We start from the raw sequence: 144,179 nt of genomic DNA on the forward strand, positions 1-144,179 counted from the left end.
AATATAAATTGCAAGTGTCCTTGTCAAATTATTATTATACTCGAAGATAAATATTCCAACTAATTGGGGATTCGAATTGTAACAAGGTTTTAATACTTTGTTTAATGAATACACCAGGTTATCGACTGCGTGTAAACCAAGGTTTTACTACTTTGTTAACAATTACACCAATTACCCTTGAATGTAATTTCACCCCTGTTTTAATTATTCTAGTGGCTATTAATCCATTCCCGTGTCCGGTTAAATGAACGATTATTCGTACATATAAATACCCCGCCCATCGTGTCCGATCGAGTGTATATGGTAATTTATAGAGACGCCCAATTGTAAATCTTTATATTAACATTAACAAACTTTCATTTAGTTAAACAAATATAAAGCCCATTAATAGCCCATAGTCTAGTTTCCACAAGTGTCGTTCTTTTGTCCAAACCCCAATTATGGTACAAAGCCCAATTACCCAATTTTAGTAATTAGCCCAACATCATGATTACTTCGTTTTAAACAAGCATAATAATAACTTAGCTACGAGACATTAATATAAAAAGGTTGAACATAACTTACAATGATTAAAAATAGCGTAGCGTTACACGGACAGAATTTCGACTTACACCCTTACAACATTCGCTAACATACCCTTATTATTAGAATTATAATTAAAATTAAAATATAAATTATAAATATAAATATATTTACGTTGAAGAGGAAGAGAAAAAGGATGTATAAAACTCGGCACAAAACTGGCTTTTTATAGGACCTGACCAGCAATCTCACACCATGCGACTCGCATGGTTTTGTGCCTCTGGCCATGCGAGTCGCATGGCCACCCTGGATTCAGCCAACTACTTTTGTTTTCTTCTTGCCGACGTAATATAATAATAATAATATATATAATATATAATTATATATAATTATATATATATTATATTATATTCTTGTGCATAGTAGACTAGATATTTTTGGTCCGTTGCGTCGGGCGTTTCTTCTTGGCTCAGGTCCCGGTTCCGGATTTTCGGACGTCCTCGCGTATTATTTTAAATCGCGTACTTTGCGTTCCGCAACTTGTACTCTTGTCATTTTGAGACGTTCCTCATCAATATTTTGAACCTTTTTAGTTGTATCTTGTACTTTATAGCTCTTTGGACCTTTTTGTCTACAATTTGTCGAATCTGCCTTTTGTCTTCACTTTTAATATTTAAACGAATATCTCTTGTAAATAGAACAATTGCAACTAAAAGCTTGTCTTTCTTGAGGAATAATGCTATGAAATATATGTTCGTTTTTAGCATTATCAAATATTCGCACACTTGAGCGTTGCTTGTCCTCAAGCAATATTGTCTTGAAATACTAGAATCACTTCTTTATTCTTCACACTTTGTACATCAGTGATTTCTATACGGCGGTATAAACAATGGTAGTAACGATATGGTTTACAGTCTCACATGACTATAAAAATTTAGATCCATTAAGGAAATTGGATCTTTATGAAAACATTTGATCTTTTGAAAATTAAATCTAGTTTTTCCCCTAGATAAGTTTTCCGGAATAACCCTTTACCGGTGTTTGCAAAATATTTTTGTGGGTTTGGTGGGTTTCAGATTTGAAAATTTTAGCTCAAAACTTGCGGTTTTGTGTCACCCACTTGCTAACCTTGTATTTGGAAAGCAACACGTCCAGTTTACTTGTTCCGTATATTACCTTTCGGCAAACTACCGTCCGGTTGTAAAGGAAAGCGTTGAACAAGCAACTGTTTAAGGCAATGTCCCGTGACATGCTTTTGATTATGGTTTATAACGTGTCGGACGCAATTACTATCCTTGGTAGGAGCAATAGTAAAGCTCACCCTTATAATTTTTCGGTCTGGCACAAGGTCCTGTCTTTGACCATGTTATGCAACCACCGTTCTTACGGTTGACACCCGATTTAGTTCAGGTGACCTAATGAATTCCAGGTGAATTCCTAGGATTTTACGTTCAATGGTAATGAACGCATTGAAAATAGGGTTTTCAGAAAACAAATCGGTTTGTATTTTTGATCAAAATATTTTCTCGTTTCAGCTCGAGTTTTAGATATCATTGAATTCCATGAGTTTGAATTCTCAATCTTTACGGTCAATCTCTAGGATTGAGTAATATCAGTCTTAAAAGCTGATTTTTAATCTTTAAGGAGATTATCCTTTCTGGGGATCTGATTCATTAGTCTTATCCAGCTAATTTGCATGGTGCCCCCCCATTGTACGAGATAAATCCTTCTCATGGTTAGGATAAATCTGACCACTTGGCGACCCTGTTTGATGCTGAGGTCCGTGGATTTCCTGCTGATTTTAGTGATGACTTTTCTAGATTTTTCGTCAACCTACAGCTGGTCTGAACGACAACTTCATGACCTAAATCAAGAAGCGCGTGTCTTTTTCGGAAGACTTTACTTCCTTTTAGTGATGGAATTGATTCATCGTGTAGATCCATCTCTTCTTTTCTTTCATTGGGTAAAACAGTTTAGCTTAGTCCAAAGCAAAAGTATTTTCAGTTATTTGTTACAAATATATGTGGCATATGTTTAAAATAACTTGGTAAATTTTCCCACACTTGGCTTTTTATTTTTCTTTTTATCGTCCTCTATTCCATTTTTAAATGAATTTTAACATTTTAGTTTGTTTCTCAATTTATGTCCTTTCCGAGGTAACAATAATTTCGGTGTTAAAACCTAGTTTTATCGTTCATAAATATGTATAAACATGATTTGAATTCATTTAATTGAAAATTTTGAAAAATTTTACTAGAATTGGGTAGTCAGTATATAAGACTAGGGCTGTTCTTTTTTTATCAGAGAGCACTAGATTCTAATACAACTACTGCTTTACTAGTATTTTTAATGGTAACCAAGTGTTTAATATTAAAATTTTAAAATCCGAAAGAATTTAACCCCTTCCCACACTTAAGATCTTGCAATGCCCTCATTTGCAAGAAATCAGTAACAATTTAAATTATTGAGGGTGATTTGTGTGAAAATTATTAAATTTTTACCAAAGTTTCCTAATATATTGGCGTTTGTTTGCTGAATGATAAATGGTGCACGTCATTTGTTCATTCCGTCTTGTTGTTATTTCACATACATTTTGCATCATTGTCGTCAAAATTACTTGCTTTTGCTGAACTTAATGCCAGTCTTTGAAAACGCGTTGTTTCACCCTGTTTTGTGCATAAAATAGAATACATACAATACAAATATAATCATACATGAAATTTGAAATGGAACTTTGGCATCCCACTTTCAAACTATAAGAAAAATATTAGTACACAATAATAATAGAAATATCAAACATTACATAAACGTAATAGAAATGTTAAGTGTTTAAAATAATAAAAATAAAAATTACCAACTTATCTCTACTGATCAGGAGGTGGGTTAGGAGGAAAATTAGGATATGGATCCCAATTCATGTTCGCGTCCGGGTTCCATGGCTGATTATAGGTGTACTGGTATGCTGCGTCATAATCATATGAATCATAGGGTGGTCTCATCTCTGGCTGATGTGCGGGATAGTATGCGGGTCGGGTCGGATAATACATCTCACCAGGCTGCAACTGGCTTATAATTTGGCGCTGATGATAATCCCATCGGCCATGCTCTCGTTGCCGGGAATGCTCGTAGTCATTCCGGCGTTGTCATGCCTCGTACTGCATATGCCTATCATAGTTCGTCATGTATTCATCCTCCATACGAATACCTAAATCAAGAGCAGTCTCCCGAACAACTCCTATAATGTTGTTCGCCTCCTCCATCTCGTCATCCGAACCTCTCTCTACCTGTCGCTGAGGTCCCTCGTATCGATATACCCGACCACGTCTCATCAATAATACCCTTGCACCGTGATAAAGGTTTGAACTTATAGTTTCACCTCCGTCCTCTATTTCGTTCATTGGACCCCCTTGGTGCTTATCTACACCTAAATACTCTCCAATGAGAGTAATGAAAATACCGCCACCTATAATACTCCCCGATTTCATCCCCGAAACTACATTAGCGAGATAATAACCAACACAATAGGGAATGTTAACGAAACTCCTCGGGTCTCTAATACACTTGAGGTAGAACAAATCATTTACGGTCAATTTCTCCTTATTCCTACCCCTTTGTGTAATTGTGTTTGCTAAGAATCTATGAATCACCCGGAGTTCAGCTCTGTCTATATCTAAGTATGTATGATTTCCACTGGCGTGAAATTCATTAAAGTGGGACATACGCCTCCAGACAGCGTTAATATCAAATTCCCTATCTACCCTTTCTTCTTGGGCAATCAGGCTATTACAGTCGGGGCTCAAAAGTTCAGCAGGGGTGTAAATCTGTAAGGCCCTTGCTAAATCTATCATGGACATTCTGTACATTCGTCCACCTAACAGAAACCTAATAAAGCTTCTATCATCTATCCTCCTAACATCACTGTTTAACTTAATAGTACTAAGTAATTCTATACACCATTCCCTATATATGGTTCTACGAATGGAAAATAGGCGCATCCAATCGTTAAACTGAGAATTACCATACCTTTGCACCAATAATTGCCGAATCGGTTCGGCAAGGTCAACTGTTTCCAAAGGTACCCAGTCAATTGCCCTTGGCATTTCAACAACCTTAAAGTAGAGAATGTGCATGTTCTTTTGATAATCTGGATACTCTATCCAACATCTATCAAATCTCAGATTTGGGTGTAACTGATCTTCATTAATGTCTAAACTCAGAATCCTTTGATGTGGAGCGAATTGACGAAACTGATTCACGAATAATTGATCTTGATCGTGATAAGGAATATGTTGCTCCTCCTGTTCTTCTTCTTCTTGTTGCATATGTTGTTCCTGTTCATGAAACATTTCCGGTTCGGGCTCTGGTTGCCTGGACGATGATGCTCCTGAACCTCCAGTATCGGCTTTCTGCAAAACACATTAAACACAAAATTTGTGCATCCAAATATGCATTAGTGTTAGCAAAATAATAACTTGAAACAATTATGATGACCTGTTCAATTCATAACACATTTTATACACATTTTCTTAACAATAACAATTCTACACTTTTACATACGAAAATGTGTACAATGCTTTATCACATTTAAACTCTTAAACATGTCAACAATAATCATTATAGCAATTAAACACTTGTTACATGGCATTCAAATCAAACTAGTGTTCATTTTCATATTTTTGTCAAGTCTACACTTTGTCAAATAAGCCTATACGAAAAATGTACATCAAGTTCATAAGCATTTATCTCAAATAACATGCCAAAATAATCACTACTAGCAATGAAACAAGTTTCAAATAGCCTTTATATCAAATTATCCAAGTTCATGAATTTTTGGACTTAAAAAGTCCACTTTAATTCTCAAAAACATGTTTAGGCTCAAAGTTTGGATCAATTAACTACCTAAACATGTTACACTACTTAATTTAGCAACAATTCATGACAAAAATCGGCCATAACCTGTTTATAACAAAAAGCCCCAAATTGCTCAAGAACACAAACCCTAGATTCTTAAAAATTTGAAGTTTTTAGCTTCAATTCATGTTAAATAGCTTCTATCTAGGATATACATGCATAATATAACAACAATTTAGCTCTAATTACATCTAAATTTAACAAAATCAAAATATAAATTTTCTAGCTCAAGAACACAAAAATTCGAATTTAAAGAGATTAGGGGTGAAATCTTTACCTTTCTCCTGAAGGGGTTGAGACTACTGAATCTAGGCATGATTATTGTGAAATTTTTGCAAGAAATTTGGTGAAAATTGGTGAAAAATTGAGAGAGTTTGGAGAGTTTTCGTGTATGTGTGTGTGTGTTATTGTGAGAGACAGAGCAGCTCGCTGGAAGTTTTGATCCTGTCCAGCTTTTTATGGCCATGCGAGTCGCATGGCCTTCTGCCCATCCCCATGCGACTCGCATGGGGTGTAATTCCAGGTATTTTTTTTTTTTTTTTTTTTTTTTTTTTTTTTTTTTTTTTTTTTTTTTTTATAAACCTTAAACTTTTAAAACATAAAATTTAATAAAATTTTAAAAATTTTGTTTCTTTTTAAGACGAGGTCGTTTCGGGACGATGCCCTAGTCCGTCCCTCGACAAAATTTTAAAATTTGTCTTTTTGTAGCGATTGTTTTAAAAGCTAAGATTTTTGGGTTTTTTTTTTTAATGTTTTTGTCATACTTTAAATCAATAAGATTAAAAATAATGATAATAAAAGTTCTCGTCCCTCCCTCGGGTAAAGCAATTTCGGTTCAAAGACCTAGTCTTCAACTTACGACGAATTTTTTAAAAATCATATTTTTAACTTAATGAGATAAAGTAAATTTTTGTTTTTAAATTCACACAACTTAAATATAAAATTCAAAATTAATAATAAAAAAAAAAATTCACACCAAACTTAATTTTAAAAATGCATAAAATTAAAATTAAAATTTCATATTTTAAAAATTCACACCAAACTTAATTTAAAAATTCATATTATAAATTCATACCAAACTTATATTAATTTTTTCAAATATTTATAATTTTAAAAATATTGTTTTTACAAAGTTTACAATATTAATTTAAGATTTAAATATTAATTTTAAAAACATGGTAAAAATAAATTTAAAAATCTTTTTGTCTTTTTATCCCACTTTAATCAATCAAATATTATCAAAAATATGCGCCCCTCTTTTCGGTAAAGTAATTTCGGTTCCAAGACCTAATTTAACTCATGACGAATTTTTGAAATATTTTGGGTTGATTGATTAAAGATATTTATACCTTAAGAATAAACGTTAAATTTCGCAGTGATGTAATAAATTTTTGAACGATATCAATAATTTCGGTCGCCAAACCTAATTTTATTTAATACCAATTTAATACTTTTTAGCGAACAAATTAGCGTTTATTATCAAAAGGTTAAAAATAAAAAAAAAATAAAAACTGTACAGACATACCTGTGAAATAGATTTCTTAGTTATATGATCTATTATATTCATAAGATAGTCGGTTTAATTGGTCTTCCATGGCTGCATAGGCGTAACCTCGAGCATTCATTGTCTTTTCTTCTAAACATATGAACGGTCCGTCTCTGCATAAAGTAACAAATTCGGTATTTGAATAGGTTTGATTATTTGAACATTTACCCCCATGTGACCATTTTCCGCATTTGTGACATCGTTCTAGGTGTCGTGCTCTTCTTTTCGCTGCGGATTTTGATTTTCCTTTACCAAATTGTAACTTATTATCTTCGCATCTGGATCCTTTTCTAACTCCGTCCATTCTTTCTCTGATTACTGATACTATTTCACTCGGGAGTATGTCATTATTACGTTTAGCGATCAAAGCGTGTAGCATTAGACCATGGTTTAGTTCACAGGCAGTCTTCATTTCGTAAAAACCTAAAAAAATAAAAATTCAGAATGGGGGGAGAAGACTAGTTCTTTAGGGTCTGCTAGGGAAAGACCATACGTGTTCCATTTTCGAGAACTATACGAAAACAGACAATCTAACTCTAACAGAAATATATATTATCCTTTAAAGACTTGATTCTCCCCACACTTAGTTAGCTGTGGTGTCGAAATTGTGATTAACTTCGTTGTCGACTTCCATCGGACCATGTATGTAATGTTTAACTCTGTGACCATTAACTTTAAATTCAATCCCATTTGAATTTATTAATTCTATCGTTCCGTATGGGAAAACTCTTTTGACTATGAATGGTCCAGACCATCTTGATTTCAATTTTCCAGGAAATAGCTTGAATCGTGAATTGAAAAGAAGAACTCTGTCTCCTTCTTTGAATTCTTTTGAACTTCTGATTCTTTTATCATGCCATTTCTTCGTTCTTTCTTTATAGATTAACGAATTTTCGTATGCTTCATGTCTTAATTCTTCTAATTCGTTTAGTTGACTTAATCGTAGACGTCCGGCTTCATGTAAATCAAGATTACATGTTTTCAAAGCCCAAAATGCTTTGTGTTCAATTTCTACTGGAAGATGACATGCTTTTCCATAAACAAGTCTAAAAGGTGTGGTTCCAATTGGAGTTTTGTAGGCTGTTCTAAAAGCCCAGAGTGCATCCTCCAATTTAATGGACCATTCCTTCGGATTTGATCCTACGGTTTTCTCTAGAATACGTTTTAAAGCTCGGTTGGTATTTTCAACTTGTCCACTTGTTTGTGGATGATATGCGGTGGAGATTTTATGAGTTACTCCATATCTTTTAAGAACTTTCTCAAGTTGATTATTACAGAAATGAGTACCCCGATCACTTATTAAAGCTTTCGGTGTTCCAAACCTTGCAAAAAGACGTTTTAAAAAGTTTACTACAACTCGTGCATCGTTAGTTGGGAGAGCTTGTGCTTCCGCCCATTTAGATACATAATCAATGGCTACGAGTATATATATATTATTATGAGATTTTGGAAATGGACCCATAAAGTCAATACCCCAAATGTCAAATACTTCACATACTTGGATGACATTTTGTGGCATTTCATCACGTTGACTTATTTTTCCGGCCCTTTGACATGCATCACAGGATTTGCAAAGAAGGTGTGCGTCTTTGTAAATTGTAGGCCAATAGAATCCAGCTTCATAAACTTTTCTTGCTGTTAGTTGAGGCCCATAATGCCCTCCTGTTGGTCCTGTGTGACAATGGTTTAAAATTTTACTAGCTTCATCTCCAAATACACATCGGCGTATTATTCCATCGGGACAACTTTTAAACAGATGTGGATCTTCCCAGAAATAGTGTTTTATATCACTGAAGAATTTCTTTCGTCTTTGGTACGATAATCCTTTTTCAAGGAATCCACAAACTAAGTAGTTTGCATAGTCTGCAAACCATGGGATTTCTTTATAATCTATCTTCAATAGATATTCATCAGGAAAGTTGTCTTGTATGGCCGATTCATTCAGAACTTCTAATTCGGGATTTTCAAGACGAGAAAGATGATCAGCGGCGAGATTTTCTGCTCCTTTTTTATCTCGGATTTCAATATCAAACTCTTGTAAGAGTAAGATCCAACGGATTAATCTTGGTTTAGCATCTTGTTTTGAAAATAGGTATCTAAGAGCAGAATGGTCGGTATAGACCACCGTTTTTGCTAGAACGAGATATGATCGAAATTTGTCAAAAGCAAAGACAATAGCAAGGAGTTCTTTTTCAGTAGTTGTATAGTTCGTTTGTGCTCCTTGTAATGTCTTACTAGCATAATATATAGGTTGAAATCGTTTTTCAATCCTTTGTCCTAAAACGGCTCCCATTGCAAAATCACTTGCATCGCACATTAGTTCGAATGGTAGATTCCAATTTGGTGTTATCATGATCGGTGCATTAGTGAGTTTTTCTTTAAGAATATTAAAAGATTTGATACACTCATCTGTAAAGATGAATGGCGCATCCTTTTCTAGGAGTTTATTCATAGGAGTGGCAATTTTAGAAAAATCTTTTATGAAACGTCGGTAAAAACCGGCATGCCCTAGAAAACTCCTAACTCCTCTAACATTGGTGGGATGTGGAAGTTTAGCAATTACATCTACTTTAGCTCTATCCACTTCAATTCCTTCTTTTGAAATTTTATGTCCAAGAACGATGCCTTCTTTAACCATGAAATGGCATTTCTCCCAATTGAGTACTAGATTTGATTTTTCGCATCTAATTAGCATTCGTTCCAGATTAACTAGACATGATTTAAATGTATCACCGAAGACTGAAAAGTCATCCATGAATACTTCCATGCATTCTTCTATCATGTCGTGAAAAATCGCCATCATACACCTTTGAAAGGTTGCAGGGGCGTTACAAAGTCCAAATGGCATGCGTTTGTAAGCAAAAGTACCATAAGGGCACGTGAATGTGGTTTTCTCTTGGTCCTCGGGTGCTATTGGAATTTGAAAATATCCGGAAAATCCATCTAGAAAACAATAGTAACTATTTCCGGCTAATCTTTCCAACATTTGATCTATGAAAGGTAAGGGAAAGTGATCTTTTCTGGTGGCGTCATTTAATTTTCTATAATCAATACATACACGCCATCCTGTTACAGTCCTAGTAGGAATAAGCTCATTTTTCTCATTTGTGATGACAGTCATGCCACCCTTCTTAGGCACGCATTGAACTGGGCTTACCCATGGACTATCAGAGATTGGATATATTAAACCTGCATCTAGCAGTTTAATAATCTCTTTCTTAACTACATCTTGCATATTAGGATTTAGTCTTCGTTGGCGTTGCACATACGTTTTATGACCTTCTTCCATAAGGATTTTATGTGTGCAATACGAAGGACTTATTCCTTTAATATCATGAATCTTCCATGCAATGGCTTGTTTATGAGCTTTCAACACAGAAATGAGTTGTGATTTCTCATTTTCAGTAAGAGAAGACGATATTATTACAGGTAATTCAGATTCACCATGTAAATAAGCGTATTCCAAATGGTTTGGAAGTGGCTTTAACTCTAATTTCGGAGGTTCTTCTATCGATGATTTGTATCGATATCTGTCTTCTTCTTTTAGCATTTGAATTTCTTCTGTTGTTGGTTCATATCCATTAGCTATAAGTGTAGCTAACATTTCAGCTTCATCAATTGGTTCATTTCCTTCTCCTAAAGAACATTCTCCTGTTCCTTGTAATTCTGGAAATTCTTCTAATAATTCTGCATGTGCATCTATAGTTTGAATATAATAACATGTATCATCTGCAGATTGTGGTTGTTGCATTGCTCTATCAACTGAAAAGGTAACACTCTCATCCTCTATACTTAGGGTCAGTTTCTTACCGAACACGTCTATCATTGCTTTAGCCGTGTTTAAGAATGGTCTTCCTAATATGAGAGGAACTTGAGAATCTTCTTCCATGTCCAAAACAACAAAATCTACTGGAAATACTAAAGTACCAACTTTAACTAGCATGTTCTCCATTATCCCTCTAGGATATTTTATTGATCTATCGGCTAGTTGTATGCTTATTCTTGTTGGTTTTAATTCTCCAAGGTCTAGTTTAGCGTATAGTGAATACGGCATTAGATTTATACTAGCACCTAAATCAGCCAATGCTTCTATTGAACTAAGGCTACCCAGAAAACATGGAATTGTGAAACTTCCTGGATCAGATAATTTTTCTGGTATCTTATTCAACAGTACTGCTGAACAATTAGCATTCATAGTAACAGCCGAGAGTTCTTCCATTTTCTTTCTATTCGTGATTAGATCTTTCAAGAATTTAGCATATCTTGGCATTCCTGAAATTACATCAATGAAAGGAAGATTTACATTTATCTGTTTAAACATATCCAAGAATTTGGATTGCTCGGCTTCAAGTTTTTCCTTCTTCATTTTACTCGGGTAAGGAAGTGGTGGTTGGTATGGTTTAACATAAGGTTTATCCTTAACTGTGTTATCTTCGTTAACCTTTTCAACTACCGGTTCTTTTTCCTTATCTTGATCAGGTTGTGGTTCTTGTGGAGTAGGAATAGTTTCATCAGAAGTTACAGGTATTTCAGGTGGTTTAAGTGTTGTACCACTTCTTGTGGTAATAGCTTTAGCTGTCTCATTCCGGGGGTTAGCATTTGTATCACTAGGTAGACTTCCCGGTTTTCTTTCACCTATTAACCTTGCTAGGTTACTTACTTCTTGTTCCAGATTTTGAATAGAAGCTTGTTGATTTCTAAATGCTTGAGCATTTTGTTCATTGGTTTGTTTTTGAGATGTGAAAAACTGCGTTTGAGTTTCAACTAGCTTCGTCATCATATCTTCTAAATTCGGCTTTTTATCATCGGTTTGTTGTGGTGGTTTGTTTTGAAAATTCGGTCTTTGCTGATTATAAGTATTGTTGGATACTTGTTGATTGCTAGGACCTTGTTGGTTGTTGTATGGAATATTTCGGTTATAATTCTGGTTTTGATTGTAAATCGGTCTTGGCGGTTGATAATTATTCTGATAATTATTTCCAGGCCTTTGGTTTATGTATGAAATATTCTCTCTTTGTTCCATTGTTAATTCAATACTGAGACAATCTTTTGTCAAATGTGGTCCTCCACACTGCTCACAACTAATTCGTATAGCATGAATATCTTTAGTCATCTTTTCCATTCGTCTCTCGAAAGCATCTATCTTTGCGGAAATGGAATCTAAGTCATGGCTAGAATCGGCTCTAGCTGCTTTAGATGATCTAATGATATCTTTTTCTTGGTGCCACTCATGTGAGTGGGAAGCAGTGTTATCAATAATTTTGTAAGCATCAGTTTCGGTTTTCTTCATAATAGAACCACCAGCTGCTATATCTATGTCTTTCCTTGTAGTGATGTCGCATCCTTGGTAGAATATTTGTACTATTTGACAGGTGTCTAAACCATGTTGCGGACATCCTCTTAACAACTTTCCATATCTTGTCCACGCCTCATATAGAGTTTCATTTGGCTTCTGTGTGAACGTAACAATTTCTGCTTGAAGTCTTACGGCTTTAGATGCAGGAAAGAATTGTTTAAGAAATTTGTCAATTAAAACGTCCCATGTATCAATCGCCCCTTCGGGTAACGATTCCAACCAATCTTTGGCTTCTCCCTTTAAAGTCCAGGGAAATAACATGAGATATATCTGTTCATCCTCCACTTCTCGTATTTTAAATAGTGTGCAGATCCTATTAAAGGTACGTAGATGTTCATTTGGATCTTCCTTTGGCGCACCACTAAATTGGCATTGATTAGTCACCATGTGTAGAATTTGTCCTTTGATTTCATAATCTGGCGCATTAATGTCTGGATGAGTAATTGCGTGACCTTGGCCAGTGCGTTTAGCTCTCATTCGATCTTCCATACTTAAAGGTTCCAGATTCTCCATAATTGAATTTGTTGAATCGGTATCACTAGATGATTCTGATTTAATAGTTCGTTCCTCAACAATCTCTGTTTGAATGATTTGTGGTTCCGGAGGAAAGTTTAATGGTTCAGGATCTATGAACCGTTCCTGAATATTTTCTGGATTCTCAATTGTGAGGTTTGTTTCAAAAACTGGATTATCGGAAATTTGAACTGAAGTACTTGGTCGACTGGATGACGATTCTAATGAAAAATCAACGGCGGTTATATTTGTTAAACGATGTCTTGATCGAGTTACAGGTGGTGAACGTACAAAAGGTGATGAACGTCTTGCTCGGTGCATTCACAGAATATCCTATTAGTTTTAAAAAGGAAAGAAAAATTATAATAAGTTATCCAATCAATAGACTTTTCTGATTTTGCCCACGTTTCGAATAGCCAAAAGATGCAGCAGAGGGGCAGGATTCGTTTGGTCTCAATATAATTGAGGACTGTTTGGCTCCAATAACCCGGTCCACGTACAAATCCAACTATTACTACGAACCAGAAAATTTTGATGTCTATTAATTTAACTACTTAAAATAAATTTTCGTAATTTTAAGAAATTTAGATAAGAAGTAGAAAAAATTCTAAGTCCTAAAACTAGAATAGCGAGAAATAAGAGAGAAAAAGATTGCGCGTCGAAAAATGTCGAAAAAGAAAAATGATTGAAAAATAAAAGGTGACGGAAAATTAAAAGAAACTTATCAAAACTTAAAAATACTTAACTAATTTAACCTTATTACTACAACTAACTTAAAATTATAATCGCAAATTGAAATTACTAATTGGAATGATAATTGATACATAGTAAAAGGTCTAAAAATATTAAAGCTTACAGGAAAAAACTAAATCCCAAATGGAAATAACTTAAAAAGAAACTAAAACGTAAAAAGGCGTCGCAAAATTCTAAAGCACCTAAATCTTAATCTAAAGAAAAAGCACTTAAGGAATTCTACGGCAAAGCCTAAAAATATAGGAGTAAAAATAACTATAGCTAAAACTAAGTTTAAAATTAATTATGAGCTAAAAAAAATACAAATATTACGCTACAACGATTAAAAAGGGACAAAATATAAAAGTTATAAAAAGTGAAAAAAAAAAAAAATACAATTTTTATTAAAATATTATTTTTATATTAATTATATTAAAGTATTAAGTTTTAAATATAATAAAACTAATTAAAAGTAATTAATTAAACTAAAAACTTAATTAATAATAATAAATCAAATTAGGGTTTAATATAATAATAATATATTATACTCCGTAATTAATGCGTTTTTAGGGTTCAGATGTGGTCCTGTCAGACCCCTCATGCGAGTCGCATGATTTAAGGGGTTGGGTCATGCGAGTCGCATGACTAACTGGACCGGTTCAACTGGACAGGTTCAATTTGACAGGTCACGTATATTTAATATTTATTTTCTTTTTTTTTTTTTTCTGTTTTTCTATTTAAATATAAATATATATATAATTAAAATAAAACTTAATCTTAAAACTAAAAATAAACTTAAAATACTTTATAATTTTGTAAAAATAAAAGAAAAACTTAAAAAATATATTTAAAATACTTTTTTTTTTTTTTTTCGATTTTAAAAGCTCTTTTTTTTTTTTTTATATATTTAAACAAAAATATAAATTTTACAAAAACTAATTATAACTTAAAAATTAAAAATATGGCGTTTCGCTTCGGTGGATGATTCCCCGGCAGCGGCGCCAAAAATACTTGATGTCGAACGAGGTGTATATAAAATAGCTTATATTTTACTAGGAAAAACTATTAAATACGATACAGTTTTACACAAGATATTTATTTATTTATAGAATGGATATACTTAAACCTTGCTACAACACTTATAGGCAGTGTACCTAATCGTACAGTAGTGTAGTTTTTAGTAAGTCCGGTTCGTTCCACAGGGAAATCTTTAAACAAAGCTCAACGCTATCTTAATTTACTTTTATAAAAATACAAATATATATATAAGTAATATTATTATTATAAAGGGGGGTTTTTACCGTTTAATGACCGGTTTGTCGATTTTAAAACTTTAGTCGCAGTTAAAACCTAATGTAAAATATAAAATAAATACAAGACTTTAAATTAAAGCGTAAAGTAAATAACGATAATGAAATTGCGAATAATAAAAATGCGATAAAATTAAATTGCGATAATTAAAAGTACGATAATTAAAAGTGCGATTAAATAAAATAACAATAAATAAAAGTGCGATAATTAGAAGTGCAATTAAATATAAAATAAAGGAAATTAAATATGAAATAAAAGAATTATGCTTATTTAAACTTCCGTAATCATGATGTTTGACGTGTTGATTTTAGTTTTATGCCCATGGGTTAATTGTCCTTTGTCCTGGATTATTCAATATGTCCATCTGGTTTTTGTCCATAACAGTCCATCAGTCATAAATATAAATTGCAAGTGTCCTTGTCAAATTATTATTATACTCGAAGATAAATATTCCAACTAATTGGGGATTCGAATTGTAACAAGGTTTTAATACTTTGTTTAATGAATACACCAGGTTATCGACTGCGTGTAAGCCAAGGTTTTACTACTTTGTTAACAATTACACCAATTACCCTTGAATGTAATTTCACCCCTGTTTTAATTATTCTAGTGGCTATTAATCCATTCCCGTGTCCGGTTAAATGAACGATTATTCGTACATATAAATACCCCGCCCATCGTGTCCGATCGAGTGTATATGGTAATTTATAGGGACGCCCAATTGTAAATCTTTATATTAACATTAACAAACTTTCATTTAGTTAAACAAATATAAAGCCCATTAATAGCCCATAGTCTAGTTTCCACAAGTGTCGTTCTTTTGTCCAAACCCCAATTATGGTACAAAGCCCAATTACCCAATTTTAGTAATTAGCCCAACATCATGATTACTTCGTTTTAAACAAGCATAATAATAACTTAGCTACGAGACATTAATATAAAAAGGTTGAACATAACTTACAATGATTAAAAATAGCGTAGCGTTACACGGACAGAATTTCAACTTACACCCTTACAACATTCGCTAACATACCCTTATTATTAGAATTATAATTAAAATTAAAATATAAATTATAAATATAAATATATTTACGTTGAAGAGGAAGAGAAAAAGGATGTATAAAACTCGGCACAAAACTGGCTTTTTATAGGACCTGACCAGCAATCTCACACCATGCGACTCGCATGGTTTTGTGCCTCTGGCCATGCGAGTCGCATGGCCACCCTGGATTCAGCCAACTACTTTTGTTTTCTTCTTGCCGACGTAATATAATAATAATAATATATATAATATATAATTATATATAATTATATATATATTATATTATATTCTTGTGCATAGTAGACTAGATATTTTTGGTCCGTTGCGTCGGGCGTTTCTTCTTGGCTCAGGTCCCGGTTCCGGATTTTCGGACGTCCTCGCGTATTATTTTAAATCGCGTACTTTGCGTTCCGCAACTTGTACTCTTGTCATTTTGAGACGTTGCTCATCAATATTTTGAACCTTTTTAGTTGTATCTTGTACTTTATAGCTCTTTGGACCTTTTTGTCTACAATTTGTCGAATCTGCCTTTTGTCTTCACTTTTAATATTTAAACGAATATCTCTTGTAAATAGAACAATTGCAACTAAAAGCTTGTCTTTCTTGAGGAATAATGCTATGAAATATATGTTCGTTTTTAGCATTATCAACAAGACTACTAACTTAATGATTTTTAAACGAGACATATATGTAACGATTATCGTTGTAAAGACATTTAATGTATATATATCATATTAAGAGATATTCATACATGATAATATCATGATAATATAATAATTTAAAATCTCATTTGATATTATAAACATTGGGTTAACAACATTTAACAAGATCGTTAACCTAAAGGTTTCAAAACAACACTTACATGTAACGACTAACGATGACTTAACGACTCAGTTAAAATGTATATACATGTAGTGTTTTAATATGTATTTATACACTTTTGAAAGACTTCAATACACTTATCAAAATACTTCTACTTAACAAAAATGCTTACAATTACATCCTCGTTCAGTTTCATCAACAATTCTACTCGTATGCACCCGTATTCGTACTCGTACAATACACAGCTTTTAGATGTATGTACTATTGGTATATACACTCCAATGATCAGCTCTTAGCAGCCCATGTGAGTCACCTAACACATGTGGGAACCATCATTTGGCAACTAGCATGAAATATCTCATAAAATTACAAAAATATGAGTAATCATTCATGACTTATTTACATGAAAACAAAATTACATATCCTTTATATCTAATCCATACACCAACGACCAAAAACACCTACAAACACTTTCATTCTTCAATTTTCTTCATCTAATTGATCTCTCTCAAGTTCTATCTTCAAGTTCTATCTTCAAGTTCTAAGTGTTCTTCATATATTCCACAAGTTCTAGTTACATAAAATCAAGAATACTTTCAAGTTTGCTAGCTCACTTCCAATCTTGCTAGCTCAAACTTTGGTTCAATTTCTATAACTATAACAATCTTATTTCAAGTGATGATCTTACTTGAACTTGTTTTCGTGTCATGATTCTGCTTCAAGAACTTCGAGCCATCCAAGGATCCGTTGAAGCTAGATCCATTTTTTTCTTTTCCAGTAGGTTTATCCAAGGAACTTAAGGTAGTAATGATGTTCATAACATCATTTGATTCATACATATAAAGCTATCTTATTCGAAGGTTTAAACTTGTAATCACTAGAACATAGTTTAGTTAATTCTAAACTTGTTCGCAAACAAAAGTTAATCCTTCTAACTTGACTTTTAAAATCAACTAAACACATGTTCTATATCTATATGATATGCTAACTTAATGATTTAAAACCTGGAAACACGAAAAACACCGTAAAACCGGATTTACGCTGTCGTAGTAACACCGCGGGCTGTTTTGGGTTAGTTAATTAAAAACTATGATAAACTTTGATTTAAAAGTTGTTATTCTGAGAAAATGATTTTTATTATGAACATGAAACTATATCCAAAAATTATGGTTAAACTCAAAGTGGAAGTATGTTTTCTAAAATGGTCATCTAGACGTCGTTCTTTCGACTGAAATGACTACCTTTACAAAAACGACTTGTAACTTATTTTTCTGACTAAAAACCTATACTTTTTCTGTTTAGATTCATAAAATAGAGTTCAATATGAAACCATAGCAATTTGATTCACTCAAAACGGATTTAAAATGAAGGAGTTATGGGTAAAACAAGATTGGATAATTTTCCTCATTTTAGCTACGTGAAAATTGGTAACAAATCTATTCCAAACATAACTTAATCAACTTGTATTGTATATTATGTAATCTTGAGATACCATAGACACGTATACAATGTTTCGACCTATCATGTCGACACATCTATATATATTTCGGAACAACCATAGACACTCTATATGTGAATGTTGGAGTTAGCTATACAGGGTTGAGGTTGATTCCAAAATATATATAGTTTGAGTTGTGATCAATACTGAGATACGTATACACTGGGTCGTGGATTGATTCAAGATAATATTTATCGATTTATTTCTGTACATCTAACTGTGGACAACTAGTTGTAGGTTACTAACGAGGACAGCTGACTTAATAAACTTAAAACATCAAAATATATTAAAAGTGTTGTAAATATATTTTGAACATACTTTGATATATATGTATATATTGTTATAGGTTCGTGAATCAACCAGTGGCCAAGTCTTACTTCCCGACGAAGTAAAAATTTGTGAAAGTGAGTTATAGTCCCACTTTTAAAATTTAATATTTTGGGATGAGAGTACATGCAGGTTTTATAAATAATTTACAAAATAAACACAAGTACGTGAAACTACATTCTATGGTTGAATTATCGAAATCGAATATGCCCCTTTTTATTAAGTCTGGTAATCTAAGAATTAGGGAACAGACACCCTAATTGACGCAAATCCTAAAGATAGATCTATTGGGCCTAACAAACCCCATCCAAAGTACCGGATGCTTTAGTACTTTGAAATTTATATCATATCCGAAGGGTGTCCCGGAATGATGGGGATATTCTTATATATGCATCTTGTTAATGTCGGTTACCAGGTGTTCACCATATGAATGATTTTTATCTCTATGTATGGGATGTGTATTGAAATATGAAATCTTGTGGTCTATTATTATGATTTGATATATATAGGTTAAACCTATAACTCACCAACATTTTTGTTGACGTTTTAAGCATGTTTATTCTCAGGTGATTATTAAGAGCTTCCGCTGTCGCATACTTAAATAAGGACGAGATTTGGAGTCCATGCTTGTATGATATTGTGTAAAAACTGCATTCAAGAAACTTATTTTGTTGTAACATATTTGTATTGTAAATCATTATGTAAATGGTCGTGTGTAAACAGGATATTTTAGATTATCATTATTTAATAATCTACGTAAAGCTTTTTAAACCTTTATTGATGAAATAAAGGTTATGGTTTGTTTTAAAATCAATGCAGTCTATGAAAAACGTCTCATATAGAGGTCAAAACCTCGCAACGAAATCAATTAATATGGAACGTTTTTAATCAATAAGAACGGGACATTTCAGTTGGTATCCGAGCGTTGGTCTTAGAGAACTAGAATTTTGCATTAGTGTGTCTTAGCGAGTTTGTTAGGATGCATTAGTGAGTCTGGACTTCGACCGTGTTTACTTGAAAAATGATTGCTTATCAAATTTTGTTGGAAACTATATATTTTTAACATGTGAATATTATGTGATATATTAATCTCTTAACGCGTTTGATATTATGTGATAGATGTCTACCTCTAGAACAAGTCTCATTGACTTACCTAATAATAATGAAGAGTCAAATGTAAATTGGAATGATTCGTGGACTGATTCACAAGTTCCCGAAGAGGAACCGGAAGAAGAGTCGGAACCGGAAGAACAATCGGAACCGGAAGAAGAATCGGAACCGGATGAAGAAATAGAACCGGTGGGGGAAATAATAAAACGGTTAAGTAAAAGAAAATCCTCAACCAACCGACCAAGGTTAATTATGGTCAATGGTGTTTCCGCCAAGGAAGCAAAATATTGGGAGGATTACCAATTCTCCGATGAATCGAATTCCGACGAGAATTCCGATGATGTTATAGAAATTACCCCAACTGAATTTAAAAAGGCAAAAGAAAATAATAAGGGAAAGGGCATAAAAATAGAGAAATCTAATTCCAACTCCGATGAACTTTATATGTATCGTCAACCCCCGAAGTCCTTAAGTTGTAACAATGACCCGGGAACCTCTAAACCACCAGGTTTTTCTAAACCAATGTGGAAAACGACGGCTCGTATTAGGGGAACATCATATATCCCTAGAAACTTGTCAAAACGAAACAAAACCAAAGAAGAAGAAACGAGCGAGTCGGAATAAGATAGTTGTATTCGTGTGGTGTAATATATGTAATATAGTGTGCTTATGATTTATGATATATGTAAAAATTGCTTGTATTAATAAGTATTTTTTTTATGAATCTAACTCTTGTATATTTTACAGTATAAAAACACAAAATGGATAGACAACCCAATATTTTAAGAGACCTACCCGGAGACATGATTGATGAAATCTTATCTAGAGTCGGTCAGAATTCTTCGGCACAACTATTTAAGGCGAGATCAGTTTGTAAGACATTCGAAGAACGTTTCAAGAATGCCTTGGTTTATAAAAGGCTTTCGTTCGAAAGATGGGGGATATCACATTGGGAAATCCATAAGTTACGATGTGTTTACTTTGACGCATATATTGCGGGGAACCCAAATGCTATTTTACGCAATGTGTTAAGAAATTATTTTGACTCAATATATCCGAATATTGGACTTCGTGATTTAGAAAAAGCGGCTAACATGCAACATAAAGAAGCATGTTATGCTTACGGATTAGTAATGTTCGCTTCTCACCAAAGTGAGAACAAGAACATCGGGCTACAACTATTAAACAAAACGTTCCCACAAGTGACGGAGTCGGTAATTGGGGTAAGAAATGAGGTTTTTAGATTGTTACGGGACTGTTGGACATTACGTAACCCTCGTCCCTTTGACGACATTACAACACGCTGTCTTATCAACGGCCATAATGGTTATGTTCCACAAGACCAAGGATGGGAAGTAATCCTAGTAAAACCAGAATGCATGACTTGTTTCTGGACGTATGAATTACGTGTCTTTATTGCCTTTGCTGAACGACTTGTGTACTAGCTAGAATTATCTTCACAACCATCTTGTATCAAATTTATTGTGTGCTATATTTCATGCTATATGTAAAATAAGCGGTATTGTAAGTTTGTAAAATATTGTGTAAAAGTTTGAACGCGAAATATTATTATAATCAGTTTTTCATATAGAATTGTAGTAGTTGAATTGTATATTAGATACTAAGTATGAACTTAACGGGTAGGTACTACCCGAATTTAAACTTATAAAATGCTAATATGAAGAAAATTCTTTTATAAATGAGTTCATATTATGCTACGAAATACTATTAACTACTCTTAATATTCTGTATGATTAACTTGTTCCATTTGACTATTTTGAAGGAAACGGCATCGACTACTCGACACACCGTGAATATGAATGAAGAGGAATTCCGTACTTTTCTAGCTTCAAACATAGCCGCAGTACAGGCTGCACTACATACCAACAATAACCTTGGATCTAGCAGTACAGGAAATCGTGTAGGATGCACCTACAAAGAATTCACTGCCTACAAACCTTTGGAATTTGATGGAACCGAAGGACCGATTGGATTGAAACGGTGGACCGAGAAGGTCGAATTGGTGTTTGCCATAAGTAAGTGTACTGAAGAGGACAAAGTGAAGTACGCTGCGCATACCTTCACAGGTTCTATGTTAACATGGTGGAATACCTATCTAGAGCAAGTGGGACAAGACGATGCGTACGCACTACCGTGGTCAGCATTCAAGCACTTGATGAACGAGAAGTACCGTCCCAGAACCGAGGTCAATAAGCTCAAGACAGAACTTAGAGGGTTACGAACCCAAGGATTTGATATTACCACGTACGAAAGACGATTCACAGAATTGTGCCTATTGTGTCCGGGAGCGTTCGAAGATGAGGAAGAGAAGATCGACGCGTTTGTGAAAGGATTGCCGGAAAGAATCCAAGAAGATATAAGTTCACACAAGCCCGCTTCCATACAACAGGCATGTAGAATGGCTCACAAACTAGTGAACCAGATTGAGGGAAGAATTAAAGAACAGACGGCTGAAGAGGCCAATGTGAAGCAAGTCAAAAGAAAGTGGGAGGAAAACGGTGATAAGAATCACCAATACAACAACAACAGCAATTACAATAATAATCGCAACAATTATCCCAACAATCGCAACATCAATCGCAACTATAACAAATGGCCCAACAACAACAACAACAACAACAACAGTAACTACAAAAATCATCCCAACAACAATAACAACCGCAACAACAACAACAATCAGAAGCAGCTATGCCAAAGGTGTGAAAAGTATCACTCGGGGTTCTGCACCAAATTTTGCAACAAGTGTAAAAGAAATGGTCATAGCGCGGCGAAGTGTGAGGTCTACGGACCAGGGGTTAACAGAACGAAAGGAACAAATGGTGTCGGAACGAGTAATGGCGGAGCAAGTAGTGTCGGAGCAAGTTATGCCAATGTAGTTTGTTATAAATGTGGAAAACCGGGCCACATTATTAGAAATTGCCCGAACCAGGAGAACATGAATGGACAAGGCCGTGGAAGAGTTTTCAATATTAATGCGGCGGAGGCACAGGAAGACCCGGAGCTTATTACGGGTACGTTTCTTATTGACAATAAATCTGCTTACGTTTTATTTGATTCGGGTGCGGATAGAAGCTATATGAGTAGAGATTTTTGTGCTAAATTAAGTTGTCCATTGACGCCTTTGGATAGTAAATTTTTACTCGAATTAGCAAATGGTAAATTAATTTCAGTAGATAATATATGTCGGAATCGAGAAATTAAACTGGTTAGCGAAACATTTAAGATTGATTTGATACCAGTAGAGTTAGGGAGTTTTGATGTGATAATCGGTATGGACTGGTTGAAAGAAGTGAAAGCAGAGATCGCTTGTTACAAAAATGCAATTCGCATTATACGAGAAAAAGGAAAACCCTTAATGGTGTACGGAGAAAAGGGCAACACGAAGCTACATCTTATTAGTAATTTGAAGGCATAAAAACTAATAAGAAAAGGTTGCTATGCTGTTCTAGCACACGTTGAGAAAGTACAAACTGAAGAAAAGAGCATCAATGATGTTCCCATTGCAAAAGAATTTCCCGATGTATTTCCGAAAGAATTACCTGGATTACCCCCACATCGATCCGTTGAATTTCAAATAGATCTTGTACCAGGAGCTGCACCAATAGCTCGTGCTCCTTACAGACTCGCACCCAGCGAGATGAAAGAACTGCAAAGCCAATTACAAGAACTTTTAGAGCGTGGTTTCATTCGACCAAGCACATCACCGTGGGGAGCTCCTGTTTTGTTTGTCAAGAAGAAAGATGGTACATTCAGGTTGTGTATCGACTACCGAGAGTTGAACAAACTTACCATCAAGAACCGCTACCCACTACCGAGAATCGACGACTTATTTGATCAACTACAAGGCTCGTCTGTTTATTCAAAGATTGACTTACGTTCCGGGTATCATCAAATGCGGGTGAAAGAAGATGATATTCCAAAGACTGCTTTCAGAACACGTTACGGTCATTACGCGTTTATGGTCATGCCGTTTGGTTTAACTAATGCACCAGATGTGTTCATGGACCTTATGAACCGAGTGTGTGGACCATACCTTGACAAGTTTGTCATTGTTTTCATTGATGACATACTTATTTACTCAAAGAATGACCAAGAACACGGTGAACATTTGAGAAAGGTGTTAGAAGTATTGAGGAAGGAAGAATTGTACGCTAAGTTTTCAAAGTGTGCATTTTGGTTGGAAGAAGTTCAATTCCTCGGTCACATAGTAAACAAAGAAGGTATTAAGGTGGATCCGGCAAAGATAGAAACTATTGAAAAGTGGGAAACCCCAAAAACTCCGAAACACATACGCCAGTTTTTAGGACTAGCTGGTTACTACAGAAGGTTCATCCAAGACTTTTCCAGAATAGCAAAACCCTTGACTGCATTAACGCATAAAGGGAAGAAATTTGAATGGAATGATGAACAAGAGAAAGCGTTTCAGTTATTGAAGAAAAAGCTAACTACGGCACCTATATTGTCATTGCCTGAAGGGAATGATGATTTTGTGATTTATTGTGACGCATCAAAGCAAGGTCGGTTGTGTATTAATGCAACGAATGAAGGTGATTGCTTATGCGTCTAGACAATTGAAGATTCACGAACAAAATTATACGATGCATGATTTGGAATTAGGCGCGGTTGTTTTTGCGTTAAAGACTTGGAGGCACTACTTATATGGGGTCAAAAGTATTATATATACCGACCACAAAAGTCTTCAACACATATTTAATCAGAAACAACTGAATATGAGGCAGCGTAGGTGGATTGAATTGTTGAATGAATACGACTTTGAGATTCGTTACCACCCGGGGAAGGCAAATGTGGTAGCCGATGCCTTGAGCAGGAAGGACAGAGAACCCATTCGAGTAAAATCTATGAATATAATGATTCATAATAACCTTACTACTCAAATAAAGGAGGCGCAATAAGGAGTTTTAAAAGAGGGAAATTTAAAGGATGAAATACCCAAAGGATCGGAGAAGCATCTTAATATTCGGGAAGGCAGAACCCGGTATAGGGCTGAAAGGATTTGGGTACCAAAATTTGGAGATATGAGAGAAATGGTACTTAGAGAAGCTCATAAAACCAGATACTCAATACATCCTGGAACGGGGAAGATGTACAAGGATCTTAAGAAACATTTTTGGTGGCCAGGTATGAAAGCCGATGTTGCTAAATACGTAGGAGAATGTTTGACGTGTTCTAAGGTCAAAGCTGAGCATCAGAAACCATCAGGTCTACTTCAACAACCCGAAATCCCGGAATGGAAATGGGAAAATATTACCATGGATTTCATCACTTAATTGCCAAGGACTGCAAGTGGTTTTGATACTATTTGGGTAATAGTTGATCGTCTCACCAAATCAGCACACTTCCTGCCAATAAGAGAAGATGACAAGATGGAGAAGTTAGCACAACTGTATTTGAAGGAAGTCGTCTCCAGACATGGAATACCAATCTCTATTATCTCTGATAGGGATGGCAAATTTATTTCAAGATTCTGGCACACATTACAGCAAGCATTAGGAACTCGTCTAGACATGAGTACTGCCTATCATCCACAAACTGATGGGTAGAGCAAAAGGACGATACAAACGCTTGAAGAAATGCTACGAGCATGTGTTATTGATTTCGGAAACAGTTGGGATCGACATCTACCGTTAGCAGAATTTTCCTACAACAACATCTACCATTCAAGTATTGAGATGGCGCCGTTTGAAGCACTTTATGGTAGAAAATGCAGGTCTCCGATTTGTTGGAGTGAAGTGGGGGATAGACAGATTACGGGTCCGGAGATTATACAAGAAACTACCGAGAAGATCATCCAAATTCAACAACGGTTGAAAACCGCCCAAAGTCGAAAAAAGAGCTACGCTGACATTAAAAGAAAAGATATAGAATTTGAAATTGGAGAGATGGTCATGCTTAAAGTTGCACCTTGGAAAGGCGTTGTTCGATTTGGTAAACGAGGGAAATTAAATCCAAGGTATATTGGACCATTCAAGATTATTGATCGTGTCGGACCAGTAGCTTACCGACTTGAGTTACCTCAACAACTCGCGGCTGTACATAACACTTTCCACGTCTCGAATTTGAAGAAATGTTTTGCTAAAGAAGATCTCACTATTCCGTTAGATGAAATCCAAATCAACGAAAAACTTCAATTCATCGAAGAACCCGTCGAAATAATGGATCGTGAGGTTAAAAGACTTAAGCAAAACAAGATACCAATTGTTAAGGTTCGATGGAATGCTCGTAGAGGACCCGAGTTCACCTGAGAGCATGAAGATCAGATGAAGAAGAAATACCCACATCTATTTCCAGAAGATTCGTCAACACCTTCAACAGCTTAAAATTTCGGGACGAAATTTATTTAACGGGTAGGTACTGTAGTGACCCGAACTTTTCCATGTTTATATATATTAATTGAGATTGATATTTACATGATTAAATGTTTTCAACATGTTAAGCAATCAAACTTATTAAGACTTGATTAATTGAAATATGTTTCATATAGACAATTGACCACCCAAGTTGACCGGTGATTCACGAACGTTAAAACTTGTAAAAACTATATGATGACATATATATGGATATATTTATAGTTAACATGATACTATGATAAGTAAACATATCATTAAGTATATTAACAATGAACTACATATGTAAAAACAAGACTACTAACTTAATGATTTTTAAACGAGACATATATGTAACGATTATCGTTGTAAAGACATTTAATGTATATATATCATATTAAGAGATATTCATACATGATAATATCATGATAATATAATAATTTAAAATCTCATTTGATATTATAAACATTGGGTTAACAACATTTAACAAGATCGTTAACCTAAAGGTTTCAAAACAACACTTACATGTAACGACTAACGATGACTTAACGACTCAGTTAAAATGTATATACATGTAGTGTTTTAATATGTATTTATACACTTTTGAAAGACTTCAATACACTTATCAAAATACTTCTACTTAACAAAAATGCTTACAATTACATCCTCGTTCAGTTTCATCAACAATTCTACTCGTATGCACCCGTATTCGTACTCGTACAATACACAGCTTTTAGATGTATGTACTATTGGTATATACACTCCAATTATCAGATCTTAGCAGCCCATGTGAGTCACCTAACACATGTGGGAACCATCATTTGGCAACTAGCATGAAATATCTCATAAAATTACAAAAATATGAGTAATCATTCATGACTTATTTACATGAAAACAAAATTACATATCCTTTATATCTAATCCATACACCAACGACCAAAAACACCTACAAACACTTTCATTCTTCAATTTTATTCATCTAATTGATCTCTCTCAAGTTCTATCTTCAAGTTCTAAGTGTTCTTCATATATTCTACAAGTTCTAGTTACATAAAGTCAAGAATACTTTCAAGTTTGCTAGCTCACTTCCAATCTTGTAAGGTGATCATCCAACCTCAAGAAATCTTTGTTTCTTACAGTAGGTTATCATTCTAATACAAGGTAATAATCATATTCAAACTTTGGTTCAATTTCTATAACTATAACAATCTTATTTCAAGTGATGATCTTACTTGAGCTTGTTTTCGTGTCATGATTCTGCTTCAAGAACTTCGAGCCATCCAAGGATCCGTTGAAGCTAGATCTATTTTTTTCTTTTCCAGTAGGTTTATCCAAGGAACTTAAGGTAGTAATGATGTTCATAACATCATTCGATTCATACATATAAAGCTATCTTATTCGAAGGTTTAAACTTGTAATCACTAGAACATAGTTTAGTTAATTCTAAACTTGTTCGCAAACAAAAGTTAATCCTTCTAACTTGACTTTTAAAATCAACTAAACACATGTTCTATATCTATATGATATGCTAACTTAATGATTTAAAACCTGGAAACACGAAAAACACCGTAAAACCGGATTTACGCCGTCGTAGTAACAAACTATGATAAACTTTGATTTAAAAGTTGTTATTCTTAGAAAATGATTTTTATTATGAACATGAAACTATATCCAAAAATTATGGTTAAACTCAAAGTGAAAGTATGTTTTCTAAAATGGTCATCTAGACGTCGTTCTTTCGACTGAAATGACTACCTTTACAAAAATGACTTGTAACTTATTTTTCCGACTATAAACCTATACTTTTTCCGTTTAGATTCATAAAATAGAGTTCAATATGAAACCATAGCAATTTGATTCACTCAAAACGGATTTAAAATGAAGGAGTTATGGGTAAAACAAGATTGGATAATTTTTCTCATTTTAGCTACTTGAAAATTGGTAACAAATCTATTCCAACCATAACTTAATCAACTTGTATTGTATATTATGTAATCTTGAGATACCATAGACACGTATACAATGTTTCAAGCTATCATGATGACACATCTATATATATTTCGGAACAACCATAGACACTCTATATGTGAATGTTGGAGTTAGCTATACAGGGTTGAGGTTGATTCCAAAATATATATAGTTTGAGTTGTGATCAATACTGAGATACGTATACACTGGGTCGTGGATTGATTCAAGATAATATTTATCGATTTATTTCTGTACATCTAACTGTGGACAACTAGTTGTAGGTTACTAACGAGGACAGCTGACTTAATAAACTTAAAACATCAAAATATATTAAAAGTGTTGTAAATATATTTTGAACATACTTTGATATATATGTATATATTGTTATAGGTTCGTGAATCAACCAGTGGCCAAGTATTACTTCCCAACGAAGTAAAAATCTGTGAAAGTGAGTTATAGTCCCACTTTTAAAATCTAATATTTTGGGATGAGAATACATGCAGGTTTTATAAATGATTTACAAAATAGACACAAGTACGTGAAACTAAATTCTATGGTTGAATTATCGAAATCGAATATGCCCCTTTTTATTAAGTCTGGTAATCTAAGAATTAGGGAACAGACACCCTAATTGACGCGAATCCTAAAGATAGATCTATTGGGCCTAACAAACCCCATCCAAAGTACCGGATGCTTTAGTACTTCGAAATTTATATCATATCCGTAGGGTGTCCCGAAATGATGGGGATATTCTTATATATGCATCTTGTTAATGTCGGTTACCAGGTGTTCACCATATGAATGATTTTTATCTCTATGTATGGGATGTGTATTGAAATATGAAATCTTGTGGTCTACTATTATGATTTGATATATATAGGTTAAACCTATAACTCTCCAACATTTTTGTTGACGTTTTAAGCATGTTTATTCTCAGGTGATTATTAAGAGCTTCCGCTATCGCATACTTAAATAAGGACGAGATTTGGAGTCCATGCTTGTATGATATTGTGTAAAAACTGCATTCAAGAAACTTATTTTGTTGTAACATATTTGAATTGTAAACCATTATGTAATGGTCGTGTGTAAACAGGATATTTTAGATTATCATTATTTGTTAATCTACGTAAAGCTTTTTAAACCTTTTTTGATGAAATAAAGGTTATGGTTTGTTTTAAAATGAATGCAGTCTTTGAAAAACGTCTCATATAGAGGTCAAAACCTCGCAACGAAATCAATTAATATGGAACGTTTTTAATCAATAAGAACGGGACATTTCACTATCTCAGTAGCATATGTATCTAATTCAGGATTCAACAAACCTATCTAAGGACAATATCGAATGTACAAGCATGCATAATCCTATATACTCGAGCACTAGTCAGGGATACGCTATTAAAATATAAAAGTTAAGTTATGAGTGCTCACGTATCAATATTGAGATTCAATATTGCAGGAAAGTACGTAGACGAAATGAAAATGATAAACATTAGGTTGACCTCACGAGCAATACCCTCGATCAATACCCATAACCTCCATAGCTATAACCCATAATTTCCTTAGCTCTATCCCGCTTGAAAACTTATTTTAAAATCGTTTGAATATAACTCCGTCGTAGTATTTTATGTATACTAATAATATCTTGAAATAATACAAAGAAAATATATATGTGTAATTCGATTGAGAGAGTTTAGAGAAATATATTTTCAAGTTTCTATGAAATAATAAAACCTATTGAATTCTATTTATAATAGATTTTTGAATTATTAAAGTGAATTATTAAAGTATGAATTATTAAAGTGAATTATTAAAGTATGAATTATTAAAGTGAATTATTAAAGTATGAATTATTAAAGTGAATTATTAAAGTATGAATTATTAAAATAATTATTAAAGTATGAATTATTAAAGTGAATTATTAAAGTATGAATTATTAAAGTTAAAGTAAAGTAAAAGTAAAGTAAAGGTAAAGTTAAAGTATAGTAAAAGTATAAAACTATGTACGTATAATACGTGTATAAATATATATAATATTAATTTAAATCGTTATATATATTTGATAAAATAAAATATAAATATCGTTATTTTATCATACTAGTTAAGTAATGAGTGGTCAAAAAGAATAGATTTCTTAAATCACAGTGGACCTCATAACATAGGCCCGTAATCATATCATAATGTATCTGATAATTCAATCATTTGATATTATCTCTTAATTCTGTCAATAAATATATCGAAACAAATACGTTCATGTAAAGTATCATATATCTAATACTTTGTTAATGTTTTCAGTTAATATTATATATTATATATACACATCTATATACACATAATTGTTCGTGAATCGTCGAACACGGTCAAAGGATAATTGATTACATGAATGTAGTTCCAAACTTTTTGAGATTCAACATTACAAATTCTGCTTATCGTGTCGGAAACATATAAAGGTTAAGTTTAAATTTGGTCGGAAATTTTCGGGTCGTCACAGTACCTACCCGTTAAAGAAATTTCGTCCCGAAATTTGATCGAGGTCGTCATGGCTAACTATAAAAATGTTTTCATGACGAATATGAGTTGATAAATAGAGTTTTATCATCATTGAGTAATATAGATAAAACAATTTGATTACGCGAAGAGTATAAGTGAAGCTATCGCAAGAGAGTGAAATGAGTAAACGCATATTTATTTTAACCGATGACGTAGTTATGATTGATTTCCAGAATTCATTGGATTTAAAGAAAATCTTTGCAATAAGATTTGGTTCTTCGGCGATTAAGAAAATCATGACCTTCTTTGATTAAATGCGATAATCAGTCTCGATTTCTCTGTCTGATATTTTACTATAAATCCACCCCCTTCGTTTCTTTATTTCCACAGCTCACACCTTCTAGTCTTTCTCCCCAATTCGTACTTTAAAGCATTCATTAATATGCTTCATCCAGTATTGATTCTTGATATACTCTTAACTTTCATATCTGTCATTCTTCTTTTTCATCTACCACCGGAGGAAGTTATTTTCTTCTACCATTACCTTGGGGTTATTGTTTTTTCATTCTCCCGTGTCTTTATATTGCTATACGCATTGATATACACGGTTTGTAATTTCGAGGTTGTTATCGGGCTTTATATTCTCCATTATATTTCGGAGCTTCATGCTTTCATTTTCTCTTCCCAGCCTTAAGTCAAGCGGATAATGGTCCAGAATTCGTAGATATGAATTTTTGGATGAACATAGTTAATGTTCCAAGAAGAAAATCGTAATGGCACGATCTTAATTTGGCAACTTACCAGAATATCTGAAAATATAGAGCTATCAAGATGATATGTTCTTAATATGTTTGGAAATTGGGTAGAATGTAAGAGTCGTGTAAATAGTACATGATGACGGTATGTTTTATGAATCATCACGTTCCATTAGAAACTCAGCATGACTTACTGTAATATAATCACGTTGATCAAGTGTCATTATATTATACTAACTCATGTTTCAGTTCCCAACACTGCTTTAAAAACATTCCTATTTTAAATTTGAATTTTTTTTTCTTCAGAATTTAGAAACTAACACAGTTTCTTTTTATGTTGTAACGCAGATATTGCGAAGAGATAAAAGATTTCGGATAAGAATAGTTGTGAAAATATCTTCAGGAATATCGAAGATATTTATAATAAAAGATACGATAATATCTTAGAATTCTTAACATAGATGGATGATGAAGAAGATTTGTCTGTGAAGGTTTAGAATAAGAAGTAAGGTGTTTGCTAACGATTTCAGTAGACACTGAAACATTTAGATCCTTTGAAGGCAGGTTTAGTCTTTGTGATTTGTCCACAGCCTCCTTCATGGTCTGCTCAATCCATTTTCCAGTTTCAAACCTTCTCTTTTTCTCAGCTTTACCACCATACTATTCTTTATCATCAAACTTTTGACTGTTAAAGTCGTTTACAGTTTTTGCTGCTTCATCAGCATTTTTCCAATTTCGGAGAACTAGTTCATAGTTTGGGATGTTTTTCATAAAATTCACATTCGAAGTATGTAAGTCTAGGAGATAGACGTTATATGAATACATATAACTTTTAACGTAAAATTGTCGCGAAATTCAAAATACTGATTGCTAATTCCCAGTAGTTGGTGTGACAATTATTGTTACAGGATGTAGGTGAGTACATGATGGGGTTTTAATGAATAAGTATAGTGGATTTTCGGAGAGGCTTAAGTCGAAGGTTAATGAAGTTGTTGATAAGTTTACTGCTAATGTGACGAGATATGAAAGGTTCCCCGGTAACCATGATGAAGGGTTTATTCGTATAAACAAATGAAGGTGATTTGCTGGAGCTGTGACAAAACTGTCTATTTTGGAAAGAGATTGAAAAATTATATTTGGTAATAAATATCAAAGGATCTGACATGGATACATGTTAAACTATAACTTTGGTTTTGAGAGCTTTTCAGGTGCATGACAGTGGGTAATGTGTGGTTGGATAATCATCTCGCATGTCATTAGGAATTTCGAAGTGTTTGAACACATATTGTAATTGTTAATATACATATGATGTTCTAAGATTTTGAATGATACAAATATTTTTGTGAGTTCCATGAATAGAAATGAGGTTCTAGGACAGTTTTGAAGTCAAAGTATAGTTTTGAAAGATGTAGGAATCTAAGAGTGATGATTTCGGTTATATCTTGAATCGAATTCTGAGATTTTAAAATCAGAATATGTAATTAGATTTTTAATGAGTATGGTTGTTTTGATTTCTATAAAAGAATGTATATTGTTGTGAAAGTAGGGAGTATAATGGATGACTTGCTGAATCAGATTCGAAGAATGTAACATATTAATTGTGAATTTATATATCTCTCGGGTATTACCTACCCGTTAAAAAAAATTCACAATTAATATTTTGTACAAAAGAATTTTATTACAGTCTTTATGGAAATATATATGTGTATATTTCTTCGGATGTAATATAGATTTAATGAGTTAATATTAAATTAAACTCATTTGATTTATGGTTAAGGCTAGGATAGATAATTTCTAAACTTTAGAAATTACATAATCGCCGTAGAATGTTTCCCCAATGAAGTTATGAATCAATACTTAATCGTTGTGGTATTCCTTGGTATCTACATGGCGTATGACGTCGATGCTTGTGGGACAGATTGTGAAGTTGAGGTTTGCGATGCGGTTGTTGTTGGTGGTGGTAATGGTACTGTTGATGTTGTTGATGGTGGTACTGGTTATGCTGCTGGTGCTGCTGCTGGTGTTTGTAACCTTTGCACCATATTCTCCAAAGCCACTACCCAAGCGCGAAGCTCGTTGACTTCTTCTATTACACCGGGGTGATTGTCGGTTCGGACGAGCGGATAAATAAGATCTAGAATTTGGTGTAGTATATAATCATGACGAGATACTCTGGAAATGAGAGAGAAAATGGTGTTTCGGACAGGTTCGCCAGTAAGTGCTTCAGGTTCATTGCCAAGAGGGCAATGTGGTGGATGAAAGGGATCACCTTCTTCTTGTCTCCAATGGTTAAGTAGATTACGAACCCATCCCCAATTCATCCAGAATAGATGATGGATAATTGGTTGATCCATTCAGGTCACGCTGCTTTCGGAGCTCATGTGGAAATCCATATCGACATAGCTGTCGGAATCCGAGGAACTCAAACTGGTTGAGGGATCCATCTTGTATGATCAGGGAAAGAATTTTTTTGTATGAAATAGATTGTAGAATTTAGATTTGGTATTCTTCAATACATAATTTACATATGTATATATAATACCAAAATCCCATAAATTACGGAGGAATCTTTGAAAGATGTCAGTCAAAGTTCACAGTAACAGATATGCTAAGATAAGAATTCGTCTATACACTATTATACAATAAATGTAGGAAAACGCGTCTAGACTTAAGAATGATAAGCAGGTAATTTCCTAAGGGTGTTAAGTAGATGATTTCAGACTAAAAATGATAAGCAAAACTTTTGACATGCAGACACGGTCGAAGTCCAGACTCACTGATGCATCTTAACAACTATCAGTTAGACACACTAATGCAAGACCTGGTTCGCTAAGACCACCGCTCTGATACCAACTGAAAGGATCCGTTCATATACATTATAAACGATTCACAATAGTTGATTACATCGCGAGGTATTTGACCTCTATATGATACGTTTTACAAACATTGCATTCATTTTTAAAAGACAAACTTTCTTTACATCAAAAATTGACGGCATGCATACCATTTCATATTACATCCAACTATAATTGACTTAATATTAATCTTGATGAACTCAACGACTCGAATGCAACGTCTTTCAAAGTATGTCATGAATGACTCCAAGTAATATCCTTAAAATGAGCTAATGCACAGCGGAAGATTTCTTTAATACCTGAGAATAAACATGCTTTAAAGTGTCAACCAAAAGGTTGATGAGTTCATTAGTTTATCATAATCAATCATTTCCTTAATAGTAATAGACCACAAGATTTCAGTTTCTATAAATATCCGTACACTCGCGAGTGTATAAAAGTATTCTATAAGTTGTAGGCACCCGGTAACAAGCCTTAACGTTCATGTTTTACCCTCTGAAGTACACCAGATCTGGTGTGTTTAAAATAACCTCGAAGTACTAAAGCATCCCATAGTCAGGATGGGGTTTGTCAGGCCCAATAGATCTATCTTTAGGATTCGCGCCTACCGTACATAGACAAGTAGTTTAATGTTACCAAGCTAAGGGTATATTTCTGGTTTAAACCCACATAGAATTAGTTTTAGTACTTGTGCCTATTTCGTAAAACATTTATAAAACAGCGCATGTATTCTCAGCCCAAAAATATATATAAAAAGGGAGTAATGAAACTCACCATACTGTATTTCGTAGTAAAAATACATATAACGTCATTTAACAAGTGCAAGGTTGGCCTCGGATTCACGAACCTATATTAATTATATATATTTATATGTTGGTCAATATTTGTCTAACAATTTTTAGTCAAGTCATAGTGTACCACAATCCTAATGCTCGAGACTAATATGCAAAAGTCAACAAAAGTCAACTTAACCCAAAATGACTTCTAAAATTTATACGTGTTTATTATATAACTTAACTATAGTCATTTTATATATTTAAATATATTTATTAGATTTTATAATAATAAAAGTCATTTATTAATAAAAATTTATATTAACGTTTATATATGATAAAATATACTTTTATATATCTTAAGTAGTAAAATTTATAAAGCTCACTTAATATCGTAAAACTATAGTGGTAAGTATTATTAATGTAATTATATTACGCGTGGTGAAAAATATCTTTGTATCCCCTATTTATTTGATAAAATAATATTGATCATAATAATAATAAGTAAAAGTTGTATTATTTTGTAATAATAATTATTATTATTCTATAAAAAAATAACAATATTTATATTTACTAAAAATGTTATTATGATAAAATGATAATACTAACATAATAGTAATAATAATCATTTTAACAATAATACTAAAATTCAGTTGACTATAACTTCTAATCCGTTCATCGAAACCATTCGATATCTAAATGAAAAGTTCTTAATTTTTCGCTAGCTTTCCAATGACATGCATATCATATACCCTATCTCAGTAGCATATGTATCTAATTCAGGATTCAACAAACCTATCTAAGGACAATATCGAATGTACAAGCATGCATAATCCTATATACTCGAGCACTAGTCAGGGATACACTATTGAAATATAACAGTTAAGTTATGAGTGCTCACGTATCAATATTGAGATTCAATATTGCAGGAAAGTACGTAGACGAAACGAAAATGATAAACGTTAGGTTGACCTCACGAGCAATACCCTCGATCAATACCCATAACCTCCATAGCTATAACCCATAATTTCCTTAGCTCTATCCGGTTTGAAAACTTATTTTAAAATCGTCTAAATATAACTCCGTCGTAGTATTTTATGTATACTAATAATATCTTGAAATAATACAAAGAAAATATATATGTGTAATTCGATTGAGAGAGTTTAGAGAAATATATTTTCAAGTTTCTATGAAATAATAAAACCTATTGAATTCTATTTATAATAGATTTTTGAATTATTAAAGTGAATTATTAAAGTATAAATTATTAAAATGAATTATTAAAGTATGAATTATTAAAGTGAATTATTATAGTATGAATTATTAAAGTGAATTATTAAAGTGAATTATTAAAGTATGAATTATTAAAGTGAATTATTAAAGTATGAATTATTAAAGTGAATTATTAAAGTATGGATTATTAAAGTTAAAGTAAAGTAAAAGTAAAGTAAAGGTAAAGTTAAAGTATAGTAAAAGTATAAAACTATGTACGTATAATACGCGTATAAATATATATAATATTAATTTAAATCATTATATATATTTGATAAAATAAAATATAAATATCGTTATTTTATCATACTAGTTAAGTAATGAGGGGTCAAAAAGAATAGATTTCTTAAATCACAGTGGACCTCATAACATAGGCCCGTAATCATATCATAATGTATCTGATAATTCAATCATTTGATATTATCTCTTAATTCTGTCAATAAATATATCGAAACAAATACGTTCATGTAAAGTATCATATATCTAATACTTGGTTAATGTTTTCAGTTAATATTATATATTATATATACATATCTATATACACATAATTGTTCGTGAATCGTCGAACACGGTCAAAGGATAATTGATTACATGAATGTAGTTCTAAACTTTTTGAGATTCAACATTACAAATTCTGCTTATCGTGTCGGAAACATATAAAGGTTAAGTTTAAATTTGGTCAGAAATTTTCGGGTCGTCACAATATGTACCTAAACACAGATTAGAAAAAGGATTCAGTTTGCAGTCGTTGTCATGCTATCAGAAATTTTGTTGCTGTCAAAACCCAGTACAAATTGATTCCAAACAAGCACTAGATAACAAAAATCAGTTAGTAATTCGTACGCTCTTTTCATTTCTTTAATCCATTCTTCTGTTTCTGATTGCAAACGAATTGAACCAATTAAGCTACCAAACAAACATAAATTTAGGTACATTAGCTGTAAATAAATCTGTTAATATATAGATATTATCATACATGTACAATTCTAATCAAAACAGCAAAACTAAAGTTCAATTTTTTTTTAACAACCCATCTCCATCTAAGTTCTCTAATTCAATCAACTCTTTCTCCTTGCTCTTGTACAAGTATTCGACAACCACCCTCGGTCACTCCATCTAGATATTACGGGCAACTCCAAGTTCTCACCTCACAACCAAAGCCACCCTCATCCATCACCTTGAACTACCGTGATCACCAACAATAACTATTCGGTTTCGACCCTACTATTATTCTATTTGATCACCATATTATTTTTTTCTTGATCCAAGAACTATGACCACCATTACAACTAAAACCCACCACCACTTTCGTCACCCTACGGTTTTGTTTTCATCATATCTATCCTCCACACACCACCACCATGAACAACCTTACTATCTTTATCCTTCTCTCTCTCTAAATTTTTCTTCGTGCCCAAATAATCACCTTCACATTGTGATGACCCGAGAATTTCCGACCAAATTTAAACTTAATCTTTATATGTTTCGATACGATAAACAAAGTATGTAATGTTGAATCTAGAAAATTTTGAAACGATGTTCATATATTCAAATGACCTTCGACTGTTCACCACGATTCACGAACAATTATTTGTAAATAAATATGTATATATATATAGATATATAAATAATAATTAGGGATAATAAATAAAATATTATATGATATGATGATTTGAATTAATAATTAAATTGTTAGTTAATATATATTTATGTAAATATAATGTAATTCAAAAATAAATGTTATTTAAACAAACTTATATGATTTTAAAATAAACAGTGATTCGAAATTGAGTTCTATAAATTTTAGACTTACAAAAAAATGTATTTAGGACCTAGTTATAAAATTTTAGCATTTTTTATATTTTTTCCTTAAATGAGAGGGACAGTTGATGTAATTTTTTTTTTATTTAATAATTAATGACCGAATTTGATAACATAATGATCAAAATAAATAAAGATGATTACTCTAAAAATATGGAATTTTTTTTCGAAGACTTTTTATCCGCCACTAACTTAACAACGGAGTACGATTTAACAGTCCGTGAAAACTGTCGGTAATTAGAATCCAGGTGTTCAATTGCTTCACTATTATTGATTGATATACGATTGGATTCTGATTGATGAAATTAAATTACTATTTTTGTTTTGTATCCCCACTAATCAAGCATTCCATAAACTCATATACAAATGATACAGCTGGAACATATTTTAATTTCTTTAGTTGTATTATTATATTATTATCCTACCACTTGATAATTGCTATGACTATATACACGATTTCATTTCAAGAATAAACACCAAAGCAATTATATGAGATTACATATCACATCTATATCTTTATATCTTGCTTATGAAATCAACCAAACAACTCATCACCATGAACAACTAGACACCATTATCATCGATTGTTATCATCATTCGACTACTATCATTCTGGTTCTACTTCGAAAATCCAACACCACCACTTTGCTACTACTATTTTGTTAGCCGGAGTACAACAAACAACCATCACTTGAACAATCACCATCCGGCTACTCCATCTCCTCGCACCACCTCATCAACGACCACCATGTAACCGAGCACCAAACCACATTCAAACGAACACCACATCATAAACACAACACCATACTAATCATTGATATTATGTTTCGTTCACTTGTCACCACCTTCTTATTCAACGACATCGAACCCATGACCACCATCTTATGATCTTCTTTTTCTTCCTACGAACAAACACCCAGTAAACCGCCACCCATTTGAACCACCATTTAAGACCCATCACAACCATTCATCACCACCGATACCCTATCACCACCTCCATCATTTGAGAACCTAAAACACCATCTTCTTCTTAATCGTAACATCATTACTCACCATAAACTATCACAACCGATCACTAAACCTTTCATATTCATAACAGTGCTACTCAACGTGAACGTTTATGAGGTAACCCACGAGAAAGCACAACAACAAATCATCACCATCCTACCATCTCTCTCTTCCAAATTATTAATTTTTTTTCCCTTATCGCTGCTACTGTATGAAACTGCTATATGTCCTGATCAAAAATAGACTACTGCTACGGCCATCAAACAAACCTAAACCTCCACTTGCTTCTGCTATTGTTCCAGCTACGATAAAGAAAAAGAATTACGTGAACCTGCTGCACACTCCTGTTTTGATCCTGTTACGCTGAAACCACTGCTGCAGTTTAAATATTTCTGTTTCTTTTCGACTGCCACTATTTCCTGCTTCCAAAAATTATGTTACATTAAAGAGTGATGATGAAGGTGGAACCGAGTAAGTAAATAAAGAAAATAATGATAATGATTATTATAGTTGAGATGATAATAAGATGAATAAAGAATGATGATGTGATTATGAGTGATTTTTTTTGTCGACTGCACTCCACTATCTCATGGTGTCGGTTTAAAAAAAAAAAAAAAAAAAAGAACTGAACTACGTAGTATTAATTTGTGCTGTTGGACTGATTGATAATTTCGGAATGGGCCTGTTGGGTCGTAGTCCATATAGCTGTTTTTGGGTTGGACTGAAACAAGGATAAAATAAATATTACGGTTTAAATACTTACGGGTTTGAGATTTAACCAGAAAAGCATGAATGGTCCGATGGTTTGGGGTGTTGATGTGTATACGAGAGGTCAAGTGTTCGAGTCTGGGTGATGGCACCTATTTTTTTGAAATCCTATTCTAGTGAGGTAGTAACTCTTTTATTATTATTATTATTATTATTATTATTATTATTATTATTATTATTATTATTATTATTATTATTATTATTATTATTATTATTATTATTATTATTATTATTATTATTATTATTATTATTATTATTATTATTATTATTATTATTGATATTGTTAGTACGATTATTAGTATGGTCATAATTAAACTTATTATCATTATTAACATTAGTAGTAAAATAGATATTCTTATAATTTTTTATTATTTTAAAGAATTAAGTATTATTATCAACAATTAATACTTTCATTACTATTATTTTAGATTATGCATTTTTATTAAAAACTACTATTATTATCATGAGATTTGTTATAAAAACTATCGTTAATATTATCATTCATAGAATTATTAATACTACTATCATTATTGTTAATATTATCATTCATAGAATTATTAATACTACTATCATTATTGTTAATATTATTATTCATAGAATTATTAATACTACTATCATTAATATTAATATTAGTACTATCATTATTATTATTGTTATCACTTAAAATATTATCTTAAAATACTACTTAAACCAACAAATGATATTTATATGTATATATATTTAATACATATAACATAACAAAATTTAATATTATTTTTTTGTACAAAATGAATATATGAAACATATATATATTATTAATATAAAAAGGATATAATTAATAAATTTATATATATATATATATTTATTCGACTACAACTATGTATATTAATAAATATACAAATGATATAGGTTCGTGAATCCGAGGCCAACCCTGCATTGTTCAATGTCGTCATATGTATTTTTACTACAAAATACAGTATTGTGAGTTTCATTTGCTCCCTTTTTTTTAATGCTTTTGCAATTTAAATTTTTGAGACTGAGAATACATGCGCTTTTATAAATGTTTGACGAAATAGACACAAGTAATCGAAACTACATTCTATGGTTGGATTATCTAATCGAATATGCCCTTTTTATTAAGTCTGGTAATCTAAGAATTAGGGAACAGACACCCTAATTGACGCGAACTCTAAAGATAGATCTATCGGGCCCAACAAGCCCCATCCAAAGTACCGGATGCTTTAGTACTTCGAAATTTATATCATGTCCGAAGGAGGATCCCGGAATGATGGGGATATTCTTATATATATATTGTGAATGTCGGTTACCAGGTGTTCAATCCATATGAATGATATTTTTGTCTCTATGCATGGGACGTATGTTTATGAGAAATGGAAATATGAAATCTTGTAGTCTATTAAAATTATGAAATGATTTTATGTTAAACTAATGAACTCACCAACCTTTTGGTTGACACTTTAAAGCATGTTTATTCTCAGGTACGAAAGAAATCTTCCGCTGTGCATTTGCTCATCTTAGAGATATTACTTGGAGTCATTCATGAAATATTTCAAAAGACGTTGCATTCGAGTCGTTGTGTTCATCAAGATTATTATTAAGTCAATTATAGTAAGATATATATGAAATGGTATGCATGCTGTCAAATTTCGATGTAATGAAAGATTGTCTTTTCAAAAACGAATGCAATGTTTGTAAAATGTATCATATAGAGGTCAAGTATCTCGCAATGTAATCAACTGTTGTGAATCGTTTATAATCGATATGGACTTCGTCCGGATGGATTAGGACGGGTCTCTACAGTTGGTATCAGAGCGGTGGTCTTAGCGAACCAGGTCTTGCATTAGTGTGTAGTGACCCGAACTTTTCCATGTTTATATATATTAATTGAGATTGATATTTACATGATTAAATGTTTCCAACATGTTAAGCAATCAAACTTGTTAAGACTTGATTAATTGAAATAGGTTTCATATAGACAATTGACCACCCAAGTTGACCGGTGATTCACGAACGTTAAAACTTGTGAAAACTATATGATGACATATATATGGTTATATATATAGTTAACATGATATTATGATAAGTAAACATATCATTAATTATATTAACAATGAACTACATATGTAAAAACAAGACTACTAACTTAATGATTTTGAAAAGAGACATATATGTAACGATTATCGTTGTAACGACATTTAATGTATATATATCATATTAAGAGATATTCGTACATCATAATATCATGATAATATAATAATTTAAAATCTCTTTTGATATTATAAACATTGGGTTAACAACATTTAACAAGATCGTTAACCTAAAGGTTTCAAAACAACATTTACATGTAACGACTAACGATGACTTAACGACTCAGTTAAAATGTATATACATGTAGTGTTTTAATATGTATTCATACACTTTTGAAAGACTTCAAGACACTTATCAAAATACTTCTACTTAACAAAAATGCTTACAATTACATCCTTGTTCAGTTTCATCAACAATTCTACTCGTATGCACCCGTATTCGTACTCGTACAATACACAGCTTTTAGATGTATGTATACTATTAGTATATACACTCCAATGATCAGCTCTTAGCAGCCCATGTGAGTCACCTAACACATGTGGGAACCATCATTTGGCAACTAGCATGAAATATCTCATAAAATTACAAAAATATGAGTAATCATTCATGACTTATTTACATGAAAACAAAATAACATATCCTTTATATCTAATCCATACACCAACGACAAAAAACACCTACAAACACTTTCATTATTCAATTTTCTTCATCTAATTGATCTCTCTCAAGTTCTATCTTCAAGTTCTAAGTGTTCTTCATAAATTCCAAAAGTTCTAGTTTCATAAAATCAAGAATACTTTCAAGTTTGCTAGCTCACTTCCAATCTTGTAAGGTGATCATCCTGAAATGTCCCGTTCTTCTTGATTAAAAACGTTCCATATTAATTGATTTCGTTGCGAGGTTTTGACCTCTATATGAGACGTTTTTCAAAGACTGCATTCATTTTTAAAACAAACCATAACCTTTATTTCATAAATAAAGGTTTAAAAAGCTTTACGTAGATTATCAAATAATGATAATCTAAAATATCCTGTTTACACACGACCATTACATAATGGTTTACAATACAAATATGTTACATCGAAATCAGTTTCTTGAATGCAGTTTTTACACAATATCATACAAACATGGACTCCAAATCTTGTCCTTATTTTAGTATGCAACAGCGGAAGCTCTTAGTATTCACCTGAGAATAAACATGCTTTAAACGTCAACAAAAATGTTGGTGAGTTATAGGTTTAACCTATATATATCAAATCGTAACAATAGACCACAAGATTTCATATTTCAATACACATCCCATACATAGAGATAAAAATCATTCATATGGTGAACACCTGGTAACCAACAATAACAAGATGCATATATAAGAATATCCCCATCATTCCGGGACACCCTTCGGATATGATATAAATTTCGAAGTACTAAAGCATCTGGTACTTTGGATGGGGTTTGTTAGGCCCAATAGATCTATCTTTAGGATTCGCGTCAATTAGGGTGTCTGTTCCCTAATTCTTAGATTACCAGACTTAATAAAAAGGGGCATATTCGATTTCGATAATTCAACCATAGAATGTAGTTTCACGTACTTGTGTCTATTTTGTAAATCATTTATAAAACCTGCATGTATTCTCATCCCAAAAATATTAGATTTTAAAAGTGGGACTATAACTCACTTTCACAGATTTTTACTTCGTCGGGAAGTAAGACTTGGCCACTGGTTGATTCACGAACCTATAACAATATATACATATATATCAAAGTATGTTTAAAATATATTTACAACACTTTTAATATATTTTGATGTTTTTTAAGTTTATTAAGTCAGCTGTCCTCGTTAGTAACCTACAACTAGTTGTCCACAGTTAGATGTACAGAAATAAATTGATAAATATTATCTTGAATCAATCCACGACCCAGTGTATACGTATCTCAGTATTGATCACAACTCAAACTATATATATTTTGGAATCAACCTCAACCCTGTATAGCTAACTCCAACATTCACATATAGAGTGTCTATGGTTGTTCCGAAATATATATAGATGTGTCGACATGATAGGTCGAAACGTTGTATACGTGTCTATGGTATCTCAAGATTACATAATATACAATACAAGTTGATTAAGTTATGGTTGGAATAGATTTGTTACCAATTTTCACGTAGCTAAAATGAGAAAAATTATCCAATCTTGTTTTACCCATAACTTCTTCATTTTAAATCCGTTTTGAGTGAATCAAATTGCTATGGTTTCATATTGAACTCTATTTTATGAATCTAAACAGAAAAAGTATAGGTTTATAGTCGGAAAAATAAGTTACAAGTCGTTTTTGTAAAGGTAGTCATTTCAGTCGAAAGGACGACGTCTAGATGACCATTTTAGAAAACATACTTCCACTTTGAGTTTAACCATAATTTTTGGATATAGTTTCATGTTCATAATAAAAATCATTTTCTCAGAATAACAACTTTTAAATCAAAGTTTATCATAGTTTTTAATTAACTAACCCAAAACAGCCCGCGGTGTTACTTCGACGGCGTAAATCCGGTTTTACGGTGTTTTTCGTGTTTCCAGGTTTTAAATCATTAAGTTAGCATATCATATAGATATAGAACATGTGTTTAGTTGATTTTAAAAGTCAAGTTAGAAGGATTAACTTTTGTTTGCGAACAAGTTTAGAATTAACTAAACTATGTTCTAGTGATTACAAGTTTAAACCTTCGAATAAGATAGCTTTATATGTATGAATCGAATGATGTTATGAACATCATTACTACCTTAAGTTCCTTGGATAAACCTACTGGAAAAGAGAAAAATGGATCTAGCTTCAACGGATCCTTGGATGGCTCGAAGTTCTTGAAGCAGAATCATGACACGAAAACAAGTTCAAGTAAGATCATCACTTGTAATAAGATTGTTATAGTTATAGAAATTGAACCAAAGTTTGAAGTGATCACCTTACAAGATTGGAAGTGAGCTAGCAAACTTGAAAGTATTCTTGATTTTATGTAACTAGAACTTGTAAAATATATGAAGAACACTTAGAACTTGAAGATAGAACTTGAGAGAGATCAATTAGATGAAGAAAATTGAAGAATGAAAGTGTTTGTAGGTGTTTTTGGTCGTTGGTGTATGGATTAGATATAAAGGATATGTAATTTTGTTTTCATGTAAACAAGTCATGAATGATTACTCATATTTTTGTAATTTTATGAGATATTTCATGCTAGTTGCCAAATGATGGTTCCCACATGTGTTAGGTGACTCACATGGGCTGCTAAGAGCTGATCATTGGAGTGTATATACCAATAGTACATACATCTAAAAGCTGTGTATTGTACGAGTACGAATACGGGTGCATACGAGTAGAATTGTTGATGAAACTGAACGAGGATGTAATTGTAAGCATTTTTGTTAAGTAGAAGTATTTTGATAAGTGTCTTGAAGTCTTTCAAAAGTGTATGAATACATATTAAAACACTACATGTATATACATTTTAACTGAGTCGTTAAGTCATCGTTAGTCGTTACATGTAAATGTTGTTTTGAAACCTTTAGGTTAACGATCTTGTTGAATGTCGTTAACCCATTGTTTATTATAACAAATGAGATGTTAAATTATTATATTATCATGATATTATGATATATAATATATCTTAGTATGATGTATATACAGTTAAATGTCGTTACAACGATAATCGTTACATATATGTCTCGTTTCGAAATCATTAAGTTAGTAGTCTTATTTTTACATATGTATTTCATTGTTAATACACTTAATAATATATTTACTTATAATTTAACATAATTAACCAAGTGTATCAATATCTTAATATGATTCATATGTACCTAGTAAGACGTTGTTATAACGATAATCGTTATATATATCTTTTTCGAGTTTCTTAAATTAATAGTCTCATTTTTATGCATATAACTCATTGTTAAAATACCTAATGAGATACATACTTATAATAAAAACATGTTAACTATATATATAACCATATATATGTCATCATATAGTTTTTACAAGTTTTAACGTTCTTGAATCACCGGTCAACTTGGGTGGTCAATTGTCTATATGAAACATATTTCAATTAATCAAGTCTTAACAAGTTTGATTGCTTAACATGTTGGAAACATTTAATAATGTAAATATCAATCTCAATTAATATATATAAACATGGAAAAGTTCGGGTCACTACAGTACCTACCCGTTAAATAAATTTCGTCCCGAAATTTTAAGCTGTTGAAGGTGTTGACGAATCTTCTGGAAATAGATGCGGGTATTTCTTCTTCATCTGATCTTCACGCTCCCAGGTGAACTCGGGTCCTCTACGAGCATTCCGTCGAACCTTAACAATTGGTATCTTGTTTTGCTTAAGTCTTTTAACCTCACGATCCATTATTTCGACGGGTTCTTCGATGAATTGAAGTTTTTCGTTGATTTGGATTTCATCTAACGGAATAGTGAGATCTTCTTTAGCAAAACATTTCTTCAAATTTGAGACGTGGAAAGTGTTATGTACAGCCGCGAGTTGTTGAGGTAACTCAAGTCGGTAAGCTACTGGTCCGACACGATCAATAATCTTGAATGGTCCAATATACCTTGGATTTAATTTCCCTCGTTTACCAAATCGAACAACGCCTTTCCAAGGTGCAACTTTAAGCATGACCATCTCTCCAATTTCAAATTCTATATCTTTTCTTTTAATGTCTGCGTAGCTCTTTTGTCGACTTTGGGCGGTTTTCAACCGTTGTTGAATTTGGATGATCTTCTCGGTAGTTTCTTGTATAATCTCCGATCCCGTAATCTGTCTATCCCCCACTTCACTCCAACAAATCGGAGACCTGCACTTTCTACCATAAAGTGCTTCAAACGGCGCCATCTCAATGCTTGAATGGTAGCTGTTGTTGTAGGAAAATTCTGCTAATGGTAGATGTCGATCCCAACTGTTTTCGAAATCAATAACACATGCTCGTAGCATGTCTTCAAGCGTTTGTATCGTCCTTTCACTCTGCCCATCAGTTTGTAGATGATAGGAAGTACTCATGTCTAGACGAGTTCCTAATGCTTGCTGTAATGTCTGCCAGAATCTTGAAATAAATCTGCCATCCCTATCAGAGATAATAGAGATTGGTATTCCATGTCTGGAGACGACTTCCTTCAAATACAGTCGTGCTAACTTCTCCATCTTGTCATCTTCTCTTATTGGCAGGAAGTGTGCTGATTTGGTGAGACGATCAACTATTACCCAAATAGTATCAAAACCACTTGCAGTCCTTGGCAATTTAGTGATGAAATCCATGGTAATGTTTTCTCATTTCCATTCCGGGATTTCGGGTTGTTGAAGTATGATGGAATTTAACATCTATGTAAACAACATGTTCTTAAGTTACTTGTTCATAAAACCATTTTATGAAAGTTAAATAAAGCGGAAGCATGATAATAAGTTCATGTTTATATGTTAAACCATTTAGTTAAATTCCATATTAATATCAAGTCTTGAAATATACTTACAAATAAGAATAATGGAGAAGATTATTACCTCCTCAAGTTAATTGAGGGTGATATTGAAGAAGAAGAAGATGATGGAACCTCAAGCTATTGTGTATTAACACCACCCTTGAAGTTGGCTAGACTTTAGAACTTTAACAACCTTGTTAACTAAGCTAGAAACCCACTCTTTTGCACCTTATTTTCTGGACAGCAACAAGCTCCAAGGATGATGATGAATGAAGCCTCAAAACAATGAAACCTCAAGAGATAATACCCCAAACTTGTGCACCAACACCATATACTTTGGTTAGGATTTAAAGACACTAGAATTAGCTTGCAAAAAAAAAAGAAATTGAACCCCTCTTCCCCAATTAGTCAAAAGCATGAGTTTATTAACCCAATATCCCCATCTCCCATGCCATATTCACTTGTTTATAAAAAGAAATTAGTTTTATAAAAGGTATTAATTTTTATAAAACCATTTTTATAAACTTCTACATACAAATATATATACATTTTATATAAAACCAATTTATAACAAAATGTAATATAATCATTATTAATTATTTACCTATAAATAATTAAATCCATATTATATAAATTATTCCATAATTTATATAAAAAAAACACATCAAGTAATATTTTAAGAAAACCATTTTTCTTAAAGTTCAAGTGTCGCGTATTTGATCAATGAACCAATCGTTGAAATCAAATACGAATAAGGTGTTGGTAAGTTTGTTATTGGGTATGACCCGACTTGGATCAAAACATATTAGCCGCGTTAATTTAATATGTCTCTCGGGCATACGAAATACCTTCAATCTCCCACTTGCACGGGAAACATAAGAAATTAATGCAAGTGATGGATACAGCCTAACACACCGTCCATCACCCTTAATATGTTATGACTTTGTGTCATTCAATAACATCATCCCTTTCGAGCTCCCTACTCGAACTGATATATGTAGGTGAATCTTTCATTATATCCTTTCGTCCTAGATGTCATGTTAAATCCAAGAGATATAGAGTGATCACTCTCTTATAGATTTAACTTTATCAGGCCTTAGACATCTGACTCTCAACGAATAAGAGGGACAAATTCCATCTTGACTACATACGTCCAAGACACCACACTTCATACCATACCTGAAGCCTTCCTTATGAGCTACCATTTTCAGAATAGCGAAGGAAAGAATCAAGGCACAATATTTGGTGAATATCTGAACCCTATATGTATCTCAGGTCAGAGGATACAATGATATTCTCCTTTACTCAAGATTACATGTGATCAACCACAAAGGCTCCATACAGTAAATCTTGAGAGCGGGTCTTCCAATATTTGTTTCCCACAAATATCTATGAACCTTGGTTGCAACCTTGCCCCACATTCAACCTATGAATGTATACCAATCTGAGTTCATAATAGTCTAAACCTCACACTTGTTCCACAAATGTGATCGACTACGGAAATTTAGAATAATTGCTTATTCATGGATGAAATATGCAAAACAGGAACATAACTCAAATAAATTAACACCATAGTTATTTTAATGAGTTTGAATAATTTCGTTCTGGTACAATACATAAAATAGATCATATCCAATCACTAGAATATCGAAGCCCTAATGCACAAACATGTCCCTCATGCTTTGGCCCATATAAAAGCTTCGTGAGTGGATCCGCAACATTTTGATCTGTGTGAACTTTGTGAATACATATCTTTCCCTTTTCAACCTCATCCCTGATGTAGTTGAATCTCCGCTCAATGTGACGAGTCTTTTGATGAGCACGAGGTTCCTTGATTTGAGCAATCGCACCCTCGTTGTCACAAAAGATCTCAAGAGGGTCCTGAATGGAAGGGACCACTCCTAAGTCGTTGATGAATTTCTTCATCCATGCAGCTTCCTGAGCTGCCAGTGAGGCGGCAATGTACTCCGACTCTGTAGTGGATAACGCAACAACCTCCTGTTTCGAACTCTTCCAAGAGACCGCACCACCATTTAACATGAAGACATAACCGGATTGTGATCGAGAGTCATCTCGATCAGTTTGGAAACTCGCGTCCACGTAACCTTTTACAGCGAGTTCCTCCTCACCAGACCCATATATTAGATACATATCCTTAGTCCTCCTAAGGTATTTCAATATGCTTTTAACAGCAATCCAATGACTATTTCCTGGGTTATTCTGGTATCTACTTGTCAAGCTTAGAGCGCATGACACATCCGGTCTAGTACATATCATTGTATACATGATAGACCCAATAGCAGACGCGTATGGGACTTTCTTCATTCTTTCTTGTTCATCTTTCGTGGCAGGGCACTGAGATGAACTGAGAACGGTTCCTTTTTGAATAGGTACCAAACCTCTCTTTGAGTTTTCCATCTTGAACCTTTTCAAGATTTTATCAATGTATGTACTTTGACTTAAACCTATCAATCTCTTGGATCTATTCCTATAGATCCCTATCCCCAATATGTATTGTGCATCTCCAAGATCCTTAATGGAGAAGCAACTCTTTAGCCAAGTTTTGACTCCTTGCATTGTGGTAATATCATTCCCAAATAATAATATATCATCCACATATAGTACAAGGAACATGATAGTGCTCCCACTAGCTTTCTTATATACACAAGCTTCATCACCGTTTTTAATGAAGCCAAATTTCTCGGCTTCCTCATTAAAACGATGATTCCACATTCTAGATGCTTGTTTCAATCCGTAGATTGACTTCTTTAACTTGCATACCTTTTTAGGATATTTTGAATTAACAAAACCTTCAGGCTGAACCATATAGACATCTTCCATAAGATATCCATTCAGGAAAGCGGTCTTGACATCCATTTGCCATATTTCGTAATCATAATGAGCAGCAATGGCAAATAATATCCTAATAGACTTTAGCATTGCCACAGGCGAAAAAGTTTCATCATAATCAACCCCTTGAGTTTGAGTGAAACCTTTTGCTACAAGTCTAGCTTTGTATGTATCCAAGTTTCCATGTATGTCGGTTTTCTTCTTGAAAAGCCATTTGCAATCAACTAGCTTAGAGCTAGGAGGTTGCTCAACAAGTTCCCACACTTGGTTTTCATACATGGATTGCATCTCGGCGTTCATGGCTTCCTGCCATTTATCTTTATCAATCCTTGATAAAGCATCTTCGTAGTTTGTCGGTTCATCCAAATCAACCGTGTAGCAACCATCCACGAGAAACCCATATCTCTCGGGAGGATTACTAATCCTACTAGATCTTCGAACGTCTTGTGTACCTTGATCATCCACTTGATCATTTTCAACATCCTCATGTTGAGTACTAGTGCCAACCAATTGTGTATCATCGGCTTGATCTTGTACCTCTACAAGATCTATCTTCCTTTCACCATCACCTTCCATAAGGAACTTGGTTTCTAGGAATTCCGCTTTCCGAGCAACAAATACCGTTAGCTCGGATGGATCATAGAAGTAATATCCCATGTCATCTTTGGGATATCCTATGAAGATACACTTTGTGGATCGAGCATGTAGCTTATTTGCTACATAACGCTTAGGGTAAGCTTCACATCCCCATACTTTCAAGTATGAAAGAGAAGGAGGTTTTCCAAACCACATCTCGTGAGGAGTTCGTTCCACTTTCTTGGTTGGGGCCACATTTAAAATACGAGCCGCGGAGTTTAGACAATATCCCCAAAATGATAGAGGTAACGAGCTTCTTGCCATCATAGATCGAACCATATCCATTAGGGTTCGGTTCCTCCTTTCGGAAACTCCATTGAGTTGGGGTGTTCCGGGTGGAGTGAGTTGTGAGATAATCCCACAACTCCTAAGATGATCTTGGAAGACATCGCTTAGGTATTCACCTCCTCTATCGGTACGAAGTACCTTAATTGTCCTATTGAGTTGATTTTGTACTTCGTTTTGATATTCTTTGAATGCTTCAAACGTTTCGTCCTTGTGTCTTAATAAGTAGACATATCCGAAACGACTAAAGTCATCAATGAAAGTAACAAAGTATCTTTCACAATTCCTAGTCATGGGTTTAAAGGGTCCACACACATCCGAATGTATTAATCCCAATAAATCTTTAGCCCTTTCATAAGTTCCTTTGAAAGGTGCTTTAGTCATCTTGCCTTGTAAACAAGATTCACATACATCAAACGAATCCATTTCATTTGATTTCAAAAGTCCATTCTTTTGAAGTGTATGCATTTGGTTCTTGTTTATGTGACCAAGGCGACAATGCCATAAGTAGGAATCACTCAAATCCCTTTTGAGTTTCTTGGTGCTTGTATGGTACATTGAGCTACTAGATAATGTGTCATCTTGAACCAATTCATAAATTCCATTTGAAGGTGAAGCCTTGAAATAGAATACATTATCTAAATAAATGTGGATATCATCATTAACAAAATTAGGATTAAAACCACATTGTTTCAAACGGGAAACAGAAATAATGTTTCGACATAAGTCGGGTGCATACAAAACATCATTCAAAATAAGTTCCAAGCCACTTGGAAGTTTTAACACAAAGTCTCCTTGAGCTTTCACTTGCACTTTAGCTCCATTCCCCATGAAGAGACTTGATGTTCCCGTTTGCTTGTTACTTCTTTTGAACCCCTGCAAAGAATTGCAAATATGAGTTCCACATCCCGTGTCTAATACCCATGTATTAGAAGAAGTAATATTAAGCTCAATATATACCATATATATATTACCTGAGGTTTGCCCCGCATCCCTCTTTTCCTTCAACTCCTTAAGGTAAACTGGACAGTTTCGTTTCCAATGACCCATTTCACCACAACCGAAACATGGGTCTTCCTTGGGGTTTGCCTTCTCGGCTACCTTTTGCTTCTTAGCCTTGTTCTTGGTTGGGGTAACCATCTTCCCCTTCCCTTTGCCTTGATGGGCGGGTCCTTTTCTCTTAGCCACCTTTGGCTTAGAGGTGTTACCTTTGGATCCACCTTGATCGATTGGTAACACGGGTAAAGCCCTTTTACCCATGCTAGTTTCCGCCGTTCTAAGCATACCGTGAAGCTCACCTACGCTCTTATCCATCCCATTCATATTGTAATTAATTACAAATTGATCAAACCTTTTTGATAGGGAGTTAAGGATAAGATCGGTGGCTAACTCATTAGATATGTTTAGGTTAAGACGGTTAGCACGATCGATAAGGCTTTTCATCTTAAGTACATAAGATGAAACCGATTGGGTATCGTCCATACGACAAGCATGTAGCGCCCGAACCGTTTCGAAGCGTTCGACACGCGCTTGTTGGAGGAACATCTCCTTCAATTGCGTTATCATGTCGTATGTACTATGATGCTCGAAATCCTTTTGGAGTTCGGGTATCATAGTCCCAAGCATTAAGCATGCGACTTGAAGGGAGTCGTGGCAATACTTATCGTAAGAGGCCATTGCTTCCACATCATTCTCATCCGGTTGATCGGGAATGGGGTCCTCAAGTACATACGCTTTATCCTCTTGTTTGAGGACAATCCGAAGATTGCGGAACCAATCCATAAAGTTAGTATGGTTGAGTTTGTCTTTCTCGAGGAGAGACCTTAATGATAGGTGGTTTAGGTTGAGTGGTGCGTTTGGAATGTTGTTGTTGTTATTGGCGGCCATCTACAAAATTAACAAAGTTCGTTTAAGTATCGATTTTAATTTAACATTCAATACCCTTTAAATCAAATTGAATTATTAAATTCTAGAATCCAACGGTAAACCAAATTTCGGTTAGGTGACCTTTATCCCGCAATTTGATTTAGCTAGGTAGTCAATAAATGACAATTGCAATCCATTTGCAACTCCTAGAGTATGGGATCATGCAATCCTTTTGCATGGCATATTTATCCCATCAACGCCTATTTGTTCCTCATGCTTCGGTGACCCTAAGTTCATGATTCCCAAATCAAGTCGTCCTATTTGTATAGACTTGTAAATTTAACATACATGTGGTTAGGTGACCTTTATCCCACAAGCATGCGAAATTTACCTTAATCATATTAGTTTGCTCATAATGGTTAGGTGACCTTTATCCCATCATGAGTTCCCTAATACTTTTAAGTGTCACACAATAGGATGGCGTTTAACTTGTTTGCCTTGTTAATAAGGGATTTTAAGTTTTCATTAATTCTAGTTTGAGAAAACTTTTGCACCATACACTAACATGCATTTAGTGTATGGTTTATTTGAAATCCATTTTCATGTCATGTAATAAAGCCGATTTTATTACTTTGATATAAACCATTTTATATGTGTTTTAATAACCATTTATTAAATCCATTTGGTGTTGTTAATAACCATTTATTAGTGTCCTTTTGCCATTTCAATTTAACCGATTAAATTTTCGTTTGGTAAATTTCATGTTGTTAATAATTTAACCAATTAAATTTTAGTTTTGCTTGTGGTTAACTTGCGTGATAACTTGTTGTAGTAACATGCACAATCCAAAATCATACAAGAAATTAAAACAACCACGCATGCAAAACAAATGTTCACAATCAAGCCTTTTGGTAGACATTTTGTTTAGCCGAAAACAAAATGCTACCGGTTAATGGGTAAAACACAAAGTAAGAGGTTTTAACCTCCCACTTAACCTTGCATCCACATGCTTCTTGTGTTCTTCCTTGTGATCTCCATGCATCTTCATCTTGTTACAAAATATATCCTAATACATTTTGTCTAGAAAATGAAAATACATCCTAATCTATTTTACATGCCAAATATAAAATAAATTACATAACCAAAACTAGTATTACATGCCAAATGAATAATTAATTTTACAAACCAAATTTGAATGAATATTACAACCATTCAACCAAACAAATATCCATTCAAACACACATGCATACACCATAAGGTCAAGGCATTGATTGTGAACTACAATATTACAACAAATATGAACCAAATGGCAAGTCCAAAACCACTTTTGGAACCCCTCCAAATTCGGCCTAAAAGATAACCCACCCAAACCCGAACATTTTTACATTCTACTTTCATGCATGTTAATAGAATGCAAAGTTTGTGGGTTTTAAAGACCATAAATAAGAAGCATATTTCATAGACTTCGGCTCTAGATACCATTGATGGAATTTAACATCTATGTAAACAACATGTTCTTAAGTTACTTGTTCATAAAACCATTTTATGAAAGTTAAATAAAGCGGAAGCATGATAATAAGTTCATGTTTATATGTTAAACCATTTAGTTAAATTCCATATTAATATCAAGTCTTGAAATATACTTACAAATAAGAATAATGGAGAAGATTATTACCTCCTCAAGTTAATTGAGGGTGATATTGAAGAAGAAGAAGATGATGGAACCTCAAGCTATTGTGTATTAACACCACCCTTGAAGTTGGCTAGACTTTAGAACTTTAACAACCTTGTTAACTAAGCTAGAAACCCACTCTTTTGCACCTTATTTTCTGGACAGCAACAAGCTCCAAGGATGATGATGAATGAAGCCTCAAAACAATGAAACCTCAAGAGATAATACCCCAAACTTGTGCACCAACACCATATACTTTGGTTAGGATTTAAAGACACTAGAATTAGCTTGCAAAAAAAAAAGAAATTGAACCCCTCTTCCCCTTAGAAAGGTCACGGCAGCAGTAAGCAGAAAAATGCTGTGCAGAATTTTTTTTTTGCAAGTAGAAGATGTGTTTTGCATGTGTGTTGAAGTCCCAAGAGAGCTAGGCATGGGTATATGAATATATTGGGAACCAAGTAGTCAAAAGCATGAGTTTATTAACCCAATATCCCCATCTCCCATGCCATATTCACTTGTTTATAAAAAGAAATTAGTTTTATAAAAGGTATTAATTTTTATAAAACCATTTTTATAAACTTCTACATACAAATATATATACATTTTATATAAAACCAATTTATAACAAAATGTAATATAATCATTATTAATTATTTACCTATAAATAATTAAATCCATATTATATAAATTATTCCATAATTTATATAAAAAAAACACATCAAGTAATATTTTAAGAAAACCATTTTTCTTAAAGTTCAAGTGTCGCGTATTTGATCAATGAACCAATCGTTGAAATCAAATACGAATAAGGTGTTGGTAAGTTTGTTATTGGGTATGACCCGACTTGGATCAAAACATATTAGCCGCGTTAATTTAATATGTCTCTCGGGCATACGAAATACCTTCAAAGTAGACCTGATGGTTTCTGATGCTCAGCTTTGACCTTAGAACACGTCAAACATTCTCCCACGTATTTAGCAACATCGGCTTTCATACCTGGCCACCAAAAATGTTTCTTGAGATCCTTGTACATCTTCCCCGTTCCAGGATGTATTGAGTATCTGGTTTTATGAGCTTCTCTAAGTACCATTTCTCTCATATCTCCAAATTTTGGTACCCAAATCCTTTCAGCCCTATACCGGGTTCCGTCTTCCCGAATATTAAGATGCTTCTCCGATCCTTTGGGTATTTCATCCTTTAAATTTCCCTCTTTTAAAACTCCTTGTTGCGCCTCCTTTATTTGAGTAGTAAGGTTATTATGAATCATTATATTCATAGATTTTACTCGAATGGGTTCTCTGTCCTTCCTGCTCAAGGCATCGGCTACCACATTTGCCTTCCCCGGGTGGTAACGAATCTCAAAGTCGTAATCATTCAATAATTCAATCCACCTACGCTGCCTCATATTCAGTTGTTTCTGATTAAATATGTGTTGAAGACTTTTGTGGTCGGTATATATAATACTTTTGACCCCATATAAGTAGTGCCTCCAAGTCTTTAATGCAAAAACAACCGCGCCTAATTCCAAATCATGCGTCGTATAATTTTGTTCGTGAATCTTCAATTGTCTAGACGCATAAGCAATCACCTTCGTTCGTTGCATTAATACACAACCGAGACCTTGCTTTGATGCGTCACAATAAATCACAAAATCATCATTCCCTTCAAGCAATGACAATATAGGTGCCGTAGTTAGCTTTTTCTTCAATAACTGAAACGCTTTCTCTTGTTCATCATTCCATTCAAATTTCTTCCCTTTATGCGTTAATGCAGTCAAGGGTTTTGCTATTCTGGAAAAGTCTTGGATGAGCCTTCTGTAGTAACCAGCTAGTCCTAAAAACTGGCGTATGTGTTTCGGAGTTTTCGGGGTTTCCCACTTTTCAACAGTTTCTATCTTTGCCGGATCCACCTTAATACCTTCTTTGTTCACTATGTGACCGAGGAATTAAACTTCTTCCAACCAAAATGCACACTTTGAAAACTTAGCGTACAATTCTTCCTTCCTCAATACTTCTAACACCTTTCTCAAATGTTCACCGTGTTCTTGGTCATTCTTTGAGTAAATAAGTATGTCATCAATGAAAACAATGACAAACTTGTCAAGGTATGGTCCACACACTCGGTTCATAAGGTCCATGAACACAGCTGGTGCATTAGTTAAACCAAACGGCATGACCATAAACTCGTAATGACCGTAACGTGTTCTGAAAGCAGTCTTTGGAATATCATCTTCTTTCACCCGCATTTGATGATACCCGGAACGTAAGTCAATCTTTGAATAAACAGACGAGCCTTGTAGTTGATCAAATAAGTCGTCGATTCTCGGTAGTGGGTAGCGGTTCTTGATGGTAAGTTTGTTCAACTCTCGGTAGTCGATACACAACCTGAATGTACCATCTTTCTTCTTGACAAACAAAACAGGAGCTCCCCACGGTGATGTGCTTGGTTGAATGAAACCACGCTCTAAAAGTTCTTGTAATTGGCTTTGCAGTTCTTTCATCTTGCTGGGTGCGAGTCTGTAAGGAGCACGAGCTATTGGTGCAGCTCCTGGTACAAGATCTATTTGAAATTCAACAGATCGATGTGGGGGTAATCCCGGTAATTCTTTCGGAAATACATCGGGAAATTCTTTTGCAATGGGAACATCATTGATGCTCTTTTCTTCAGTTTGTACTTTCTCGACGTGTGCTAGAACAGCATAGCAACCTTTTCTTATTAGTTTTTGTGCCTTCAAATTACTAATAAGATGTAGCTTCGTGTTGCCCTTTTCTCCGTACACCATTAAGGGTTTTCCTTTTTCTCGTATAATGCGAATTGCATTTTTGTAACAGACGATCTCTACTTTCACTTCTTTCAACCAGTCCATACCGATTATCACATCAAAACTCCCTAACTCTACTGGTATCAAATCAATCTTAAATGTTTCGCTAACCAGTTTAATTTCTCGATTCCGACATATATTATCTGCTGAAATTAATTTACCATTTGCTAATTCGAGTAAAAATTTACTATCCAAAGGCGTCAATGGACAACTTAATTTAGCACAAAAATCTCTACTCATATAGCTTCTATCCGCACCCGAATCAAATAAAACGTAAGCAGATTTATTGTCAATAAGAAACGTACCCGTAACAAGCTCCGGGTCTTCCTGTGCCTCTGCCGCATTAATATTGAAAACTCTTCCGCAGCCTTGTCCATTCGTGTTCTCCTGGTTCGGGTAATTTCTAATAATGTGGCCCGGTTTTCCACATTTATAACAAACTACATTGGCATAACTTGCTCCGACACTACTTGCTCCGCCATTACTCATTCCGACACCATTTGTTCCTTTCGTTCTATTAACCCCTGGTCCGTAGACCTCACACTTCACCGCGCTATGACCATTTCTTTTACACTTGTTGCAAAATTTGGTGCAGAACCCCGAGTGATACTTTTCACACCTTTGGCATAGCTGCTTCTGATTGTTGTTGTTGTTGCGGTTATTATTGTTGTTGGGATGATTGCTGTAGTTGCTATTGTTGTTGTTGTTTTTGGGCCGTTTGTTGTAGTTGCGATTGATGTTTCGATTGTTGGGATAATTGTTGCGATTATTGTTGTAATTGCTGTTGTTGTTGTATTGGTGATTCTTATCACCGTTTTCCTCCCACTTTCTTTTGACTTGCTTCACATTGGCCTCTTCAGCAGTCTGTTCTTTAATTCTTTCTTCAATCTGGTTCACTAGTTTGTGAGCCATTCTACATGCCTGTTGTATGGAGGCGGGCTCGTGTGAACTTATATCTTCTTGGATTCTTTCCGGTAATCCTTTCACAAACGCGTCGATCTTTTCTTCCTCATCTTCGAATGCTCCCGGACACAATAGGCACAATTCTGTGAATCGTCTTTCGTACGTGGTAATATCAAATCCTTGGGTTCGTAACCCTCTAAGTTCTGTCTTGAGCTTATTGACCTCGATTCTGGGACGGTACTTCTCATTCATCAAGTGCTTGAATGCTGACCACGGTAGTGCGTACGCATCGTCTTGTCCCACTTGCTCTAGATAGGTATTCCACCATGTTAACGCAGAACCTGTGAAGGTATGCGTAGCGTACTTCACTTTGTCCTCTTCAGTACACTTACTTATGGCAAACACCGATTCGACCTTCTCGGTCCACCGTTTCAATCCGATCGGTCCTTCGGTTCCATCAAATTCCAAAGGTTTGCAGGCAGTGAATTCTTTATAGGTGCATCCTACACGATTTCCTGTACTGCTAGATCCAAGGTTATTGTTGGTATGTAGCGCAGCCTGTACTGCGGCTATGTTTGCAGCTAGAAAAGTACGGAATTCCTCTTCATTCATATTCACGGTGTGTCGAGTAGTCGGTGCCATTTCCTTCAAAATAGTCAAATGGAACAAGTTAATCATACAGAATATTAAGAGTAGTTAATAGTATTTCGTAGCATAATATGAACTCATTTATAAAAGCTTTTTCTTCATATTAGCGTTTTATAAGTTTAAATTCGGGTAGTACCTACCCGTTAAGTTCATACTTAGTAGCTAATATACAATTCAACTACTACAATTCTATATGAAAAACTGATTATAATAATATTTCGCGTTCAAACTTTTATACAATATTTTACAAACTTACAATACCGCTTATTTTACATAAAGCATGAAATATAGTACACAATAACTTTGATACAAGATAGTTGTGAAGATAATTCTAGCTAGTACACAAGTCGTTCAGCAAAGGCAATAAAGACACGTAATTCATACGTCCAGAAACAAGTCATGCATTCTGGTTTTACTAGGATTACTTCCCATCCTTGGTCTTGTCGAACATAACCGTTATGGCCGTTGATAAGACAGCGTGTTGTAACGTCGTCAAAGGGACGAGGGTTACGTAATGACCAACAGTCTCGTAATAACCTAAAAACCTCATTTCTTATCCCAATTACCGACTCCGTTACTTGTGGGAACGTTTTGTTTAATAGTTGTAGCCCGATGTTCTTGTTCTCACTTTGGTGAGAAGCGAACATTACTAACCCGTAAGCATAACATGCTTCTTTATGTTGCATGTTAGCCGCTTTTTCTAAATCACGAAGTCCTATATTCGGATATACTGAGTCAAAATAATTTCTTAACCCGTTGCGTAAAATAGCATTTGGGTTCCCCGCAATATATGCGTCAAAGTAAACACATCGTAACTTATGGATTTCCCAATGTGATATCCCCTATCTTCCGAACGAAAGCCTTTTATAAACCAAGGCATTCTTGGAACGTTCTTCGAATGTCTTACAAACTGATCTCGCCTTAAATAGTTGTGCCGAGGAATTCTGACCGACTCTAGACAAGATTTCATCAATCATGTCTCCGGGTAGGTCTCTTAAAATATTGGGTTGTCTATCCATTTTGTGTTTTTATACTGTAAAATAGACAAGAGTTAGATTCATAAAAAAAATACTTATTAATACAAGCAATTTTTACATATATCATAAAGCATAAGCACACTATATTACATATATTACACCACACGAATATAACTATCTTATTCTGACTCGCTCGTTTCTTCTTGTTTGGTTTTGGTTCGTTTTGCCAAGTTTCTAGGGATATATGATGTTCCCCTAATACGAGCCGTCGTTGTCCACATTGGTTTAGAAAAACCTGGTGGTTTAGAGGTTCCCGGGTCATTGTTACAACTTAAGGACTTCGGGGGTTGACGATACATATAAAGTTCATCGGGGTTGGAATTAGATTTCTCTATTTTTATGCCCTTTCCCTTATTATTTTCTTTTGCCTTTTTAAATTCAGTTGGGGTAATTTCTATAACATCATCGAAATTCTCGTCGGAATCCGATTCATCGGAGAATTGGTAATCCTCCCAATATTTTGCTTCCTTGGCGGAAACACCATTGACCATAATTAACCATGGTTGGTTGGTTGAGGATTCTCTTTTACTTAACCATTTTATTATTTCCCCCACCAGTTCTATTTCTTCTTCCGGTTCCGATTCTTCTTCCGGTTCCAATTCTTCTTCCGGTTCCGACTCTTCTTCCGGTTCCTCTTCGGGAACTTGTGAATTAGTCCACGAATCATTCCAATTTACATTTGACTCTTCATTATTATTAGGTGAGTCAATGGGACTTGCTCTAGAGGTAGACAGCAATCATTTTTAAAGAAAACACGGTCGAAGTCCAGACTCACTAATGCATCCTAACAAACTCGATAAGACACACTAATGCAAATTTTCTGGTTCTCTAAGACCAATGCCCTGATACCAACTGAAATGTCCCGTTCTTATTGATTAAAAACGTTCCATATTAATTGATTTCGTTGCGAGGTTTTGACCTCTATATGAGACGTTTTTCAAAGACTGCATTCATTTTTAAAACAAACCATAACCTTTATTTCATAAATAAAGGTTTAAAAAGCTTTACGTAGATTATCAAATAATGATAATCTAAAATATCCTGTTTACACACGACCATTACATAATGGTTTACAATACAAATATGTTACATCGAAATCAGTTTCTTGAATGCAGTTTTTACACAATATCATACAAACATGGACTCCAAATCTTGTCCTTATTTTAGTATGCAACAGCGGAAGCTCTTAGTATTCACCTGAGAATAAACAGGCTTTAAACGTCAACAAAAATGTTGGTGAGTTATAGGTTTAACCTATATATATCAAATCGTAACAATAGACCACAAGATTTCATATTTCAATACATATCCCATACATAGAGATAAAAATCATTCATATGGTGAACACCTGGTAACCAACAATAACAAGATGCATATATAAGAATATCCCCATCATTCCGGGACACCATTCGGATATGATATAAATTTCGAAGTACTAAAGCATCCGGTACTTTGGATGGGGTTTGTTAGGCCCAATAGATCTATCTTTAGGATTCGCGTCAATTAGGGTGTCTGTTCCCTAATTCTTAGATTACCAGACTTAATAAAAAGGGGCATATTCGATTTCGATAATTCAACCATAGAATGTAGTTTCACATACTTGTGTCTATTTTGTAAATCATTTATAAAACCTGCATGTATTCTCATCCCAAAAATATTATATTTTAAAAGTGGGACTATAACTCACTTTCACAGATTTTTACTTCGTCGGGAAGTAAGACTTGGCCACTGGTTGATTCACGAACCTATAACAATATATACATATATATCAAAGTATGTTTAAAATATATTTACAACACTTTTAATATATTTTGATGTTTTAAGTTTATTAAGTCAGCTGTCCTCGTTAGTAACCTACAACTAGTTGTCCACAGTTAGATGTACAGAAATAAATCGATAAATATTATCTTGAATCAATCCACGACCCAGTGTATACGTATCTCAGTATTGATCACAACTCAAACTATATATATTTTGGAATCAACCTCAACCCTGTATAGCTAACTCCAACATTCACATATAGAGTGTCTATGGTTGTTCCGAAATATATATAGATGTGTCGACATGATAGGTTGAAACGTTGTATACGTGTCTATGGTATCTCAAGATTACATAATATACAATACAAGTTGATTAAGTTATGGTTGGAATAGATTTGTTACCAATTTTCACGTAGCTAAAATGAGAAAAATTATCCAATCTTGTTTTACCCATAACTTCTTCATTTTAAATCCGTTTTGAGTGAATCAAATTGCTATGGTTTCATATTGAACTCTATTTTATGAATCTAAACAGAAAAAGTATAGGTTTATTGTCGGAAAAATAAGTTACAAGTCGTTTTTGTAAAGGTAGTCATTTCAGTCGAAAGAACGACGTCTAGATGACCATTTTAGAAAACATACTTCCACTTTGAGTTTAACCATAATTTGTGGATATAGTTTCATGTTCATAATAAAAATCATTTTCTCAGAATAACAACTTTTAAATCAAAGTTTATCATAGTTTTTAATTAACTAACCCAAAACAGCCCGCGGTGTTACTTCGACGGCGTAAATCCGGTTTTACGGGGTTTTTCGTGTTTCCAGGTTTTAAATCATTAAGTTAGCATATCATATAGATATAGAACATGTGTTTAGTTGATTTTAAAAGTCAAGTTAGAAGGATTAACTTTTGTTTGCGAACAAGTTTAGAATTAACTAAACTATGTTCTTGTGATTACAAGTTTAAACCTTCGAATAAGATAGCTTTATATGTATGAATCGAATGATGTTATGAACATCATTACTACCTTAAGTTCTTTGGATAAACCTACTGGAAAAGTGAAAAATGGATCTAGCTTCAACGGATCCTTGGATGGCTCGAAGTTCTTGAAGCAGAATCATGACACGAAAACAAGTTCAAGTAAGATCATCACTTGAAATAAGATTGTTATAGTTATAGAAATTGAACCAAAGTTTGAATATGATTATTACCTTGTATTAGAATGATAACCTACTGTAAGAAACAAAGATTTCTTGAGGTTGGATGATCACCTTACAAGATTGGAAGTGAGCTAGCAAACTTGAAAGTATTCTTGATTTTATGTAACTAGAACTTGTAAAATATATGAAGAACACTTAGAACTTGAAGATAGAACTTGAGAGAGATCAATTAGATGAAGAAAATTGAAGAATGAAAGTGTTTGTAGGTGTTTTTGGTCGTTGGTGTATGGATTAGATATAAAGGATATGTAATTTTGTTTTCATGTAAACAAGTCATGAATGATTACTCATATTTTTGTAATTTTATGAGATATTTCATGCTAGTTTCCAAATGATGGTTCCCACATGTGTTAGGTGACTCACATGGGCTGCTAAGAGCTGATCATTGGAGTGTATATACCAATAGTACATACATCTAAAAGCTGTGTATTGTACGAGTACGAATACGGGTGCATACGAGTAGAATTGTTGATGAAACTGAACGAGGATGTAATTGTAAGTATTTTTGTTAAGTAGAAGTATTTTGATAAGTGTCTTGAAGTCTTTCAAAAGTGTATGAATACATATTAAAACACTACATGTATATACATTTTAACTGAGTCGTTAAGTCATCGTTAGTCGTTACATGTAAATGTTGTTTTGAAACCTTTAGGTTAACGATCTTGTTGAATGTTGTTAACCCATTGTTTATTATAACAAATGAGATGTTAAATTATTATATTATCATGATATTATGATATATAATATTTAATATATCTTAGTATGATGTATATACAGTTAAATGTCGTTACAACGATAATCGTTACATATATGTCTCGTTTCGAAATCATTAAGTTAGTAGTCTTATTTTTACATATGTATTTCATTGTTAATACACTTAATAATATATTTACTTATAATTTAACATAATTAACCAAGTGTATCAATATCTTAATATGATTCATATGTACCTAGTAAGACGTTGTTATAACGATAATCGTTATATATATCGTTTTCGAGTTTCTTAAATTAATAGTCTCATTTTTATGTATATAACTCATTGTTAAAATACCTAATGAGATACATACTTATAATAAAAACATGTTAACTATATATATAACCATATATATGTCATCATATAGTTTTTACAAGTTTTAACGTTCGTGAATCACCGGTCAACTTGGGTGGTCAATTGTCTATATGAAACATATTTCAATTAATCAAGTCTTAACAAGTTTGATTGCTTAACATGTTGGAAACATTTAATAATGTAAATATCAATCTCAATTAATATATATAAACATGGAAAAGTTCGGGTCACTACACATCCAACCTCAAGAAATCTTTGTTTCTTACAGTAGGTTATCATTCTAATACAAGGTAATAATCATATTCAAACTTTGGTTCAATTTCTATAACTATAACAATCTTATTTTAAGTGATGATCTTACTTGAACTTGTTTTCGTGTCATGATTCTGCTTCAAGAACTTCGAGCCATCCAAGGATCCATTGAAGCTAGATCCATTTTTCTCTTTTCCAGTAGGTTTATCCAAGGAACTTAAGGTAGTAATGATGTTCATAACATCATTCGATTCATACATATAAAGCTATCTTATTCGAAGGTTTAAACTTGTAATCACTAGAACATAGTTTAGTTAATTCTAAACTTGTTCGCAAATAAAAGTTAATCCTTCTAACTTGACTTTTAAAATAAACTAAACACATGTTCTATATCTATATTATATGCTAACTTAATGATTTAAAACCTGGAAACACGAAAAACACCGTAAAACCGGATTTACGCCGTCGTAGTAACACCGCGGGCTGTTTTGGGTTAGTTAATTAAAAACTATGATAAACTTTGACTTAAAAGTTGTTATTCTGAGAAAATGATTTTTATTATGAACATGAAACTATATCCACAAATTATGGTTAAACTCAAAGTGGAAGTATGTTTTCTAAAATGGTCATCTAGACGTCGTTCTTTCGACTGAAATGACTACCTTTACAAAAACGACTTGTAACTTATTTTTCCGACTATAAACCTATACTTTTTCTGTTTAGATTCATAAAATAGGGTTCAATATGAAACCATAGCAATTTGATTCACTCAAAACGGATTTAAAATGAAGAAGTTATGGGTAAAACAAGATTGGATAATTTTTCTCATTTTAGCTACGTGAAAATTGGTAACAAATCTATTCCAACCATAACTTAATCAACTTGTATTGTATATTATGTAATCTTGAGATACCATAGACACGTATACAATGTTTCGACCTATCATGTCGACACATCTATATATATTTCGAAACAACCATAGACACTCTATATGTGAATGTTGGAGTTAGCTATACAGGGTTGAGGTTGATTCCAAAATATATATAGTTTGAGTTGTGATCAATACTGAGATACGTATACACTGGGTCGTGGATTGATTCAAGATAATATTTATCAATTTATTTCTGTACATCTAACTGTGGACAACTAGTTGTAGGTTACTAACGAGGACAGCTGACTTAATAAACTTAAAACACCAAAATATATCAAAAGTGTTGTAAATATATTTTGAACATACTTTGATATATATGTATATATTGTTATAGGTTCGTGAATCAACCACTGGCCAAGTCTTACTTCCCGACGAAGTAAAAATCTGTGAAAGTGAGTTATAGTCCCACTTTTAAAATCTAATATTTTTGGGATGAGAATACATGCAGGTTTTATAAATGATTTACAAAATAGACACAAGTACGTGAAACTACATTCTATGGTTGAATTATCGAAATCGAATATGCCCCTTTTTATTAAGTCTGGTAATCTAAGAATTAGGGAACAGACACCCTAATTGACGCGAATCCTAAAGATAGATCTATTAGGCCCAACAAGCCCCATCCAAAGTACCGGATGCTTTAGTACTTCGAAATTTATATCATATCCGAAGGGTGTCCCGGAATGATGGGGATATTCTTATATATGCATCTTGTTAATGTCGGTTACCAGGTGTTCACCATATGAATGATTTTTATCTCTATGTATGGGATGTGTATTGAAATATGAAATCTTGTGGTCTATTGTTACGATTTGATATATATAGGTTAAACCTATAACTCACCAACATTTTTGTTGACATTTTAAGCATGTTTATTCTCAGGTAATTATTAAGAGCTTCCGCTGTCGCATACTTAAATAAGGACGAGATTTGGAGTCCATGCTTGTATGATATTGTGTAAAAACTGCATTCAAGAAACTTATTTTGTTGTAACATATTTGTATTGTAAACCATTATGTAATGGTCGTGTGTAAACAGGATATTTTAGATTATCATTATTTGATAATCTACGTAAAGCTTTTTAAACCTTTATTGATGAAATAAAGGTTATGGTTTGTTTTAAAATGAATGCAGTCTTTGAAAAACGTCTCATATAGAGGTCAAAACCTCGCAACGAAATCAATTAATATGGAACGTTTTTAATCAATAAGAACGGGACATTTCAGTTGGTATCCGAGCGTTGGTCTTAGAGAACCAGAATTTTGCATTAGTGTGTCTTATCGAGTTTGTTAGGATGCATTAGTGAGTCTGGACTTCGACCGTGTTTACTTGAAAAATGATTGCTTAACAAATTTTGTTGGAAACTATATATTTTTAACATGTGAATATTATGATATATTAATCTCTTAACGCGTTTGATATTATGTGATAGATGTCTACCTCTAGAACAAGTCCCATTGACTCACCTAATAATAATGAAGAGTCAAATGTAAATTGGAATGATTCGTGGACTGATTCACAAGTTCCCGAAGAGGAACCGGAAGAAGAGTCGGAACCGGAAGAAGAATCGGAACCGGAAGAAGAATCGGAACCGGATGAAGAAATAGAACCGGTGGGGGAAATAATAAAACGGTTAAGTAAAAGAAAATCCTCAACCAACCGACCAAGGTTAATTATGGTCAATGGTGTTTCCGCCAAGGAAGCAAAATATTGGGAGGATTACCAATTCTCCGATGAATCGGATTCCGACGAGAATTCCGATGATGTTATAGAAATTACCCCAACTGAATTTAAAAAGGCAAAAGAAAATAATAAGGGAAAGGGCATAAAAATAGAGAAATCTAATTCCAACCCCGATGAACTTTATATGTATCGTCAACCCCCGAAGTCCTTAAGTTGTAACAATGACCCGGGAACCTCTAAACCACCAGGTTTTTCTAAACCAATGTGGATTACGACGGCTCGTATTAGGGGAACATCATATATCCCTAGAAACTTGGCAAAACGAACCAAAACCGAAGAAGAAGAAACAAGCGAGTCGGAATAAGATAGTTGTATTCGTGTGGTGTAATATATGTAATATAGTGTGCTTATGCTTTATGATATATGTAAAAATTGCTTGTATTAATAAGTATTTTTTTTTTTATGAATCTAACTCTTGTCTATTTTACAGTATAAAAACACAAAATGGATAGACAACCCAATATTTTAAGAGACCTACCCGGAGACATGATTGATGAAATCTTGTCTAGAGTCGGTCAGAATTCTTCGGCACAACTATTTAAGGTGAGATCAGTTTGTAAGACATTCGAAGAACGTTCCAAGAATGCCTTGGTTTATAAAAGGCTTTCGTTCGAAAGATGGGGGATATCACATTGGGAAATCCATAAGTTACGATGTGTTTACTTTGACGCATATATTGCGGGGAACCCAAATGCTATTTTACGCAATGGGTTAAGAAATTATTTTGACTCATTATATCCGAATATTGGACTTCGTGATTTAGAAAAAGCGGCTAACATGCAACATAAAGAAGCATGTTATGCTTACGGATTAGTAATGTTCGCTTCTCACCAAAGTGAGAACAAGAACATCGGGCTACAACTATTAAACAAAACGTTCCCACAAGTGACGGAGTCGGTAATTGGGGTAAGAAATGAGGTTTTTAGATTGTTACGGGACTGTTGGACATTACGTAACCCTCGCCCCTTTGACGACGTTACAACACGCTGTCTTATCAACGGCCATAACGGTTATGTTCCACAAGACCAAGGATGGGAAGTAATCCTAGTAAAACCAGAATGCATGACTTGTTTCTGGACGTATGAATTACGTGTCTTTATTGCCTTTGCTGAACGACTTGTGTACTAGCTAGAATTATCTTCACAACCATCTTGTATCAAATTTATTGTGTGCTATATTTCATGCTATATGTAAAATAAGCGGTATTGTAAGTTTGTAAAATATTGTGTAAAAGTTTGAACGCGAAATATTATTATAATCAGTTTTTCATATAGAATTGTAGTAGTTGAATTGTATATTAGCTACTAAGTATGAACTTAACGGGTAGGTACTACCCGAATTTAAACTTATAAAACGCTAATATGAAGAAAAAGCTTTTATAAATGAGTTCATATTATGCTACGAAATACTATTAACTACTCTTAATATTCTGTATGATTAACTTGTTCCATTTGACTATTTTAAAGGAAATGGCACCGACTACTCGACACACCGTGAATATGAATGAAGAGGAATTCCGTACTTTTCTAGCTTCAAACATAGCCGCAGTACAGGCTGCGCTACATACCAACAATAACCTTGGATCTAGCAGTACAGGAAATCGTGTAGGATGCACCTACAAAGAATTTACTGCCTGCAAACCTTTGGAATTTGATGGAACCGAAGGACCGATCGGATTGAAACGGTGGACCGAGAAGGTCGAATCGGTGTTTGCCATAAGTAAGTGTACTGAAGAGGACAAAGTGAAGTATGCTACGCATACCTTCACAGGTTCTGCGTTAACATGGTGGAATACCTATCTAGAGCAAGTGGGACAAGACGATGCGTACGCACTACCGTGGTCAGCATTCAAGCACTTGATGAACGAGAAGTACCGTCCCAGAACCGAGGTCAATAAGCTCAAGACAGAACTTAGAGGGTTACGAACCCAAGGATTTGATATTACCGCGTACGAAAGACGATTCACAGAATTGTGCCTATTGTGTCCGGGAGCATTCGAAGATGAGGAAGAGAAGATCGACGCGTTTGTGAAAGGATTACTGGAAAGAATCCAAGAAGATATAAGTTCACACGAGCCCGCCTTCATACAACAGGCATGTAGAATGGCTCACAAACTCGTGAACCAGATTGAAGAAAGAATTAAAGAACAGACTGCTGAAGAGGCCAATGTGAAGCAAGTCAAAAGAAAGTGGGAGGAAAACGGTGATAAGAATCACCAATACAACAACAACAGCAATTACAACAATAATCGCAACAATTATCCCAACAATCGCAACATCAATCGCAACTACAACAAACGGCCCAACAACAACAACAACAACGACAACAACTACAACAATCATCCCAACAACAATAATAACCGCAACAACAACAACAATCAGAAGCAGCTATGCCAAAGGTGTGAAAAGAATCACTCGGGGTTCTGCACCAAATTTTGCAACAAGTGTAAAAGAAATGGTCATAGCGCGGCGAAGTGTGAGGTCTACGGACCAGGGGTTAATAGAACGAAAGGAACAAATGGTGTCAGAACGAGTAATGGCGGAGCAAGTAGTGTCGGAGCAAGTTATGCCAATGTAGTTTGTTATAAATGTGGAAAACTGGGCCACATTATTAGAAATTTCCCGAACCAGGAGAACACGAATGGACAAGGCCGTGGAAGAGTTTTCAATATTAATGCGGCAGAGGCACAGGAAGACCCGGAGCTTGTTACGAGTACGTTTCTTATTGACAATAAATCTGCTTACGTTTTATTTGATTCGGGTGCGGATAGAAGCTATATGAGTAGAGATTTTTGTGCTAAATTAAGTTGTCCATTGACGCCTTTGGATAGTAAATTTTTACTCGAATTAGCAAATGGTAAATTAATTTCAGCAGATAATATATGTCAGAATCGAGAAATTAAACTGGTTAGCGAAACATTTAAGATTGATTTGATACCAGTAGAGTTAGGGAGTTTTGATGTGATAATCGGTATGGACTGGTTGAAAGAAGTGAAAGCGAAGATCGTTTGTTACAAAAATGCAATTCGCATTATACGAGAAAAAGGAAAACCCTTAATGGTGTACGGAGAAAAGGGCAACACGAAGCTACATCTTATTAGTAATTTAAAGGCACAAAAACTAATAAGAAAAGGTTGCTATGCTGTTCTAGCACACGTCGAGAAAGTACAAACTGAAGAAAAGAGCATCAATGATGTTCCCATCGCAAAAGAATTTCCTGATGTATTTCTGAAAGAATTACCGGGATTACCCCCACATCGATCCGTTGAATTTCAAATAGATCTTGTACCAGGAGCTGCACCAATAGCTCGTGCTCCTTACAGACTCGCACCCAGCTAGATGAAAGAACTACAAAGCCAATTACAAGAACTTTTAGAGCGTGGTTTCATTCGACCAAGCACATCACCGTGGGGAGCTCCTGTTTTGTTTGTCAAGAAGAAAGATGGTACATTCAGGTTGTGTATCGACTACCGAGAGTTGAACAAACTTACCATCAAGAACCGCTACCCACTACCGAGAATCGATGACTTATTTGATCAACTACAAGGCTCGTTTGTTTATTCAAAGATTGACTTACGTTCCGGGTATCATCAAATGCGGGTGAAAGAAGATGATATTCCAAAGACTGCTTTCAGAACACGTTACGGTCATTACGAGTTTATGGTTATGCCGTTTGGTTTAACTAATGCACCAGCTGTGTTCATGGACCTTATGAACCGAGTGTGTGGACCATACCTTGACAAGTTTGTCATTGTTTTCATTGATGACATACTTATTTACTCAAAGAATGACCAAGAACACGGTGAACATTTGAGAAAGGTGTTAGAAGTATTGAGGAAGGAAGAATTGTACGCTAAGTTTTCAAAGTGTGCATTTTGGTTGGAAGAAGTTCAATTCCTTGGTCACATAGTGAACAAAGAAGGTATTAAGGTGGATCCGGCAAAGATAGAAACTGTTGAAAAGTGGGAAACCCCGAAAACTCCGAAACACATACGCCAGTTTTTAGGACTAGCTGGTTACTACAGAAAGTTCATCCAAGACTTTTCCAGAATAGCAAAACCCTTGACTGCATTAACGCATAAAGGGAAGAAATTTGAATGGAATGATGAACAAGAGAAAGCGTTTCAGTTATTGAAGAAAAAGCTAACTACGGCACCTATATTGTCATTGCCTGAAGGGAATGATGATTTTGTGATTTATTGTAACGCATCAAAGCAAGGTCTCGGTTGTATATTAATGCAACGAACGAAGGTGATTGCTTATGCGTCTAGACAATTGAAGATTCACGAACAAAATTATACGACGCATGATTTGGAATTAGGCGCAGTTGTTTTTGCATTAAAGACTTGGAGGCACTACTTATATGGGGTTAAAAGTATTATATATACCAACCACAAAAGTCTTCAACACATATTTAATCAGAAACAACTGAATATGAGGCAGCGTAGGTGGATTGAATTGTTGAATGATTACGACTTTGAGATTCGTTACCACCCGGGGAAGGCAAATATGGTAGCCGATGCCTTGAGCAGGAAGGACAGAGAACCCATTCGAGTAAAATCTATGAATATAATGATTCATAATAACCTTACTACTCAAATAAAGGAGGCGCAACAAGGAGTTTTAAAAGAGGGAAATTTAAAGGATGAAATACCCAAAGGATCGGAGAAGCATCTTAATATTCGGGAAGACGGAACCCGGTATAGGGCTGAAAGGATTTGGGTACCAAAATTTGGAGATATGAGAGAAATGGTACTTAGAGAAGCTCATAAAACCAGATACTCAATACATCCTGGAATGGGGAAGATGTACAAGGATCTCAAGAAACATTTTTGGTGGCCGGGTATGAAAGCCGATGTTGATAAATACGTAGGAGAATGTTTGACGTGTTCTAAGGTCAAAGCTGAGCATCAGAAACCATCAGGTCTACTTCAACAACCCGAAATCCCGGAATGGAAATGGGAAAACATTACCATGGATTTCATCACTAAATTGCCAAGGACTGCAAGTGGTTTTGATACTATTTGGGTAATAGTTGATCGTCTCACCAAATCAGCACACTTCCTGCCAATAAGAGAAGATGACAAGATGAAGAAGTTAGCACGACTGTATTTGAAGGAAGTCGTCTCCAGACATGGAATACCAATCTCTATTATCTCTGATAGGGATGGCAGATTTATTTCAAGATTCTGGCAGACATTACAGCAAGCATTAGGAACTCGTCTAGACATGAGTACTGCCTATCATCCACAAACTGATGGGCAGAGCGAAAGGACGATACAAATGCTTGAAGACATGCTACGAGCATGTGTTATTGATTTCGGAAACAGTTGGGATCGACATCTACCGTTAGCAGAATTTTCCTACAACAACAGCTACCATTCAAGCATTGAGATGGCGCCGTTTGAAGCACTTTATGGTAGAAAGTGCAGGTCTCCGATTTGTTGGAGTGAAGTGGGGGATAGACAGATTACGGGTCCGGAGATTATACAAGAAACTACCGAGAAGATCATCCAAATTCAACAACGGTTGAAAACCACCCAAAGTCGACAAAAGAGCTACGCTGACATTAAAAGAAAAGATATAGAATTTGAAATTGGAGAGATGGTCATGCTTAAAGTTTCACCTTGGAAAGGCGTTGTTCGATTTGGTAAACGAGGGAAATTAAATCCAAGGTATATTGGACCATTCAAGATTATTGATCGTGTCGGACCAGTAGCTTACCGACTTGAGTTACCTCAACAACTCGCGGCTGTACATAACACTTTCCACGTCTCGAATTTGAAGAAATGTTTTGCTAAAGAAGATCTCACTATTCCGTTAGATGAAATCCAAATCAACGAAAAACTTCAATTCATCGAAGAACCCGTCGAAATAATGGATCGTGAGGTTAAAAGACTTAAGCAAAACAAGATACCAATTGTTAAGGTTCGATGGAATGCTCGTAGAGGACCCGAGTTCACCTGGGAGCATGAAGATCAGATGAAGAAGAAATACCCGCATCTATTTCCAGAAGATTCGTCAACACCTTCAACAGCTTAAAATTTCGGGACGAAATTTATTTAACGGGTAGGTACTGTAGTGACCCGAACTTTTCCATGTTTATATATATTAATTGAGATTGATATTTACATGATTAAATGTTTCCAACATGTTAAGCAATCAAACTTGTTAAGACTTGATTAATTGAAATAGGTTTCATATAGACAATTGACCACCCAAGTTGACCGGTGATTCACGAACGTTAAAACTTGTGAAAACTATATGATGACATATATATGGTTATATATATAGTTAACATGATATTATGATAAGTAAACATATCATTAATTATATTAACAATGAACTACATATGTAAAAACAAGACTACTAACTTAATGATTTTGAAACGAGACATATATGTAACGATTATCGTTGTAACGACATTTAATGTATATATATCATATTAAGAGATATTCGTACATCATAATATCATGATAATATAATAATTTAAAATCTCTTTTGATATTATAAACATTGGGTTAACAACATTTAACAAGATCGTTAACCTAAAGGTTTCAAAACAACATTTACATGTAACGACTAACGATGACTTAACGACTCAGTTAAAATGTATATACATGTAGTGTTTTAATATGTATTCATACACTTTTGAAAGACTTCAAGACACTTATCAAAATACTTCTACTTAACAAAAATGCTTACAATTACATCCTTGTTCAGTTTCATCAACAATTCTACTCGTATGCACCCGTATTCGTACTCGTACAATACACAGCTTTTAGATGTATGTACTATTGGTATATACACTCCAATGATTAGATCTTAGCAGCCCATGTGAGTCACCTAACACATGTGGGAACCATCATTTGGCAACTAGCATGAAATATCTCATAAAATTACAAAAATATGAGTAATTATTCATGACTTATTTACATGAAAACAAAATAACATATCCTTTATATCTAATCCATATACCAACGACCAAAAACACCTACAAACACTTTCATTCTTCAATTTTCTTCATCTAATTGATCTCTCTCAAGTTCTATCTTCAAGTTCTAAGTGTTCTTCATAAATTCCAAAAGTTCTAGTTTCATAAAATCAAGAATACTTTCAAGTTTGCTAGCTCACTTCCAATCTTGTAAGGTGATCATCCAACCTCAAGAAATCTTTGTTTCTTACAGTAGGTTATCATTCTAATACAAGGTAATAATCATATTCAAACTTTGGTTCAATTTCTATAACTATAACAATCTTATTTTAAGTGATGATCTTACTTGAACTTGTTTTCGTGTCATGATTCTGCTTCAAGAACTTCGAGCCATCCAAGGATCCATTGAAGCTAGATCCATTTTTCTCTTTTCTAATAGGTTTATCCAAGGAACTTAAGGTAGTAATGATGTTCATAACATCATTCGATTCATACATACAAAGCTATCTTATTCGAAGGTTTAAACTTGTAATCACTAGAACATAGTTTAGTTAATTCTAAACTTGTTCGCAAACAAAAGTTAATCCTTCTAACTTGACTTTTAAAATAAACTAAACACATGTTCTATATCTATATGATATGCTAACTTAATGATTTAAAACTTGGAAACACGAAAAACACCGTAAAACCGGATTTACGCCGTCGTAGTAACACCGCGGGCTGTTTTGGGTTAGTTAATTAAAAACTATGATAAACTTTGATTTTTATTATGAACATGAAACTATATCCAAAAATTATGGTTAAACTCAAAGTGGAAGTATGTTTTCTAAAATGGTCATCTAGACGTCGTTCTTTCGACTGAAATGACTACCTTTACAAAAACGACTTGTAACTTATTTTTCCGACTATAAACCTATACTTTTTCTGTTTAGATTCATAAAATATGGTTCAATATGAAACCATAGCAATTTGATTCACTCAAAAGGGATTTAAAATGAAGAAGTTATGGGTAAAACAAGATTGGATAATTTTTCTCATTTTAGCTACGTGAAAATTGGTAACAAATCTATTCCAACCATAACTTAATCAACTTGTATTGTATATTATGTAATCTTGAGATACCATAGACACGTATACAATGTTTCGACCTATCATGTCGACACATCTATATATATTTCGGAACAACCATAGACACTCTATATGTGAATGTTGGAGTTAGCTATACAGGGTTGAGGTTGATTCCAAAATATATATAGTTTGAGTTGTGATCAATACTGAGATACGTATACACTGGGTCGTGGATTGATTCAAGATAATATTTATCGATTTATTTCTGTACATCTAACTGTGGACAACTAGTTGTAGGTTACTAACGAGGACATCTGACTTAATAAACTTAAAACACCAAAATATATTAAAAGTGTTGTAAATATATTTTGAACATACTTTGATATATATGTATATATTGTTATAGGTTCATGAATCAACCAGTGGCCAAGTCTTACTTCCCGACGAAGTAAAAATCTGTGAAAGTGAGTTATAGTCCCACTTTTAAAATCTAATATTTTTGGGATGAGAATACATGCAGGTTTTATAAATGATTTACAAAATAGACACAAGTACGTGAAACTACATTCTATGGTTGAATTATCGAAATCGAATATGCCCCTTTTTATTAAGTCTGGTAATCTAAGAATTAGGGAACAGACACCCTAATTGACGCGAATCCTAAAGATAGATCTATTGGGCCCAACAAGCCCCATCCAAAGTACCGGATGCTTTAGTACTTCGAAATTTATATCATATCCGAAGGGTGTCCCGGAATGATGGGGATATTCTTATATATGCATCTTGTTAATGTCGGTTACCAGGTGTTCACCATATGAATGATTTTTATCTCTATGTATGGGATGTGTATTGAAATATGAAATCTTGTGGTCTATTGTTACGATTTGATATATATAGGTTAAACCTATAACTCACCAACATTTTTGTTGACATTTTAAGCATGTTTATTCTCAGGTAATTATTAAGAGCTTCCGCTGTCGCATACTTAAATAAGGACGAGATTTGGAGTCCATGCTTGTATGATATTGTGTAAAAACTGCATTCAAGAAACTTATTTTGTTGTAACATATTTGTATTGTAAACCATTATGTAATGGTCGTATGTAAACAGGATATTTTAGATTATCATTATTTGATAATCTACGTAAAGCTTTTTAAACCTTTATTGATGAAATAAAGGTTATGGTTTGTTTTAAAATGAATGCAGTCTTTGAAAAACGTCTCATATAGAGGTCAAAACCTCGCAACGAAATCAATTAATATGGAACGTTTTTAATCAATAAGAATGGGACATTTCATAGTGTGTCTAACTGATAGTTGTTTAGATGCATTAGTGAGTCTGGACTTCGACCGTGTCTGCATGTCAAAAGTTTTGCTTATCATTTCTAGTCAGAAATCATCTGCTTATCATCCTTAGGAAATTACCTGCTTATCATTCTTAGGGAATCATTTGCTTATCATTCTAAGTCTAGACACATCTTACTGCAATGACTGCATGAATAGTGTATAGACAAAATTCATATCTTAGCGTATCTTTTATTGTTACCTTTGCCTAACAGCTTCCGTAGATTCCTCCGTACTGTGGGATTTTAGTATTATATATGCATATGTAAATTATGTATTGTAGGGTACTAATCTATATCCTATAATCTATTTCTTATCAAAAATCCTTCATTTGATCGTACGAGATGAATCCCTCAACCAGTTCGAATTCCTCGAATTCCGACAACTATTCCGACATGGATATTCATCGAAACTCCGAAACCAGCGTCACCAGAATGAATCAACCAATCATCAAATCTCAATACATCTGACGGATTCGTAGTCGACTTAATCAATGGAGACAAGAAGAAGGAGATTCCTTCCACCAACCGAATTCACCTCTTGACGAAGAACCCGAAGCACTTACGGCAAACCAGTCCGAAATACCATTTTCACCCTCATTTCCCGAATATCTCGCCACGATTATATTCTATCCACAATTCTAAACCTTATTCATTCACTCGTTCCGACCGACAATCATCCCGGAATAATAGAAGAAGTCAACAAACTTCGCGCTCGAGAAATAAAATTTGAGAATATGGTACAAAATGTACCAGCTTCAGCAACATCACCGACACCAATAGTACCATCAGTAACAGCACCAGTACCATCAACAATCCATGCCTCAACATCTCATTCTGTACCTCGAGTATAATCATCGTTCTACTTATCGTTCTACATCAATTATCTTCGTTCTTCATGGCGATTATGTAATCTATAATGTTTTAGAGATTATGTATTCTAGTTATAACGGTAAATCAAATGAGATTAATATTATATTAACTCATTAAATCTATGATTACATCTGAAGAAAATATATATGTAAGTATATTTTCATAAAGATTGTAATTAAAAATTCATTTGTACAAACTGTTAATGGTGAAAATATTTTAACGGGTAGGTAATACCCGAGGAATATTTAAGATTTACATTAATAAGTTACATTGTACATTCTTCGAATCTGATTCAACAGTCATTTACTATCCCATTTTCAAACACCGATATACGTATCCGTTCACTGCACAATACCCATTTTCATTCAACTTCATATTTGGATTTTGACTTATCAGAATCCAACAAGTGGCATAATGAAGAAAACATTTGACAAAATAAAATTTGTTAGAAACAAACAAATTAACTAGGAGAAATTTTGTTAAGAATCCACGCTAACTGTTCCTAGCTAATTGTTCCCAGCTAAATGATTACACTTTATTTATCGCAATTTAATTATTGCAATTTACATTCTCGCAATTTTATTTATCGACATTTAATTTCTATTATTTACTTTACGCACTTTATTTATTGTCATTTAATTTCTGTATTTATTTTACGCACTTTAAATATCGGGACATGTATACAAGGTTTTGACATATCATATCGACGCATCTATATATATTATTTGGAATAACCATAGACACTCTATATGCAGTAATGCGGGAGTTAGCTATACAGGGTTGAGGTTGATTCTATAATAATATATATACTTTGAGTTGTGATCGAGTCTGAGACGAATACGGGTCACATTACGTATTAATTAATTCAAATATTATATATTAAACTATACATGAATTATTGAATTGCTAACTGTGGACTATCAACTATGGACTACCAACATTGGACAATTAAAATGAATTAAAATATTGACTATAACATATGAAACTAAATATTTCTTCAAGTTTGCCCTTGATCTCATTTTAAACCTCATTTGTATCTTGACGATTTCAATCTGCGTTCAAACCTTTCATGATTCTTGAAAACACCTCAATCGATAGGATGAATCAACCACACTTCATCTACGGAAGGAAAGAGTGATGCATATAGTTATACACCTGAAAACACTCAGAACCTGAGAAAAACGTTTAACTCGTAGTTGTGCTAATTCCTTTAGCGTTATTATTACCGAAAAATAACTTTGCATCTACTGTTCGAAATAGCAAATTTTGTCACAGCTTCAGCAAATCACCATCGACTTTTCGTCCGAAACAACCTTATTATAACTTTGATATATATGTGTGCTCTTTTAGTGTTACCGGGAAAATTTTTATATTCCACCATATCACCAGCAAACGTACCAGTAACCTCGTTGCTTCTTGGCATAAATCTCTCTGACAAATCATTATATTTATTCATTGAAACCCTATCATATAATCATCCGCATCTTGTAACAAGAACTACCATACCAACTACCGGGAATCAGCAATCAGTATTTTGAATCTCGCAGCGTTTCTACATCAATAGTTATATGTATACATATAACAATTATCTCCTAGAATTACGACCTTCAATTCTGAAATTTTGAAAAGGCACCCAGTTTACGAATCGATACTCTGAATGTTGAAAAAGCTAAATGAAGCAGCAAAAACTGTAGACAACCGTAACGACCTTAGTCGTCAGAAGTTTGATGATAAAGAATAATATGTTGGAAAAGCTCAGAAACGTTGGAACTGGAAAACGGATAGAGTTAACCATGAAGGAGACCAAGGACAAATACAAGGACCAAACCCTATATTCAAAAAATTCAGGTAATACTGGACCCGTTGAAATCTTTAGAGAATATCTTGCTCCGAAGTCATGTTAAAATCTTACGGAAAATTTTTCTCCATCAACTATCGAACTTATAAATTCCAAAATATCATCATCAATATTTTCGATATTTCTGAGGATATTTGAATAAATATTCTCGTCCGAAATTATATACCTCTCCGTGCTTCCTGTGTATCATTATATTGGAAACATTCAATAGAAAATTTAGTACCGAAAAGCGGATTATGCGAAACTATGAAGGAAGCCGTGGACAAATCACAAGGAATAAGTTTGACTTCAAGGAATCCAAATGATTCTGTTTCTGATGAAATCTTTACCGATTACCTTGCTTCCGAATCTAAACCCTTACGGATAAATCTTCTTCATCATCCATCGATGTTAGAAATTCCAAGATATCATCGTATATCCATTTATAAATATTCTCCATATTTCTGAAGATATTTTCATAACTGTTCTTATCTGAAATCATTAATCTCTTCGTGCTATCAGTGTTACATCATATAGAAACTGTTAGTTTCTAGATTCTATAAACTTTCGAGCTTAAAATATGAATGTTATTGAAGTAATGTTGGGTACTGATGCATGAATTAGTATAATATAATGACACTTGATCAACGTGATTATATTACAGTTAGTCATGTTGAGTTTCTATTGGGACATAATGATTCACAGATTATAATGTCATCATGTGCCATGTTACACGACTCGTTCAATCTGTTCAACCTTCGAATATATCAAGAAAGTATATTCTTGATAGTTCCATCCTTAGTGATTCTGGTAATTTGGCAAATCAAATCGTGCTATTACATTCTTTCTTGTTTAGAACATTAAGTTCATTCGAAATTCCATACTTATGAATTATGTACCGTTACTCGCTTTACTAGAGGTCGGGAGGATAATAAAAAGGCAAAGAGCTCCAAAATATAAGAGAAAATATAAAGCCCAATAACAACACGGAAGTTATAAACCGTGGATATTAATACAAATAGCAATATAAAGACACGGTAGAATTAAGAATAGTATCACCCCAAGATAATAGTAAAAGTAAACAGATTTTTTCTGATGGAAGATTGAAATGAAGGATGACCGAAATGATAATTAGGAAAATATTAAGTATTAGAACTGGAATAAGCATTTTCACAATCTTTTGGATGTATGAACTAAGAAAGAAAGTATATGAATGGTGAGGATAATGGAACAGAAAAAGTTTAATTTATAATGGAAATTATCAGACAGAGTAATCGAGGCAGATCACCGTATTTAATTATAGAGATCTTAATTTCCCTATTCACCGAAGAATCAAATCTTTTAGATTTCCAAGATTTTCTTTAAATCCCTTGAATTCCGGAATTCAACCCTGGCTATGTCAAAAGCTAAGACGCATCTTATTTTCTAAAATCAACCGTGACTACGTCAAAAGTAAAGATGAAACTTTATTTCTTCAATTCAATCTTTTGTGATAACTTCATTCGTACTCTTCGAATAATCGAATTGTTTTATCTTCATTACTCAATAATGATGAAACTCTATTGATCAACTCATATTCGTCATGAAAATATTTTTTATTGTTAGCCATGACCACCTCACTCAAATTTTGGGACGAAATTTCTTTAACGGGTAGGTACTGTGATGACCCGGGAATTTCCGACCAAATTTAAACTTAATCTTTATATGTTTCGATACGATAAACAAAGTATGTAATGTTGAATCTAGAAAATTTTGAAACGATGTTCATATATTCAAATGACCTTCGACTGTTCACCACGATTCACGAACAATTATTTGTAAATAAATATGTATATATATATATAGATATATAAATAATAATTAGGGATATTAAATAAAATATTATATGATATGATGATTTGAATTAATAATTAAATTGTTAGTTAATATATATTTATGTAAATATAATGTAATTCAAAAATAAATGTTATTTAAACAAACTTATATGATTTTAAAATAAACGGTGATTCGAAATTGAGTTCTATAAATTTTAGACTTACAAAAAAATGTATTTAGGACCTAGTTATAAAATTTTAGTATTTTTTATATTTTATCCATAAATGAGAGGGACAGTTGATGTAATTTTTTTTTTTTAATAATTAATGACCGAATTTGATAACATAATGATCAAAATATATAAAGATGATTACTCTAAAAATATGGAATTTTTTTTCGAAGACTTTTTATCCGCCACTAACTTAACAACGGAGTACGATTTAATAGTCCGTGAAAACTGTCGGTAATTAGAATCCAGGTGTTCAATTGCTTCACTATTATTGATTGATATACGATTGGATTCTGATTGATGAAATTAAATTACTATTTTTGTTTTGTATCCCCACTAATCAAGCATTCCATAAACTCATATACAAATGATACAGCTGGAACATATTTTAATTTCTTTAGTTGTATTATTATATTATTATCCTACCACTTGATAATTGCTATGATTATATACACGATTTCATTTCAAGAATAAACACCAAAGCAATTATATGAGATTACATATCACATCTATATCTTTATATCTTGCTTATGAAATCAACCAAACAACTCATCACCATGAACAACTAGACACCATTATCATCGATTGTTATCATCATTCGACTACTATCATTCTGGTTCTACTTCGAAAATCCAACACCACCACTTTGCTACTACTATTTTGTTAGCCGGAGTACAACAAACAACCATCACTTGAACAATCACCATCCGGCTACTCCATCTCCTCGCACCACCTCATCAATGACCACCATGTAACCGAGCACCAAACCACATTCAAATGATCACCACATCATAAACACAACAGCATACTAATCATTGATATTATGTTTCGTTCACTTGTCACCACCTTCTTATTCAAAGACATCGAACCCATGACCACCATCTTATGATCTTCTTTTTCTTCCTACGAACAAACACCCAGTAAACCGCCACCCATTTGAACCACCATTTAAGACCCATCACAACCATTCATCACCACCGATACCCTATCACCACCTCCATCATTTGAGAACCTAAACCACCATCTTCTTCTTAATCGTAACATCATTACTCACCATAAACTATCACAACCGATCACTAAACCTTTCATATTCATAACAGTGCTACTCAACTTGAACGTTTATGAGGTAACCCACGAGAAAGCACAACAACAAATCATCACCATCCTACCATCTCTCTCTTCCAAATTATTAATTTTTTTACCTTATCGCTGCTACTGTATGAAACTGCTATATGTCCTGATCAAAAATAGACTACTGCTACGGCCATCAAACAAACCTAAACCTCCACTTGCTGTTGGACTGATTGATAATTTCGGAATGGGCCTGTTGGGTCGTAGTCCATATAGCTATTTTTGGGTTGGACTGAAACAAGGATAAAATAAATATTACGGTTTAAATACTTACGGGTTTGAGATTTAACCAGAAAAGCATGAATGGTCCGATGGTTTGGGGTGTTGATGTGTATACGAGAGGTCAAGTGTTCGAGTCTGGGTGATGGCACCTATTTTTTTGAAATCCTATTCTAGTGAGGTAGTAACTCTTTTATTATTATTATTATTATTATTATTATTATTATTATTATTATTATTATTATTATTATTATTATTATTATTATTATTATTATTATTATTATTATTATTATTATTATTATTATTATTATTATTATTATTATTATTATTATTATTGATATTTTTAGTACGATTATTAGTATGGTCATAATTAAACTTATTATCATTATTAACATTAGTAGTAAAATAGATATTCTTATAATTTTTTATTATTTTAAAGAATTAAGTATTATTATCAACAATTAATACTTTCATTACTATTATTTTAGATTATGCATTTTTATTAAAAACTACTATTATTATCATGAGATTTGTTATAAAAACTATCGTTAATATTATCATTCATAGAATTATTAATACTACTATCATTATTGTTAATATTATCATTCATAGAATTATTAATACTACTATCATTATTGTTAATATTATTATTCATAGAATTATTGATACTACTATCATTAATATTAATATTAGTACTATCATTATTATTATTGTTATCACTTAAAATATTATCTTAAAATACTACTTAAACCAACAAATGATATTTATATGTATATATATTTAATACATATAACATAACAAAATTTAATATTATTTTTTTGTACAAAATGAATATATGAAACATACATATATTATTAATATAAAAAGGATATAATTAATAAATTTATATATATATATTTATTCAATTACAACTATGTATATTAATAAATATACAAATGATATAGGTTCGTGAATCCGAGGCCAACCCTGCATTGTTCAATGTCGTCATATGTATTTTTACTACAAAATACAGTATTGTGAGTTTCATTTGCTCCCTTTTTTTAATGCTTTTGCAATTTATATTTTTGGGACTGAGAATACATGCGCTTTTATAAATGTTTGACAAAATAGACACAAGTAATCGAAACTACATTCTATGGTTGGATTATCTAATCGAATATGCCCTTTTTATTAAGTCTGGTAATCTAAGAATTAGGGAACAAACACCCTAATTGACGCGAACTCTAAAGATAGATCTATCGGGCCCAACAAGCCCCATCCAAAGTACCGGATGCTTTAGTACTTCGAAATTTATATCATGTCCGAAGGAGGATCCCGAAATGATGGGGATATTCTTATATGTAAATTGTGAATGTCGGTTACCAGGTGTTCAATCCATATGAATGATATTTTTGTCTCTATGCATGGGATGTATGTTTATGAGAAATGGAAATATGAAATCTTGTAGTCTATTAAAATTATGAAATGATTTTATGTTAAACTAATGAACTCACCAACCTTTTGGTTGACACTTTAAAGCATGTTTATTCTCAGGTACGAAAGAAATCTTCCACTGTGCATTTGCTCATCTTAGAGATATTACTTGGAGTCATTCATAACATATTTCAAAAGACGTTGCATTCGAGTCGTTGTGTTCATCAAGATTATTATTAAGTCAATTATAGTAAGATATATATGAAATGGTATGCATGCTGTCAAATTTCGATGTAATGAAAGATTGTCTTTTCAAAAACGAATGCAATGTTTGTAAAATGTATCATATAGAGGTCAAGTATCTCGCGATGTAATCAACTGTTGATGATCAAATGTTGATGACTTCGTCTAGTTGGATTAGGACGGGGCATTTCATTGGAAGCCCTAAAATTTTGGCCAAATTAACACCTCACCCAAAACCCAAAATTTTTTACATTCTAATTTCATGCATGTTACTAGAATGTAATCTAAATGGGTTTTAAAGCCAAATACAAGAAGCATATTTCTATGACCTCGGCTCTAGATACCATTAATGGAATTCATCATATTAACAAGTTATATTAACATGCATGTCAAAACCCGATTTTAAAAGTGAAGCGGAAGCAATTTTACATAAACAAATCAAAATGAGTTTAACCTTTTAAACATGAATTCCAAAATAGATCAAGTCTAGAAATATACTTACAAATATAAGAGTGCTAGTAAAGAAAAGTACCTACTCCAAGTTAGGAGGTTACAAGATGATGAAGATGATGAACAAGTGTGTCAAAACCCCAAGCTTTTGATGCACCAACACCACCCTTGAACTTGATTATGTTTTAGATACTCAATCACCTTAAAACCAAGCTAGAAACCCACTTTCTTTGGACCCAAAATTCTGGACAGCAGCTAGTTGAAAGAAGATGATGAATGGAGCCTCAAAACTATGAAACCTCAAGTGTTTATACCCCAAACTTGTAACCAAAACCTAGTACTTTGGTTAGGAATTTTTGACACTTGAAATTAAGCTTTCAAAAAGAACTTGAGAACCCCTTTTGGTCCCTCAAAGCTCACGACAGCAGTAGCTGCAAAAGAGAGCAAAAAATTGTTGTTCTTCACTTGATCTCTCACCTCTCACACTTGAAAGAATCATCCAATCCTTGGTGGAAGTGTTAGGCATGCTTATTAGGAGTGGTGTATGTTGGAAGTAACAAAAAATGAGCATGGGTTCTTGTCTTGGAGACCCAAAAAATCTGCACACTCCATGTATATATTTTATAACAAGATTTATTTTATAAAACTTGTATTTATTTTATAAAACTTGTATAAAATAAACATGTATTTGTTACTTGTAATTATTTTATAAACCATTTTATAAAATATAACACAACATAATTATTTAAACCTATAAATAATTAAATCCACATCATATATAAATTATCCAAATAATTTATCTCAAGTGATCATAATTTAGAAAACCGATTTTCTAAAGTTCAAGTGTCGCGTATTCATTTAACAATCCAACCGTTAAAATAAATACATATAAAGTGTTGGTAAGCTTGTTATTGGGTATGACCCGACTTGGATCATAACATAGTGGCCACGTTAATTTAATATGTCTCTTGGGCATACGAAATACCCTCAGTTGAATTGTATATTAGCTACTAAGTATGAACTTAACGGGTAGGTAGTACCCGAATTTAAACTTATAAAACGCTAATATGAAGAAAAAGCTTTTATAAATGTGTTCATATTATGCTACGAGATACTATTGACTACTCTTAATATTCTGTATGATTAACTTGTTTCATTTGACTATTTTGAAGGAAATGACACCGACTACTCGACACACCTTGAATATGAGCGAAGAGGAATTTCGTGCCTTTCTTGCTTCAAACATAGCCGCAGTACAGGCCGCGCTACATACCAACAATAACTCTGAATCTAGCAATACAGCTAACGGCGCAAGAAATCGTGTAGGATGCTCCTACAAGGAATTCACTACCTGCAAACCTTCAGAATTTGATGGGACTGAAGGACCAATCGGATTGAAATGGTATTACTTCGTACGAAAGACGATTCATAGAATTGTGCCTATTGTGTCCGAGAGCGTTCTAAGATAAGGAAGAGAAGATCGACGCGTTTGTGAAAGGGTTACCGGAGAGAATCCAAGAAGATATAAGTTCACACGAGCCTGCTTCCATAGAAAAGGCATGTAGAATGGCTCACAAACTAGTGAACCAGATTGAGGGAAGAATTAAAGAACAGGCGGCCGAAGAGGCCAACGTGAAGCTAGTCAAAAGAAAGTGGGAGGAAAACGGTGATAAGAGTCACCAATACAACAACAACTATCCCAACAATCGCAACATCAATCGCAATTACAACAAACGGCACAACAACAACAACAACTACAACAATCATCCCAACAACAATAACAACTGCAACAACAACAACAATCAGAAGCAGCTATGCCAAAGGTGTGAAAAGTATCACTCGGGGTTCTGCACCAAATTTTGCAACATGTGTAAAAGAAATGGTCATTGCGCGGTGAAGTGTGACGTCTGCGGACCAGGAGTTAACAGAACGAAAGGAACAAATGGTGTCAGAATGAGTAATGGTGGAGCAAGTAGTGTCGGAGCAAGTTATGCCAATGTAGTTTGTTATAAATGTGGAAAACTGGGCCACATTATTAGAAATTTCCAGAACCAGGAGAACACGAATGGACAAGGCAGCAGAAGAGTTTTCAATATTAATGCGGCAGAGGCACAGGAAGACTCGGAACTTGTTACGGGTACGTTTCTTATTGATAATAAATCTGCTTACGTTTTATTTGATTCGGGTGCGGATAGAAGCTATATGTGTAGAGATTTTTGTGCTAAATTAATTTGTCCATTGACGCCGTTGGATAGTAAATTTTTACTTGAATTAGCAAACGGTAAATTAATTTCAGCAGATTATATATGCCGGAATCGAGAAATTAAACTGGGTAGCGAAATATTTAAGATTGATTTGATACCAGTAGAGTTAGGGAGTTTTGATGTAATAGTTAGCATGGACTGGCTGAAGGAGATGAAAGCAGAGATCGTATGTTACAAAAATGCAATTTGCATTGTACGAGAAGAAGGAGAACCCTTAATGGTGTATAGAGAAAAGGGCAACACGACGCTACATCTTATTAGTAATTTGAAGGCACAAAAACTAATAAGAAAAGGTTGCTATGCTGTTCAAGCACACGTCGAGAAAGTACAAACTGAAGAAAAGAGCATCAATGATGTTTCCGTCGCAAAAGAATTTCCCGATGTATTTCTGAAAGAATTACCGGGACTACCTCCACATCGATCTGTTGAATTTTAAATAGATCTTGTACCAGGAGCTGCACCAATAGCTCGTGCTTCTTACAGACTCGCACCCAGGGAGATGAAAGAACTGTAAAGCCAACTGCAAGAACTATTAGAACGTGGTTTCATTCGACCAAGCACATCACCATGGGGAGCTCCTGTTTTGTTTGTCAAGAAGAAGGATGGTACATTTAGGTTGTGTATTGACTACAGAGAGTTGAATAAACTTAACATCAAAAACCGTTATCCACTGCTGAGAATTGACTACTTATTTGATCAACTACAAGGCTCATCAGTTTATTCGAAAATCGATTTACGTTCTGGATATCATCAAATGAGAGTAAAGGAGGATGATATTCCAAAAACTGCTTTTAGGACGCGTTATGGTCATTACGATTTTATGGTTATGCCATTTGGATTGACTAACGCACCAGCTATGTTCATGGAACTTATGAACTGAGTGTGTGGGCCATTTCTTGACAAGTTTGTCATTGTTTTCATCGATGACATACTTATTTACTCAAAGAATGATCAAGAGCACGAAGAACATTTGAGAAAAGTGCTAAAAGTATTAAGGAAAGAAAAACTCTACGCTAAGTTTTCGAAGTGTGCATTTTGGTTGGAAGAAGTTCAATTCCTCGATCACATAGTGAACAAAGAAGGTATCCAGGTAGACCCGGCAAAGATCGAAACCGTTGAAAAGTGGGAAACCCCAAAAACTCCGAAGCATATACGTCAATTTTTAGGATTGGCTGGTTACTACAGAAGATTCATCCAAGATTTCTCCAAAATAGCAAAACCCTTGACTGCATTAACGCATAAAGGGAAGAAATTTGAATGGAAGGATGAACAAGAGAAGGCGTTTCAGTTATTAAAGAAAAAACTAACTACGGCACCTATATTGTCATTTCCTGAAGGGAATGATGATTTTGTGATTTATTGTGACGCATCAAAGCAAGGTCTCGGTTGTATATTAATGCAACGAACGAAGGTGATTGCTTATGCGTCTAGATAATTGAAGATTTACGAGCAAAATTATACGACTAACGATTTAGAATTGGGTGCTGTTGTTTTTGCATTAAAGACTTGGAGGCATTATTTATATGGGGTCAAAAGTATTATATATACCGACCACAAAAGTCTCCAACATATATTTAAATAGAAGCAACTGAATATGAGACAACGCAGGTGGATTGAACTGTTGAATGATTATGATTTTGGGATTCGATACCACCCGGGGAAGGCGAATGTGGTAGCTGACGCTTTGAGTAGAAAGGACAGAGAACCTATACGGGTAAAAGCTATGAATATAATTATTCGTACTAACCTTACTACTCAAATAAAGGAGGCGCAACAGGGGGTTGTAAAAGAAGGAAAGTTGAAGAATGAGATACCCAAAGTATTAGAGAAACATCTTAATATTCGGGAAGACGGAACCCGATATAGGGCTGATAGAATTTGGGTACCAAGGTTTGGAGATGTGAGAGAAATGGTACTTAAGAAAGCATATAAAACCAGATATTCAATACATCCCGGAGCGGGAAAGATGTATAAAGATCTCAAGAAACATTTTTGGTGGCCGGGTATGAAAGTCGATATTGCTAAATATGTAGGAGAATGTTTGACGTGTTCTAAGGTCAAAGCTGAACATCAGAAACCATCAGGTCTACTACAACAACCTGAAATCCCGGAATGGAAATGGGAAAACATTACCATGGATTTCATTACTAAATTGCCAAGGACTGCAAGTGGTTATGATACTATTTGGGTAATAGTTGATCGTCTCACCAAGTCAGCACACTTCCTGCCAATGAGAGAAGATGACAAAATGGAGAAGTTGGCGCGATTGTATTTGAAGGAGGTTGTCTCCAGACATGGAATACCAGTCTCTATTATCTCTGATAGGGATGGTAGATTTGTTTCAAGGTTCTGGCAGATGTTGCAACAAGCATTAGGGACTCGTCTAGACATGAGTACTGCCTATCATCTACAAACTGATGGGCAGAGCGAAAGGACGATATAAACACTTGAAGACATGCTACGAGCATGTGTTATTGATTTCGGAAACAGTTGGGATCGACACCTACCGTTAGCAGAATTTTCCTACAACAACAGTTATCATTCTAGTATTAAGATGGCGCCGTTTGAGGCACTTTATGGTAGAAAGTGCAGGTCTCCGATTTGTTAAAATGAAGTGGGGGATAGACAGATTACGGGTCCGGAGATAATACAAGAAACTACCGAGAAAATCATCCAAATTCAACAACGATTGAAAACCGCCCAGAGTCGACAAAAGAGCTACGCGGACAGTAAAAGAAATGATATAGAGTTTGAAATTAGAGAAATGGTCATGCTTAAGGTTTCACCTTGGAAAGGCGTTGTTCGATTTGGTAAACGGGGGAAACTAAATCCAAGGTACATTGGACCATTCAAGATTATAGATCGTGTCGGACCAGTAGCTTACCAACTGGAGCTACCTCAACAACTCGCGACTGTACATAACACTTTCCACGTCTCGAATTTGAAGAAATATTTTGCTAAAGAAGATCTCACTATTTCGTTGGACGAAATCCAAATCAGTGAAAAACTTCAATTCATTGAAGAACCCGTCGAAATAATGGATCGTGAGGTTAAGAGACTTAAGCAAAACAAGATACTGATTGTTAAGGTTCGATGGAATGCTCGTAGAGGACCGAGTTCACCTGGGAGCGTGAAGATCAGATGAAGAAGAAATACCCGCATCTATTTCCAGAAGATTCGTCAACACCTTCAACAGCTTAAAATTTCGGGACGAAATTTATTTAACGGGTAGGTACTGTAGTGACCCGAACTTTTCCATGTTTATATATATTAATTGAGATTGATATTTACAGGACTAAATGTTTCCAACGTGTTAACCAATCAAACTTATTAAGACTTGATTAAATGAAATAAGTTTCATATAGACAATTGATCACCCAAGTTGACCGGCGATTCACGAACGTTACAAATTTGTAAAAACTACATGTTGTGGTATATATAGACATATATATATATGGTTGACATGAGATTATGATGAGTAAGTATCTCACTAAGTATATTAACAATGTGTTATATACATAAGAAATGAGATTACTAAGTTAATAAACTCGAAATGATATATATAACGATTATCGTTATGATAACGTCTACTAAATACATATGTATCATATTAAGATATTAATACACTATATTTACCATGATAAAATGATATTTAAATATATCATTAATGAAAGGACCCGTTCATATACATTATAAACGATTCACAATAGTTGATTACATTGCGAGGTATTTGACCTCTATATGATACATTTTACAAACATTGCATTCGTTTTTAAAAGACAAAATTTCTTTACATTGAAAATTGACAGGCATGCATACCATTTCATAATATCCACTATCCAACTATAAATTGATTTAATAATAATCTTTGATGAACTCAATGACTCGAATGCAACGTTCTTCGAAATATGCTATGAAAGACTCCAAGTAATATCTTTAAAATGAGCAAATGCACAGCGGAAGATTTCTTTAACACCTGAGAATAAACATGCTTTAAAGTGTCAACCAAAAGGTTGGTGAGTTCATTAGTTTATCATAATCATTTATTTCCATCATTTTAATAGACCACAAGAATTTCATTTCCAGTTCTCATAAATATACGTCCCATGCATAGAGACAAAAATAATCATTCATATGGTGAACACCTGGTAACCGACATTAACTAGATACATATAAGAATATCCCCTATCATTCCGGGATCCTCCTTCGGACATGATATAAATTTCGAAGTACTAAAGCATCCGTTACTTTGGATGGGGTTTGTTAGGCCCAATAGATCTATCTTTAGGATTCGCGTCAATTAGGGTGTCTGTTCCCTAATTCTTAGATTACCAGACTTTAATAAAAAGGGGCATATTCGATTTCGATAATTCAACCATAGAATGTAGTTTCAATTACTTGTGTCTATTTCGTCAAACATTTATAAAAGCGCATGTATTCTCAGTCCCAAAAATATAAAGGGTAAAAAGGCAAATGAAACTCACCATACTGTATTTAGTAGTAAAAATACATATAACGTCATTGAACAAGTGCAAGGTTGGCCTCGGATTCACGAACCTAAATTAATTATATATATTTATGTGTTGGTCAATATTTGTCTAACAAATTAGGTCAAGTCATAGTGTACCACAATCCTAATGCTCGAGACTAATATGCAAAAGTCAACAAAAGTAAATTTGACTCAAAATAATTTCCAAAAATCTATACATGATTAATATATAGTTTAAATATCGTTGTTTTATATTTTTAAATATTTTTAAAAGATTTATTAGAGTAAATAATATAATTTATTTATTAATAAATAAAATTTTATATTAAATTTATATAATAAAATATACTTATATATATTAAGTAATAAAATTTATAGGGTTCATTTAATATCATAAAGATAATATGATAGGTATTATTAAAGTAAGTTATTACACGTAGTAAAATATGTTTGTATCACATATTTATTTGATAAAATAATATCTATAATGATAGTAAGTAAATGTTGTATTATTTTGGAATAATAATTATTATTATAAAAATATCAATATTTATAATTACTAAGATGACATTAGATAAAACGATAATTCTAATTATGATAACTTTAATATTTACGATAATTTTTAATATTATCTTTAAAATAATAATTCTATTTAAAATAATAATAATAATAATGATATTTTATAGTAACAATGACATTTCTATTAAAATGATAATTTTTGTTAAAATGATAGTTTTAATACTAACGATACTTTTAATAATAATAGTAATGATAAAAATAATAAGAACGATAATTTTATCTAAATCAATATCTTATAACATTTTAATTTCATCATGATACTCTTACCCATTATTTCCTAATCGTTTCATTTAATAGCTTTTAATCGTCTTTTATATCGTGTTCATAATAATGATAGTAATAGTAATCAAAATAATTAGGTGTTACAAATATTTGTTTTAATTACACTAATATTAATAATGATAGTTACTATAACATTATTAACGATAATACTAATAATTATCTTAATGATAATACAGTAATAATAATAATAACAATAACAATAACCATTTTTAAATAATGATATATATATTAATAATGATAATAATAATAATAATAATAATACCAATAATAATAATAATAATAATTGGATAATAATAATAATACTAATTATAACTTTAACGATAATAACGATAGTAATAATAAAAAAAATAACAATTTTTAATGATAAATCCCTTTTATTGATAAAGATAATAATAATAATAATGATAATAATAAGATAAAACTAGAACGACGATAAAAACGACGATAATAATAATCATTTTTAATAAAAATATCAAAAATTCAATTGATTATAACTTCTAATCCGTTCATCGAAACCATTCGATATCTAAAGGAAAAGTTCTTAATTTTTCACTAGCTTTCCAAGGACATGCATATCTTATACCTTATCTCAACCGTAAGTGTAACTAATTCAACATTCAACCTAACCTGTCTAAGGGCAATATCAAAAGTACAAGCATGCATAATCCTAAATACTCGAGCACTAGTCAGGGATACACTATTAGTATGTAAAAGTTAAATTATGAGTACTCACGTATCAATATTGAGATTCAATATTGCAGGAAAGGTACGTAGATGCAACGGAAATGATAAACACTATATTGACCTCACGAGCATACCCATGAACCATACTCAATCACCTCCATAGCTATAACCCATAATTTCCTTAATCCTATCTCACTCGAAAAACAATTTCGAAATCACTCGGACAGCACTCCGTCGTAATATTTTATGTATACTAATAATATCTTGAAATAATACGGAGTAAATATATATATGTAAATCGATTGAGAGAGTTTAGAGAAAAATATTTTCAAGTTTCTATGAAATAATGAAACCTATTGAATTCTATTTATAATAGATTTTTGAATTATTAAAGTGAATTATTAAAGTATGAATTATTAAAGTGAATTATTAAAGTATGAATTATTAAAGTGAATTATTAAAGTATGAATTATTAAAGTGAATTATTAAAGTATGAATTATTAAAGTGAATTATTAAAGTATGATTAAAGTAAAAATAAAGTAAAGGTAAAGTTTAAGTATAGTAAAAGTATAAAACTATGTACGTATAATACGCATATAAATATATATAATATTAATTTAAATCGTTATATATATAAAATAAAATATAAATATCGTTATCTTTATCATACTAGTTAAGTAATGAGTTGTCAAAAGTGGTTCTAGATATTTATAAAAGTTATATAAGTTTTAATAATAAAGTTCTTTTTAAACTGAAAACATTTTTGTACGTTTGAAACTAAATAGATCAATCGAGTCTTTATGAGATTCAATCTTCCACTATCCTTTGTCTAGTTCTCAATGATTGATAATTTGTTCTTATTTATAAATCACTTTACCATTTTTCGAATATTGTTAAAATGGAAAGATTTCTCAAATCAACGTGGGCCTTTCAACAGAGACTTGTAATCATAATTCAATATATCTGATAATTCAATTATTTGATCTTATCTTCTAATTCCACTGATAAACATTTTGAAACAGATACAATCATATAAAGTATTTAATCTAATATTTTGTTTACGTTTCAAGTTATAATATATATACACATATACATATATAATCATATTCGTTTAATGGTTCGTGAATCATTAGAACTTGGTCGAGGTTGAATGAATGTATGAACATAGTTTAAAATTCTTGAAATTTAACTTAACAAATATTGCTTATCGTATCAGAAACATATAAAGATTAAAGTTTAAATTTGGTTGGAAATTTCCGGGTTGTCACAGTACCTACCCGTTAAAGAAATTTCGTCCCGAAATTTGAGTGGAAAGGTCGTGAATGATAATAAGTATGTTTTCATGATGCATACGGGCTAAAAATTAGAGTTTTATCATCAACGAATAATTTGGATAAACAATCCATTTATATGAAGAGTACGAATGAAGCTAACATAGAAGAGTGAAATGAGTAAGTGTAGATTCATCTTATCATTTGACGTAGATATGATTGATTCCCAGATTTCAAGGGATTTGAAGAAAATCTTCTTAATAAGATTTGACTCTCCGGTAATCAAGGGAATTAGGATCCGCTTTAAATGCGATCGTCCATTTTAATTGTTCTATCGGAGATTTTCTTATAAATTCACCTCCTTCGTTTCCTTACAACTCACACCTTCTGTTGATGCATTTTATGCAAGTTCCTAGACATCTACCCGCGTCCATTGTAGGTACAACAGTTTACAGACTACCATGATTGCTCGTTATTATCCTATCCGTGTTTGTATGTGGTTACAGGAACTGCAGGAACGAGATTTAGATGTTTAACTATGTTAGACTTAGTCAGACGTACGAGTGAAGCCTCACTAGTACAGCTGACAGGCTCATACGCACGGTTGATGCTGAGCTAAGTCACAATTACAACCTAAATGAGAAGACACGAGTGAGTGATCACCCGTACGACTGATGAAGCCAACTCGTACGTGTGATGAATGAATCGTATATGTGAGTCAACAGCAGGGGTATATAAAGTCTTATGTTCTTCATTTTAGGTTAAGCCTCTCATTTGTTACACACACTCAGATCTAGTGAGCTCCTCCGATTCTCTCTCAGTCCAAATCACCCAGGTGGTGAATAATAGCTCTAGGTGTTGATCTAATCACACTTGATTTAGTTGTGGTTTGACTAAATTAAACAAAAAAAACTTAACCTATTCACTAGAGGGTTTGATTCACTTATTCCGCCATTGTGTGAGTTAAATCTGTTGATTTCTAAGTTCCTAGTCATGTTTCATCACCTTCTATTCTTTCTCCCTCAACTCATATTTTAAAGTATTCATCAATATGCTCCATCCAGTTCTGATTCTCGATATACTTCTAACTTTCATATCGGTCATTCTTCTTTTTCATCTACCGCTGAAAGAATCTATTTACTTCTACTATACTCTTGGGTTTATAGTGTTTCTAGTTCTCCCGTGTCTTTATATTGCTATATGCATCGATATATATGGTTTATAATTTCTGGTTTGTCGTTGGGATTTATATGTTCCCTTATATTTCAAAGTATCTGCTTCTGTCTTCTATAATCATTATCATTCACAGTTAATGCTCTCTTTTATTTGCTGCAATTTATACCCCAATTTCTATTTCGGAGTTTTGTCCTTTCGTTTATTCTTCTTGCGATTAAGCACCGCTTGTAATGGTCCAGAATTCACAGATATGAATTTCGGAATGAACATTGTTAATGTTCTAGGAAGGAAATTGTGATGGCACAATCTTGACTTGTCAAATTACTAGAATACCTTGGAAAAGGCCGAATCATCAAGAAATATTTTCTTGATATTTTAGAGGTTAAATAGAATACAAGAGTCGTATAACATGGCACATGATGATGTTATGATATGTGAATCATCACGTTCCATTTAGAAACTCAGCATGACTTACTGTAATATAATCACATTGATCAAGTGTCATTATATTATACTAATTCATGCTTCAGTTCCCAACATTACTTCAAAATATTCCTATTTTAAACTTGAATGTTTCAGAATTTTGAAACTAAAATAGTTTCTTTTATGATGTAATACAAATAGCGCGAAGAGGTAAATGATTTCAAATAAGAAAAATTAAGAAAATATCTTCAGAAATATGGAGGATATTTATAATGAAAGATATGATGATATTTTAGAATTTCTAATATCAGAGAATGATGAAGAATATTGTCCGCAGGGGTTTAGAGTCAGGAGCAAGGTATTCGTTAATGACTTCAGCAGGTACTGAATCATTTAGATCCTTTGAAGTCAGGTTCAGTCTTTGTAATTTGTCCACAGCCTCCTTCCTACTTTGCTCAATCCATTTTCCAGTTCCAAAACTTCTCTTTTTCTGTGCTTTGCCAACACACTTCATCATTATCATCCAGCTTTTACCGTTTAAAGTCGTTTATAGTTTTTGCTGCTTCATCAGCATTTTTTTTCCATTTTCGGAGAACCAATTCGTAGTTCGGAGTGTTTTTCAGAAACTTCACATTCAAATTAAGTCCAGAAGATAGACGTTATATATACACATATAACTGTCGGCGTAGACATCCTGCGAGATTTCAAAATACTGATTGCTAATTCCCAATGATTCGTATGGCAATTCTCATTACAAGATGCGAATGAGTAAATGATGGGGTTTCAATGAATAATTATAATGACTTTTTGGAGAGGCTAAAGTCAAAGGGTAATGAAGTTGTTGGTACATCTGCTAATAATGTGGTGGAATGTAAAAGGTTCCCTGGTAACGAAGGTGTATATCTCAAGGTTATAATAAGGTTAGTCTGACTGAAAAGTTGAAGTTTACTTGCTAGAGCTGTGACAAAACTGGCTACTTTGAATAGGAGTCGCAAAGTTATTTTTGCTAATAAATGCCAAAGAATCTGACGCGGATACGTTGTTTAAACTTTTACTTTTGTTTCAAGAGTTTTTCGGATACATAACTGTGGGTAACATGTGGTTGGATCATCATCTCGATTGGTCATCAGTCGAAGTGTCTTCAGAAATTTTCGAAGAGTTTGAACACAGATTGTAATCGTTAATATACATTTGATGTTCTAACACAGTTTTGAAGTCAAAATATAGCTTGTGAAAGATGTAAGGATCTAAGAGTGATGATTTTGGTCATATCTCAAGTTGAATTTTGAGATTTCAAAATCAGAATATGTAATTAAATTTTGAATGAGTATGGTTGTTTTGATTTCTATAAAAGAATGTATATTGTTGTGAAAGTAGGGAGTATAGTGGATGATTTGCTGAATCAGATTCGAAGAATGTAACATATTAATTGTGAATTTATATATCTCTCGGGTATTACCTACCCGTTAAAAAAAATTCACAATTAATATTTTGTACAAAAGAATTTTATTACAGTCTTTATGAAAATATATATATGTATATTTTCTTCAGATGTAACATAAATTTAATGAGTTAATGTTAAATTAAACTCATTTGATTTACGGTTGAAACTAGAATTGAATAATCCCTAAAGGCTTTAAAAAGTACATAACTTTTACGCAGTATTTCTTTAATGACATTGAAATTATGAATCAATACTTCATTATTTGTTGATGTATGATATTCGGTTCGTGGAATTCTTGTGAATTTCGCAAAGTACGAATGATGTTATCTGAAAAGTTTCGGGTACATCGATGATGAAAGTGTAAAATCAAATATATACTTGATTTATTATGAATTGGAATTTGTTGAATTGCTATAGAGATTGTAGTTAACGCTGGTTAAGTTGCGGCCGAAGGACGTACATTATTGCATATTTGTAATATGAAATAACCGAGTAGTTAAGATTCACACACAATAGTTTAGCACGGAAAGATTTATTTCAAAATATATATATATATATATATATATATATATATATATATATATATATATATATATATATATATATATATATATATATATATAATTTCTTGAGAGGGAATGAGTTAATTCTTCATAACTCGTTGATACAATATACACGTTATTGATTCGTAATGATGTCCACAGTGATTCTTGAACTGACGGAGTTTGTGATGTTATCGATGTTGTTGATTCGGATGTTGACTGTACTGACGATGCTGGTAACTCTGAAGGTACTGCTGATGCTGTTGGTAAAGCAAGTTTAGCTTGTTAATCACACACCATTTTTGTCAGGGTTTCTACTCTTCCTTCTATCATTTTTGGTTCGCTTAACTAATTTATGGTTAGGGCTAGATTAGATAATCTCTAAGACTTTAGAGATTACATAATCGCCGCAGAATGTTTCTCCAATGAAGTTATGAATTAATACTTCGTCAGTTATTGTTGTTGGTACTCCTTGGTATCTATGGTGCGTATGACGTTGATGCTCGTGGGACAGATTGTGAAGTTGAGGTTTACGACGCGGTTGTGGTTGGAGGTGGTAATGGTACTATTGGCGTTGATGATGGTGGTACTGGTTATGCTGCTGATGCTGCTGCCGGTGTTTGTAATCTCTGCACCATATTCTTCAAAACCACTACCCGAGCGCGAAGCTCGTTGACTTCTTCTATTACACCGGGGTGATTGTCGGTTCGGACGTGCGGATAAATAAAATCTAAAATTTGATGTAATATATAATCGTGATGAGATACTCTGGAAATGAGCGAGAACATGGTGTTTCGGACAGGTTCGCCGGTAAGTGCTTCAGGTTCTTCGTCAAGAGGGCAATGTGGTAGATGGAAGGGATCACCTTCTTCTTGTCTCCAATGATTGAGGAGGCTATGAACCCATCCCCAATTCATCCAGAATAGGTGATGACTGATTGGTTTATCTATTCCGGTCACACTGCTTTCGGAGCTTGAATGGGATTCCATTTCGGAATCTGAGTGACTTGAACTGATGACGAATTCCATTTCGTACGATTGGATAAAGGATTTTTTTTTTTTTTGATATGAAATGATTTTGGCTAACGGATGGTATTCTAATTACATAGAATATATATATATATATATATATATATATATATATATATATATATATATATATATATATATATATATAGATCAAAAGATTTCGTAGATTACGGAGGACTTTGCGGGATATGTCAGGCAAAGTTTAAAGTAACAGATACGATAAGATATGATTTAGCAGATATGCTAAGATATGAATTTTTGTCTATACACTATTCATGCAATCAATGCAGCAAGACGTGTCTTAGACTAAAAATGATAAGCAGGTAATTTCCTGAGGATGATAAGTAGTTAATTTTTGACACAAAATGATAAGCCAAACTTTTGACATGCAGACACGGTCGAAGTCCAGACTCACTAATGCATCCTATCGACTTATCAATTAGACACACTAATGCAGACCTGGTTCGCTAAGACCACCGCTCTGATACCAACTGAAAGGACCCGTTCATATACATTATAAACGATTCACAATAGTTGATTACATTGCGAGGTATTTGACCTCTATATGATACATTTTACAAACATTGCATTCGTTTTTAAAAGACAAAATTTCTTTACATTGAAAATTGACAGGCATGCATACCATTTCATAATATCCACTATCCAACTATAAATTGATTTAATAATAATCTTTGATGAACTCAATGACTCGAATGCAACGTTCTTCGAAATATGCTATGAAAGACTCCAAGTAATATCTTTAAAATGAGCAAATGCACAGCGGAAGATTTCTTTAACACCTGAGAATAAACATGCTTTAAAGTGTCAACCAAAAGGTTGGTGAGTTCATTAGTTTATCATAATCATTTATTTCCATCATTTTAATAGACCACAAGAATTTCATTTCCAGTTCTCATAAATATACGTCCCATGCATAGAGACAAAAATAATCATTCATATGGTGAACACCTGGTAACCGACATTAACTAGATACATATAAGAATATCCCCTATCATTCCGGGATCCTCCTTCGGACATGATATAAATTTCGAAGTACTAAAGCATCTGTTACTTTGGATGGGGTTTGTTAGGCCCAATAGATCTATCTTTAGGATTCGCGTCAATTAGGGTGTCTGTTCCCTAATTCTTAGATTACCATACTTTAATAAAAAGGGGCATATTCGATTTCGATAATTCAACCATAGAATGTAGTTTCAATTACTTGTGTCTATTTCGTCAAACATTTATAAAAGCGCATGTATTCTCAGTCCCAAAAATATAAAGGGTAAAAAGGCAAATGAACTCACCATACTGTATTTAGTAGTAAAAATACATATAACGTCATTGAACAAGTGCAAGGTTGGCCTCGGATTCACGAACCTAAATTAATTATATATATTTATGTGTTGGTCAATATTTTTCTAACAAATTAGGTCAAGTCATAGTGTACCACAATCCTAATGCTCGAGACTAATATGCAAAAGTCAACAAAAGTAAATTTGACTCAAAATAATTTCCAAAAATCTATACATGATTAATATATAGTTCAAATATCGTTGTTTTATATTTTTAAATATTTTTAAAAGATTTATTAGAGTAAATAATATAATTTATTTATTAATAAATAAAATTTTATATTAAATTTATATAATAAAATATACTTATATATATATATTAAGTAATAAAATTTATAGGGTTCATTTAATATCATAAAGATAATATGATAGGTATTATTAAAGTAAGTTATTACACGTAGTAAAATATGTTTGTATCACATATTTATTTGATAAAATAATATCTATAATGATAGTAAGTAAAAGTTGTATTATTTTGTAATAATAATTATTATTATAAAAATATCAATATTTATAATTACTAAGATGACATTAGATAAAATGATAATTCTAATTATGATAACTTTAATATTTACGATAATTTTTAATATTATCTTTAAAATAATAATTCTATTTAAAATAATAATAATAATAATGATATTTTATAGTAACAATGACATTTCTATTAAAATGATAATTTTTGTTAAAATGATAGTTTTAATACTAACGATACTTTTAATAATAATAGTAATGATAAAAATAATAAGAACGATAATTTTATCTAAATCAATATCTTATAACATTTTAATTTCATCATGATACTCTTACCCATTATTTCCTAATCGTTTCGTTTAATAGCTTTTAATCGTCTTTTATATCGTGTTCATAATAATGATAATAATAGTAATCAAAATAATTAGGTGTTACAAAAAATTTTTTTAATTACACTAATATTAATAATGATAGTTACTATAACATTATTAACGATAATACTAATAATTATCTTAATGATAATACAGTAATAATAATAATAACAATAACAATAACCATTTTTAAATAATGATATATATATTAATAATGATAATAATAATAATAATAATAATAATAATAATAATAATAATAATAATAATAATAATAATAATAATAATAATAATAATAATAATAATAATAATAATAATAATAATAATAATAATAATAATAATTGGATAATAATAATAATACTAATTATAACTTTAACGATAATAACGATAGTAATAATAAAAAAAAAATAACAATTTTTAATGATAAATCCCTTTTATTGATAAAGATAATAATAATGATAATAATAAGATAAAACTAGAACGACGATAAAAATGACGATAATAATAATCATTTTTAATAAAAATATCAAAAATTCAATTGATTATAACTTCTAATCCGTTCATCGAAACCATTCGATATCTAAAGGAAAAGTTCTTAATTTTTCGCTAGCTTTCCAAGGACATGCATATCTTATACCTTATCTCAACCGCAAGTGTAACTAATTCAACATTCAACCTAACCTGTCTAAGGGCAATATCAAAAGTACAAGCATGCATAATCCTAAATACTCGAGCACTAGTCAGGGATACACTATTAGTATGTAAAAGTTAAATTATGAGTACTGACGTATCAATATTGAGATTCAATATTGCAGGAAAGGTACGTAGACGCAACGGAAATGATAAACACTATATTGACCTCACGAGCATACCCATGAACCATACTCAATCACCTCCATAGCTATAACCCATAATTTCCTTAATCCTATCTCACTCGAAAAACAATTTCGAAATCACTCGGACAGCACTCCGTCGTAATATTTTATGTATACTAATAATATCTTGAAATAATATGGAGTAAATATATATATGTAAATCGATTGAGAGAGTTTAGAGAAAAATATTTTCAAGTTTCTATGAAATAATGAAACCTATTGAATTCTATTTATAATAGATTTTTGAATTATTAAAGTGAATTATTAAAGTATGAATTATTAAAAGGAATTATTAAAGTATAAATTATTAAAGTGAATTATTAAAGTATGAATTATTAAAGTGAATTATTAAAGTATGAATTATTAAAGTGAATTATTAAAGTTAAAGTAAAGTAAAAATAAAGTAAAGGTAAAGTTTAAGTATAGTAAAAGTATAAAACTATGTACGTATAATACGCATATAAATATATATAATATTAATTTAAATCGTTATATATATAAAATAAAATATAAATATCGTTATCTTTATCATACTAGTTAAGTAATGAGTTGTCAAAAGTGGTTCTAGATATTTATAAAAGTTATATAAGTTTTAATAATAAAGTTCTTTTTAAACTGAAAACGTTTTTGTACGTTTGAAACTAAATAGATCAATCGAGTCTTTATGAGATTCAATCTTCCACTATCCTTTGTCTAGTTCTCAATGATTGATAATTTGTTCTTATTTATAAATCACTTTACCATTTTCCGAATATTGTTAAAATGGAAAGATTTCTCAAATCAACGTGGGCCTTTCAACAGAGACTTGTAATCATAATTCAATATATCTGATAATTCAATTATTTGATCTTATCTTCTAATTCCACTGATAAACATTTTGAAACAGATACAATCATATAAAGTATTTAATCTAATATTTTGTTTACGTTTCAAGTTATAATATATATACACATATACATATATAATCATATTCGTTTAATGGTTCGTGAATCATTGGAACTTGGTCGAGGTTGAATGAATGTATGAACATAGTTTAAAATTCTTGAAATTTAACTTAACAAATATTGCTTATCGTATCAGAAACATATAAAGATTAAAGTTTAAATTTGGTTGGAAATTTCCGGGTTGTCACAATTAAGTGTGTTAACAATGAACTACATATGTAAAAATAAGACTACTAACTCAAGAATTACGAAACGAGACTTATATGTAACGATTATCGTTGTAACGATATTTTAATGTATATATCATATTAAGAGATATTCATACATCATAATATCATGATAACATAATAATTTAACATCTCATTTGATATAATAAACATTGGTTAAACACCATTAATTGAGATCGTTAACTTAAAGGTTTCAAAACAACACTTACATGTAACGACTAACGAAGACTTAACGACTCCATTAGAATGTATATACATGTTGTGTTTTGATATGTATTCTTACACTTTTGAAAGACTTCAAGACACATATCAAAGTACATCTACTTAACAAAAATGCTTACAATTACATCCTCGTTCAGTTTCATCAACAATTCTACTCGTATGCACACGTATTCGTACTCGTACAATACATAGCTTTTAGATGTATGTACTATTGGTATATACACTACAATGATCATCTCTTAGTAGCCCATATGAGTCACCTAACACATGTGAGAACCATCATTTGGTAACTAGCATGAAATATCTCATAAAATTACAAAAATATTAGTAATCATTCATGACTTATTTACATGAAAACAAAATTACATATCCTTTATATCTAATCCATATACCAACGACCAAAAACACCTACAAACACTTTAATTCTTCAATTTTCTTCATCTAATTGATCTCTCTCAAGTTCCATCTTCAAGTTCTAAGTGTTCTTCATAAATTCCATAAGTATAGTGTCATAAAAATCAAGAATACTTCCAAGTTTGCAAGTCTACTTCCAAGCTTTCTAATCCATTCCAAGTAATCATCTAAGATCAAGGAACCTTTGTTATTTACAATAGGTTATCTTTCTAATTCAAGGTAATATTCATATTCAAACTTTGATTCAATTTCTACAACTATAACAATCTTATTTCGAGTGAAAATCTTACTTGAACTGTTTTCGTGTCATGATTCTGCTTCAAGAACTTTCAAGCCATCCAAGGATCCTTTGAAGCTAGATCCATTTTTCTCATTTCCAGTAGTTTTATCCAGAAAACTTGAGGTAGTAATGATGTTCATAACATCATTCGATTCATACATATAAAGCTATCTTATTCGAAGGTTTAAACTTGTAATCACTAGAACATAGTTTAGTTAATTCTAAACTTGTTCGCAAACAAAAGTTAATCCTTCTAACTTGACTTTTAAAATCAACTAAACACATGTTCTATATCTATATGATATGCTAACTTAATGATTTAAAACCTGGAAACACGATGAACACCATAAAATCGGATATACGCCGTCGTAGTGAAACCGGGGGCTGTTTTGGTTTGGATAATTAAAAACTATGATAAACTTTGATTTAAAAGTTGTTCTTCTGGGAAAATGATTTTTCATATGAACATGAAACTATATCCAAAAATCTTGATTAAACTCAAAGTGAAAGTATGTTTTTCAAAATGGTCATTAAGATGTCGTTCTTTCGACGGAAATGACTACCTCTTTAGTAATTGATATGTAACTTAAATTTCTGACTATAAACCTATACTTTTTCTGTTTTGATTTTTAAATTAGAGTTCAATATGAAACCATAGCAATTTGATTCACTCAAAACGGACTTAAAATGAAGAAGTTATGGGTAAAACAAGATTGGATATTTTTGATCTTTTTAGCTACGGGAAATGTTTAACAAATATATACAAATCATATCCTAGCTAACTTATATTATATTAAACATGTATTCTAATATATTATGTAATCTTAGAATACCATAGACACATATGTAAATGTTTTGACATATCATATCGACCCATGTATATATATTATTTGGAACAACCATAGACACTCTATATGCAGTAATGTTGGAGTTAGCTATACAGGGTTGAGGTTGATTCCAAATATATATATACTTTGAGTTGTGATCTAGCCTGAGACGTGTATACACTGGGTCATGGATTGATTCAAGATAATATATATATATCGATTTATTTCTGTACATCTAACTGTGGACAACTAGTTGTAGGTTATTAACGAGGACAGCTGACTTAATACACTCAAATCTTTAAAATATAATAAAAATGGTTGTAATTATATTTTGATCATACTTTGATATATATGTACATATTTGTATAGGTTCGTGAATCGATCCGTGGCCAAGTCTTATTTTCCGAGGAAGGAAATATATGTAAAAGTGAGTTATAGTCCCACTTTTAAAATCTAATATTTTTGGGATGAGAATACATGCAGGTTTTATAAATGATTTACAAAATAGACACAAGTACGTGAAACTACATTCTATGGTTGAATTATCGAAATCGAATATGCCCCTTTTTATTAAGTCTGGTAACCTAAGAATTAGTAAACTGATCTACTAATTGACGCGAATCCTAAAGATAGATCTATTGGGCCTAACAAACCCCATCCAAAGTACCGGATGCTTTAGTACTTCGAAATTTATATCATATCCGCAGGGTATCCCGAAATGATGGGAATATTCTTATATATGCATCTTGTTAATGTCGGTTACCAGGTGTTCACCATATGAATGATTTTTATCTCTATATATGGGATGTGTATTGAAATATGAAATCTTGTGGTCTATTGTTACGATTTGATATATATAGGTTAAACCTATAACTCACCAACATTTTTGTTGACGTTTAAAGCATGTTTATTCTCAGGTGAATACTAAGAGCTTTCGCTGTTGCATACAAAAATAAGGACAAGATTTGGAGTCCATGTTTGTATGATATTGTGTAAAAACTGCATTCAAGAAACATATGTCGATGTAATATATTTCTATTGTAAACCATTATGTAATGGTCATGTGTAAACAGTATATTTTAGATTATCATTATTTGATAATCTACGTAATGCTTTTAAAACCTTTATTGATAAAATAAAGGTTATGGTTGTTTTAAAAATGAATGCAGTCTTTGAAAAACGTCTCATATAGAGGTCAAAACCTCGCAACGAAATCAATTAATATGGAACGTTTATAATCAATATGAACGGGACATTTCAACGACTTCCCATCCTTGGTCTTGTGGAAAGTAACCGTTATGACCATTGGCTAGGCAGCATGTTGTAATGTCGTCAAAAGGACGAGGGTTTCGTAATGTCTAATGTGATGACCCGGGAATTTCCGACCAAATTTAAACTTAATCTTTATATGATTTCGATATGATAAGCAAAGTCTGTAATGTTGAGTCTCAAAAATTTTGAACTGTTTACATGGAATCAATTACCCTTTGATTATTTTCGACGATTAACGAACAATTATGTATATATAAAAAAAAATGTATATGTATGTATGTATATATATGTATATATAATAAATTGAAATAATAAGATATAATTTAATCATTTGAGTTAAAATGTAAAATAATAAAACAGAATCATTAGGTTGTTATTTAAAAGTGAAATTATATATATATATATATATATATATATATATATATATATATATATATATATATATATATATATATATATATATATGATTGGTAATATATGGTATTATATATATCTTAGCAATAATATGAAGGATTTTCGTATGCCCGAGAGACATATTTAATTAATGTGGCTAATATATTATGATCCAAGTCGGGTCATACCCAATAACAAGCTTACCAACACTTTAAATGTATTTAATCTTAGCGATTGGATCGTTAAGTAAATACGCGACACTTGAATTTTAGAAAATCGGTTTTCTAAAATATTATCACTTGAGATAAATTATTTGGATAATTATATATAATTGTTTATAGGTTTAAATAATTATATTGTGTTATATTTTATAAAAAGTTTATAAAGTATATAAGTAACTAAACAATGCATATATTTTATAACAAGTTTTATATATAAAACATCAAGTTTTTTTATAAACATTCTTGTTATAAAATAATGGCATGGATGGGCAGATTTTGGGACTCCAAGACAAGTCCCATGCTAGTTTATTCTTGTTACTTTTGATACAAATATTCCCAAGCGCATGCTTAACACTTAAAACCAAGTTTTGACTCTTATTTTTCACTTACAAGTTAGAAAACTCTTTCAAACTTTCTGCTGTATGATTCTGGCCGAATTTTGAGCTAAACAAAAAGGGGTTCAAGTGGTTTTGCAAGTGAGAAATTCAAGTGTTATTAAATCCTAACCAAAGCACTAAGTGTTGGTTATAAGTTTGGGGTATAAACACTTGAGGTTTCATAGTTTTGAGGCTCCATTCATCATCTTCTTTCTAGTTGCTGCTGATCAGAATTTTGGGTGCAAATAAAAGGGTTTTAAGCTTGCTTAATTAGCTAGTTAAGTGTCTAAATCTTAACTAACTTAAAGGGTGGTGTTGGTGCATCAAAGGATTAGGGTATTGCACACTTGAGGGTTCAAGTTGGTAGCTTTCTTCCATCATTTTCATCATCATTTTGCTGTCCAAATTCAGCTCATAACTCATCATAGAGGAGGTATAATCTTCTTCCTTCTTTGTTATATGTAAGCATTATTTCATGACTTGATAACTATATGGAATTCATCTAAAGTGGTTTAACATATTAACATGCTTTCTTAATATTTTGCTTCCGCTTGTTGTAACTCTTAATGAATTGGTTTCATGAATAAGTTAACATTAAGAACTTGTTGAAATGTTGAATTCCATCAATGGTATCTAGAGCCGAAGTCTATGAAATATGCTTCTTATATATGGTCTTTAAAACCCACCAACTTTGCATTCTATGTACATGCATGAAAGTAGAATGTAAAAATATTGGGGTTTGGGTGGGTTCATGATTTTGGCCAAATTTTAAGGGTTCCAAAAGTGGATTTGGAACTTGCAAATTGGTCATATTTGTTGTATATTGTAGTTCACAATCAATGCCTTGACCTTAGGATGTATGCATGTGTGTTTGAATGGATATTTGTTTGGTTGAATGGTTGTAATGTTCATTCAATTTGGTTTGTAAAATTAATTATTCATTTGGTATGTAATATTAATTTTGGTTATGTAATTTATTTTATATTTGGCATGTAAAATAGATTAGGATGTGTTTTCATTTTCTAGACAAAATGTATTAGGATATATTTTGTAACAAGATGAAGATGCATGAAGATCACAAGGAAGAACACAAGAAGCATGTGGATGCAAGGTTAAGTGGGAGGTTAAAACCTCTTACTTTGTGTTTTACCCGTTGACCGGTGGCATTTTGTTTTCGGCTAAACAAAATGTCTACCAAAAGGCTTGATTGTGAACATTTGTTTTGCATGCGTGGTTGTTTTAATTTCTTGTATGATTGTGGATTGTGCATGTTACTACAACAAGTTATCACACAAGTTAACAACAAGCAAAACTAAAATTTAATTGGTTAAATTATTAACAACATGATATTTACCAAACCACAATTTAATCGGTTAAATTGAAATGGCAAAAAGGATATTAATAAACGGTTATTAAGAACATGATAATGATCATATGTATAAAATGGTTTATATCAAGTAATTGGCTAAAATTACATGACTTGAAAATGGATTTCAAATGAACCATACACTAAATGCATGTTGGTGTATGGCATAAAAGTTTTCTTAAACTAGAATTAATGGAAACTTAAAATCCCTTCTATTAACAAGGTAAACAAGTTAAACGCCACCCTTTTGTGTGACACTTAGACATATTAGGGAACTCATGATGGGATAAAGGTCACCTAACCGTCATGAACAAACTAATATGGTTGAGGTGAATTTCGCATGCTTGTGGGATAAAGGTCACCTAACCACTTGTATGTTAAGTTTACACGTTTACACAAGTAGGACGACTTGATTTGGGAATCATGAACTTAGGGTCACCGAAGCATGAGGAACAAATAGGCGTTGATGGGATAAATATGCCATGCAAAAGGATTGCATGATCCCATAATTTAAAAGTTGCAAAAGGATTGCAATTGTCATTATGACTACCTAGCTAAATCAAATAACGGGATAAAGGTCACCTAACCGAAATTTGATTTACCGTTGGATTCTAATATTTAATATGTCAATTAAAATATAAAAGGGTATTGTTTATTAAATTTAAAATCAATACTTAAATGAACTTTGTTAAATATTGTAGTTGGCCGCTAATAACATCAACAACACGCAAAATGCACCAATTAACTTACACAACCTATCATTAAGGTCTCTCCTCGAGAAAGACAAACTCAACCATACGAACTTTATGGATTGGTTCCGCAATCTTAGGGTTGTCCTCAAACTCGAGGATAAGGCGTATGTGTTGGAGGACCCCATTCCCGATCAACCCGACGAGGATGATACGGAAGGCATGGCTTATTGGGATAAGTATTGCACCGATTCGGTGCAAGTCGCTTGCCTAATGCTTGGGACTATGATACCCGAACTCCAAAAGGATTTCGAGCATCATACTGCATACGACATGATCACGCAATTGAAGTAGATGTTCCTTCAACAAGCACGTGTCGAGCGCTTCGAGACCGTTCGAGCGCTTCATGCATGTCGTATGGACGACTCCCAATCCATTTCATCTTATGTCCTTAAGATGAAAAGCCTCATTGATCGCGCAAACCGTCTTAATCTCAACATATCCAATGAGCTAGCCACGGATCTTATCCTAAACTCCTTGTCAAAGAGGTTTGACCAATTTGTAATTAATTACAATATGAATGGGATGGATAAGACCATTGGTGAACTTCATGGCATGCTTAGGACGGCGGAAACTAGCATGGGTAAGAGGGCTTCACCCGTGCTAATGATCAATGATGGTGGGTCTAAAGGTAACAACACCTCTAAGCCAAAGGCGGCTAAGAGGAAAGGACCCGCCCATCAAGGCAAGGGAAAGGGGAGGATGGTTACCCCAACCAAAAACAAGAACAAGAAGCAAAAGGTTGTCGGACAAGCAAACCCCAAGGAAGACCCGTGCTTCGGTTGCGGTGAAATGGGTCACTGGAAACGCAACTGCCCGGTCTACCTTAAGGAGTTGAAGGAAAAGAGGGATGCGGGGCAAACCTCAGGTAATATATATATGGTATATATAGAGCTTAGTATTACTTCTTCTAATACATGGGTATTAGACACTGGATGTGGAACTCACATTTGCAATTCTTTGCAGGGGTTCAAAAGAAGTAGCAAGCAAACGGGAACATCAAGTCTCTTTATGGGTAATGGAGCCAAAGTGCAAGTGAAGGCTCAAGGAGACTTTGTATTAAAGCTTCCAAGTGGTTTGGAACTTATTTTGAACAATGTTTTGTATGCACCGGATTTATGTCGAAACATTATTTCAGTTTCACGTTTAAAACAATGTGGTTTTTATCTTAATTTTGTTAATGATGATATCCACGTTTATTTAGATAATGTATTCTATTTTAAGGCCTCGCCTTCAAATGGAATTTATGAATTGATTCATGATGACACATCATCTAGTAGCTCAATATACCATACTAGCACCAAGAAACTCAAAAGGGATTTGAGTGATTCCTACTTATGGCATTGTCGCCTTGGTCACATAAACAAGAATCGAATGCATACACTTCAAAAGAATGGCCTTTTAAAATCAAATGAACTAGACTCGTTTGATGTATGTGAATCTTGTTTACAAGGCAAAATGACTAAAGCACCTTTCAAAGGGACCTACGAAAGGGCTAAGAACTTATTGGGATTAATACATTCGGATGTATGTGGACCCTTTAAGCCCATAACTAGGAATGGTGAAAGATACTTCGTTACTTTCATTGATGACTTCAGTCGTTTCGGATATGTCTACTTGTTAAGACATAAGGATGAAACTTTTGAAGCATTCAAAGAGTATCAAAACGAAGTACAAAATCAACTCAATAAGACAATCAAGGTACTTCGTACCGATAGAGGAGGTGAATACCTAAGCGATGCCTTCCAAGATCATCTTAGAAGTTGTGGGATTATCTCGCAACTTACTCCACCCGGGACACCACAGCTTAATGGTGTATCCGAAAGGAGGAACCGAACCCTAATGGATATGGTTCGATCAATGATGGCTAGAAGCTCGTTACCTCTGTCATTTTGGGGTTATTGTCTATGCTCCGCGGCTCGTATTTTAAATATGGCCCCAACCAAGAAAGTGGAACGAACTTCTCATGAGATGTGGTTTGGAAAACCTCCATCTCTATCATACTTAAAGGTATGGGGATGTGAAGCTTATCCTAAGCGTTACGTCCCTAATAAGTTGAATGCTCGATCCACGAAGTGTATCTTCATAGGATATCCCAAGGATGATATGGGATATTATTTCTATGATCCATCCGAGCAAAATGTATTTGTTGCTCGAAAGGCTGAATTCCTTGAAATTAAGTTCCTAATGGAAGGAAATAGTGAAAGGAAGATAGATCTTGAAGAGGTTCAAGATCAAGTAGATGATACACAATTGGTTGACACTAGCACTCAACATGAAAATGTTGAGAGTGATCAAATAGATGATCAAAATACACAAGACGTTCGCAGATCTGGTAGGATTAGTAATCCTCCTGAGAGATATGGGTTTCTCATGGATGGTTGCTATGTGGTTGATTTGGATGAACCAACAAACTACCAAGATGCTTTATCAAGGATTGATAAGGATAAATGGCAGGAAGCCATGAACGCTGAGATGCAATCCATGTATGACAACCAAGTTTGGGAACTTGTTGAACAACCTACTGGCTCAAGGCTAGTTGATTGTAAATGGCTTTTTAAGATGAAAACCGACATACATGGAAACTTGGATACATATAAAGCTAGACTTGTAGCAAAAGGTTTCACTCAAACTCAAGGGGTTGACTATGATGAAACTTTTTCGCCTGTGGCAATGCTAAAGTCTATTAGGATATTACTTGCCATTGCTGCTCATTATGATTATGAAATATGGCAAATGGATGTCAAGACCGCTTTCCTAAACGGACATCTTGAGGAAGATGTCTACATGGTTCAGCCTGAAGGTTTTGTTGATCCGAAATATCCTAAGAAGGTATGCAAGTTAAAGAAGTCAATCTATGGATTGAAACAAGCATCTAGAATGTGGAATCATCATTTTAATGAGGAGGCCAAGAAATTTAACTTCATTAAAAATGGTGATGAAGCTTGTGTATACAAGAAAGCTAGTGGGAGCACTATCATGTTCCTTGTATTATATGTGGATGATATATTACTATTTGGAAATGATGTTCCGGCAATGCAAGGAGTTAAAACTTGGTTAAGTAAATACTTCTCCATTAAGGATCTTGGAGAAGCACAATACGTTTTGGGGATTGGGATCTACAGGGATAGATCCAAGAAGCTGATAGGTTTGAATCAAAGTGCATACATTGAAAAGATCTTGAAAAGGTTCAAGATGGAGAACACTAAGAAAGGTTTGGTACCTATTCAAAAGGGAACACTTCTCAGTTCATCTCAGTGCCCCACCACGAAAGATGAACAGGAGAGAATGAAGAAAGTCCCATATGCGTCTACTATTGGGTCAATCATGTATGCAATGATATGCACTAGACCGGATGTGTCATGCACTCTTAGCCTGACAAGTAGATACCAGAATAACCCAGGAAACAGTCATTGGATTGCTGTCAAAAGTATATTGAAATACCTTAGGAGGACTAAGGATATGTTTCTTATATACGGGTTTGGTGAGGAGGAACTCGCTGTAAAGGGTTACGTAGATGCAAGTTTCCAAACTGATCGAGATGATTCTCGATCACAATCCGGTTATGTCTTCATGTTAAATGGAGGTGCGGTCTCTTGGAAGAGTTTAAAACAGGATGTTGTTGCTTTATCCACTACAGAGTCGGAGTACATCGCCGCATCATTGGCAGCTCAGGAAGCTGCATGGATGAAGAAATTCATCGACGACTTAGGAGTAGTCCCTTCCATTCAGGACCCTCTTGAGATCTTTTGTGATAACGAGGGTGCGATTGCTCAAATCAAAGAACCTCGTGCTCACCAAAAGACCCGTCACATTGAGCAGAGATTCAACTACATAAGGGATGAAGTTGAAAAGGGAAAGATATGTATTCGCAAAGTTCACACAGATCTTAACATAGCGGATCCACTCACGAAGCTCTTACATGGATCAAAACATGCAGGACATGTTTGTGCTTTAGGGCTTCGATATTCTAGTGATTGGTCATGATCTGTTTTAAGTATTGTAACGGAACGAAATTGTTCAAACTCATTAATATAATTATGGTGTTAATTTATTAATCTTGAGTCAGGTTCCTATTTTGCATATTTTATCCATGAATAAGCTATTATTCTAAATTCCGTAGTCGATCACATTTGTGGGAGCAAGTGTGAGGTTTAGACTATTATGAACTTGGACTGGTATACATTCATGGGATGAATGTGGGGCAAGGTTGCAACCAAGGTTCATAGATATTTGTGGGATACAAATATTGGAAGACCCGCCCTCAAGATTTACTAAATGGAGCCTTTGTGGTTGATCACATGTAATCTTGAGTAAAGGTGAATATCATTGTATCCTCTGACCTGAGATACATATTGGGTTCAGATATTTACCAAGTATTGTGCCTTGATTCTTTCCTTCGCTATTCTGAAATATGGTAGTTCATAAGGAAGAGCTCAGGTGTAATGCAAAGTATATATATCTAGGACGTATGTGATCAAGATGGAATTTGTCCCTCTTATTCGTTGAGAGTCAGATGTCTAAGGCCTGATAAAGTTAAATCTAGAATAGAGTGATCACTCTGTGTCTCTTGGATTTAGCATGACATCTAGGACGAAAGGAAATAATGAAAGATTCATTTATTCATATTCGAGATGGGAAACTCGAAAGGGATGATGTTATTGAATGGCACAAAGTCATAACATATTGGGGGTGATGGACGGTCGTTAGGTGGTATCCATCACTTGCATTAATTTCTTATGTTTCTCCTGCAAGTGGGAGATTGAAGGATTTTCGTATGCCCGAGAGACATATTTAATTAATGTGGCTAATATATTATGATCCAAGTCGGGTCATACCCAATAACAAGCTTACCAACACTTTAAATGTATTTAATCTTAGCGATTGGATCGTTAAGTAAATACGCGACACTTGAATTTTAGAAAATCGGTTTTCTAAAATATTATCACTTGAGATAAATTATTTGGATAATTATATATAATTGTTTATAGGTTTAAATAATTATATTGTGTTATATTTTATAAAAAGTTTATAAAGTATATAAGTAACTAAACAATGCATATATTTTATAACAAGTTTTATATATAAAACATCAAGTTTTTTTATAAACATTCTTGTTATAAAATAATGGCATGGATGGGCAGATTTTGGGACTCCAAGACAAGTCCCATGCTAGTTTATTCTTGTTACTTTTGATACAAATATTCCCAAGTGCATGCTTAACACTTAAAACCAAGTTTTGACTCTTATTTTGCACTTACAAGTTAGAAAACTCTTTCAAACTTTCTGCTGTATGATTCTGGCCGAATTTTGAGCTGAACAAAAAGGGGTTCAAGTGGTTTTGCAAGTGAGAAATTCAAGTGTTATTAAATCCTAACCAAAGCACTAAGTGTTGGTTATAAGTTTGGGTTATAAACACTTGAGGTTTCATAGTTTTGAGGCTCCATTCATCATCTTCTTTCTAGTTGCTGCTGATCAAAATTTTGGGTGCAAATAAAAGGGTTTTAAGCTTGCTTAATTAGCTAGTTAAGTGTCTAAATCTTAACTAACTTAAAGGGTGGTGTTGGTGCATCAAAGGATTAGGGTATTGCACACTTGAGGGTTCAAGTTGGTAGCTTTCTTCCATCATTTTCATCATCATTTTGCTGTCCAAATTCAGCTCATAACTCATCATAGAGGAGGTATAATCTTCTTCCTTCTTTGTTATATGTAAGCATTATTTCATGACTTGATAACTATATGGAATTCATCTAAAGTGGTTTAACATATTAACATGCTTTCTTAATATTTTGCTTCCGCTTGTTGTAACTCTTAATGAATTGGTTTCATGAATAAGTTAACATTAAGAACTTGTTGAAATGTTGAATTCCATCATAATAAATAATCAATAAAAGTTAATAAATGATATATTATATGAATAAATATTACATAGTAATAATACAATACGAGTATACCTATAACTGATGTAATAATATTGTTATTACTTTCTATAATTAATATCAATACTAGAATTATTAATACTATTTTAACTATATATGATCTATAAATATAAACTTGATATATATAAAGTGTTATAGTATTGTTATTAGTAATATCATTATTATCATTAATAATATTAGTATAATTAGTATGATTATTAATATAAATATCAATACTACTAAAATTATTATTTATTTTATTCTTAATATATAATTAAGTATTATAAGTAATGATGTTATTATTATCAATTCCTTAGTAAATCTATTATTATTCTTATTGTTATTAATATTAGTATTATTATTATAAGTGTTAATAATACTATTATCATTAATACATTAGTACTTAGTAATACTAGTTAAATTTAATAAACAGATTATAAAACTAATGATATATATATATATATATATATATATATATATATATATAAATCCATATCATATATAAAAATACAGATTTTATAAAAAAAAATATATACAATTATAGATATATAGAGATAAATAAGGATTTAACATATATAAATATAGATAAATGCGAAATATAATCACAGGACCTTAAATCTGTTATAAATCATTATCCTACTGTATTAGATTGATAAATCACAGGACCTATATATTTATTCTTATGGTATTTTTTTTATATATTTGTTCTGTTATATTTTGGCTGATATAGAAAAATCGAACACCCCTTCACAATATAATTGATCAATTTAACTTTTATACAAATCATTCAACCACTACTGCGTTTATAAATCACCAACACCTTCACAATCTACTGTAAAATCAAATTAAAAACAGAAAGAGTTAAGAAACCCAGTTCCCGTTCCCTGTTCTTGAACCTTTTATTCAAAACTTCGAATCTGAATTGATTTTCAAAATCTAAAAATGTGGAAGGTATCTAATTCAGGTAATGGATCTTCCTGTAAATTTTTAGATTTTAATTTGAAGAATCAAAGAAGAATTTTAAAGTCAAAGTGTAAGTTTTAAAAAGTCGAGAAATTCGTAATCGCTTTGAGGTTTTTGGGAAAATTGATAAATGAGAAAGATTGTAGGAATGATTTGGAACAGATTTGGTGTTGAAATCTTTGGCTAATACGTTCTAAAAATCGAAATCAATTAATGAGTTTTCATATTTTTTTTTCTCTTTAACGAAGCAGCAGCTTCTGCTTTTACTTCTATTATATATATTTTTTTATTTGTTTTGAGTCTGATTAATTCAAAATTTATATTTTATAATTAATTTTTGTTTCACGTTCAATGTTAAATCAAACCTACTCAGAGTCAAAATCAATATATAAGTTCAATATGTTCTTCGTGTGCAGCGCCAGCTTCTAATCCGTATACTTCAATTTTTTTTTCTGTTATCAAGTAATTAAGATATCACAAGAGGTCGTGAAGAATGGTTAACAAATACTAAATCAAGAAATTAAATTAGTTACTAGGATGAGGATCTCTGGTCGATTTAAATTAAGGAAGAAGATGGAAGGAAAACAAAAACACAATAAGTATAAATCAATTGGGTAATAATACAGAAAAACGAGAATGGATGGATGGCTGGGTGTTGGTTCGGGGAGCGAGAGGTCACGAGTTCGAGCCTCGTTGTGGGCATTTTTTTTGTTTGGAAAAGCTTATTAAAGGGTATATACACTTTTAATTTAATTTTTCTCATTATTATTATTATTATTATTATTATTATTATTATTATTATTATTATTATTATTATTATTATTATTATTATTATTATTATTATTAATATTATTATTTTTATTATTATTATTATTATTATTATTATTATTATTATTATTATTATTATTATTATTATTATTATTATTATTATTATTATTAGGTTATTATTAAGTATTAGTATTATTATTATTATTATTATTATTAGTATTATCATTATTGTTAAAACTATGGTTATTCATTATTATAGTTATTGTTATAAAAAATAATGCAACTTTTATTATAGTTATCGTGTTATGGATAAAATAAGTATAGATATAAACTTGATACGCTCATGAAAACGTGTATAACATGAAAAAGTGTAAAATGATTACAATTACGCTTAATAATATAATTAAAATATTAAGTAGTAAGAACGAAGTTATTATTATATAAACTTAACAAAAAGGAATGTTATAAGTTATAGTCATAAAATTTAATCGTTAATATTATTAAGTATTATCTTTATTATTATTAATAACATTGTAATTATTATTATTATTATATGATTATTATTGTTAGTCTTATAAGTATTATTAATATAATTATTATTATTAATGTTATCATTTAAGTATTATTACTATTATTATTATGATTATTATTATTATTATTAATGTTATTATTACACTTATCATTTTTGTTATTATTATTATTATCTCTAAGTAATAAAAATTTTTATTAGTATTAGTATTATTAATAAGTATTATGACTATTAGTTATTATTGTTATTACCGCTAATTTAAGTAGTAGTTACCAACTATTATTATCATTATCATAACCCTAATTACAATTATAATTATTATTATTATTATTGTTATTACTAATATTACTATCAAAATAGGTATTATTATTAAATATTATGATTATTAATATTATCTTTATTAATCTCAAAAACTACCTTTTTAAGCAGATAAATATTTTGTACATAAAATATACTTATTACGTATACTATAATTATATTAAAATTTCATATAACTATAAGTATCAAACTTACTAATATTATTTATATAAATAGTTACAAATAACAAACTATTGATTTTAAATATAATATTAAACTAGTATGGATATATTAACATAACTATATACATAATAACCCTTTTGAATATAAACATAAATTAAACATATAATATATAAATTAAAATATAATAAATTGTTCGATTACGATTATACGTTTTAATATATATATACGAATGATATAGGTTCGTGAATCCGAGGCCAACCCTGCATTGTTCAATATCGTCATATGTATTTTTACTACAAAATACAGTACTGTGAGTTTCATTTGCTCCCTTTTTAAATGCTTTTGCAATATATATTTTTGGGACTGAGAATACATGCGCTGCTTTTATAACTATTTTACGGAATAGACACAAGTACTTAAAATTACATTCTATGGTTGGATTATTAAACCGAATATTGCCCTTCAAGTCCGGTAACCTAAGAATTTAGGGAAATGGCCCCTGATTGACGCGAATCCTAAAGATAGATCTATGGACCTTGACAAGTCCCATTCGGGGTACGAATGCTTTAGTACTTCGAGATTATTATTATACAGATGAGAGGTTCTGTTTGGGGATATTCTAGGCATTAAAGTTAACGTCGGTTACCAGGTGTTCAATCCATATGAATGATATTTTTGTCTCTATGCATGGGACGTATATTTATGAGAACTGGAAATCTTGTGGTCTATTAAAATGATGGAAATGATTATTTATGTTAAACTAATTAACTCATCAACCTTTTGGTTGACACTTGAAAGCATGTTTATTCTCAGGTATGAAAGAAATCTTCCGCTGTGCATTTGCTCATTTTAGAGATATTACTTGGAGTCATTCATGACATATTTCAAAAGACGTTGCATTCGAATCATTGAGTTCATCAAGATTATTATCAAGTCATTCATAGTTGGATATATTAGGAAATGGTATGCATGCCGTCAACTTTCAATGTAATAAAAGATTGTCTTTTCAAAAACGAATGCAATGTTTGTGAAATGTATCATATAGAGGTCAAGTACCTCACGATATAATCAACTGTTGTGAATCGTTTATAATCGATATGGACTTCGTCCGGATGGATTAGGACGGGTCTTTACAGTTGGTATCAGAGCGGTGGTCTTAGCGAACCAGGATTGCATTAGTGTGTCTAACTGATAAGTCGTTAGGATGCATTAGTGAGTTTGGACTTCGACCGTGTCTGAATGTCAAAAGTTTTGCTTATCATTTTTGTCGGAAATCATCTTTTTATCATCCTTAGGAAATTACCTGCTTATCATTCTTAGTCTAGACACATCTTACTGCAATGATAGTATGAATAGTGTATAGACAAAATTCGTATCTTAGCGTATCTGCTAATTCATATCGTAGCATATCTGTTACTGTAGACTTTGCCTGACAGATTCCGGAGATTCCTCCGTAACTTGTGGGATTTTAGTATTATATATGCATATGTAAATTATGTATTGCAGGGTACTAATCTACATCCTATAATCTATTTCTTATCGAAAATCCTTCATTTGATCGTACGAGATGAATCCCTCCACCAGTTCGAGTCCCTCAGATTCCGATAGTTATTCCGACAGCTATTCCGATATGGATTTCCACTCGAACTCCGAAAGCAGTATAACCAGAATGAATCAACCAATCAGCCATCCCCAATTCATCTGATGAGTTCGTAGTCGACTTAAACAATGGAGACGCGAAGAAGGCGACCCTTTCCATCCACCAAATTGCCTTCTTGGCGAAGAACCTGAAGCATCTACCGGCGAATGTATTCGAAACACCATTTTCAGCCTCATTTCCAGAGTAGTTTGACACGATTATATTCTATCCACAATTCTAAACCTTATTCATCCGCTCGTTTCGACCGACAATCATCCCGGAATAATAGAAGATGTTAGCGAACTTCGCGCTCGAGTAATCAATTTGGAGGATATGGTCCAGCTTCAGCAACATCACTGGCACCAACAGTACCATCGATAACAGCACAGTACCATCAACAATCCATGCCTCAATATCACCATCTGTACTTCGAGTATGATCTTCGTTCGACGTATCGTTCTACCTCATTTATCTTCGTTCGACATGGCGAATATATACATGTTGTGTTTTGATATGTATTCTTACACTTTTGAAAGACTTCAAGACACATATCAAAGTACATCTACTTAACAAAAATGCTTACAATTACATCCTCGTTCAGTTTCATCAACAATTCTACTCGTATGCACACGTATTCGTACTCGTACAATACATAGCTTTTAGATGTATGTACTATTGGTATATACACTCCAATGATCATCTCTTAGTAGCCCATATGAGTCACCTAACACATGTGAGAACCATCATTTGGTAACTAGCATGAAATATCTCATAAAATTACAAAAATATTAGTAATCATTCATGACTTATTTACATGAAAACAAAATTACATATCCTTTATATCTAATCCATATACCAACGACCAAAAACACCTACAAACACTTTAATTCTTCAATTTTCTTCATCTAATTGATCTCTCTCAAGTTCCATCTTCAAGTTCTAAGTGTTCTTCATAAATTCCATAAGTATAGTTTCATAAAAATCAAGAATACTTCCAAGTTTGCAAGTCTATTTCCAAGCTTTCTAATCCATTCCAAGTAATCATCTAAGATCAAGGAACCTTTGTTATTTACAATAGGTTATCTTTCTAATTCAAGGTAATATTCATATTCAAACTTTGATTCAATTTCTACAACTATAACAATCTTATTTCGAGTGAAAATCTTACTTGAACTGTTTTCGTGTCATGATTCTGCTTCAAGAACTTTCAAGCCATCCAAGGATCCTTTGAAGCTAGATCCATTTTTCTCATTTCCAGTAGTTTTATCCAGAAAACTTGAGATAGTAATGATGTTCATAACATCATTCGATTCATACATATAAAGCTATCTTATTCGAAGGTTTAAACTTGTAATCACTAGAACATAGTTTAGTTAATTCTAAACTTGTTCGCAAACAAAAGTTAATCCTTCTAACTTGACTTTTAAAATCAACTAAACACATGTTCTATATCTATATGATATGCTAACTTAATGATTTAAAACCTGGAAACACGATGAACACCATAAAATCGGATATACGCCGTCGTAGTGAAACCGGGGGCTGTTTTGGTTTGGATAATTAAAAACTATGATAAACTTTGATTTAAAAGTTGTTCTTCTGGGAAAATGATTTTTCATATGAACATGAAACTATATCCAAAAATCTTGGTTAAACTCAAAGTGAAAGTATGTTTTTCAAAATGGTCATTAAGATGTCGTTCTTTCGACGGAAATGACTACCTCTTTAGTAATTGATATGTAACTTAAATTTCTGACTATAAACCTATACTTTTTCGGTTTTGATTTTTAAATTATAGTTCAATATGAAACCATAGCAATTTGATTCACTCAAAACGGATTTAAAATGAAGAAGTTATGGGTAAAACAAGATTGGATATTTTTGATCTTTTTAGCTACGGGAAATGTTTAACAAATATATACAAATCATATCCTAGCTAACTTATATTATATTAAACATGTATTCTAATATATTATGTAATCTTAGAATATCATAGACACATATGCAAATGTTTTGACATATCATATCGACCCATGTATATATATTATTTGGAACAACCATAGACACTCTATATGCAGTAATGTTGGAGTTAGCTATACAGGGTTGAGGTTGATTCCAAATATATATATACTTTGAGTTGTGATCTAGCCTGAGACGTGTATACACTGGGTCGTGGATTGATTCAAGATAATATATATATCGATTTATTTCTGTACATCTAACTGTGGACAACTAATTGTAGGTTATTAACGAGGACAGCTGACTTAATACACTCAAATCTTTAAAATATAATAAAAATGGTTGTAATTATATTTTGATCATACTTTGATATATATGTACATATTTGTATAGGTTCGTGAATCGATCCGTGGCCAAGTCTTATTTTCCGAGGAAGGAAATATATGTAAAAGTGAGTTATAGTCCCACTTTTAAAATCTAATATTTTTGGGATGAGAATACATGCAGGTTTTATAAATGATTTACAAAATAGACACAAGTACGTGAAACTACATTCTATGGTTGAATTATCGAAATCGAATATGCCCCTTTTTATTAAGTCTGGTAACCTAAGAATTAGTAAACTGATCTACTAATTGACGCGAATCCTAAAGATAGATCTATTGGGCCTAACAAACCCCATCCAAAGTACCGGATGCTTTAGTACTTCGAAATTTATATCATATCCGCAGGGTGTCCCGAAATGAGGGGAATATTCTTATATATGCATCTTGTTAATGTCGGTTACCAGGTGTTCACCATATGAATGATTTTTATCTCTATATATGGGATGTGTATTGAAATATGAAATCTTGTGGTCTATTGTTACGATTTGATATATATAGGTTAAACCTATAACTCACCAACATTTTTGTTGACGTTTAAAGCATGTTTATTCTCAGGTGAATACTAAGAGCTTCCGTTGTTGCATACAAAAATAAGGACAAGATTTGGAGTCCATGTTTGTATGATATTGTGTAAAAACTGCATTCAAGAAACATATGTCGATGTAATATATTTCTATTGTAAACCATTATGTAATGGTCATGTGTAAATAGTATATTTTAGATTATCATTATTTGATAATCTACGTAATGCTTTTAAAACCTTTATTGATAAAATAAAGGTTATGGTTGTTTTAAAAATGAATGCAGTCTTTGAAAAACGTCTCATATAGAGGTCAAAACCTCGCAACGAAATCAATTAATATGGAACGTTTATAATCAATATGAACGGGACATTTCAACGACTTCCCATCCTTGGTCTTGTGGAAAGTAACCGTTATGACCATTGGCTAGGCAGCATGTTGTAATGTCGTCAAAAGGACGAGGGTTTCGTAATGTCTAATGTGATGACCCTAGAATTTTCGACCAAATTTAAACTTAATCTTTATATGATTTCGATATGATAAGCAAAGTCTGTAATGTTGAGTCTCAAAAATTTTGAACTGTTTACATGGAATCAATTACCCTTTGATTATTTTCGACGATTAACGAACAATTATGTATATATAAAAAAAAATGTATATGTATGTATGTATATATATGTATATATAATAAATTGAAATAATAAGATATAATTTAATCATTTGAGTTAAAATGTAAAATAATAAAACAGAATCATTAGGTTGTTATTTAAAAGTGAAATTATATATATATATATATATATATATATATATATATATATATATATATATATATATATATATATATATATATGATTGGTAATATATGGTATTATATATATCTTAGCAATAATATGAAGGATTTTCGTATGCCCGAGAGACATATTTAATTAATGTGGCTAATATATTATGATCCAAGTCGGGTCATACCCAATAACAAGCTTACCAACACTTTAAATGTATTTAATCTTAGCGATTGGATCGTTAAGTAAATACGCGACACTTGAATTTTAGAAAATCGGTTTTCTAAAATATTATCACTTGAGATAAATTATTTGGATAATTATATATAATTGTTTATAGGTTTAAATAATTATATTGTGTTATATTTTATAAAAAGTTTATAAAGTATATAAGTAACTAAACAATGCATATATTTTATAACAAGTTTTATATATAAAACATCAAGTTTTTTTATAAACATTCTTGTTATAAAATAATGGCATGGATGGGCAGATTTTGGGACTCCAAAACAAGTCCCATGCTAGTTTATTCTTGTTACTTTTGATACAAATATTCCCAAGTGCATGCTTAACACTTAAAACCAAGTTTTGACTCTTATTTTGCACTTACAAGTTAGAAAACTCTTTCAAACTTTCTGCTGTATGATTCTGGCCGAATTTTGAGCTAAACAAAAAGGGGTTCAAGTGGTTTTGCAAGTGAGAAATTCAAGTGTTATTAAATCCTAACCAAAGCACTAAGTGTTGGTAATAAGTTTGGGGTATAAACACTTGAGGTTTCATAGTTTTGAGGCTCCATTCATCATCTTCTTTCTAGTTGCTGCTGATCAGAATTTTGGGTGCAAATAAAAGGGTTTTAAGCTTGCTTAATTAGCTAGTTAAGTGTCTAAATCTTAACTAACTTAAAGGGTGGTGTTGGTGCATCAAAGGATTAGGGTATTGCACACTTGAGGGTTCAAGTTGGTAGCTTTCTTCCATCATTTTCATCATCATTTTGCTGTCCAAATTCAGCTCATAACTCGTCATAGAGGAGGTATAATCTTCTTCCTTCTTTGTTATATGTAAGCATTATTTCATGACTTGATAACTATATGGAATTCATCTAAAGTGGTTTAACATATTAACATGCTTTCTTAATATTTTGCTTCCGCTTGTTGTAACTCTTAATGAATTGGTTTCATGAATAAGTTAACATTAAGAACTTGTTGAAATGTTGAATTCCATCAATGGTATCTAGAGCCGAAGTCTATGAAATATGCTTCTTATATATGGTCTTTAAAACCCACCAACTTTGCATTCTATGTACATGCATGAAAGTAGAATGTAAAAATATTGGGGTTTGGGTGGGTTCATGATTTTGGCCGAATTTTAAGGGTTCCAAAAGTGGATTTGGAACTTGCAAATTGGTCATATTTGTTGTATATTGTAGTTCACAATCAATGCCTTGACCTTAGGATGTATGCATGTGTGTTTGAATGGATATTTGTTTGGTTGAATGGTTGTAATATTCATTCAATTTGGTTTGTAAAATTAATTATTCATTTGGTATGTAATATTAATTTTGGTTATGTAATTTATTTTATATTTGGCATGTAAAATAGATTAGGATGTGTTTTCATTTTCTAGACAAAATGTATTAGGATATATTTTGTAACAAGATGAAGATGCATGAAGATCACAAGGAAGAACACAAGAAGCATGTGGATGCAAGGTTAAGTGGGAGGTTAAAACCTTTTACTTTGTGTTTTACCCGTTGACCGGTGGCATTTTGTTTTCGGCTAAACAAAATGTCTACCAAAAGGCTTGATTGTGAACATTTGTTTTGCATGCGTGGTTGTTTTAATTTCTTGTATGATTGTGGATTGTGCATGTTACTACAACAAGTTATCACACAAGTTAACAACAAGCAAAACTAAAATTTAATTGGTTAAATTATTAACAACATGATATTTACCAAACCACAATTTAATCGGTTAAATTGAAATGGCAAAAAGGATATTAATAAACGGTTATTAAGAACATGATAATGATCATATGTATAAAATGGTTTATATCAAGTAATTGGCTAAAATTACATGACTTGAAAATGGATTTCAAATGAACCATACACTAAATGCATGTTGGTGTATGGCATAAAAGTTTTCTTAAACTAGAATTAATGGAAACTTAAAATCCCTTCTATTAACAAGGTAAACAAGTTAAACGCCACCCTTTTGTGTGACACTTAGACATATTAGGGAACTCATGATGGGATAAAGGTCACCTAACTGTCATGAACAAACTAATATGGTTGAGGTGAATTTCGCATGCTTGTGGGATAAAGGTCACCTAACCACTTGTATGTTAAGTTTACACGTTTACACAAGTAGGACGACTTGATTTGGGAATCATGAACTTAGGGTCACCGAAGCATGAGGAACAAATAGGCGTTGATGGGATAAATATGCCATGCAAAAGGATTGCATGATCCCATAATTTAAAAGTTGCAAAAGGATTGCAATTGTCATTATGACTACCTAGCTAAATCAAATAACGGGATAAAGGTCACCTAACCGAAATTTGATTTACCGTTGGATTCTAATATTTAATATGTCAATTAAAATATAAAAGGGTATTGTTTATTAAATTTAAAATCAATACTTAAATGAACTTTGTTAAATATTGTAGATGGCCGCTAATAACATCAACAACACGCAAAATGCACCAATTAACTTACACAACCTATCATTAAGGTCTCTCCTCGAGAAAGACAAACTCAACCATACGAACTTTATGGATTGGTTCCGCAATCTTAGGATTGTCCTCAAACTCGAGGATAAGGCGTATGTGTTGGAGGACCCCATTCCCGATCAACCCGACGAGGATGATACGGAAGGCATGGCTTATTGGGATAAGTATTGCACCGATTCGGTGCAAGTCGCTTGCCTAATGCTTGGGACTATGATACCCAAACTCCAAAAGGATTTCGAGCATCATACTGCATACGACATGATCACGCAATTGAAGGAGATGTTCCTTCAACAAGCACGTGTCGAGCGCTTCGAGACCGTTCGAGCGCTTCATGCATGTCGTATGGACGACTCCCAATCCGTTTCATCTTATGTCCTTAAGATGAAAAGCCTCATTGATCGCGCAAACCGTCTTAATCTCAACATATCCAATGAGCTAGCCACGGATCTTATCCTAAACTCCTTGTCAAAGAGGTTTGACCAATTTGTAATTAATTACAATATGAATGGGATGGATAAGACCATTGGTGAACTTCATGGCATGCTTAGGACGGCGGAAACTAGCATGGGTAAGAGGGCTTCACCCGTGCTAATGATCAATGATGGTGGGTCCAAAGGTAACAACACCTCTAAGCCAAAGGTGGCTAAGAGGAAAGGACCCGCCCATCAAGGTAAGGGAAAGGGGAGGATGGTTACCCCAACCAAAAACAAGAACAAGAAGCAAAAGGTTGTCGGACAAGCAAACCCCAAGGAAGACCCGTGCTTCGGTTGCGGTGAAATAGGTCACTGGAAACGCAACTGCCCGGTCTACCTTAAGGAGTTGAAGGAAAAGAGAGATGCGGGGCAAACCTCAGGTAATATATATATGGTATATATAGAGCTTAGTATTACTTCTTCTAATACATGGGTATTAGACACTGGATGTGGAACTCACATTTGCAATTCTTTGCAGGGGTTCAAAAGAAGTAGCAAGCAAACGGGAACATCAAGTCTCTTTATGGGTAATGGAGCCAAAGTGCAAGTGAAGGCTCAAGGAGACTTTGTATTAAAGCTTCCAAGTGGTTTGGAACTTATTTTGAACAATGTTTTGTATGCACCGGATTTATGTCGAAACATTATTTCAGTTTCCCGTTTAAAACAATGTGGTTTTTATCTTAATTTTGTTAATGATGATATCCACGTTTATTTAGATAATGTATTCTATTTTAAGGCCTCGCCTTCAAATGGAATTTATGAATTGATTCATGATGACACATCATCTAGTAGCTCAATATACCATACTAGCACCAAGAAACTCAAAAGGGATTTGAGTGATTCCTACTTATGGCATTGTCGCCTTGGTCACATAAACAAGAATCGAATGCATACACTTCAAAAGAATGGCCTTTTAAAATCAAATGAACTAGACTCGTTTGATGTATGTGAATCTTGTTTACAAGGCAAAATGACTAAAGCACCTTTCAAAGGGACCTACGAAAGGGCTAAGAACTTATTGGGATTAATACATTCGGATGTATGTGGACCCTTTAAGCCCATAACTAGGAATGGTGAAAGATACTTCGTTACTTTCATTGATGACTTCAGTCGTTTCGGATATGTCTACTTGTTAAGACATAAGGATGAAACTTTTGAAGCATTCAAAGAGTATCAAAACGAAGTACAAAATCAACTCAATAAGACAATCAAGGTACTTCGTACCGATAGAGGAGGTGAATACCTAAGCGATGCCTTCCAAGATCATCTTAGAAGTTGTGGGATTATCTCGCAACTTACTCCACCCGGGACACCACAGCTTAATGGTGTATCCGAAAGGAGGAACCGAACCCTAATGGATATGGTTCGATCAATGATGGCTAGAAGCTCGTTACCTCTGTCATTTTGGGGTTATTGTCTATGCTCCGCGGCTCGTATTTTAAATATGGCCCCAACCAAGAAAGTGGAACGAACTTCTCATGAGATGTGGTTTGGAAAACCTCCATCTCTATCATACTTAAAGGTATGGGGATGTGAAGCTTATCCTAAGCGTTACGTCCCTAATAAGTTGAATGCTCGATCCACGAAGTGTATCTTCATAGGATATCCCAAGGATGATATGGGATATTATTTCTATGATCCATCCGAGCAAAATGTATTTGTTGCTCGAAAGGCTGAATTCCTTGAAACTAAGTTCCTAATGGAAGGAAATAGTGAAAGGAAGATAGATCTTGAAGAGGTTCAAGATCAAGTAGATGATACACAATTGGTTGACACTAGCACTCAACATGAAAATGTTGAGAGTGATCAAATAGATGATCAAAATACACAAGACGTTCGCAGATCTGGTAGGATTAGTAATCCTCCTGAGAGATATGGGTTTCTCATGGATGGTTGCTATGTGGTTGATTTGGATGAACCAACAAACTACCAAGATGCTTTATCAAGGATTGATAAGGATAAATGGCAGGAAGCCATGAACGTTGAGATGCAATCCATGTATGACAACCAAGTTTGGGAACTTGTTGAACAACCTACTGGCTCAAGGCTAGTTGATTGTAAATGGCTTTTCAAGATGAAAACTGACATACATGGAAACTTGGATACATATAAAGCTAGACTTGTAGCAAAAGGTTTCACTCAAACTCAAGGGGTTGACTATGATGAAACTTTTTCGCCTGTGGCAATGCTAAAGTCTATTAGGATATTACTTGCCATTGCTGCTCATTATGATTATGAAATATGGCAAATGGATGTCAAGACCGCTTTCCTAAACGGAAATCTTGAGGAAGATGTCTACATGGTTCAGCCTGAAGGTTTTGTTGATCCGAAATATCCTAAGAAGGTATGCAAGTTAAAGAAGTCAATCTATGGATTGAAACAAGCATCTAGAATGTGGAATCATCATTTTAATGAGGAGGCCAAGAAATTTGACTTCATTAAAAATGGTGATGAAGCTTGTGTATACAAGAAAGCTAGTGGGAGCACTATCATGTTCCTTGTATTATATGTGGATGATATATTACTATTTGGAAATGATGTTCCGGCAATGCAAGGAGTTAAAACTTGGTTAAGTAAATGCTTCTCCATTAAGGATCTTGGAGAAGCACAATACGTTTTGGGGATTGGGATCTACAGGGATAGATCCAAGAAGCTGATAGGTTTGAATCAAAGTGCATACATTGAAAAGATCTTGAAAAGGTTCAAGATGGAGAACTCTAAGAAAGGTTTGGTACCTATTCAAAAGGGAACACTTCTCAGTTCATCTCAGTGCCCCACCACGAAAGATGAACAGGAGAGAATGAAGAAAGTCCCATATGCGTCTGCTATTGGGTCAATCATGTATGCAATGATATGCACTAGACCGGATGTGTCATGCGCTCTTAGCCTGACAAGTAGATACCAGAATAACCCAGGAAACAGTCATTGGATTGCTGTCAAAAGTATATTGAAATACCTTAGGAGGACTAAGGATATGTTTCTTATATACGGGTCTGGTGAGGAGGAACTCGCTGTAAAGGGTTACGTAGATGCAAGTTTCCAAACTGATCGAGATGATTCTCGATCACAATCCGGTTATGTCTTCATGTTAAATGGAGGTGCGGTCTCTTGGAAGAGTTCAAAACAGGATGTTGTTGCTTTATCCACTACAGAGTCGGAGTACATCGCCGCATCATTGGCAGCTCAGGAAGCTGCATGGATGAAGAAATTCATCGACGACTTAGGAGTAGTCCCTTCCATTCAGGACCCTCTTGAGATCTTTTGTGATAACGAGGGTGCGATTGCTCAAATCAAAGAACCTCGTGCTCACCAAAAGACCCGTCACATTGAGCGGAGATTCAACTACATAAGGGATGAAGTTGAAAAGGGAAAGATATGTATTCGCAAAGTTCACACAGATCTTAACATAGCGGATCCACTCACGAAGCTCTTACATGGATCAAAACATGCAGGACATGTTTGTGCTTTAGGGCTTCGATATTCTAGTGATTGGTCATGATCTGTTTTAAGTATTGTAATGGAACGAAATTGTTCAAACTCATTAATATAATTATGGTGTTAATTTATTAATCTTGAGTCAGGTTCCTATTTTGCATATTTTATCCATGAATAAGCTATTATTCTAAATTCCGTAGTCGATCACATTTGTGGGAGCAAGTGTGAGGTTTAGACTATTATGAACTTGGACTGGTATACATTCATGGGATGAATGTGGGGCAAGGTTGCAACCAAGGTTCATAGATATTTGTGGGATACAAATATTGGAAGACCCGCCCTCAAGATTTACTAAATGGAGCCTTTGTGGTTGATCACATGTAATCTTGAGTAAAGGTGAATATCATTGAATCCTCTGACCTGAGATACATATTGGGTTCAGATATTTACCAAGTATTGTGCCTTGATTCTTTCCTTCGCTATTCTGAAATATGGTAGTTCATAAGGAAGAGCTCAGGTGTAATGCAAAGTATATATATCTAGGACGTATGTGATCAAGATGGAATTTGTCCCTCTTATTCGTTGAGAGTCAGATGTCTAAGGCCTGATAAAGTTAAATCTAGAAGAGAGTGATCACTCTGTGTCTCTTGGATTTAGCATGACATCTAGGATGAAAGGAAATAATGAAAGATTCATTTATTCATATTCGAGATGGGAAACTCGAAAGGGATGATGTTATTGAATGGCACAAAGTCATAACATATTGGGGGTGATGGACGGTCGTTAGGTGGTATCCATCACTTGCATTAATTTCTTATGTTTCTCCTGCAAGTGGGAGATTGAAGGATTTTCGTATGCCCGAGAGAGATATTTAATTAATGTGGCTAATATATTATGATCCAAGTCGGGTCATACCCAATAACAAGCTTACCAACACTTTAAATGTATTTAATCTTAGCGATTGGATCGTTAAGTAAATACGCGACACTTGAATTTTAGAAAATCGGTTTTCTAAAATATTATCACTTGAGATAAATTATTTGGATAATTATATATAATTGTTTATAGGTTTAAATAATTATATTGTGTTATATTTTATAAAAAGTTTATAAAGTATATAAGTAACTAAACAATGCATATATTTTATAACAAGTTTTATATATAAAACATCAAGTTTTTTTATAAACATTCTTGTTATAAAATAATGGCATGGATGGGCAGATTTTGGGACTCCAAGACAAGTCCCATGCTAGTTTATTCTTGTTACTTTTGATACAAATATTCCCAAGTGCATGCTTAACACTTAAAACCAAGTTTTGACTCTTATTTTGCACTTACAAGTTAGAAAACTCTTTCAAACTTTCTGCTGTATGATTCTGGCCGAATTTTGAGCTGAACAAAAAGGGGTTCAAGTGGTTTTGCAAGTGAGAAATTCAAGTGTTATTAAATCCTAACCAAAGCACTAAGTGTTGGTTATAAATTTGGGGTATAAACACTTGAGGTTTCATAGTTTTGAGGCTCCATTCATCATCTTCTTTCTAGTTGCTGCTGATCAGAATTTTGGGTGCAAATAAAAGGGTTTTAAGCTTGCTTAATTAGCTAGTTAAGTGTCTAAATCTTAACTAACTTAAAGGGTGGTGTTGGTGCATCAAAGGATTAGGGTATTGCACACTTGAGGGTTCAAGTTGGTAGCTTTCTTCCATCATTTTCATCATCATTTTGCTGTCCAAATTCAGCTCATAACTCATCATAGAGGAGGTATAATCTTCTTCCTTCTTTGTTATATGTAAGCATTATTTCATGACTTGATAACTATATGGAATTCATCTAAAGTGGTTTAACATATTAACATGCTTTCTTAATATTTTGCTTCCGCTTGTTGTAACTCTTAATGAATTGGTTTCATGAATAAGTTAACATTAAGAACTTGTTGAAATGTTGAATTCCATCATAATAAATAATCAATAAAAGTTAATAAATGATATATTATATGAATAAATATTACATAGTAATAATATAATACGAGTATACCTATAACTGATGTAATAATATTGTTATTACTTTCTATAATTAATATCAATACTAGAATTATTAATACTATTTTAACTATATATGATCTATAAATATAAACTTGATATATATAAAGTGTTATAGTATTGTTATTAGTAATATCATTATTATCATTAATAATATTAGTATAATTAGTATGATTATTAATATAAATATCAATACTACTAAAATTATTATTTATTTTATTCTTAATATATAATTAAGTATTATAAGTAATGATGTTATTATTATCAATTCCTTAGTAAATCTATTATTATTCTTATTGTTATTAATATTAGTATTATTATTATAAGTGTTAATAATACTATTATCATTAATACATTAGTACTTAGTAATACTAGTTAAATTTAATAAACAGATTATAAAACTAATGATATATATATATATATATATATATATATATATATATATATATATATATATATATATATATATATATATATATATATATATATATATATATAAATCCATATCATATATAAAAATACAGATTTTATAAAAAAAAATATATACAATTATAGATATATAGAGATAAATAAGGATTTAACATATATAAATATAGATAAATGCGAAATATAATCACAGGACCTTAAATCTGTTATAAATCATTATCCTACTGTATTAGATTGATAAATCACAGGACCTATATATTTATTCTTATGGTATTTTTTTATATATTTGTTCTGTTATATTTTGGCTGATATAGAAAAATCGAACACCCCTTCACAATATAATTGATCAATTTAACTTTTATACAAATCATTCAACCACTACTGCGTTTATAAATCACCAACACCTTCACAATCTGCTGTAAAATCAAATTAAAAACAAAAAGAGTTAAGAAACCCAGTTCCCGTTCCCTGTTCTTGAACCTTTTATTCAAAACTTCGAATCTGAATTGATTTTCAAAATCTAAAAATGTGGAAGGTATCTAATTCAGGTAATGGATCTTCCTGTAAATTTTTAGATTTTAATTTGAAGAATCAAAGAAGAATTTTAAAGTTAAAGTGTAAGTTTTAAAAAGTCGAGAAATTCGTAATCGCTTTGAGGTTTTTGGGAAAATTGATAAATGAGAAAGATTGTAGGAATGATTTGGAACAGATTTGGTGTTGAAATCTTTGGCTAATACGTTCTAAAAATCGAAATCAATTAATGAGTTTTCATATTTTTATTCTCTTTAACGAAGCAGCAGCTTCTGCTTTTACTTCTATTATATATATTTTTTTATTTGTTTTGAGTCTGATTAATTCAAAATTTATATTTTATAATTAATTTTTGTTTCACGTTCAATGTTAAATCAAACCTACTCAGAGTCAAAATCAATATATAAGTTTAATATGTTCTTCGTGTGCAGCGCCAGCTTCTAATCCGTATACTTCAATTTTTTTTTTCTGTTATCAAGTAATTAGGATATCACAAGAGGTCGTGAAGAATGGTTAACAAATACTAAATCAAGAAATTAAATTAGTTACTAGGATGAGGATCTCTGGTCGATTTAAATTAAGGAAGAAGATGGAAGGAAAACAAAAACACAATAAGTATAAATCAATTGGGTAATAATACAGAAAAACGAGAATGGATGGATGGCTGGGTGTTGGTTCGGGGAGCGAGAGGTCACGAGTTCGAGCCTCGTTGTGGGCATTTTTTTGTTTGGAAAAGCTTATTAAAGGGTATATACACTTTTAATTTAATTTTTCTCATTATTATTATTATTATTATTATTATTATTATTATTAATATTATTATTATTATTATTATTATTATTATTATTATTATTATTATTATTATTATTATTATTATTATTATTATTATTATTATTATTATTATTAGGTTATTATTAAGTATTAGTATTATTATTATTATTATTATTATTATTAGTATTATCATTATTGTTAAAACTATGGTTATTCATTATTATAGTTATTGTTATAAAAAATAATGCAACTTTTATTATAGTTATCGTGTTATGGATAAAATAAGTATAGATATAAACTTGATACGCTCATGAAAACGTGTATAACATGAAAAAGTGTAAAATGATTACAATTACGCTTAATAATATAATTAAAATATTAAGTAGTAAGAACGAAGTTATTATTATATAAACTTAACAAAAAGGAATGTTATAAGTTATAGTCATAAAATTTAATCGTTAATATTATTAAGTATTATCTTTATTATTATTAATAACATTGTAATTATTATTATTATTATATGATTATTATTGTTAGTCTTATAAGTATTATTAATATAATTATTATTATTAATGTTATCATTTAAGTATTATTACTATTATTATTATGATTATTATTATTATTATTAATGTTATTATTACACTTATCATTTTTGTTATTATTATTATTATCTCTAAGTAATAAAATTTTTTATTAGTATTAGTATTATTAATAAGTATTATGACTATTAGTTATTATTGTTATTACCGCTAATTTAAGTAGTAGTTACCAACTATTATTATCATTATCATAACCCTAATTACAATTATAATTATTATTATTATTATTGTTATTACTAATATTACTATCAAAATAGGTATTATTATTAAATATTATGATTATTAATATTATCTTTATTAATCTCAAAAACTACCTTTTTAAGCAGATAAATATTTTGTACATAAAATATACTTATTACGTATACTATAATTATATTAAAATTTCATATAACTATAAGTATCAAACTTACTAATATTATTTATATAAATAGTTACAAATAACAAACTATTGATTTTAAATATAATATTAAACTAGTATGGATATATTAACATAACTATATACATAATAACCCTTTTGAATATAAACATAAATTAAACATATAATATATAAATTAAAATATAATAAATTGTTCGATTACGATTATACGTTTTAATATATATATACGAATGATATAGGTTCGTGAATCCGAGGCCAACCCTGCATTGTTCAATATCGTCATATGTATTTTTACTACAAAATACAGTACTGTGAGTTTCATTTGCTCCCTTTTTAAATGCTTTTGCAATATATATTTTTGGGACTGAGAATACATGCGCTGCTTTTATAACTATTTTACGGAATAGACACAAGTACTTAAAATTACATTCTATGGTTGGATTATTAAACCGAATATTGCCCTTTTAGTCCGGTAACCTTAGAATTTAGGGAAATGGCCCCTGATTGACGCGAATCCTAAAGATAGATCTATGGACCTTGACAAGTCCCATTCGGGGTACGAATGCTTTAGTACTTCGAGATTATTATTATACAGATGAGAGGTTCTGTTTGGGGATATTCTAGGCATTAAAGTTAACGTCGGTTACCAGGTGTTCAATCCATATGAATGATATTTTTGTCTCTATGCATGGGACGTATATTTATGAGAACTGGAAATCTTGTGGTCTATTAAAATGATGGAAATGATTATTTATGTTAAACTAATTAACTCATCAACCTTTTGGTTGACACTTGAAAGCATGTTTATTCTCAGGTATGAAAGAAATCTTTCGCTGTGCATTTGCTCATTTTAGAGATATTACTTGGAGTCATTCATGACATATTTCAAAAGACGTTGCATTCGAATCATTGAGTTCATCAAGATTATTATCAAGTCATTCATAGTTGGATATATTAGGAAATGGTATGCATGCCGTCAACTTTCAATGTAATGAAAGATTGTCTTTTCAAAAACGAATGCAATGTTTGTGAAATGTATCATATAGAGGTCAAGTACCTCACGATATAATCAACTGTTGTGAATCGTTTATAATCGATATGGACTTCGTCCGGATGGATTAGGACGGGTCTTTACAGTTGGTATCAGAGCGGTGGTCTTAGCGGACCAGGTTTGCATTAGTGTGTCTAACTGATAAGTCGTTAGGATGCATTAGTGAGTTTGGACTTCGACCATGTCTGAATGTCAAAAGTTTTGCTTATCATTTTTGTCGGAAATCATCTGTTTATCATCCTTAGGAAATTACCTGCTTATCATTCTTAGTCTAGACACATCTTACTGCAATGATAGTATGAATAGTGTATAGACAAAATTCGTATCTTAGCGTATCTGCTAATTCATATCGTAGCATATCTGTTACTGTAGACTTTGCCTGACAGATTCCGGAGATTCCTCCGTAACTTGTGGGATTTTAGTATTATATATGCATATGTAAATTATGTATTGCAGGGTACTAATCTACATCCTATAATCTATTTCTTATCGAAAATCCTTCATTTGATCGTACGAGATGAATCCCTCCACCAGTTCGAGTCCCTCAGATTCCGATAGTTATTCCGATAGCTATTCCGATATGGATTTCCACTCGAACTCCGAAAGCAGTATAACCAGAATGAATCAACCAATCAGCCATCCCCAATTCATCTGATGAGTTCGTAGTCGACTTAAACAATGGAGACGCGAAGAAGGCGACCCTTTCCATCCACCAAATTGCCTTCTTGGCGAAGAACCTGAAGCATCTACCGGCGAATGTATTCGAAACACCATTTTTAGCCTCATTTCCAGAGTAGTTTGACACGATTATATTCTATCCACAATTCTAAACCTTATTCATCCGCTCGTTTCGACCGACAATCATCCCGGAATAATAGAAGATGTTAGCGAACTTCGCGCTCGAGTAATCAATTTGGAGGATATGGTCCAGCTTCAGCAACATCACCGGCACCAACAGTACCATCGATAACAGCACAGTACCATCAACAATCCATGCCTCAATATCACCATCTGTACTTCGAGTATGATCTTCGTTCGACGTATCGTTCTACCTCATTTATCTTCGTTCGACATGGCGAATATGTAATCTCTAAAGTTTTAGAGATTATTTATTCTAGTTCCAACCGAAAACTAAATGAGCTTAATATTAAGTTAACTCATTAAATCCATGATTACATCTGAAGAAAATATATTTGTATATATATTTTCATAAAGATTGTAATTAAAAATTCTTTTGTACAAACTGTTAATGGTGAAAATATTTTAACGGGTAGGTAATACCCGAGGAATATTTAAGATTTCACATTAATAAGTTACATTGTACGTTCTTCGAATCTGATTCAACAGTCGTTTACTATCCTACTTACAATCACCGATATACGTATCCGTTCACCGCAGAATAACCATTTTCATTCAATTTCATATTTGGATTTTGACCTATCAGAATCTAACAAGTGGCATAATGAAGAAAACATTTGACGAAATAAAAATTTGATAGAAACAAACAAATTAACTACGAAAAAAAAAATTGATAGAGAATCCACGCTAATTGTTCCTAGCTAACTGATTGCATTTTATTTATCGCAGTTTGTTTATCGCAATTTAATTATCGCAATTTTATTTATCGTCATTTAATTTCTGTTATTTACTTTACGCACTTTATTTATCATCATTTATTTTCTTTTATTTATTTTACGCACTTTAAATATCGGGACACGTATACAAGGTTTTGACATATAATATCGACACATTTATATATATTATTTGGAATCACTATAGACACTCTATATGCAGTAATGATCGAGTTCTCTATACAGGGTTGAGGTTGATTCTACAATAATATATATAGTTTGAGTTGTGATTGAGTCTGAGACATATGCGGGTCACGATACGTATTAATTAATTCGAATATTATATATTAAACTATATATGAAATATTGGACTATCAACTGTGGACTATCAACTGTGGACTGCCGACATTGGACAATTAAAATGAATTAAAATATTGATTATAACATATGAAACTAAAAAATTCTTCAAGTTTGCCACTTGATTTCATCTTAAACCTCATTTATATCTTGACGATTGCTATCTGCGTTCAAACCCTTCATGATTCTTGAAAACACCTCAATCGAGAGGATGAACCTACCGCACTTCATCTACGAAAGGAAAGATTGATGTATATAGTTATGCACCTGAAAACACTCAGAACCTGAGTAAATGTTTAACACGTATCCGTGCTAGCTCCATTGACTTTGTTATTACCAAAAATACCTTTAAAATTCCTTTCAAATTAGCCAAATTTATCACAGCTCCAACAAGTCAACTTCGACTTTTCAGTCGGACTAGCCTTACTATAAGCTTGATATATATGCGTGCTCTTTTATAGTTACCGGGGAACCTTTCATATTCCACCATTTTACCATTAGCGTTTAATCATCTAAAAACACAATTCTCTTGAAACCACCTCGGATTGATAACCGACGATTCAGATATGGTAGCATTAAATGCAGAGGAAACATAAAAATTGTAGATGGTCTAAACGGTCAAAAGTTTGATGATAAAGAAGAGAGTGTTGGGAATGCTCAATAGAAAATTTGGTACAGAAAAACAGATTGAGCAAACCATGAAGGAGACCAAGGCCAAATACCAGGACCATACCACATATTAAAAGAATCTAGGTAATTCTGGATCTGATGAAACCTTCAACGAATATCTTACTCCGTACTCATGTTAAAATCTTGCTTAAAATCTTTCTTCATCAACCATCAAACTTAGAAATCCCAAAATATCATCATAAATATCTTCGATATTTCTGAGGATATTTTCATAACTATTCTTGTCTGAAATTAGTTATCTCTTCGTACTATCCGTATTACATCATAAAGGAAACCATTTTAGTTTCTAAATTTCTTTAAAATTCGAGTTTAAATTATGAATGACTTCTGGAGTAGTGTTGGAAATTGATGCATGAGTTAATATAATATAATGACACTTGATCAACGTGATTATATTACAGTAAGTCATGCTGAGTTTCTTATGGGACACGATGATTCACAGACCATAACGTCATCACGTACCATGTTACATAACTCTTTCATTCTGCTTAACTTCTGAACATATCAAGAAAGTATGTTCTTGATAGTTCTTTTTGCAGTGACTCAAGTAATTTGACAAATCAAATCGTGCTATTACGTTCTTTCTTGTCTAGAACATTAAGTTCGTTTCAAACTCCATACTTACGAATTCTGGACCGTTACTCGCTTTACTAAGAGGTCGAGAAGATAATAAAAAAGGCAAAGAGCTCCAAAATATAAGAGAATATATAAAGCCCAATAACAACACGGAGGTTACAAACTGTAGATATTAATATGAATAGCAATATAAAGACACGGTAGAATTAAAAATAGTATCACCTCAAGGTAATAGTAAAAGTAAACAGATTTTTCTGGTGGAAGATTGAAAAGGAGGATGACAGAAATGATAATTAGGAAAATATCAAGGATTAGAACGGGATTAAGCATTTTCACAATCTTTTGGATGTATGAACTAAGAAATAAAGTATAGGAATGGTGAGAATAATGGAACGGAAGAGTTTAATTTATAATGGAAATATCAGACAGAGTAATTGTCACGACCCTACTTTTTCCGTTATCTTTTCTGTTAATTATTTAACGACCGTTAACTGTTATTTGTGTTACATCATTTCATGACCTATATTATTATTTTAGTAATAATATATAAATTATTATGTGTTATGTGAATATATGTATTCATATTTTAAAACGTACGTTTATACGAATCGCGGATTTCTATCCGGCGAATCTTTTCGGTTTTTAAACTAACGATCGCGTTTTTGGGATATTTAAATCCTAAATATTTTAAATATGATATTTTAAGGTCATATTATTATATATAGTATTTATATTTATTTTTCGTCGCGTGTTTGTTATCTTTCCGAATTTTTAATCGCGTAAGTGTGTTTTCGCGTTTCGAGACTCGTTCGGGCTTTCGGGCCATCAGGAAATAATCACTTAGTAACTTGGGCTAGTGGGGCCCACCCCACATACCCCATTTGGCTGACCAAGAGGGGGGAGGGAGTATTACTCCCTTGAATTTTTTTTATTTTGTTATAATTTTTCACTTCATCAAATCCCTTAAACCTAATTACTATTTTTGCTCTCCTTCTCCATTTTCCCTTCCCCTAGCCGTCGCCATTCATCACCATACCATCATCATCATCAACCAAAATAAGCTTGGATCAAGAGATCATCTACATAAACGCGTTCCTCGTTCCGTTCTCTACGCGATCATACTCATTGATTATTGATTAGGGTATAAACCTTAACCCTAGAACTTTCAATTTTTCATTTATTTTCTATATTTTGATGATTATTTAGTAGTATGATGTTTGTGGATTATTGTAATGATGATTGTATGCATAGAAATACTCATAATCACATGTTTTCGGTTTGTTAAATTCTGGACAGCAGCTTTTTCGTGTGTTTCTGATATTTTAACTGATGTTGATCATAAAATAAAGTATATAAATGAGTTCCTCTCATCAAGACATTAATTTTAGACTCCGGATTCATGTCGTTTCGATTCCCGGAACCCTAATTATGATCAAAGTGGTATTTTGTTAAGATTGAATTGTGATATTGGTATGAACCAGGTTTGGTCCGACTTTATGACCATATTTGGTGACTTTAGGGTGTGTTAGTGTGTTAGGACTGATGGTGGGGCAAACTTTCATGTTCGGGTCATCTCAATCCGAGCCACGAATCACCCGTTACGTCTAAAACACGTTTTTGATTGAATTGAAGTTGCAAGTAGTGTGTTGGCTGTACATCACGACTTGTGGACTGTTCTTGGGGTGTTCTTGAGTATACCAAAGTGTTGGGTGGTTTGCTTAGGCGGAGATATATGTAAGGCTCGCCGAAAACCGACACCCGGGGCTCAGGATACGACCCGATGAACTTTGATTTAAAACTTTTGACTAATTATGAAACTTATGATATAAATAATGGATTTCATTATTATTTAATTACTTAGGATAAAAAAAGTAATTATTATTATTTACAACTTATGATATATATATATATATATATATATATATATATATATATATATATTTATTTATTTATTTATTATATCATTTAATTAATATTTATGATTTAATTAACTTTTTAATTAAACATATGATTAATAATACTTCATTATTAATAGAAAAATACTTATGATAAGTATTAAACTTATATTATGAGATTATTATAATAAGACTTATAATAAGGATTAAATAATTATTTAATTATTATAAGACTTAGTTATTATTTAATTATAATTTAATTATTAAATACTTATGATTTAATAATTATAATTAGAAACTTATGATATGATTAATAATTCATTATTAATTAATAATACTTATGATATGATTTAAAAATTATTATTAATTAATAATACTTACATTATGACTAATATTTAATTAATTAATTAAATACTTATGTTATATTAATTATATCATTTAAACTTATATTAACTTTAATAATTCATTTTAATTTAATTAAACTTATGTTATGACATAATTAGACATATTTAACTTTAATAAACATTATAACTTATATTATTATTATAACTTACACTTTTAAAATTAACGTTGACCATGTTTGACCAAGGTTGACTTTTGAGTTGACTTTCGGTTGACTTTGACTTTCAGTTGACTTTTGTTGACTTTCTAATTAAGGAAACTTTCCTAACTTATAAACTTTCCTAAAATAGCAACTTTCTAAATTTGGAAACTTTCCAAAAATAGAAACTTTCCAAAAATAGAAACTTTCTAAAAATAGAAACTTTCCATAAATGGAAACCTGCTAAAAATAGAAACTTTCTAAAAATAGAAAGTGTGTGTCCGTAAGCTGTTCCGATCAAACTATAACAACCCTCACTTTTTGACTTCTGAAATTACTGAAATGACCCTAGGGTTTACTGTCTGACTATACGTATTAATTATTTAAGGGTTGTTATATACACAATCAATTTAACGTTGACCAAATAATAAACTTTTATTCGACACTCACTGCTAATTAAAATTTATGCATTTCAATAATATTATTTATAACTATTAATCTATAAGTAATAAATAAAAAGTGACATTTATATAAATAATAAAACAATTGGGAACTAAATAAAAATAAATACAAGTCATGAATTAGTAAAAAGAAAATAATACTTATCATGTAGTAAATGTAAAAATAATAATAAACATAATAATAATAATAATAATAGTAATAATAATGAGACTAAAGAATCTTAAACAATTACATCCTTATGTTGACTAAAAATAAAGTATAAACTAGTACATCCTTATGTTGACTAATTATAAACTAGTACCACCTTTTGTTGACTAAAAATTATAAAACAAAATAAAATCATTAATTAGAACATTCTTTTGTTGACTAACACTCTAATACTTGCACTATATAAACACTCCTAGACTCCTAGTTTCTCATTCACAAATCACACCAAAATCCTCTCTCAAAAACAATCTCTCCCTCTCCCTCTCTTATGGTATTCGGATCTTCAAGCTTGTTCTTCGTGTTCTTCAAGAATCTTCAAGGAGTTCTTCAAGATTTTTAAGGCTTTGATCTTCCATCTTCATCGTGTTCATCTTTTCTTTGTTAATTATCTTGAATCTTCAAAGGTATAACATAAACCCTAAACTATTTACATAAACTTTAATCTTTGTTAATTCATATTCATATTATAAACTTGTTATTCATAAGTATATACATAAACACTCCTAGATTTATATATACATATATACATGTAAAAAAAAATATTTTATGTATATATACGAATTATATATACATATACATATTAAAACCTTAAACCCTAATGCTACTTATACTAGTACTTAACATGTATACACTATTACTATTACTAGCACCTATAACCTACTACTTATATTGTAGCACAAAAACATTTTGGGATATGTATTAGAGATGTATAGATCTTCGAACTTTCTTGACGAATGGTTTCTACGAGATTCTAGGCAGAGGGTTTGGATTTCCGATTTAAAGGGTCCTATGGCTCAAGCCCCTAGATCTAAATTAGCCATTCGAAGGGAAAGGGGTGATTGGAAGCTTATCTAATACGGCAAGTATCCTAAAATGAAAAACACTCATAAAAGTAGAAACTCTCTAGTCATAGAAACTTAGTAAAATAAGAAACTTTCTAAAAATGGAAACTTTATAAAAATAGTAACTTACTAGGAATAGAAACTTAGTAAAACAAACTATACTTAAACACATACTTAAACTTAAACATGGGCAAAACACTTAACTACTCTTAAATGTCAATAGGTTGACTTTCCTGCTCACTCGTTCAACTCTTTATTCCGAGGAATAACTCTCTCTCTACTTACTAAGGTGACTTTCATAGCCCCACTCTTATTGCTATAGCACTTTTTATACTTACTGGGGTGAGACACATGCTGCTTTTATACTTTAAACAACTTAGACACAAGTACGAACCTAAACTGTACTATGACTAGCTTATGCTACTAAGACCCCACAGTGATATTTTTTAATTGCTTTCAGGATAAGGCATTCTTAATTATTGGGGGTAGGCCTATCGGGAGTAACTTCCCCGATACATTTGACCGTGATGTCTTTGTATTACTTAATAATGATTTAAACATGGTGATAAGGTACTGCCAACTTATCATCGGGGCAACAAAACAAACGTTTAGTCTAAAATATCACGAATCAGTACTACTTTTGGATCTGCGAGATCTACTTTTTGATCCTGCGGGAGATCAACTTTACAACTAAATCTTGTGGTCTAAAAACAACGATAACTTCTTTTGTTAAACCTATGAACTTCACTCAACCTTTTTGGTTGACACTTTAGCATGTTTTGTCTCAGGTGCTGTTTGATTCAAGCTTTCTTATCTACTACTTATGTGATGCTACTTGGACTTAGGATCAAGAGATATCGCATTTATTACTTCTGCATATGAACAATTACTTTATCGTTATTTCCATTATTGTAACGACATTTCATTTTCCGCTGCGTACTCAATAAAGTTAAATTTTCTCATTTAGTATTGTTCTCGTATTATAATATGTTGGTTTATTTGATATTAGTAACGTTTCTTCCAGACCCTATTGGGAGGACGTTACAGATTGGTATCAGAGCATAACCAGGCTGTTATAGAGAACCAGGATTGCATTTTTATGTGTGCCTTACTTGCTAGCTAGGGTGCCTTAGCAATCTAGGAAACTATAACCTTTCCTGCCTTAGACTTAACATTTAGAATTGCCTTATAATCTTAACAATCATGCTTTACCAAACTTGACTTAAAGATTCTAATCAAAGTCTCTTTCCTAATGTAGGACTACAACTTTCCTTGACCATAGTGCCTTTAATTGTTGCCTTTAACTGTTAAATGCTACACTATACTTTAGAAACTTTACTTATCTTAGAATGCCGAGCTAATTTAAGAACTCTGCTCACTTTCCTGAGTACTATCCAATTACACCACCGCATCTAAATGCGACACAATGATTTCAGAAATTCTTGACATTCATAAGTCATCTATCATGGTTATGTGTATTACATATGTATTACATGAAATATTATCCATGATTTTGAAATTCTTATAATTGTTACTACTCACACTCAAACGTATATAACTCTCT

The sequence above is a fragment of the Rutidosis leptorrhynchoides genome, chromosome 8 (assembly GCF_046630445.1).
Source record: "Rutidosis leptorrhynchoides isolate AG116_Rl617_1_P2 chromosome 8, CSIRO_AGI_Rlap_v1, whole genome shotgun sequence".
Taxonomy (NCBI): Eukaryota; Viridiplantae; Streptophyta; class Magnoliopsida; order Asterales; family Asteraceae; genus Rutidosis; species Rutidosis leptorrhynchoides.